General features: G+C 36.8%; 1 protein-coding gene across 1 annotated transcript; it reads right to left on the bottom strand.

Moving 5' to 3' along the window:
- Nucleotides 1-8,390: 8,390 nt before the first annotated feature.
- LOC134661450 (SCY1-like protein 2) lies at nt 8,391-75,546 on the bottom strand. Its single transcript, XM_063517544.1, has 16 exons — nt 75,335-75,546; nt 51,263-51,487; nt 46,876-47,043; nt 35,781-35,901; nt 33,116-33,211; nt 29,427-29,572; nt 28,601-28,731; nt 27,795-27,918; nt 25,832-25,977; nt 25,588-25,741; nt 25,255-25,504; nt 24,628-24,764; nt 24,137-24,395; nt 23,791-24,050; nt 14,500-14,640; nt 8,391-8,598 (listed from the first exon to the last, which is right to left on the bottom strand). The coding sequence occupies exons 1-16, from the start codon at nt 75,497-75,499 to the stop codon at nt 8,572-8,574; spliced, it is 2,550 nt and encodes an 849-aa protein (XP_063373614.1). The 5' UTR covers nt 75,500-75,546; the 3' UTR covers nt 8,391-8,571.
- Between the last annotated feature and the right edge of the window lie 27,918 nt (nt 75,547-103,464).

The raw sequence follows: 103,464 nt of genomic DNA, 5'->3' as shown, positions 1-103,464 counted from the left end.
ACATGCTAGCTTCACTGGTGGAATGAAGTGTCATTTTAACATGGAAAGTTTATATTATTATGTTAATTTTAATCATGTGGCTCGACGTATGGGCTTATGGTCGGACAATCGCTGTTCAGTCTGGCAAAATATTTAACTACCTATTGAGAAAAAAAGGGCTCTCCCCACACTTGACGCAAAAAGGAATCGGCAAAAACTGATAGAAAAAAAGCTTTATGTCCACGCAATAAGAGCGAAAAAGACATCGCTCGGCTTGTTCGGATCGGCTCAACTGACACCTGAAGATTGAAATTAAAATCGCAAACTTACATCCTTGTCCTGAACAACTGAACATTATGTATGTAGAATTGACTGTAAGGGGGCCCCGGGCATTGCACTGCCTAGGGGCCCCGACATGCTTAATCCGGCCCTGCGTACAGACACAGGCACTACCTACTGCATTTTCACATTTTAGCCACGGCTCATGGGAGCCTGGGGTGCGCGTGACAATAAATTCCAAGAATTGACGTAGGCACTAGTTTTTACGAAAGCGACTGCCATCTGACCTTCCCAGAGGGGAAACTAGGCCTTGTTAGGATTAGTCCGGTTTCCTCACGATGTTTTCCTTCACCGAAAAGCAACTGGTATTTCGTCATATTAAATGATATTTCGTACAAAACTCATTGGCACGAGCCGGGGTTTGAACCCGCGACCTCCGGATTGAAAGTCGCACGCTCTTACCGCTAGGCCACCAGCGGTTATAAACAGTAAGTACCTTGTAAGAACTAATTTTGTACAAAGGTTATAAATGGATATGTTTAATCCAACTTATTTGCATTTAAAGCAAACCGAGTGCACTTACCTTGACTTGACGTCGAGGAATTTCTACGTTCGTAATATGTACCTAATTGAAATAGGTATTTGAATCGTCGCCACCGAGTCGCAGGTGTACTCTGTACGATTATGAATAACTCACGATGTTTAGTACTTGACAGAACATAAATTAATCTGATTACAGAACGTTCATACCAAACTTCGCATAGGTAGGTACTACATACTTTTTCACTATTGACTCCCGACCTCCCGACTGAACTACTTACGTACTTCATTACAAAAAAAGCGTTTCGGTGGCACTTTAGCGAGTTTATGAACTTGGTCTCGTCGCGGGCAAGAGGACAAAACCAAAGGATATAGGTAACAAAATACATGCTCTTTGATGATAAATAGTTGATGTCTTTTGCTCGATCCTATTATCTGATGAGATGGGTAGGTACCTATTTACTTACCTAATTAATTTTATTTAATTATATAGGTTATTATAAATAAGGTGTATAATGTAAAGTAAAAAATATTATTCGGGCGTGTAAAATAATTGTGTCCGAAAATGCTCTGATTAGGAAGTGAGGAGGAGGCTCGTTATGACGATGAGAAATAATAAATACTTGGGTTATTATTTGATTCGTTTATTTCATTAATAGTCTACATGATTCACGTAGATATACACGTTTAGAAGAGCAAAGGATAAGTAAACATAAATGTAGGGTCTCCTGGTTACCTACTTGATCTACAGAAAACAATAGGGTTAGACATCACAATTATTTTATTATACAGTCACTTACTCACTGTCGGGTAAAATTGTATCTTATTGAATACAACATTCAATCTACGGACAATTATGGTTGCTATATTAAAAGTTTGACTATCGTTTATCGTGTATTCCAAATTCCAACCCTAAGGGGCCAGCGTGGAAAATAAAAGGTGAGATAAGAAAATATAAATTAACATTTAAAAAAAAGTAGTTGGGGTACTTAGTTGTAGAAATATGGAGTTATGCTGAAAGTTAAATACTTCCTTCTGTACTAATTAATTTCTCTTCTACTGCCGGTCTCAATGATATTAAATTCTATATGAAGAGCAACTTATAACAGTAAGTAACAATAAATAACTTTCAAAGTGTTTAAGATTATCACTTAATATTATTTTATATGATAACATGTTCTGTTATTACACAATATTGCCGTTAGTCGACGCTACAGGGACAGAGACGAATCACACAGTAGGCATTTAGTGATATGTTAATCTGAAATTTTTTAGAACGATAAATATATCAAAATGATAAAAAGTAAAAAAAAATACATTAAGGCAACGTTTTCCCGTATGTACAGACATACCTTATAGGAATATAGTGTAAGAAAAAACGTAAGTCTTGCATTTTATGTATGTACCTATACACCTCAAATTGGATAAGCTCTATGTACCAAGCGTAAAGGCGGCCTTAACGTTAGCTAGAGATATGACGCGGACTGTACCTACCTACTCCGCAGCGAGATGTAAGAAACAGCTTATAAAAGTATTGTCCAATATTATTTTTGCCTTAGAAGAGATAGCAGTCAAGTTTAGAGAATAATTTAGAGTCACAGAACAAGATCACAAGGGAGAGTATTCAATATCTCTTACAATATATTAATTACTCTAAGAATAGTACAATAAGTATTAATCAAAAATGTTAAGTACATATTTGTCCATTACACTAAGTAGGTACATGTAACATATGTAGGCATGACAATACCTAAGAATCACATCGAGTATTATAAGTTAATTAAAGATGTGTATAGTTAATGTTACTGTTCGATAGCTACCTACCTACTGCCGTCGAGGAGTTGTGTGACGGCGGCGCAGGGCACCGGTGGCCGACCAGGGGCCTGTTAGTTACTATAATTTACGTGTAAAATGCTAATTAATTAAGTATTCTAACACTGAGCACACACCACAACCAGAAGAATGAATCTCAAAATAGGTATAATGATTGGTCACAAGCCGTAAGTTCGCACATAGTCGAATAGCGGGATATATCAGCTCTGATCGGCGATCTTTCAAGTTGGATACACTTAGGTAATAACAATTTCTCAAATAGGCACATATAATATATCAAAACATAGTAAGATATATGAAATATAATTAATATTAACATGGTCTTGTCTGAAAAAGTTAGTCTCAAGATCCACATTTTTAGCTACATTAGTAATAGATTTTATATTACATATATGTATCAAGTACAACCTACCGAATAAGATCACATTTATTTAGTTATAAATACGATACGTTATTTACCATATATATATATATATATATAATCAATTGTAGTAATATCAGTTAATGATAAACAAAATGTAATATTAATTACGATTGTTTTCGTGAGTGTACTATCAACCAGAAAATATCTGCGCAAATGAGCCTCCATATCGGCAGCTCGACCATTTAAGCTTTCAAAAATTATAATAAAGGTCGTAGCATTGGTAGCTCGGTATGGAAGAGTACCTACTCGCAGATATTTAAGGCGCCGATTGTACCTACAACAGTAACTAACACAGTTATGAGTTGTCTACCGATTATTAATTAACTTGTAATCAGTGGAAAGCTAACAGTAATAAAATATGTGGTTATTTTGTAACAGTAATAGATCTTTGTATTTTTAATAAGCATCAATTTGATAATACAATTATAAGGCGATGTTACCATAAAGTAAAGCTTCCGCCTATACCTTCACTTTTTCGGCTTACCTCTAACTCACTTTCCTAACAATCTTATAAAGTAGATTAGTGTTAAATTCTCAGTATAAATTGCTAATATGCCTCGACTAGTTACGCCGTTTATAACATAATGCACTTCAGTATCGACGGTGCCCGGCACGGCGCCAGGTGGAACTGGTTGAAGTGAAGTTGTCGAAGTTGATACATAAATATGTACCTACAACGCACCTACGCCGTCGATCTCCTTCCGCACACTGCTCTGGAGATTACTCTGAAATTGGGTCATTGGCACATGCCTCCTTCTAAGCCGCGTTGCCCCAAAATAACTTACTTAATGAAAGGCGTTCTAACAATTTTACAAATAATTTGTTCAAAAAAGAATTTTATTCAGACACGCATCCATGAATAAGTATTGATATTAAAAACCCAGATTTCGCGTTTTCGGAGATAAAGTGTGATATAAAGAGGCAGGCCGTCGTTTGGAAACTTTTTAGGTGTGTTCCGTGGTGTTACAATATTGTAGTAGCTGACATAGTAACTAATAACATACATACATATAAAAGGCATAACAGCCGATGAGCCGATACTAAAGTGCATTTATGGAGTAACCTTTAATGAAAATAAATAGTTCTGGCTTTAGTACAGTACATTGACGTAACAATTTTGATAAACTTTGGTTAACTAGACTTACGTAAGTCATATACATATTGATTTTTAAAACTATTTACTATTCTTTGTTAATGAAATTACTCATAATTTCTTTGAGATATAAAAATAGATATATTATTATGAATGTATAGTAACTTTTAGTTTTGTGCTATAAGTCAGGTATCTACTAGCTTAGCAGAACAGCGTGTTGCAGGCGAGTTGGCGAGGGATAAGTACTGGCCGAGCGGTGCGGCTGCTTCCCATGTGGCCGTCACCTACCACATGTAGAAGTCACCTACCACACGACTCTAGCATCTACATTTATTATTGCTTCTATTCTTTGTACGAATGTGGTTATGAGTGAGCGGTGCATTACAAATAACAAATTAATCTAGGCAGGTATAAATATGATACTTTTGACTGTTGATTTTGTAAATTTCAGGTAGACAGGTACCGGAGCGCAGTATACTTAAATATATTTATATAGGTACTCTTTAAATTTTCCATTATTTCTTTTGTACTCGAAGATACCTTCCGACAGGATTGATGATTTAAAGACTATGTATATATATTATTATAATTTAAGTATTTCATTTCAAGTGATATTGAATATTATTTTAAATTTACGCTACTATGTGAGAAAATCTTCAAAAACACCTATCTTAGCAGGGCACCGAAACCCTTCTCACTGAATCTGGACCGATGCCAAACATTTGCATCGATATCCTATCACATTTTATATTAAAATATACAAAATAAAGACTAATAAAACTTTATTTCCCTATTACCCCTAATTAATCGGTTCACAATTCAAAATATTGTTTGTCTTTTATGGGAACCTTCACCTTCACAAACACACGGCGCCGGCGCCGGCACTGAACCTCGCCGCTTCTCACAACAATTCTTTCATTTTACATTTAATCTTTTGTTACACTTTCAACTAAACTAATAAAAGTTTACCTATAATTCACAAAAATCTGGTTGTCCCTGACTAATTAGAATATAGGTAAGTATAGGTATTACTAATTTATTTCTTATACAAACACCATTGCTTTAAGACAGTTCGTCGAATACAGACAGTAGAATATAAAAATAGATACATGTAACTTTTAGTTATTGCGATGTCGTAGTTATTTTATTACAGCGTCATTTTCTAGTTAAAGTCAGATACCGGTACTTAGTTCGTATGTACTTGTACAGTCAGCATCAATAGTAGTGGATGGAACAACGCGCCAAAATATCTGCCATCCTGAAATACTTTTCCAAATAGAGATATTTAAATGTCTACAATTCGAGTTCAAAAGTATTTATTACAGTTTTATTGTTCTATACTTACACATAACTCTTTTTGTTAAGCTATAGGAGAATGGTAGATACTTTAGACGCATAGTCTGATCCGCTTCTATTGATGCAGACTGTATATGGGCGCCCGTCTTGACGCCAGTCCTTTTAAGTTTTCACTAACGACTAACGACGAGTTTCCGACAGACGGACGCGGCAGAGTTTTTATTATTCAAGGTTCGCTTACATTTTCAATGTTTTTAGAAAGGTTAGGAAAGTTTGAAATAAACACTAAATAAACATCAATTTGACATTACACGATGGACTATTATGGACCCTGGGTAGGTATGATATTAAAAACCGTTTAAGTCTAACATTCAGTGCCACAAATCGTGTTTAAAGTACAAAGTACAGGTCTAAAATTTAAAAGTCGGGTTGAAAGTTTACATTTCCGCAGAAATTAACAAATTTTCTCAAATTGGTCTCATTTCGTCATCACTCGTAGTGCACCTCGTTGAAATCAAAAGATCGAGCGTAATGCACTGCAACTGATGTTGAAATGATTCAACAGTTCTAATGATGTTGTAGGCAATTTCCACCTATGCCTAAGGCTAGTTTTTTATTTTTATTTTATTTTTCGTTAAGAAGTGGTGTAAACCCTTCGTAGCGGTATGCCGCGATGTGATGCGTTATGCTTTTATGAGAAAATTTCACGCTATTTACTGGAACGCCAAACAGAGAAACGGTCAATCAGCAAAAATACTTTTGATGTAGGACCTACTGAAAGAGACTAATAAAAATAAAATATTAGGTCATTATTTATCACTGACTATGATTAAAACATACATGCAATCTCTATTATTACCGCGATTTTCGCTATTTAGAAGAAGAGGAGTAGTCGAAGATGTCCAAGTAACATCGCGAAGACGTTTCTTCTATCTACTGGCAACCCTACAGTCCCTACAGGAAGGCGAAAGATCTTTAGTAAGTGAACTTAGAGTCTGCTCCAACTTGAACAGAACAAAGTGTGGAGTGTCATTGCAGTTAGCTTGGACTCTATCTCTGACATAGCTGATTATAAATCATCAGGTTTTCAGTTGTTTTATGTTAACTGGTTACACTCCTTAATTGGCAATTCACGACAAGAGTGCTGTGCAATATTCAGAAAGGTATTTCCAGCTACTTACTTAAATTTCATAACCTTAATTTAAGATTCGTACCAACAGGCAGAGCCGCGGCGCACTATACTATAGTGTCTGCGTCAGCTGATAGGCACTCGTATAGCCCCTAAAAGCAATTACGCCCACATACTGAAGCCACTTTATTGTTAAGAGAATAAGAGAGCCACCAGGTAATTTCGAACACGTCGCCCGCTTAGCAACTATACTCGTATTGCTGCTGACTGTACAACAAAAATCGGTACTTTTGCTGTGTGTGTACGCGCGGCCTCTATAAGATTGCCTCTATTATGAGCGTAAGTTCTTCAAATTTAAATGGCAGTATATAGTCGCCACGGCTGCATACTTAACTATGCTATTTAATATGCGGAAACTGTAAAAAAAAAATGACAATAGTAAGGTGCGCACTACTCCGCCCGGACGGTATATTGGTTTCCATTTTTTTTATTTATTAAATGTCACATTGAACATTTCTTAGTAATATGCCCGAAGTCAGAAGTAAGAGCATAAAAGCCCATATAGGTACAAAAAAATTATAACATATTATTTTTTTCTTTAGTTTCGCAAGTTCTCAGAGGTAAAATGCTTCGGGAATAAAATTTGCTTATCTTAAAGGAATCCAAAAAAAAGATGTGGCTTTTTGATGGAGGAACGCTTATTAGGGTGGCCCTTATTTCGTCGTTTTACTTCATAACATAAGCAACTACGTAATAGCAGATCAGAATTACAATGGATTTATGTATGGCAATGGCAGTGCCGACGCTAAGTTTGGTTACTAATAATTAGGTACATAGTTAATACATAATTCTGACAGCACAACCTTTTGTTTCTCATTCCTTGAGACAGACGGCAGATAAATTTTCTTTAGCAAAATACCTACCTTTTTAATCTCTCTGTTCCCAGATTGCCAAATCGTGTTAATTGTTTTGCAGTAGTTTCTTTATTTCTAAAAAACTATCTGTTAATCTACATTTTGATCAAGATTGTATTGAAACATATCAATCATCTTTCCAATATTTTATACAACACGTAGCTATTATAATAATTAAGCTCTCCATTATTTTTTATAATTAATTGCGCCTTTATTAATTTGAAATCAATTATTTAATTAATTTAAATATACCTACTCTAATATGGGGCCTCAATGAAAGTGAGTGCAAATTTATGCATACGTAATAGTAATAATGCGTCGATACTGGGTATAAATACATAGGTAACACTGAAAGTTCTTAGAACAAGAGCTCAGACTTCATTTTAAGAAAAAAAATTTTTTTGTTGTTCGGAATATTTCATTCTGTTGTGATTAGTTTTTCATGATTGCTGGAAATCTTCTGTCATAATTTTATATATACTATATAGGCTCTACTATAGCTTTAATAGCCAACTAGCAAAGTTACGATAGGTTTCAGTTAACTGTTTGTAATTGGTATTATACACAGCGACTTCCCGACCCGAGTTAACATAGAAGTTGTGCGGTTTTCATAAAAAAAACTGTCAAAAAGTTCCATCTACGTACCCATATGACATCGTTTGGTATCCCACAATTTTCATACATTAAGAGCTTAGGGATAATACGTCGTATACGGTTCATGGAGATTCAGGATGATTCCATTCTTAAAAAACATGAAAGCTTAAAAACTACTGTTATCTCTACTCTAAAATATTTCAGTGTGGCCCTCGTAAAGTAGATCGGGTATTACATGCGTGAAATGGCTGAAGTATTATTTTTGGCGTAAATATAGTAATATTGTCACGAATAGGTTCTACACGGGATTACGATAATTGTCACAGAGCACGTGCTGTTCATAAATAACATGAGATGAGTGTGTCGAGACGGGCGTGAAGTGGGGGCCGCGGAGCGTCGAGGCGGCGCGGCGGCGCGGCGACACGCGACGGCGCCGCTATCATTGCGTTCGCTTTAACGCTACGCGGCTATATCTTTATCGAAACTCTCTTTACGTACGCCCGGAAAACAGCTGGTACTGTAAGCAACCACAACATAAAGCGATTAAAATCCAAAGCGCGTGCGAGACTGGAGTAGTGCCGGGCTCGCGGCCGCGACCCGCGGCGCGGCGCGCGCCTCCGCCTGGCTTCGGCCGCGCGGCCCCCGTCCCTCCGCTACGCTAACTACTTACCTATACTAACACTTATACTACCCCTAACACATGCCAAATCACACACTGATTACAAACGCATTTTCTGCCGTAACTAAACAGCTGATACATTCGTTAATAACTGTAGTTTTGTTACCTTTATTCCATATTGTAAAACAATGTACTGTTGTGTGTAATGTATTCGGTAGGTAATTAGGGGTAGTCTCTAATTGAGGTTTGACAAGTACGGGATGACAGAGCTGACGGGTTACAAAGCTGCTACGCTATCTAGAGCAGGAACAAAAAATATTCAAGACAAGTTAGGAGTGAGTATAATAAGAAAATAATATTAAATTCTGTAGATTATTTGTATGTTAGATTTATTTATACGGTCACAATTTACATGAATTAGTAGTTTTCCGGACGTAGCCTAAATAGGTGAAAATCATCAACTGTTGACACCAATAGTATGAAAAGAATAAAAAGAAGAACTAACAATCTCATGCCAATACATCAATTAGTTTTTCCATTTGTGTTAACGGTGAAATATTGTCATTTTGGCCACACTCTCTGGACGAATATATTTTTTACTTTTTAATATGGGTCGCATGTGTGTCAATCGACTCTGTAGGTACATATGTTGTTAGTATTCATTTAAACATAACAACAACGATCTTCGATTACGCGACCAGAAGACTTCTAGTACCTACTCCAATTTGGTCAGTTTGTATAAATTAAATATTTACATTTCTACAAAATAATATAAAGTTTACTGTAATTAATACAAAGCTTATAAAACAAACGTGTACATATCTTTATAAATCACATAGATATTACGATACCTGATCTCAAAAAAATCAGAAAATACTAACATTTACTTGAAGTAATAAACTACAAAGGTTTGTTTGCAGGCGTAAATAGGGGCACTAAAAAGCAAACAAATAAAAAAGTTGGCGCAATAAATTGATATTAAAATAATTCGGGTTAATTCACTATTAAGTAATTGCGACTGATATGTTACTAATAGGTAAGTACCTTACAAAAATAGGTCACTGTACTACCACGGGCTAATGGGCCATACAAAAATATTAGTTAGGGGTAAATCCAGTTCTATATTAAATTGAACAAGGAGCTTTCATTTTGTACCCCGATAAAAGCTGTAGAATCAAAACTCATTGCATTTATAATTGTTGCTTAAACTGACGAGTAAGTATTTACCGATGGTTGATTGAATGTCCAGTGGCTGTACAATTTGGAATATGCTGATAAGTACAATATACTTAATTGGTTCCTTCAATTTTAATCTCCGTCCGTGGTAGTTTTACTTATTATATATTACACCTATTTATGCGTTATCGATGTAATATAGTATTTTTCAAATAGCTTGGGTACGGTGATAGCAAACGAAAATTATACAAAATAAGTATTGAGATGACAGCTGTCACCAGATCCAAGCTATACTTGGTCAACCAGATCTTGGCAGTAGAAAAAGGCGGCAAATTTGAAAAATGTAGGCGCGAAGGGATATCGTCCCATAGAAAATTTGAATTTCGCGCCTTTTTTTACTGACAAGATTTGGTTGACCAGCTATATGTGAAAAACACTATAATTATAATGACGGTACATCTTCTACAACAGGATTAGGGCATCAGTCTGTTTCTATCCAGCGGTGTCAAGAAGAATGAAAAATGTTATTTGTAATATGACAATTTCTCCTGTTTCCTATGACCGCAAAAGCCGGTGTCAGCGCCGTGGTATAAGTTGGTAAACACCTAGTTATTAACGGGACTAAAGCGGCGAAGTCATTCAAATTTATGGGTTATTCCCACTAGTTACCACCAAGTTGTTACCAGTGGTAACTACTGGGAATTTTTTTTCCCACCTTTTACCACTGGTAACTACTGGGAAAATTTATTCCCAGATAGATAGAGTTAAATACTAATCAAAACAGTATAAATAGTATAGTATAAATCAGGGATGTTGCGGATGCAGATTTTTTGACATCCGCGGATGCGGATGCGGATGCGGATATTTAAAGGCTCACATCCGCGGATGCGGATGCGGATGCGGATGTCAAGATTAGGTACTTAGAAAACGTCAAATATTACATTTTTAGTAATTTTTTATTAAAAAAACCGAAACGTTTAGTATTTGAGCAAGAATATAGGTGCGTTATATTTAATAAACAGTAACTTCGCCGACTTTTCTGGATCTAGACGATTTCGTTATAGGTAATGACCTCAGATCATAGAAGGTACTAGATAACTGACGGAGGCGTGGCGCGTGTCGCCGCAACATGGTCAGGCTGACCATTTTTCTTTCCGCCGTAAGACAGTCGCAATTTAGCTGTCGTAGAAAAATGTGCTCGTCAATTTACGTAAAATGCCGGTTTGTAGCGTTGTTTCGTGTAGAAATAGGAGTGCTTAGGGATCATGGAGTTACATACCACATGTGAGTACATTTTTTTTACGTATTAGTCAATAAAACAACACATTTTAACAAATAAATCCAGTGACATATGATTTTACTGAGTCGGACCATTTTGCCAAACAAACGCGTGGCAATTTGAATATGCATTCTACATTGACGGCTTAGCATGGAAAACTATTTGTAGTGTGCTAGGCAACGGCACAATGCATTAAGCCGCTAACGATATCCACAACGGCATTATTGTTTCTTGGTACGACCGCAAACCGGTTCCCTTCTTTCCGCAAGGAACTAGAGTGGCGCTCGTACATAATTGAGGTTTAAGCGTTATCGATAAAAAATATAGGTATAGAGTGTTTATTATTATTCGTATATGATTTTAAAGCTTATTTAATGGTGCATACCTAACTTACAATATAATTTAACATATTTTCTTTCTCAGTTCTTCATAGCTCTATGTACCTAATATTCGGATTCGGGTGACGAAATATGCTATAATAAATTATGTTCATTAAAAAATACAATTGTAACTATTTTATTACTTTAACACTGATTTTTACTCCTTTTTGTGGAGTTTAATTTTTCACAATCCAGGCGACTGTTCGCGTCTAACGACAATCCAAACAATATAAACAAACAGTAAATAAAATCGTTACTAAATTTTATACCAATTATGTTAGGTACGTTTTGATAAACATATAACAAGCTTTCGAATCATTGCAATTTTTTTATTAAAAGCTTTGTATTACATTCTATCAGTAGAAACCTTTGTGACAGAACTTTATGGACCGAATAATATTATAGGTACTTACCTTAATCGTACCTTAAAAATCTTAGGTCGCAAATAAGGTCAAATGTTTAAAGGTGTATAAATTAAGTCAATGGCAATTATTACTTAAAATAGTTTAATGCCAAAACAATAAAGTCATGTTTAGAACATAATACAAAATATCGATAGCTGTTGTAAATTTATCGACTTGTCCTACTCTCTAGCGTCGCCGCTCTTGTCCTTTACCCCGCGCGGTTCGGCCAATCACAGCGCGTGAGTTGGTTGTCTGGCCACGCCCTCAATGATGTGGTGGGGCACAGTTGGAGACACCGAGTCTCGTTGAAATTATGCTTCGTTATAAATCTCCTTACTTCTATGATCTGAGGTAATGACGAAATTACCTAGCACTTACGCCGCCGCTAAGACGTTCCTGTACCGACTTGTTCGACATCCGCATCCGCATAAGCTCCGCATCGATTTTATGCGGATGCGGATGCGGATGTTGAAAATAATGCGGATGTTCCGCGGTTGCGGATGCGGATGCGGATGTTCGCAACATCCCTGGTATAAATATCGAGTGATTTAATAAATAATTATAAGTCTATTAGTGTTTTAGTAAACTGCCTTAAAAGTGACCAAAAATATTGAAACAGTTTAACCGGTACTAGTACAAAAACTATAATATTATGTAAGGATAAATGTAATAATCCATTCAGATTATTTCTCAAGTGATTTTATTAGGTAATTCTAATTCACTATATTTATACTGTTTTTATTAGTATTTAACTCTAACAAAATTTTGGTGGTTATATACATTCCCAGTAGTTACCACTAAACCGAGTTGGTGGTAACTACTGGGAATATTTTTTCCCGGTAGTTACCAGTGGTAAAAGGTGGGAATAATTTTTCCCGGTAATTACCAGTGGTAAAAGGTGGGAAAAAAATTCCCAGTAGTTACCACTGGTAACAACTTGGTGGTAACTAGTGGGAATAACCCAAATGTATCTACTGGACTTTGCGTAGGTACCTAATACTAATACCTTCACGCTAACTTAACTTTCTGAGAGCCTCTTATTAAACGTAAAGCGGCGAAATGACAATTTATTGCTTAAACAGAAGAAATTAATAGATTTATCTGTTTCTGTTTGAGTATGTATCATTAAGGAAATTTCGAAATTCGAATAAGTAGTTATATTTTTATATATCTACCTGCAATATTTTCTATTAATATAATTTACTCTTTGGTAAAGCAATGTAATATTTAGAAACAAAGTAAAAATTCGACGTGCAATCTTAAAGAACAGTGGATGTACAACTGATATACCTACCTCAGCTTTGTTCCGCTAGCATTTTAAATTCTTTTGTCAGTTGAAGTAGAATTGAAAATGATCTAGCGGCAATTCTGAAAAGTTTTTGACAAAAGTCGACTAGATAGTTGGCTCGCTACTTACTTCCCCAATTGCAAAACAATAGCTTTTCATAAGCTCAAATTAATTCAATATCGTTTTAACTAAAGTTCATAATTTGGTGTTACTCTTTAGACGATTTGATTGCAGGATTTTCCGTACAAATACAATATTTAGTTAAATATATTTTTCTCTTAATAGGGACTTCTATAAGTTCCAATATCATTAATTTAGTAACTTAATAAATAATTTAAGGTAAACTTCTTCCTTTGGCACATTTTTTTAAAAATTTGGAAACATTTGTACTCAAAGGAGTAACGAACATAAATAGTTTCTAAGGTTTGACCGTAATGGTTTATTCCCTCTAATTTCAGTAGTCTCTAATTGTTTTCTACAACAATACCATATCACAGCACCATTATCATTTTGCTGTATGTATCATATCAGCATGGTAACTTTCTGTTCAAACTTTCGATATACTTTTTATGTTTATTAAAATTGGACATTTTACACCATTTTAAAATTATATATAATCAACAAACGAGTGATATGTCCACATTATTCTGATTAAAGCTTACAAATTCCCATTATACTGCAAAATTACTTTTAGAAATTAAATTAATCTAATCAGATAATCAATATTAATTTTACATCAAAAATAACATTGAACTAAAGGTATAGTATTTTTCTAAAAAGTAATAGCAAATAAATCTAATATGGTGTTACAACATCAATATTTGGAAACTACTAAACACTGAGGGGTCGGACGGGGATTGCCGTTGCAGGCGCCTGCTACGGAAGCTTCGGGCGGCGGGACCGCGTGCGCAGCCGCGGCGGCGCGCGCGCACGCTCGCTCGCGCCGAAGAGACGCTACAGCTCGCTAATTTGCTCCTACTATACTATGACACTAAGATGAATTCAAGAGTTGCACATATAACAAACGTTTACATCCTGAATGGTATTCTTTCTGGGTAACGTCTCTTCGGAAGTGCCTAGTTAGGTACTTATGTGTCGATCCTGACGATTTTAACGCGTCAGTGTAATATTGAGCGACGGGCATTTCCTGACAGCGATGGCCGTATGTTGCAGCGCGTTGTAGCCGGCACTGGACGCGCCCTGAAGTGCACCCCAGTGCGTGGGCAACTTGTTGTGCACGGAACTTGAGGAGCCGACGGGCAAGTGCCTTACCATGCCGCTGCTAAGCTGCTGCAAGATGCCGGATCCCTGCGAGCCACTCAAGCACGCCGACGGCCGCCGTGACCGGATCGACTGCATCGATGACGTCAGCAGAAACGGCACGCTGGACGACGTATTCGGCATAGACCCGCCCTATATGAACACACAAGCTTCTTTATCATGACGAAATTTCAAAAATATTTAAATAATAGGCTACAGACGCTATCAAAAATATCACTGTAAAGCGCTTGATATGTAAAGCACATATAAAAATAAAATACAAGAAGACATACGAAAACAATACAGAATGCTAATAATCATAGTATAAAAATCTGCCCCAGCCCTGGCCGGCCGGCCCCAGACCTATGGTCAGAGCCGCCTCATGTATGTGACCCTTGATCCAGCCACCTTGCGTACCTCTTTAGGTGTTGGTCGAGACTCTTCGCTATTATTATGCGAACGGGTAGAGTCTATGTATATAATATACCATGACTCTTCTCTTTCCGAACAGACTCTAATATAGTTTGTTGAACCATAAAAATGAAAAATGATATCTAATGAAATTTTTAATAGTAAGTAATAAGTAAATAATAATAATTATAATGAGATTGTACATCCCACGGAAATGTGGAGGCCGAGGCTTCCTAAACGCCAAGGATCTCCACAACCGCGAGGTGTACAATCTCAGGAATTATTTCCTTAACAACGACTGTGGGATGCATCGTGATGTGGTGGCAGTAGACAGGAACCTCACACCGCTCTCCTTGGCAAACGAGAACTGGCGCAAACCTGTGGTACTAAGTACTGCGGATCGCAAGGCGGCATGGGAGAGTAAGGTGCTACACGGGCGGTTCTACAAGGCCCTCACGGGACCCGATGTGGACCTGCTCGCGTCGGTGAACTGGTTACGATTCGGGGACCTCTTCGGAGAAACCGAGGGTTTTGCCTGTGCAATTGCGGACGAAGTAATGATGACGAACAACTATCGGAAATATATCCTGAAGGACGGTACGGTCGACATTTGTCGGGCATGCCGTCGTCCCGGAGAGTCACTCAGGCATATCATCTCCGGTTGTTCTCATCTTGCTAACGGCGAGTACTTGCACAGACATAATCTCGTAGCCAGGATTATACACCAGCAGCTTGCTCTTCTATACGGCCTTGTGGACCGCGAAGTACCGTACTACAAGTATTCACCTGCGCCAGTTCTCGAGAATGGTCGTGCCACGCTCTATTGGGATCGATCTGTCATCACTGACAGGACTATTGTAGCCAATAAGCCTGACATTGTGATAATAGATCGATCGCAACGCCGGGCCGTGCTCGTTGACATCACCATCCCCCATGATGAGAATCTCGTGAAAGCCGAGAAGGACAAGTCCAGCAAGTACCTAGACTTGGCTCACGAGATAACCGCCATGTGGGATGTTGATTCGACGATCATTGTCCCGATAGTCGTTTCAGTGAACGGTCTAAGGTAAATGCAGGTATTAACGCCCCCCTTAAGGCTATTTTAGAATCGACCATAGTTTTTAAGTATACAGGTTGCCCTCAAATATACTTTTCAATTTTTATATGCTAATATTATGTTTATAAAAGGTAATTACAAAGCTACCTTTACCTAAATAAAGGATTATGATGTAAAAATTAATTTATAAAGTTACTGAGTCGATTGTTACTATTGCCGACCCATAATAATGGCTGTGAAGCTATTAACGATTTTTAAGCAGCTATTTCCGATCGTGATAAGCTGATAAGAGAAAGTATGTGCCCAGCAGTGAAACTCATATATATATTTATACATATATGTATATACCTAGGCAGGTGTGATGACATAGTTTCCATAGTGGATTATTTTAAAAAATTCTAACATTTTATAAGGTAAATATTTTATATTTCCAATATGAACGAAAATGTCTAGGAACTTTCACGCATTGCTTAGTTTGGGGAGATTGATCTGTGTCAGTTTGAGTGTGTGTATTTATAATAATGGGTACCTATCGTGTCACAAGAGTAAGTATAAAATTAAATTATATATCTACGATCGGTAATAGCTTCTTATAGTTACTACTATTACCGATTCCTTTGAATCGGTGATAAAATAAGTAATTTTACAGCGTTAAAATAAGAAAACTAGATGATGAAGTGTATGTCGGTAATAGATTTTTAAAAAGACTAATTGTTTGAGTTTATTCGGTCCATAAAAATACTTGCGTTGGTATGTTATGATAATATAAAATAACGCAAAAATTAAACATTACGTTGTGGCCGTTACCGACTTACGGATCGTTGATAGCTGCTACAACTAAAAGTGGTGACGCTATCACCGTTCTATTTTAATTTAAAGTTTTATGGTTTTCAATGCAATTTTTTTGATAAATTGTGATGTTAAAACAAGAATTTATAATTGAATTGATACATCTAGTAATAAAAGGTAAAGTACAGTAGTCAATTATTTCAATAAATGTCTTAAGCAGAAAAGTCACGTACTTACTTGAAAGTACAAGCGCCAGTATTAGATAACCTGCGTCCATGCTACCCGCGCCGTAATTGACGTAATATATCTTTTTTTCGAACCACCACTCAAAATAACGTTAACCTACCCGATACCCAAGGAACAAACGCTTGTAGAAGTCTACCTACCTACCGCTGAAATGGTTCTGGTATCGAAAATACATCTAATTACCTAAATAGATCGGTAATACCTGCAGTTTTTCGAGGGGTCGTTAATAGCTGCGTTTACCTTAATAGCGAAGAGTCTCGACCAACATCTTGAGAGACTCTCGCTAGGTGGTTGGATCAAGGGCCAGATGCAGAAGGCGGTGATCTTGGACACGGCGCGGATAGTCCGCCGGTTCCTCTCTCTGCAGCCCTGACCACCGGCAGCTTGGGCCTTGCCCCGCTGCTGGCGGCACCCTAGGTTAGGTTTTTTATAATATGTTTATAAGTATTTTGTATTGTTTTTGTAAGTGTTTTTGTATTTTATTTTTATATCCATATTATAAAATAACCTAACTTAAGACCAAAAATAAATAAAGAGAATTATAATAATAAACCCTCTATGATGCCTTCAAAAACCGCAAATAACGACCAGCATGAAGATAAACTGTTTTGTTAGAGCAGAGCAGACGTAAGATATAATAAAATTTATCCGATGCTTCGTTCAAAAACGTCCGGTAAAAACGTCTTAACTTTTTTACTGTAGGTATATATATATTTCCTTTGCTTCGATATTTTTTCGAAATACACCAAAAGCACCTTTTCAGACAGGGACGACGTATTTATCGCCATTTTCTGTTCCATAAAATCTTGCTAAGTAACTTTTTTCGTACTGATTAAGGAATCAGTACGAAAAAACATAACAGAGTACATAAGGATGTATACTGGTAATAAATTGTTTATTACGTTCGTTGCTCTGTTCACGGATATAGGTGGCGTCTCAGAAATACCTAGATCACTATCTTAATCGCTCATTGTAGACGAATGCGGGGCGAAACGAACTAATTTTTGCAAACAAAACAAACTGAACTTTCAATAGCGACAAATGATTATTTTTCTGACGCATGTCACGCAACTGTAGTTTGTTTTCAGAGAAAAACTAGAGTCGGCTACAACTAGCAGTCTAATCAAATTGCGTTGTTGTTCAGAGATATTAGACATTTTAATGTAATTATAAAATCGTATTTGTTGTAATAATGAACGAATTATGTATAACGTTTTCACGTATAAGAAATTTGTTGGTTGTAACAAAACATTTTATTTTTATGCTGGTAGTAGTTTACGACTTTTTAACGCATTATAGAGGGTTTAAGACGTTTAAGATGTATATAGATAAAATTATGTAAGGACGCATTTTCTTTAAAATAAGAATACAGTAAGTAGGTAAAAAGATTAAGATTTAGTAATCAATTTAGTGTAGTCAGAATGGTAGATTTTTTTTATCCTAAGTAGTATTCTAGTTAGAACGACTGAATTAAGTAAGGTATATCAAGCGCAAAACAAGGTGCTCATGGATTGCACATCGTCAAGGCTTGGAGTGCATGTTCAGATATTTCAGGCGATCCGATATACTACCTACCAAATTGACCCGTACGCATTTTCGATGTGTTTGCTATTTTATTAGAATCAGGTGCTTTAGGCAGGAGGAGATCCCACAGAGATACCATGAGTTTAGGTACCTACTGCAATTATTTATGGAGATATAAATAACCAGCAACATCTTTCATAATGACAAGTGAAACTTTCATTCACATTAAACATAAAAATGCGAAATGGGTTATTTGACAATTTCTTTGGCTTTAATTAACTAAGAAGTCCAATAACTCTCGGTAAATAACTCAAAAAAGGCATAATTACATACTACTCTAATGTCGAATGATAAATGTTTGCCATTTTATAAATCCACGACAAAAGAAAATAAGCAAGCAATTTTTCCGTTTCAGTCCCTACCCGAAACTGTTAACACATTAACTGTCAGCGACTCGCTAGGGGAGTTCACTGTTCGTAGGCGCTTTTCGCTACATACGGTTTTTCCCGTGTTATCGGCTACGCTCGTAGCGCGTAGCTCGCGCTGGCACTGAATGTGTTAACTTGCAATTACTTTTTTCGAAATCTACAAAAATAATTCAGCCTATATACCTACATCCCACTGCTGGACACGAAAACTGTGTGCTATCCAAAATTATACCTATTATAACCTTTTAGGCGTCAAGACCTTTCAAAGTGTGCTTTTAAGTACAATGGCGTGCGTGTGTCATTTTTATTTGACGATTACTGCATACCTCGCAACCGAGATAGTCTGAAATCTGTAGCAGTTGTACGTCAGGGTTATCACTACTACGTATAAACTAAAGTAAAAAAATTTTTTTCTTTGTTTTCAAACACACCAATATTTTCAAGCAATGAACATTCCATGTTAATATTTGAAAGAAATGCGAAAAAAAACGTAATGTTATAAACAAAATAACAGATACATTGAATTGCAGCGCATCTAATATTGATATTGACCTGTTAATTTATTTTATTTGACAGTAAATTAAACCGGGTTATATCGGAAGAGGGTCAACAAGCTTCTCGATCAATTTTACTAAATCTTACATACCATAAAGTTAAAGCAAAATGGTTCATCATAATCGCCAACCCTGACACAAAACTGTCATATGCTACGGTTTTGCTAATTCCGTTGCGGGGTATGACGATTAGCCATAGAATTAGAATAGACAAGAACAACTGTCAATCTTCAAAAGTGCGACCAAAAATGAAATGCAAGTGTGTGCGTAAATTGTCTATGTGAGATCAAAAATAGTGATGTCATGTTATAACATATTAATAATCTGTCGGTGTTTGATTGCTTTATCGACTACTTTTTCAAATGTGTTATTTTAAACGTTAAAATTCTACGACATTATGATGTATAAAATACACTGCGTGCTACTGCGTGTGCTATCAAAATCGTTACAGCCTTATCTTAGTCTAACTCTGTGTTGGAAAGTGAAGTTTAAATTTACTGCTAAACATCTGCACCTTCAAAAAGGTATAGCAATCATTATTTGAAGTCGGTTATAAAGGTTAATATCTTAATTGGGAGAATCAACTTTTTCTTGTCACTCGTTGCCATGGTTACGTTCACCTGGGTCACTCTTTAAAACCTGATTTTTAGGCATTTAAATTCTCCAAACACGCTTTATTGTGAAACTTATAAACCCTTTCCATTGAGGGTCGTCTACCAAGCGTGTCAGAAGAAGGTGGTGGACAATGTCTTCTAATCTAACAAACTATGCTGCTATTGTCTCTTGGGTGACCGGACAGAATAACAACAAGAAATAGTTGATCCACCCAATTATGTCTTGTGAAGAAATGATTACATAGGTAGCTATTAATATACCGACAAGTTATCGATACTGTCATCTGAACATTTTGTCAAGCCCTAGCGTAAAGTAACAGTTTGTTTTTACACAAAATATTTTAAATTATTGAGTAATATGATAAAATATTAGCACACAAAGGAAGAAAAACTTATAATCAACTGTATAAACCGGCTTCTTACACTTTTTATTTTATTTAATTTGACAAAATATCGTTAAGAAAATTTCGTTAGGAATATCATTATTCCTCTGAAATGAATATTTGCTAGGTTTATTTGGCCCCGTGACACTGAAATCCGGTACACTACAAGACACTATCTTCATTGTATTAGTTTATCAAATAGTTTTCTTCCGAATTTGTGTATATTTTTCAAATTGAAAATTACGGTGATACGCTCTTGGCCGTCCGCGGCCGTCGTCAAACTCAAAAATGGTCACGTTTTCTCATTTGTAGTCTGACTCTTTCGCACTCATGCGATGTTCATATACGTGATGGCTTCCCTTTCGCACACTTCAGCTGTCTGTCAAGCGCGAGCGCGACAATGACAGGTCTGTGCGATTAGCAGTGAGCCAGTGTTGTAAGGTGGACGTGGAAATGTAACACAGTTTATTCACCTTTATTCAAACTTGCACAGCTTAAACAATTTCAAAACATTGAATATAAAAGAACGTAGAGCTTTTAAGATAATGTTAAATACTATACGTGCAGTGAACTATTTTGAGTATCTGCCATATGCACAAATATGACATAAAATTAGATGCATGCTGTCGCAAGTGATACAAAAACTTAACAACTAAAAAGTTAATTTCATTATTACAATTTGATTAATTGTTAATGAACACATTCGATCACTCGGCCGACTCTTGCAACGCAATTAGTAGAGTGTAACTACTACTCGTACATGCCATTAATTTAAATCGTAATCACTTTCAGCTTTAGCGTACGGAAGCGTGTTGGGTTTATGGAAATTCTTGTGATTCAGTTTGCTTACTCGTTAACAGCTACTTACACTACGAATGAATCAATAATCCACGGAGATGTTGCCGCCAACCTCGGTTACTTTGACTGCTCAGATAATGCCTTGTACGGGCCTAAAACCTATTTGGAATCGTTTTAGCAGAACTGTTCTTAAATCTTTTTTGATATTGTATGTGATCATTTTATATACTTGGTCAACCAGATCTTGACAGTAGAAAAAAGGGGCAAATTTGAAAAATGTAGGCGCAAAGGGATATCATCCCATAGAAAATTTGAATTTCGCGCCTTTTTTTTACTGACAAGATTTGGTTGACCAGCTATATTTATTGGTTCTCTATTATTACTACTCGACTTGACTTTTATTGTCGATTTACCTTAAGTAGGTATATTAGTTACTTAAATGCCATTTCACGACTATTCGAGGGAATTTGATGGATTGGCAACATCTTGGTGTAACATTTTTATGGTTAGTTATTCTTATGAGGTTAGAATGATCAGCCGCTCCCGATGTGTCTCATTATCCAAACGACTCAGTTGCGAAAAGGCAGAGAATCGAAAGGAATTAGAGCAACAGTAGGGAGGCAGAAAATATGACGAGGATCGTCGTAGATGTTGCGGCCCGTGAAAGTGAAGTGGAAACGTAGGGAAGCCGTAACGAGGAATATCGTTCCATAGCGGACCCGCAGAGGTTACATTATTCTCCTAAAGACCCCCTACGCGTCCACAACGCCTAGACGGATACTGTGTCTAGAGAGAAACTGTACTCACGATCATGCTCCGTGCAAGCTGCGTAGAAGAACAAACAGCAACAGTGAATGAGACAGCGATATAAATGTTCGGCGCAGAGCCTTACATAAATACTCGGACATTAAAAGATGAAATATTAACTAACGAGTTTGCCTTTCACGAATAACATCAAACATAAACAAGGCGTCCGACAAAGATCATGTCATCTAAATGCATGAGTATTTTCGTCCTTTATACACTTATTTGTAACATATGAAGCCGTTCCAAGATTATTTTGGCATACAAGTATGCGACTCGCATTTTGTGTTGGAGTAACAAGTACTTATTATAACTCTTAATTTACTTTATAACTATGTATTAAGTTCTCAAGATGAAAGTTTCACAGGAACTCCAATTCTTAAAAAAAATCAATTAAGGTGACGTTGGTCAAGGCCGATTATTAAAATATCGATTCAAATTTTCTATTGAAATGTACGTATTTGTGTAATATGTCACATTTTCACTAGTACTTACCTATAAATTACATATTTATAAAACATTTTTTTATTAAGTTCAGACATTCAAAATTGAATTGATATTCTTAAAAATCGGTCTCGGCCTATTACGCCCTATATAAATTTATGGATATTGAGAGATGGTGACAAAACGTTGTGTGGTTACATGATTTTAACTACTCAAGTGTTTATCTACTGATCGCTCAGTTTCAATGCTCCGACAATCTCCAAAACGAATCAAATGAATAAATAAACTAGTATTTTATATTAATTAAATTAAACATAAGCTCATAAGGAAATGCAATTTTGAATCGACAGGCAATTAAATATTATTATCGATGGGTAATTCATTTTATAGTATAATATTGACCTTTATTAAAACCCATTTTATTAAAGTTTGAATCTACTGGGCAATTGCATGGTTTGAGATAAGACAGACAACAGCAGGCGTGCCTATCGCTCATTGTGATAACAGATGATAGCATTCAGTGTGGAACTAGTCTCCGACTCGGGCGTTTTGATACATGTAACGTCGAGGCCCTCATGCATCGCGTACATAACAGGACAATTAATTGTACAACCATGCACCATGTTTATTCTCCCTGAAGGTTACATTGCCACAATTGTCTCGCGGGATTGAAGAGATAATATAGCGTATGATAATGCGATGAGAGGTTTAGTGAACGGGCAGATAAAGTTTGTTGCATGATAGAGACGCCAACCGGGTTCGTGCAGATGTACAATTATAATGGCGATGTGAGCGATGAGAAATCTCTCCCTGTCGGTGGGGAAGAAGATACGACCGCAGAAGATAATAGACCACATCAATATGACAAGCCGTTCCATGTCGACATTCAATAGAGGGTTCAGGGAGAGCACGTAGCCAGGCAGGCGTACGCGGTGCATATCACTTACAACGCATTGTGACGCCGACGGGACGGACAGGCTCGAGCCCGAGCCGCCTCGGCCCCTGTACTGGTAGCCCTGCCAAAACCAAATAACCACCACCATCACTAAAACATCGTGCCGATTACCGACACCTGCCTTACCAACCAATAACCAACGGATGCCTCGCGCACTGGCACGTGCGTACTATTCATCACTTAATAGCTCGTGGTTTTCAATTCAACTCCTGATTAATCTCAATTAACTACAATCTAATATCAAGCGAGACTATAGTATACGACATTAAAAGCATTGCTAAATATGCAGTACTTACGGCAGGCGGCGACAAATTAACTGCTGACCCACGACGTTCTTGAGGGCCAATACTGGAATGGCGTCTTGTGGGTAATCCTGAATTACCCCCTGGAGTGCCACCGGGGGACGATGCGCAAGAGGGTGCTATACGAATTTTGGGGGTCATTAGAGTGTTATCAGAGAGGCGACGGTTAGGAAATGCGCTAGCCACACGTAAGAAGTTGTTATCAGCGGCTGTGGAGTTGCTCGATCCAAAGAACCATTGCCCAATTCCAGTACCTGGGGAAAAGTTTACGTTATCAGTGTCGGTCTTTATGTGTTTTAGAGTGTAATGATTAAGCCTGTCTAACAAATATTGGACTTACTCTTGAAGCCGCCACCAACACTCCCCGTGCCGATACTCTGTCCACCGATAGAGTTCTTGCGTGCCATGTCTTCGGCGCTGGAGGTCTTACGCTGCTCTACACGCAAGTTGGGGATGTTGAAGGGGGGTACGTTCATATTGTCGGTGCTCATCTGGTGTCGCAGTGGACGATGCCGCTCGGGACTTGGCAAAGTCAAGCTGTCCAGCTTCAACTTGTAGCGCTGGTTCTTGTCAATGTTGTCCAACATATCATAGAGAATCTGAAATTAGTATTTAATATTACTTTCTATTTTTCTTTATTTATATTTGGGTAATATCAAACTTTAAAAGTCCCAGACAAGTCGCTTGAGACCAATTGACCAATGCTAAGCATTCGACCATTTACCTATGTAGATAAATTATAAAATTACACTATCTCGTTTTTTACAAACAAGATTACAAATACAGGCAAAATGTATTTTAAAAATCTGCCTTGTAATAATAAGGCAATACCTCCATTAGGTTAGTGAATTGATCAACGTTCAACGCTGGATTGACTGTTTGCGGTGCCAGTGATGGGATCATCTTTGTTGCCATTACGTTCGTTGTTAAGCCGAATTTCCTCTCCAAGAGCATTGACTTGTAAAGCCCTGTAATCAAAACGGCTATCGTGATATAGTTATTTTCGATACAAGTGCGAAAAAGAGAAAATTCGAAACGAGTGGCGATAAATTAAAACACGACCGAAGGGAGTGTTTTAAATCGACACGAGTTGCGAATTACCTATTCGCACGTGTATCGAACAACGTTTTACAGTACATATGGCCATTTAAAATTTGACATACACACGAAAAGTGCTATTTTACACACTAGTGCGGAAAAGTAGCCCCATATGCACTGTAAAAATTGTTTAATTAGGAATATGAGACATAATCAGCACAATCATTTCGCAAAGGCAAACATTCGCTAGACATTGCTGTAAATGGTTCGCAGCGCTGTACTTAAATAATTACATCCTATGAAGATGAAAATAAGAAGAAAAAGGCAAAAAGAACTACTTATTCAAATAGCAGTACATAAATAAAAATTAAAGTGTTGGATCCTTCGCTGAAAATTCCATCGATTGCATTAAGTACTTACGGACAACGCGGTTGATAATATCGGGATCGCTCAACCTCATGCTCAGAAGAGTAGGGATCACTTGCTCGAGAATATGATTTCTTTCCAATCTAACTAAAATCTTTTCATAAAATCCGAGGATTAGGCTAATTATCTTAACATCACTCTGATTTTTTTCCAATAGCACTTTAACCTTCCCCAGCACAATTCCATGGAGTGCCTTATCCTCGATGTAATCGGATACGTTCTGCATTGCAATTAGAGACGAAGTCTGTAAACAACCATAGTTATAAGTTTGATGTAGTACCCAAATACGGTGACAGAGAAAAATAATTAGCTATACATTTAGCTAACCTGTATTTGATTAGTGTTGTTATCCAAAGCTGTGTAGAGCATAGGCATAATCTCATTGTTCATCTCATCCTTTTTGCACTTCTTTAAAATTATGTGCAAATTCTCTAAGACCGTGACTGAGGCCTGAACGCTCTTTGGAGAATTCATCAGATTCCTGAAAAAATGTCTTGGATTTTACCCATAGTTAGACTAATCATTTGGATTTGAAGGTTAGAGAGCGAAGTATTGGTTTATTGGTATTTACTTGAGGGTGGGAAGAACATAGTGGCTGAACTCGTCAGGGGTGGCTTCGTTGGTGAGCCAGATGATGGGCTGCAGCACGGCGGCCAGCACCTCGGCGGTGCGTACCTCCAGCTGCAGCGCCGGCCAAACCAGCTGCCAGCGCAGTTTCTGAAACAGACCTCAACTCTTTCATCACTGGTACCTAACCGCTCAGCTAAAAAACATGCATGAAGTTCCACTAGTGTGTGAAATAATATTTTCCTTTGATAACTTTACCCGCTTTTCACCTCCATTGTATTCGTAACTTTTCTGTTGCGAGTTTTCTTTGTTACTCGGACGAAACTAAACAAAGGACGGCTTACTCGTACTTCCTTACAATTCTTACACATTCTAATACCATACCTATATATTTAAGAAGAAAAGCCTAAATAAAAAATCATATAGCTAATAATATCGCTCTGCTCATATATTTTTCCTTCAGATTATTTTTGCTAGTATCTATAACCTATTTTTTTGCTCCGTGACTTGACTGTGAAGTATTAGTTTGCTACTGTTGTGGAAGATGCAACTTTCTCATCAGAAAAATAAAGCTCGGAAAGACGAGTTGTTGTGGTGAAAATCTATTTTAGAGTTATCGAAACTTCTCATGCAAATTTCATGTATTACTTCAGAAGAACCATAGACTAGGAATCCTCTAGACTGAGTTTAGAGCAATTATTTCATGAAACCGATGCTGCCAAAAATACGGGGGTGCGGGGGGACGAGGTGAGCGAATCCCGTGCTCTGATTGGTCCGTTCAAAGACACGGACCAATCACGGCACGGGATTGACTCGAAAATGGAGTAAAACTACCGTATAAGTGGCAGAGGGGGTAGCGTTACTATGCTCAGTCTAGAGGATTCCTAGTCTATGAGAAGAACTGACGTCAATTTACTCTATATATCGCTTTTATAAGGGTGCTACAGTTGCATCATAACTTTATTACGCGAGGTTCACAATCATTTTCATTTGCAAGGGCTAACTCTGACCAAAATCATACTACGTCAAAGGTAGCTTGATAGAAAAAAAAAACACTAAAACATGTCTTAAAGCAAAAACTCTGGTAGAAACGACGTGCCTAAACTTAATGAATGATTAGTAGAAAATGGTTATCCTATAGGTCCTGCTCGATTACATTGTAAAATGTGTTTTTTTGTTGTAAAATAGGGTTTTTAAAAGTGTTAATCAAAGTTCACGGCAGCTTGATCGCGTAATTAAAAAGTTAAAATATACCGTGATCACTTTTGCCTTTCTCACGAAATGAAAAATACTGGGGTACTTATAGGTCGAGATTATACTTTGTTAATTAGTTTTCTTTTGACAAAGATATCTGTGAGTGAAGTTTCCGAACATTTTTAGGGAGTAGGTTATACTTACAGGGGTAACTTTTAAACATATTTTGAAGATTTACCTCCGACGTTTCGAGGAGGGCGTTGTCCCCGTGGACAACTACTGGAGTCAGGACCAAACCACTGTATTGAGCTGCATAACCCTAAAATCCTGTCCACGGATCGTCATTTCTACAGCAGGAAAGTACGGGAAGCCATTGAAATAATAAAACAGTAATTTCAATCGAGACGAGGGTTTCAAGATCTCATCCACATGGAATCCAGTCATTAGTAAATGTAAGCGTAAACGAATATCGACAGTCGATAAATCGAATATCGTTAGTGTTGTGTGTCGACAGAGTGACATCCCTAGTGCGCAAAACGTTCAAGCGGATAAACAAGACCAAGTGCGGGTAGTTCGAAAAACTCGCGCGGTTAGAAGATGCTGATGTCAACTTAAGCCAGTCTTCTCCGAGACCACGGGGACAACGCCGTCCTCGAAACGTCGGAGGTACTTAAATCTTAAAAACTTAGATACGCGATTAAGTCCCGTTGTACAATTTAATAATGTGTAAAAATCGTGAAAGTTTAAATCAGTGATATTTTGAAGAGTCGTACCTTTGGTATGTATGGAAGTGCGTCGATGAGAGTTAGCCTGTAGAAGTTGCTTTTTGAGTTGGGGTCCTTCATTGTGATCACATCAAGGAACTGCATGGCTTGGATAGCGATTTCGCTTTGGCATCTATTAACAATCAATAATTTATGAAATATTTCACGTGATAATAAATAAATATAATTCACGTTACTAAAAACAAAATAATCATACAAAACAATATCTCTAACCGTAACAATATGTATCAAATGTATGTGATGTATGTGTAAATATCGAACACGCTTTTTATGCTGCCAAAAAATGTTCAATTTGAATAAATCTAACATAGGTAACTCGGGGTTAACCGATTAAATCCGGAGTTACCAGTACAATTTAAACCTGTGTTAACCGATAACTCCGAGTTAGTTGCTAACCCTGGATTGGTGTTAGTGGTCCTTAATAGTGTCACTGCGACAAAGGAAGATCAATTTGCATTTGAACTTTACTGTGTGAAAACACGGTAAACAATTAAATGAGTTTTACGTGTCATCCGGTGTTAACGGAATTAAAGAAGCACCAATTGTAAGTACAATAGACACAAATGTGTCCTAGTTTAACCTTTTCGACGCCGTGTCAAACACAAAAGCTGTCACTCGGACGCCACGTCACCGAAGTGTCAAAACTGAAATTGAACTTTATGCACGTAGGTCTATGTTACTCTGTGGTTTGTGACCGATTAATCCGTCTTTGGCGTTGGACCTGCGGTGCGGATATATCGGTCATTGGCGTCCAAAAGGTTAAGTAGTCCTGAGTGAATGTTTGGTAAAGTTACTTGAAGTATTTAATGAGTGGTAGCAGCTGTGTGGTGGGACGCGGATGAGGGTCGCGGGATAGAAGCCTCTGCACTGCCTCCTGCAGCGCGGCGGGCACTCGCGGCAACACGGCGCTCACTTGCTCGTCCAACTGATCACAAATAACAACAATACAGAGACATCCTTAAGGGCTCATTTAGACGGCGCAAGATCTCGCATGCGAGTTTCATTACATTGCGTCATTTGATCGGTCGGTTGAATTTATGTTACCTCAATGGTCCGCAATGTAACTAAAATCGTATACGAGTTTGTGCGCCGTCTAAAACGGTGGTAACAAACAGTTTAGTGCTGCCGGCCCTCATTATGTCAAACCGTTTACATACAGGTTGTAGCTCTATGATCCTTCATAGATTTTCTTCATCGATTTTGCTTAGAAAATAGTATAAATAATTAAATCAAAATGCATCAGTGCAATACAATCAACAACCACCATAACTCAAACTATTATGACAGTTTTACGACAATAATTTACGCTGAGCTAAAAATGTTTCTTTGGCTACTATGGTCGTATTATTGAAACGAATACGTGCACCATCCCCACGTAACTTTACACTTTCTTTTTTTATCTTTATACCAAAATAACACGTACTACATTAGCGTGGGAAGTAGGTACAGATCGACTTGGCGTGGGAAGTGTAGCCATCTCTACAGAAGGAGCCTTTGGAGTAAAGGAATGTATTTGCTGAGCTGAGGTTGTAGGAGTCAAATCGGTAACTCTTAAGGTCGTCTGTCATTGGTCTTCGTACCTACTGAAAGTAACACCATGTATTGCTGATAAGTACTCACGAATTCGATTTGCTTGACGTATAGCATGGGATTGTTGTTGGCCTGTATAAGTGGTTTTCCGGAGTTGAATACCGCGCATATCACCAGCCCCAGAGAGAACATGTCCGACAAGATGTTGCAGTTGCCGTTCGTCTGCACCTCGGGAGCTGCGCAGAGGAAACAAGCAGAATACCAGAAAGTTATAACACCAAGTCACCAGTATTACTGGCAACTAATATTGGTTATGTGACTGGCTTTATGACACGAGCGAAGGAAGTTTCATAATAGTATCACACGAGTGTTTTGTTGCCTACCTAATTATGTACAGTTACATACACTGAATGGATTTGCGCGGATATGGCATCAAGCAATCAAATCTTCACATCAAAAACGTCAGAACCTAAACAATTAGAACAGAACATAGTCTAATATAAAACATGGTCTTCTCTTCCCAGAGTGACACAAGCCTACGTCACAATGACATTGCCACTTTATATAGCGCTATCGCATATTATCATATAGCGCTATCGCATGATGACGTTGCTTGTGTCAGTCACGTGGTCGGAAGAGAGTACCAGGCGGAGTATAGGTACTATTATACCATGGAACAGAACATATTATACTTATTTTTTTTAAAGTTTAAAGTTTTTAAAGTTTAAGGCACAACTCATACTGCCATGTTCATTCAAAATGCTGTGCGTGCTATTTATGCACGCTGTTTGTACCTACCTTGAAAAATATTTTAAAAATAAAAGTTGTGTAGTCATTTATTTTATTAAGTCGTTTTCACACGATCATATACAACGGACTTGTATGAACGGGACATGTCACATCACTTACTGCCGTATTCGAACTTCAAGATATTCACAAGAGACGACACGTACTAGATCCTTTCTAGATACGTTATAGTTTAGATTTCAACTAGTTCTCTTTTGCAGCGCAATTCGGGCAACCAAGGTCACTTTTACGATAGATCGGGTTAGATATCTATTAGATGTGAATTAGATCTCTAAGTAATATCTTGTGGAAATCGTTCAAGAGTATCTCCAGAATCGCGGAAATGTCAAATTTGACAGGTTAGATCTTAAACATATCGTTATCGTATCTTGGCCATGTCTAAAAGATATCTAATAGATGTCTATTACAAAATCCGAATCGGGCCCTTATTCCCGTATTACTCATTAAGTCTTTTCTAAGACACATGTTTACTATACCTACGAATTTGAGACAGGTTAGGTATTTTTAATTATGTCGCACTTGGAGTACCTTACAAATATTAGAAGTTTCGTGATAGTTAGGTAGGTAGTTGTTAAAACTTTGACGATCTCATGCGCCGTTCTGCACATGCCGTTTGGTACATTAAACCAAAACTTCCTAAGCTCGAGCGAGGTTGTCTAGCCTCAATTCAATTTTGTGGAATAGGTAAGCATACTTACTTACACACCGTGTTTTTTTTGTATTTCGTTAATATAATATCGGGATATGATTAAGTGGATTTAAAGAAACTAAATGGCATAGTTAAATTTGGAATAAAATGTTATATTTGTTGTAATACGGGCATTATAGTTAATTCGAACAAATAATTGAAAATTATTTTATTTCATCCGTTTGAAAAGAAAAATGCATCAGAAAGACAGATGCAGCGAAAAGTCACGTGATCATTTCCATACATTACCTATTTCGCTTTCGATTGCCATTTACTATCATTGTTTGTCACTTTGCAAGACCCCCAGACTTGTCATTGCATAATATGTTTGTCTCACATTTTACTGTAAGTATTACTTATGAGTTTGACATAATGTACCTATTATATTTGAAATTCGGAAAGTTTTGTCGAACATCGTTACACAGAGTGATTTATTCGTAGATGTCACTTTTGGTCGACTAACGTTGGGTAGAATTTTGGACCTTTTGGTTCATATTCGGTTCGCTTCTGATTAGCAGAACAAAATTTCGTTTAGGCAACCTTTAGTCAAATAACGTTTTACATTTTATACGTTTTACTTTTTTAGTTACTTATCGTTAAGTTATTGTCCAAGAAAAATCTAAGTTTTCGATGAAATCAGATCCTGTTAAGTGTACGATTTAAACGTTAGATTTTTACTTTTTGCGCCATACACATCTCACGAAATGGTGATAGGTGGTGAAAATCTGTAAGTTGCGCGAAATAACGCTATCTCTATTGGCCGTTAATTGGTATAAACATCATTGACATCCACCTATGATAAACCTCACTTGTAATTGCCATATGAGAATACCTAATACTTTAGATTGAAATTGAAGAAGAAAATAAGAAAGAAAATAAAATACAACAATTTGTGTAATAAATGTAATATGTATTAGAAATCACCGTTATCGAATTCATTTCCAATCCAATCTCGATACGTCATTAGCATACTCCAGAACAGAATAGATAAATATAGTGCTGGTGTGGTATTTGCATTTTAAATCACGTACGGGACTCTACACGAGTATTTCTGTATTCAAATTGTATTTTGCTATGATGCGTCTGGGGACTGACACGTCGGACATGTACGTGTAACAATACTCAGTAAATATTTACTCTCTGGACAACGACATATTCCTTGAAAAGTAAAAGTTTACAACTGTATCCTCACCACGTTTTCTTTTTTCAAAGAAAATATAACATTTATTCTTAGACGAGCGACCCGCCCCGGCTTCGCACGGGTTACACAAAACCTTAACAAATTATACACCTAAAACATCCTCAAAAATGTCTATTGATAGGTGAAAACCGCATGTAAATCCGCTCAGTACCTAGTTTTTGAGTTTATCAATCAATTATAGTGAAATAAGATTTGTCAGATGATAGTTGAAATGTGGGACCGAACTGAAGGTGGAAGTCCTCCGCAAAATGACGTGCGTTAGATTGCGATTCTATTGACAGATGTTTTTTTAACTTATTGTCATACTGGGTGATTGTTATGATGGGAGGTGGTTTGATAAGCTCGCGCCAAGACTTCTATCTTTAGCAACACTTCTAGGCTAGGATCACCTCAGTCTAACTGTATGAAGCTCTTTCGATGAACCTTCGAGATCGTTTTTAATTAGATGATGTTGTACTATATTGCGCAGATAAATTTACAGGCAAATACAGCTAATTAACATTATTTAATTATTTTAATATATTTTTTTGACATGTTTCCCTCAAATCAATTATATTTTAGTAGGTAATACCTTAAATTAAGCAATTTTGTATTTTAATTTGTATTTTAATTTTAATTGTAGGTAATTGTAAGTTTTTTATGTTTCACAGCCTTATGCTTGCCTTATGAGCCATGTTGCTTGAATAAAAAAATATTATTATTATTTATGTTTTTATTTTGTTTTTCTCTCCTAAGTGGAGGTGATTTTACTTCCATAACCGCGGGCTTTTGGCCAAACGAGAATGGATTTTTTGGATCCTACTGATCTGATATGATTTACGTACTAATCTACAAGTGTTCATGATAACTGCTTTTTGTAGGAGTATGTATGTGAGTGGGTGTGCTTCAAGAGTTTTTAGGCTAGTGTGCAGAGTGCGGGGAATTACACCTGTCGACGAAATTACAATCGGAACAGTTTTAACTGTGCTTACTTTCCATTGGTTTTGGATTTCTATGGTCAAATCGGTATATTTGCTAATTTTCTAGGTATGAGTGGATACAAGGTTGTGAGTATTGGGTACGGCTATCACTGTATACACTTACCCAAATAGTCAAGGTTTGGCTGGGCAATCTTGGCCACTTTGATAGACCACGGCGCAACTGTCAGCATCTCTGTGGGATCATCTCCAAGAATATTTTCTGAAACAAACATAAAAACTGTTTATTATTTTATATTTTATTATTAATTCTGCTTTTTACATTGTAATATGATTGTGTTGGACCTATTTTGTCCTAAATAAACGGATTCATTATTATAAATACGATAATGTATTTTGGCTAAACTGCATGATGGCGCAATCTCAGCTCACTCATTCGAAGTGAAACCCTTAATTTGAATGGGTTTATGAGTTAGATGAGACAGAAATGTGCATTCACTCATTCAGGTTTAACTACAGAGCTACAATGAACCCTTCTAATTATAAGAAAGAGCAGAAATATTGCCTACTGCTGTAAAAATCCATTTACCGTCCATAAAGTGAAATTTATTCGGTTATTGAGTAAATATTCGAGTAAAGCGTCTACGAATAAGATTGTAAAGCGGCAGCTCGTTACGGGAGTTAAAAGAAAATAAACGACGAGGAAATGTGCCCTCAGGAAATACCGTTTGTCGTCGCGCCGTCGCCTGCTGATCGTTCTTCGACAGTACACTATAAGAATTCAATTTTTATTTATTATTTAAGGCGTGTTTCTTTTTAGAAGCTACGTGTGAGATCGACTTGTAAAACGTGAGTCAATGAAATATCGCTACAACTGACGAAATACGTGAGGAATTTTCATATTTTATTATCTGTACGTTTTAGAATACCTAAGTATTTAATGGAGCCGCTTCTTCGCTGTTGCGGTCAGCTGGGAGGCGATCCTATATAGGGTAACGGCACCAGTGGCCAGCCGGGTACCAGTGGTCAGCCTTTTGAGCCGTTTATTGGTCATAAATATCTGGTATATTCGTTTAAACAAATCGCGAGTACTCAAATAGGAGCTTTGATTCCTTATTGGTTAATACGTCACACGACAGGTGCGGTGAGGGAACGGGGGGAAGAAATATACTCGTTCATACAGGTGCTGTTTGTCGACGAGTGCAATAGTGTCATGTCCGCCATATTTTTTACTGCACGTGGTGTTCTCTTAACAGGCAAGAAAAACTATGTTTTAATGTTAAAAGTTAATGTTTTTGTTAATGATTGGTTTATTTATTAGTGTATCTATTAAATTGCATTATATATGAATGAAAATATCAATTTTTCACTTATAAATTGACGGGGCTGGCCACTGGATAACACTTTTTTCCAAAGAATCCAGTGCCCAGCCCCCCACGGCTGACCTTTGGGTTATTCGTTTATTTTATTATTTTCGAGCCAATGCGACCGTTAGGACCGTTAAATTTACATTTTCAAATTTAGTTAGGCATGCCCTAGTCAATTTAAAGTAAAACCCAGTAGTCAGCCGCATTTGAAATAACGTTTTAATGCGGCTGAGCACTGGGTTTCGCGGATCCAGTACTCAGCCATTGACCTTGCTTGGTACGTCGCCGCCAAAAATATGACCACAAATTTTAAACCCTATCTCATTGAAATAAGGTTCAAAAGTGTATACATATTTTTGACGTTAACTATACATAACTATCATTTTGCTTTTTCCTGGTCGGTATCTGACATTGTTTATTAATGATAATTAGATCTGCATAGACTCGATTAATTATTTTTTACCGAATACCTACTAGGAACGTAATTATATATTACCAGATTTACCTCATTAATTTTTGATGGATTAATTAATAGAAAATAAATATTGCGATTCCTAGTTTGCAAGAATAATTAAGTACCTATGGCCAACAAATTTCGTGTCATAAGAATTGTATGTACCTATAAGATTTTTTATTTATTAAATAAGTAAACAAGTAGGTAAGTAATACATATGTATATGCAAAAAATTATAAACTAAAATTAAAAACTACAATAACAATAACTAAAATAGTAATAAAAAATAGATATTTGTATAACATCGTTGATTTTGATATATGCAAAAAATTATAAACTAAAATTAAAAACTACAACTAACTACAATAACGATAACAAAAATTATAAAGAAAAAATAAATATTATAATATCGTTGATTTTGATATAAATATTAGTGATTTTGATCTAATTATTATGAATAGCTTATGCAGGCTGAGTACTGGGTACACTGAGGCTGCTTACTGGATTTTGGAGGCTGACTACTGGAGAAAAGTGCCACTTTTTGTTTAAACTTAATTAGAGATATTATAAAGAGGGTTGTTATTTTTTTAAATATTTTGTTTTAAAACTATGATAAACAATTGATCTAACCATGTCATTTGTTTAATTATCCGACTAATCCTGTAGAAATGCCGAACGTTCAAACTTAAAAAAGTCGTTATAAGGCTGACTACTGGTGCCTTTACCCTAATAGCGTCTGTCATTTATTCGCTGTCTTTATCGTTATTAACTACGTACGTCGTCTAAGTATTAGATCTTAGGTATTAGATTTTTCACTTAGCTCATCGAGTATACCCCCGAGCCTGTCTTCAGTACAAGTTTACTAGGAAATAGCCCTAGAATTTAAGTTCGAAGTTACGCTTGCTTGATGTCTAGAGAATTGCATCCTAAAATGCAAGCAGGATGCTTAAGTATTGTTTATATTGCAATGAATATTTTATTCAACGAAACATAACATATTTAAGACTCACCGATAAACTCTAAGCCGAAAAGTTTCCATGTGCCGCGTCTGGTAACGATGATCACTTGTGGGCACACGTTGCGGTGGATCTGGCGCGCCGTGTAGTGCAGGTAGTGCAGCGCTTCGATAATCTGCGTGATCATAAATAAACAATCGGCAATTGTTGCATTTAGGCTCGGGCACAGGTTACCTATGTACCTATATAAGATTTTGTAAGTATTCTTCGCGCAGTCATACACCTCCAGAAGTACAGATACATGGACTCCTTGGTGGTCTTGGGGTGGAAATAATAGTAGTCATATACCCTCGAACACGTAAACACGATTCTGCATCGCTACTATCGAGCTAGCCGCGTAGCCAACGTGTCAATCGCTTACGCTCCGTAGCGATCGAGACGCAACTGTCGCACTAATATGGAAGAGCGATAGAGAGACACAAAGCGTTTCGTTGTCGTAGCTATAGCGATTGTCAGCTTGGCTAGGCCGGCAGAAGTACCTACAAAGGATGATGAACGATTTACCCATAGATTTACCTAACCCAACGAAACGCAGCACTCTTTTACGCCGGGTTCATAAATGAACCCCTGGTTAAAGTGTTGTTCCTGGGTGCTACAACTTATTCAATTTGGGAAGACATTTTATCACGCGGCTGAATTTTTTAAACGTAGCTGTACGTCACCTAACTTACCGGTCTTGTCAGTAGGTAAGGTATTGGTTTCAGAAAACTTATGCATCCGTAACGGCCGAACTTAATTAAATTTCGCTGAACAAAGGTCAAAAGTTAGATGAAAACAACTTTTCTTTATTATATCTTAATAAAGCGTAAAACAAGAAGCGTATATTTCCAGGAACTTTACTCACCGTGAGACTTTTTTTGAATAATGCATTAAATACAGCTTACATCATTTTTTTCCTCTCTTATATCTAAGTGATCGGACTATAATTGAAATAAATTATAAAACTGAGGACGTAAATGTCTTTTAAAAATATTATATGTAAGTAAGTAGCAATCAATTACACGTGTTAAATAGGTAGGTATATATATGTCGAAGTAGCTATAGTAGTTAATCGTACTAATTTTCTTGTACAATGTAACCAATATTGTTGCATATTTTGAATATGCCCTTATCTTAAATATACATACTTTACTAAGGTTGTAGGTAAGGTTAAGTTAATCTTAAAATCCATTGCGGGCGAGTGCTACCGTCTCCAGGGTGTAGCTAGTAAAAGGGCGGATAAACTTGAGTGGACCCATTTCCATGGAGACGCGTGCGGCCGTAGGGTAACAATATTCACAAAACTTTAGAAGATTATTAGTGGATCGGTATATTTTGAGTTAAAGCGCTGGTGGCCTAGTGAAGCGCTGGTGGCCTAGTTGAAGCGCTGGTGGCCTAGTGGTAAGAGCGTGCGACTTGCAATCCGGAGGTCGCGGGTTCAAACCCCAGCTCGTACCAATGAGTTTTTCGGAACTTATGTACGAAATATCATTTGATATTTACCAGTCGCTTTTCGGTGAAGGAAAACATCGTGAGGAAACCGGCTAATCCCAATAAGGGCCTAGTTTACCCTCTGGGTTGGAAGGTCAGATGGCAGTCGCTTTCGTAAAAACTAGTGCCCACGCCAATTCCTGGGATTAGTTGCCAAGCGGACCCCAGGCTCCCATGAGCCGTGGCAAAATGCCGGGACAACGCGAGGAAGATGATGATGGTATATTTTGAGTTAAAAAAAGTTAACTGACTTATCTGGACGTGAATTTAGTAAGATTATTAATTAAACTTAATTTATTTATTTATAGTTGCAAATTTCATGATATATTACATACAATCTATTCACTTTCTTTTCACTTCAATCTATTTTTAGGAAATAATTTTCAAACTGCTGTCAGTTTCCTGTTCGTTATTCTTAACACCATAATATAAATCTTACGTACATATCTATAGGTACAGGATATCTATTTCAAATAAGAGTAAATATGCAACATAAGTGTTATAATATATCGGGTGGAACAGAACGAAGAACTTTTATGCTTTTCACTTATTAATCACGTTAATATTTCTAACCGATTATGAGATATAGTTTGTTTAACATTACTGCAAAAAGCTGCATGTTTCAACCCTAGCAAGTAGATAGAAAATGTAATAGTAGGTACATTATTGTCGAGGTTTGGAAGTAGCTACTTGCAGGCTGAGGATTCGTTTTAAATGGACGACCTTGGGAGTCCGTTTAATTGAATCCGAAGCCAGCAAGTAGCCTTCCAGCCGAGTCATATATAGTGCTTTTCTCAAAAATAGTGCAAGAAATAAAAATATGTTTCAGAAGCAACGTTCTAATTTTCTCCGAATAAAGTAAAACCATTAAAAAGATTTGCTTGCCGCCTTTTTAAAAAAAGTAGTGTATTTTTCTGCTGAAAATACGCCAACGTATTTGAGACACCTAAATAGTCGCGGTACCAACATTATAATAAAAAGTGCTGATCATCTGTTTGGCTGTTTAATGGACCTATGCCTTCATTTGATATGGCCATTTAAAGTTTTAAAAAGATTGGAACTCGTTAAATAATGGAATTTGTATGCAACATTGCAGTCCCGAAATCGAGACTGCAATGTTTTTAACTTTTTAATTTTTTGAATGACCATAAACTACGCGCAACCTATTTTTTAACCGACAACGTCGACTTTGCTGTCCATTTTTGAGAAAATAATTTACATTTTAATTTTAATAATTTTGTAGTAGTAGTAGTAGTAGTAGTCCTCACAGTTATAAAAATATTTAATTTTTAATGATTTTATTTTACTTTTTAATCCAGCTTTTCGATTATAATAACTCGATTGTAGATCACTTACATAACACTATCCTTTCAGCTCAATCTCTAGAAATGTTCTATCCTGTATATATGTACGTATAACGGGCGACGGGTGGTGTTAGCATTTAAAGGACTTAGATCAATCAGAGTATTGAAGGGCAGAGGCAATCGGCCGGCTATACAATGGGGAAGGTTTCCATTCTGCACTAGAACTAAGATCTCTGTTTCTAATACCTTAGAGCGGTTTCGCACTACGTCCGATCCTAATCCGATCCGAACCCGTGAAAATATGGTCCGAAGTAGCCGTAGAACTATTTCTATGGTAATTTACGCACTAGATCCGATCTCCGTCATCCGGTTTCGGAAAGAAATCAGTGCGTAAATTACCATAGAAATAGTTCTACGGCTACTTCGGACCATATTTTCACGGATTCGGATCGGACGTAGTGCGAAACCGCTCTTTGGCGTTTATCAAACCCACGTGCTAGAGTGATAATAGTATGGCGATAACTTTATTCATGCAAGTTGTTAGTTGTAATAAATAAGTACAATAGGTACTTAAAACTTATAAAACCTTACTACGGTTCAAAAAAAGGTCAACACGTACAAAAGTGACAAGTAAATATGTATAATCTGAAATAATCAACGAGTGAGATAGGCTGCCAGGTTAGTGAATGTAAGAAATATTTAATTATACCTACTTTAAGTAGTTGAGAACCGATGATATTTCCGCCTTCTAACAAGCTGCTAATCCTAAGTATTAGGTACGTATATAATACTTAGATATAGGTTGTTTTGACTAAAGTCCATTCAATGGATCGATTGAATCGTATCAGATGACGCTAGGTACCTGAGATGGATTATGAGATTAACGTGGCCTTTGCCGTCGAATACAGAGTCTCTTAAAACAGAATTAGTCCGTCTCACTACTACTACTACTAGTAAGTAGTGAATTCCTAAATTAACTTGATCCTATTGAAAATCATATTACGAATGGAAAAAGGAAAGGGCAGCAAAAATAGGGATTGTGCTGTCACAAAACTGTTGTAATATTGGTAATATTAAAAAAATAAGTTTGTGTTCCTGCAACCTAGACCTATAAATTGTAGAAAAAATCGGCCAAGTGCGAGCCGGACTCGCGCACTAAGGGTCCCTTACCATTATATATTAGTCGAACGACCATAGTCGAACGTTATTAAATACGAAATGCTGCTTCTGAGGATCAAGGAGATAATTAATATAAGCCGCTGAAGTAGACAGTTCTTTACATTGCTATATGTTTGTAGTAATCATACTAATCGAACGTAAACTTATGACAGCTTAAACAACCACACAGCTACAGTATGGAATGATTGGAACCGTACAGCGCCGATTACAATAACTGTCAAATAATACACGCTTTCGTTAAAGCCAGCTCGATTTTAGGTCTTACTTTCGTTTCTATTATCTTTCTAACGTATGAACATGTAGGTACTTATGTTAAATACATAAAATATTTGACCCGCTAAAAGGTGATGCTAAGCAACCGCACTTAGTGCATGTAATGAGAACGAGTACAAGAGACCTTAAGTGTGTAAAGGCTTTTTTTAATTACCAACAAAATGAAAAATAAAAATACGGTCGAGCAATTAACACAGTAGGTACACTGGCGAAATTACCTAGCGTATATTTAAGCAGGTAGCTCATGTGTGTTTATATCTTATGATATATGTATGCAGAATGTGATACGTTTCTGGGCTTTTTCTAAAATAAATATCGAAAATCCGATTCTTTCAAATCTGGACGTTCTTGGGCTCATTCTACTCAGAATCGATAGCACTCTCCATCCTACCATTAAAAAAAGATGTCCCAAAATTTTGTATGAAAATTGTACATTCCACTACGTCACGTTACATACAAGTGAAAATTTTTCTCATACTAAAAACATGACGTAATGGAATGGACATTTTGGGACATCTTTTTTTAATGGTAGGATGGAGAGTGCTGTCGATTCTGAGTAGAATGAGCCCAAGAACGTCCAGATTTGAAAGAATCGGGTTTTCATTATTTATTTTAGAAAAAGCCCTTCTACTCTAGAGCATCTGTTTATATAGTACACAAATAATAATCACGAATTTCGATAAATTGCAAAACACTTTAGATTTTAGCACCCTCCCTACACAAGTCTACAGTCCCTTGAAATAGGGTACTTCCCGTTGCCCGAGAACTATTAGAACAATCAAATTAGATAAAAAAACACGTTTTGAGGAATTAATTCCCAGCAAACTGGAAATTGTTATAATACCTTCATTAAAAATTAAAAAATTTATACCTTCATTTGTTTCTAAATGCGTGTAATCCAAGTTTGCGCATTCCCAGGAGGTGTACATAAATTTTGAAAGCTTTGGGACTTCTGGGAGATAGGTACCTACATTTTCCTTTGAATTGCCAAACCAGTCCATGTTGAAAAACCCACCATCAATTACTTACACAGGCATTACCAGCAAGATTTTGTGGATCGGACACTGGTGAAAAGGAGTTTTCCGGATTTTAACATGATTATACCAAAAATAAATGTTTTTTTTTCTATAGAGTGAAAGTTGTTTAATGAGGTTTCGATCCGATGAAGGCTTTTAATTTCCTATACTTAAACTAAACAATTATTTTTACCCCCGACGAAACCAATATGGTTTATTGCACTTAGGGACTCTCAGTCTGTTGGTTTATTTGAGTGTTTGTGCGCAGTGCTCACGAATAAATATTCCCATTTATTTTTAAAACGTTTTACTTTATTTTGGCGCGGGTTTCGGTAAAGGTTACGTGATACAACGAGTTTTGGATAGATTTAACTGACTAAACTATTGGTGCGGTGCGACTAGTCGTATGATTTTGATTGTCACTCCACGTTCACTAAAGTTATAATAATTGTAATATGTCACATAGTGTCATGTCAGGCGGCCAAACGACGAGAATAAACATTTTTCCGACAGTATTATAACTTTCATATTGACAATATTCGCCCTGGCTTGTTAAACAACTGGGGTAAACAATTGGGGTGTCACCTGCGAACTTTATACCTAGAGTCTGTGCGGAAAGAGAAGAGGCATAGAATGTATTGGTTCCTCTTCTCTTCCCGCATAGACTCTAATAAACTAATAAATATCTCTAAGTTAGATAGTTTTATGTAACTACGGTTTTATCATATTATATGTAGCGAGCGACGGAATATCAAGACAAGCTAGGTGAACGTTTATCCGTTTATTCAAACGTAAAAATAGATTTTTGTGTATGAAAGCTTGGTTATTTGATCAGGTCAGGAGTGTTTTACTGGAAAAAACCCGATCAAACCTTTTAAAGACTATCAGATCAAAGGTTCTAAGCAATATCCACTTCTAGCTACCTACAGCAAGAACATGCTTCTTGACCTGATAATGCAGCAGTTGCAGCTCTTATTGGATTCCACAAGATACCCATGCAACTTCTCTCCAATTTACAGCAAGTGAGTCGTGAAATTGAAATAAATATATGTATGTATAATAAGTACGAGTATATAGATGCCAGGTCTAGATTATAACGATAGTTTGTATACTTTTAAAGTTATGTTATAAAAGTCTCGCTTCGCTTTAACTGGCAGCCGCAACGCCCCGCGCAGTCAGAGATGTGACTTATTTGAAATACTTGTATTTAAAATGCAAATACAAAATGCAAAATACCTATTTTGTATTTTGTATTTAAATACCTTTTGAAGAAAACTATTTTGTATTTTATTTGAAATAGTTTTTGGGACCTATTTTCTATTTTCAAAATACAAAATACTTTATAGTAGGTAATGTAGATAGGAGTTACAATCTCTTCTGATGTTACAATCCTGGCAACTCTCTCATTCTTTTAACATGGAACTGTTGAATCTGTTTAGTAACGTCGCACATGACCACAAGCGTAGCGAGTGGTTAAAAAAGTGGAAAGTGTTGCGAGAGTTTCAAGGTACAAGAGGAGAACAAACTTTTCTGCCCTGATGAAACACAAACGAGACGTTTTCATCACACTAACGAGAGGCATTATACTAGCTGTAAAACATTACAAATCTAAATTAATGCTTTTAAAAATTGTCCGTTATAAACCATCATCCATCCATCCTTCCGGTTAATATGAGCAAACAACTAGAAATTTGCCACTTTAGATAGAGGATGATTGACACGCTGTTTTCAAAGAATAAAGAGTCTTTTCAATTCGGATATTCTGAGTAATACTTTTTAATTCAGACTAGGTATTCACTATTCAGAGTACCTTTTATCGCAAAGTATTTGTATTTTTAAAAAGTATTTTGAAAATACCTATTTCGTATTTTGTATTTTAAATACAAATTCAAAAACTATTTTGTATTTTGCATTTGAAATAGTATACCAAGGAAGTATTTGTATTTTGTATTTAAATACTTTTTATAAAGTATTTTTCACATCTCTGCGCGCAGTTTGTTCGATTTAGTTTTAAATTTTAAAAAGTCTATCCTAAAGCTTCCGCGAATCAACTGCTCGTAAAGCTGTAACTGAATATACCTACAAAGTAATACAAATCCAGTTTCAACATTTTTTTTTATTAATTAGTGGCTCTGTTAACCTCGCGTGTATAACTTAATGGCTCCTCTACACGATGGGCCAACGCCGGCCACTCCAAGGGACGCATTTATGCGTTAGAGGGAGCAAGTGATATTGCTATCTCATTCTACCGCATGGCTGCGTCCCTTGGAGTGGCCGGCGTTGGCCCATCGTGTACAGGAGCCATAAAACTGAATACTTGTATGGATCCGCCATTTTGAATCAAAAATCTAAACGCTGAATCGGAAAAAAAGCATCGAGCGTGCTCACAAAATTTCAAGAGAATCGGTTGAGAACCTGTCGAGGAAAATATCCGGATATACGACAGCCCAAGCTCAAGCGGAGACGTTCGCTAACGCTCGGTCAGTAACGAAATATTTTGTACATTAGTTATTCATATTCAAGCTGTGAATTATTTCAAGCCACTATAAACACAAAAGATTTTTTAAAGATAGAAGACACAAAGTATTTTTCACCACACCAGCTCGGAAAGGCTTACTTTGCACTTCAAAAACTGATAGCAAAGTTGCATTTTATTTACATGTGTGGCAAAGTAATCAAATGCAAATTTTTAGTTGTTTTCTTATGTTTGCTGGTAGAATTGACTTTTAAATGACGATTTTGGATGATAAATATTTAATAACATTCATTTGGATTTGATTTTGTTTGATAGGTATTTTACATTTAATAATTGCCTTGGGGTTGGTGTGGTGTAAAATTTTGCGTTTCACTCGGGGGCAATTCAATATTAGCACGAGCGGTTAAACAACAACTTTGCTCCCTTGTAAAACAAATAAAATAACTATATACTATGTGTAGCGATTTCAAGCAGCAAATCGGCTCACTAATTTGCGCGACCTAATGTTAGTAGATAGGGTAATTGTGTCTGTTTGCCGTCCAGTGCCTGTTTCCGTCCACTTGGCGGAGTTGCTACAAAGAATTGCGGAAAATTTGAATATAAACAAGCCTTCTCACACATGTTTGGATTTGTTGCAATCCATAATGTCTAAGCAATATTTTTACCAAAATAAAAGTGTTATTTGACAAATAGCGGCTTTAAAAAAAATTATGTAAGTGGCGGCATTGCATCCAGAGCTTGAAAACGACATTTTGCAAGAAAAAAAAAGTGTTGGCGGCAAATGTTCACGGTAAGTTTATTAATTAATTTAACTAGTTTAAGTTACGTTATTGGCACATACTGCAACTTAAAAGTATAGTAAACGCAATTTTAAGTGTTTTTTATAGTTTTTTCATAATAATCTTTGATAAATTTAGTGGACGAGTACTGACATACTAATTTTGAAAAATATTTAGTTTCCGACCACACGGACGGTAACTGGAACAGCTAGGTGAGTATTTGTTATGATCGTTTTACTACAAAAGACTTATAAACTACTATATATTTTCTCTTAAAATGATGTTTCTTGCTTATAAGATTATACATTTTAGTTTTCGTCCACGATTTTGTCAGTGTTGCTTGATTAAAATCATGTTTAAAATACGTGGTCGAAAACTAAAAATAGCTTTAAATATTGTTTCAGTTTCCGTCCATGTACTATGAGTGGTGTAGACGAGATTTATTATTACATGATTACTGAGGGCGAAAATAGCAATTCGTGGATGAGTTTCGATTTTGTTCGACGAAATGAAAGAATTGAACTGAGTCCGACAATGAGACGATTCCACGAATTGCTATTCCCACCGGAGCATAGTGGTTTGCCCCAAATATGCGAGGAAATAAGTTAAAATAGGCAATTAATTATTTAAGCATCAAGCATTACTCGAATCTTAATATAAAAAATGTCAAATCTTACGATTTTCCCTCCTTAATATCTCGCGCACGAGTGTGGAGCGGGCTTTAAAATAATTGAAATGTCTATGATTATTAAGCAGTATTTACACGATGTTACAAAATAGTCCTGCAAGAATGAGACATATAATTGTCTCCCTATCTCGCTCTATATCCTACAGCATGAACTGATAGCTGTACCAGGCCGTGTGGATGCTGGTTTAATAAGTATCTGTTTTTCGCTCTCACTTAAGCCCCGCATTCACACTCCTACCTTGTAGGCCGCCTCGTAGTCCGCCTCGTTGGGTAGGATTGTGTATGGGGGTTGTAGACTACGAGCCGTCCTACCGTTTAGCCGTTTGTAGGACGGCTCGTAGTCCACAACCCCCATACACAATCCTACCCAACGAGGCGGACTACGAGGCGGCCTACACGGTAGGAGTGTGAATGTGGGGCTTTATAAAACTGCGTCCTTAAAAGCCATCTCTTTCTCGCTCTCACTCATGGGTGCGGTTGTCTGTTACACGGCTTTAATGGACGTACATACGGCGGATCACCTTACACACGATCGAACGTGCGCCGGACCGCAAAGTCACGGTCCGGGCGTCTGTAAGGCCAAGCGCGCACCACGATTTTAATTTTTGCGAGACGATTTTAGAATCGCGCTGTAATTTATCGCAGAAAATTCACTGCGCGCACTGCGATGAAAAGTCGACGATTTGTTCATTCTCGACATGGATTTCGTACCAGTCGCCAGGCGTGAAACAATATGCAATCGCTGTATGACTGAGTATTTATACCACAAAGGTGATCTCCTTCTATTTCTATAATTAAACGGTCAACATCTAGCGTCTCATCTTGTGACTCCATTGGAGAAGCAGGTTCCGATATGTTGACTCTTGGAGAGCGAAATGCCGACTGAGGTCCGGGGTGCGATTTTATTATCGCAGTGCGCGCGGGGCCATACAACTCCGTATGCTGCAATTCACTTTGTGACAATGGCGTCGCGAGCAGTCGCGGAAAAATGTGACAAATCACAATTTTAAAATCGCTGCGATTTTTTTGTCGCATACATAAATTAACACAAGAAAACAAATAACTATCATATATTTAAGTGGGTATTTCATGATAAATTTTACTGTCCAGCTACTCTGGCAGCTCCGATAAGTTGATGAAAACTAACGCAACGACCCTATATACAACAAAACTAAGTCGGTACTAGTAACGTACATAGCTTAAAAATAAATGATTCCTTATTATATTGATATTATATATTATAAATGCGAATGTAACACTGTTTGTCGGTCTGAGTCCTGAGGAAGGAAATATATATAAATATTTATCACGAAAATAACCATTCTACGCGGTCGAAGTCACGGGCAGAAGCTAGTAACTAACTAAGAATTATCTATATAACATAAAAACAAAAAATAAAGATAGGTATAATTGATTTTCAATGCAATAATGCACCCTACAGTACTTTTTCATACAGTGGACGAAAACTGACTCATACGTGGACGAAAAGTAGCTCACAGGCGGACGGAAACTGAAATAACCCTACTTTTTCATAATATATTTTTTATGAAATAAACCGTAAATATTATTTAAGGTCACGTAATATTAACCTAAAATAGACAATATGAGCAATACAAACAAATATAGCACATTTAAGTAAGACTACTTAATATTTTTTTTTAGCATTTCAAAGTAGACATCTCCTATAATTGGACGGTATCTGACACAATTACCCTATGTTGGTTTTATAATGGTAACTTTATGTTAAAAAAATCATAATTTTTCTTTAGTAAACTTCGGATGCCTCGATAACTTAACTTTATTTATATCTGTAAATCAACATAAAACACAACAAGTTTTACAATGTGAAAGTCAAGCTGCTCATAATGGGCATTTTCTATCAAACGCTGAGGTTTCATAAGTACCTGGAGTAATCCATATCGAAGCTCAATGTCCAAAAAGAAGTATTCCTTGGCGTAGGGTGGCCGCTGCGGGGCGGCGTTCACCTGGGGGCTCTGCATGCCCGGGGGGCCGAGCGACACCGGGTGCGGAAGCACCGGCGGCTGCGCGCCCGGCACCACCGGAGTTGACTCCTGGAGACAACAGAAGCTTTACTACGCTCACAAATCTTATTTTAAAAAATCACGTTGTTTATTTGAGCCCTCCGATTACTATTGGAGGGCCCAAAGAAACAATGTGATTTTTTGGTGTTTTTGGATTTGTCGACCAGTGGACTCATTCGCAATGGTCTCCGAAATGTACACAAATACGTAGGTATGATTAATATTATTATGATCATACACTTTCAAATCTCAATCTCGATGTAAAAATAAAGAAAAGCTGCTTCAGTCTCCTTTATTTACTAGACTCTGGTACTCGCTCTATGTGTATAACAATTTTTAGCAACGGGAACTTGTACCAGACATTAGATAAAAATCAAATTTTATATTATTTCAGTATGTAAGTAATATTAAATGAAAGCTGGCGTTTCTTCGAGTGTATGGGCGTGTCTAAGTACATGTGACTATACTTAAACTTTGGAATATTATATATACAGTGTGTGGCCTGTAACACAGGCGAAAAATTAAAACGTAGATTCTACTCCTCAAACTAGACAATGTTTGTTCAGCGACTTTTAAAAATAACTTGTAGCTTGGATTTTAAAACACTTTAAAATTTATTCGAACACGCAATGTAGTACGAAATAGATTATGCCTGTACAGTGACAAGACTAACGGGCAATGTCAATATCAATTATATCAATGTCATATTATTTAGTTTGAAACTACATAATTTCAAAAAGTTGTTGAACAAAAGTTTCATTGTTTGAGGAGTAGAATCTACGTTTTCATTATTCGCCCGTGTTATAGGCCACATGCTGTATAGGGACACATTGCAGGTCCTTGAATAAAGGCTGATACACATTAGACGTATGTATCAGCTTTTTGCGTAGGCACGCATGTCCACATTTTAATAGTAATGTAACGCAACGCAATGGCAATACTGTTAAGTAACTTGCATTGTTGGACAAACATAAATGGAATTGGTCACTGGCCCACTTTTCGACAGCTCATCGTATATATACTTACCTACCTCATTAGTCAGGAGTAAAGTGAAGTGATCTACTATAAAGAAATATAAGAATAACTTAAATTAATAGTACCTACAGCAAAATGACGATATAGATAAGTACAAGTAGAAATGACCGCGCTCAGTAGAAATACCTGGATGTGATGCAACTTTATGTTGTATATTCGAAAATATTACCGCAATGCCAATTAATAATCTGCTTTCCACGTGCAGATCTTGCTATTCACAGAATGAGTTAAAAATAGTGCAGCAACTTTTATCAGACCCGTTTACTTCAATTTTATTCTCGACTCCAGCTCACGGGCATCACTAACAAGTGGTGTGCAGTCAAAGGAGACCATTTATCAAGCTCTCATTACATGAAGGAGAACTATCTTTTAGCGCAAACTTCGGTAGGTATGGACGTTTAACCCATTGCAAAGGCCGTTTTGAATCTTTAGCTTCACGTTACACTGATTTCCAGTATACCTACTATTGGTATATTGTGCTTTAGCAAGTAATTAGTGGAAACCGTAGTGGTAACGCCCTCAGGCTACGCCGCTTTGCACGATTGTTCCTGGTAACAACAGTGGGTTCGAACAGGCTTTGATAGCTTAATTGATCTATAATCAATCTTGGCAGGTGTTAAAGTGTTACATTCGAAAGGCGGCTGCAGCAGCCTTGCTGTTGCAGCGTTAATGCGTGCGATGTAACTGTACATTGTTGATGCAATGCGGCAGCGACAGCAACGCAGTTACGACGGGACCTGGTAGTACATAATATCAATTTAACCTAGTTAAATTTTCATGAGAATATGATTCCGAGATAGCGTCGACATTTTGATAAACGACTTGTCAATTCATTTTGTGCGGTATTTTTGTCGCATGAATAATAAACGACCTTGTCGCGTATCAAACCTCGACAGAGCTCTTAAAATAGATAATGGGGGCAATGATAAGTAGAAAAGAATTCAACAGAAATCACAGATATGATACGAGCTTCTATCGTCTTTAAATAGGCTGAAATACCTACTTGTTCTCTCCCCATGTGCACAGAAAACATTTTCTTCGATTTGTGGATTTTACTAGTACTCAAAATTAGATTGATCTCTAATGAGAATACTAATAATAGAAGAATACGCTTGATGGAAATTGAAGGACTTTTTTCGAAAAATAAGGTTTTTCACGCTTACAGTAGGTACTTTTACAAGTCTGTTAATAGCAATCGACATAAATCAATAAGTTAGGGATTGTTTCTTAACATCTAGCTGCTCATACTGACAAAAAAAAAACAAGCAACAACGGTTGCACTCCGGGAGTGCCGATAGAAGTGAAAACTCACCTCACTATGTTACCGACGCCCGGTAACACGATACATACGTTTAGCGGAGGTATTCTATTTATTTATTATATATTATTATCATTCTCAAATAAGATCACACTTTTTCATTGACATGTTTATTTACATACTGCCATGACAACGTCAAATTATTTGAACATAGGTAAAGAGTCTTGAAAAGGAGTCCGCAACATAAATGTCAAATAACATTGAGTTCTTTATTGATTTAAATGCCAACTAAATTATGAGTAGCCATCTAAACCTTATGCCCCTTACGGTCACGTGATCACCTTACTCCCCTTACGGTCACGTGATCGCATTACGCTGTCTCGAGTTTATCATTTTTTCCCCACCTCAAAAAGTGCCCAGCGCCGCTAAAGAAGTTTTCACTTCAAAAAAAAACACTTGTACTGAATATTGGTTCAAAATTAACGGCTATCTATAAATATCTACAAGAGAAACTTTCGTAAAATACCCGGTAAACAAACCCCATCTATTTTAGTTATAGAGAAGTACCTATATTAAAGATATATTATTTTAGTTTTGGAACTGTCCAAGCTAACTGTACAGAACACATTTGCTAGCAGAGACGAATTTCCTCGAGAGAGCCACGAACTAAAGTCCTGCAAACTTATGCATGGAGAGTAGGTGTAAGCTCTTGTTATTTTGCTATGCACTTTTGATAACATTTTTAATGTATCTTATACATATTGCAATTAAATATGTATAGTTGGTCAAACCAATTTGTCAGTAAATAAGAACAAAAAAAAACCATACTCATCCTTTTCTTTTGGGTGCTAGTACTAGTGTATAAGACAAAGAGAGTATAATTCTCTCTGTCTATGTTTGAAATGAGACAGCCCTTTGACAAACTATATGTTAAAAGTGATTCAATTAATGTCATTATATTTCCGTTTGGAAAGCGTTGCTTTAATACCATTTTTGGAAATTAGGTTGGATTACGAGGAATTATTTAATCAGTTTTCCTTCAATCGCAGACCGTCTTTTTTGGTGTTTGTTAAAAACGTACCTAATAAACATGTTTCCGTCGTAACTTAGTTTGCGGACCGTACAAGCGAATCAAGGGCAAATTTCGTTATTGTGATCGAGTTTGAATCGTTACTGAAACTGGCAGCGAGATATTGACTTTTCATCGGAGCGGAATTGAATTTTTGTGCATCCTATTCGTCTTTACCTACTATTATATGTTTACGTAAAAATATGTAAAAACGTGCTATTTACTGCATATCTACGAGGACACACACTCAAAGTTTTTAGAATAGAGAAAACTGATGAAGAAAAAGCAACCAGTCAATCTTTATCTTGATAAATAGTTATTTTCGATACAAGTGCGAAAAAGAGGGAATTCGAAACGAGTGGCGATAAATTAAAACACGACCGAATGGAGTGTTTTAAATCGACACGAGTTGCGAATTACCTATTCGCACGTGTATCGAATAACGTTTTACAGTACATATGGCACTTTAAAGTTTCGACATACGCACGAAAAGTGCTATTTTACGCACTAGTGCGGAAAAGTAGCCCCATATGTACTGTAAAAATATTTTTAAACTCTTTCTGACCACGAATGTAAATTTGCTTTAGAACGAAATCACCCTAAAACCCATAAGGACCTCTTTGTATGGCGATTTTGGGGCTACTGAAGTTTTGTATAAGATTCGTGAGGTGCTCATCAAGAATATAGTTTTTTTACGCATAAATATTCGTATAAGATTTTTTTTACTGGTGTCATTTGAATATTTAGATACGTCAGAATCTGCTGCAACTTTTTTGTCAGGATTTTTAATTAACCGCTCTCTGTCTAGCGTCTGGTGAGCCAGATAACGCTCGATTGCCGTCGTCGTGGTAAAAAAATCGAGTCTAAACATGTGTAAGCAGACTTACATGCCAGGCGAGTATGTTGTGCAGGCTCGCAAGTACGTGTTCAGAGGCAAAGGCGATGGTGTTGTGGCCCTCTTCGAGCGAGTGAATGATCTGCAGCATCTTCGGGTGGCGCAGCTTTTCAAGCAGGGCTACGCATGCTCGGAGGCGGTCGAGCATGCTCTCCTTGCGTTTCGGCTTGTACAGTTTCTCAGCGATCCGCTTGTCGAATATGAATACTGAGCATTCCTGAAACAAAAATACTCATTAGGAAATAAAAATGGCGGGGTAACTTAGACACATATTGTGAAGAATGGCGAGAGTGACCATCAGATAGGGAATCGTGGGAGAGAAATGGGCTGAATAAAAATCCTACGAGATCTGATAATATATAGAATATTTATTTATAATTACAGGAAATCGAAGTGGAAAACGGAGTGTTGGCCTCAAGCATAAAGTGCCATTTCACCGTCTACTTATATCGAATCAGAAATTACTTTAGAAAAAATGGGTTTCTCTTGTAGTTGTACAATTTAGTAAATTTCCTAGTAAATTGAATTTACTATTAATTCTATCGCCTACGGGGAAACGTTTGTAGTGTTTATCGTGAGAGGTAAAAGGACGTTTTAAGCGAAAGGTTAATGCTCGCGCAAACAAGGAACGGTTGACTCACAACACTAGTGTTATCGACAGTACATTATTTAACCCTTGTACATCATGACGCCCTCGCAACGCTAAAGATTACACTTTTTAGAATCATTCGCTTGCTTGGGTATCAATATTAGCACGACGGGTTAAACAACATTATTTAGCCCCTTGTTCCAAAACCAATTTAGGTACTACTTACTTATTGTTTAAATTTGGTTAAACTGAGGCAAGTGAACAAACCAAATTTTTCAGAAGTCATTAAAAGCAATAACTAAATTAATGTAAGTAACTATTTGTGTATTTTTTGTTCGTTTGCTCAAATAAATTAGTACAATTACGGACCATAACAAAAATATTTTTATTCTGTAGGTGTACTACTGTGTAAGTGTAAGTATATATCTATATATATATATATATATATATTTCACTGTATACCTGCAGCACACTAACGATGCAAAGTTCCTACTGTATATAAAAATGCCTTCTTTATGCCCATGGACTCTCTGGGCCGACACTTCCGCATTCAACTTGTTTGTCACTTAACTCAAACCATTTAGAAATCTGCAAAATTTTTATCGGACCATAAAGTGCTTTTTATTGACCCATCAAGTACGTAAACGACCTAATGGCACTCAAATCGGTACGTTAGCTTTGCGGCTGAAAGGGAATAGGCAGTCTTGTTAAATTTTATTCTCATAGCTTCTTCTGGTGGCATCTAAACTTTGACCGTTGATCGGATTATGGGACCGTCGGATGTTTATTGTGTACAGCTTCCTTTAACGTTGAGGAGATCCTTGGAAGAAGCTTTTGTCTCTCAGTGTTTCGTAGAAGTGTTTCGGTGTCGTATTCGTAAACAATGTGAATTTGCATATTAAATACGTTCACTAGACTGAGCTGCTCGTGTTTTTATCTTACGGCATCGTGACCGTCACCCAATCTCCAATAATGCCTCCAAATTACTTAGTTTTTTGATTTGACTATTAATATTACTGGTTGGCTATGGAGAGTAAGGAGCCCTAAAAAGATGAAAGGTGACATTGGGATGGCAACTGCAGCTGCAATATAGTATGTAAACTAACGAAAAACATTTACTCAAACCCGTTAATGTGTAGGTCACACTGAGCAACTTTTACTATGGCACAGACCCCGATATCGCGAGAAATGTGGTTGTTTCATACATTTTGCTGGTCTAGCATTGAAATTTTCTATGGGAGAGTAAATTTTTTTTCGCGATTTCGGGGTTGTGCCATAGTAAAAGTTGCTCAGTGTGACTTACACATTAACGGGTTTGAGTAAATGTTTTTCGTTAGTTTACTTATAATACGGCGGCGAACCTCACCCACTTTATCAATTTTTATAATTCAGTTCACAAGTTGAAATGTTTAGAATAACTTTTATAAATAATATACCATGCAAATATTTCAAGACCCTATATTAGTCAGCTAATAAATAGGTACTTAGAGGTTTTCTGCTGTCATATATATCAAAAATGTTATTTATATTACTGCCATAAATCCAACCGCTCTCCCACCAACATAATAAAATATGAAAATAACAGAACAATAAGATTCTTTTTCTGATTTAATTACTGTTTTCCCTTAACATAATAATATAAATAATGTCAGCACTGAAACTCATGTAAGGCATTGAGGAGACCGACCCCTAAATTTCATTCGAGGTCGTAGCGTAGGGGTGGGCACGCGGCGACTGGTCCAGAGGGGAGGAGCGGGCAGGGGGAGGGGTGATCTGTGGACCCAGAACGCGGGTCGGTCAAGCCGGGGTCGCAGACACTTGTAGCTTCTGGTATTCGAACATTGGTTTCAATTTTATCCTAAACAGAACATTCTAATCGTAGCGTCATCATTATCATATCATGATATTATTTAATTTAATTGTCGTTTTAACCTACAAGAAATATAGCGTTATGTTTTAATTACCTATGTGTGATTGGAGTAATGTATTATTTTATTTGATATAATTAATGCGTGAAAACCAATTATTATTTATTAAATCTAATCGGTTTGCATGTATTAATGTTTCTTTAAATAAAAACGAATACATTTTATTAACTTATTTTTAGTATAATATTTAATAGCCTCTCATACACACTCACTGTATTACAGAATGGCGGGTCAATATCAATATTTCTTATTTTTGTTGTAATTAAAAAATGTATTACTCGGAATTAAGATGAAAATATATGTGTTCTTACATATTATATCTGGGAGAATCCTGCCCGTTCGTCACCTTCCGCCGACGCCGCACAATATATCAACTTATTAAAGGCGCCTAAACTCCGCCTCGCACAACGATGTGTGATCAAAAGCGTATTTTACCCGAATGACATTATACTCGTATTGAGTAATTCGACCAAATGTTAATATTTTCAAAATTGCTTTACTGGGATTAGATATGAGGATATTAGGCATAATTTGCGGTATAATTTACAAAAAAAAATTGAATGGTACTGTGGTAATGGAGAAGCCCAAACTTGGTATGTTTTGAAAATTAATTTAATTATAATTAAAAAGAGACCCTTCGGCCGCGTACGTAACCGAAGGTTCGTAACCAAAAAAGACTGACATTTAATGATGTGATATATTTTTAGAATCGGCTCAAAAAGCCATTTTAATACTACACACGATAGGTTTCTAAACAATTTTTTTTATTCTTTAAAAAAAATTATTTCGTCGTAACTCGAATCCTCTCCTTCTTTTTAGTGCTTCGGGTCAAATTGATTCAAATGGCCTAAAGATCAATCGTACCGATTTTCATACCTTTAACACCATTTGCAGCATTTTACTGAATTTCGCGGTGTACCGCTATCACTACATTGAGTGGTATACCACTTACCCCCGTCAAGGGCCCGGCATTCGTTTTTCTCATATCGTGCCTACTTTATCTTTTATTTATTTACTTATTACAGTTCACAGAACAGTATTAGGTACATAAATAATTTATGTGGTGTCATACAGATATTAAAAGATTATAAAATATATAGTTACTACCTAGCGATATGTCTCGAAAAGCGAAATAGTATTTTATGCAACCGTTGTTTAAGAGAGGTCAAAAAAGGCGAGTGGCGTGAGTAACAATTTGAGGCGAAGCCGAAAATTGTTAATATAGACGCCACGAGTATTTTTTGACTCAGTTAAACAACGTTGCATACAATACTTTTTCTACGACCAAGCACACTTACTTTTAAATAAAATAGTAAAAACAAATATTTTTAATTCAAGAAGTAGCAAAAATGCGTACGGGCGGGAAAAGAATGAATGAATGAATGAAATTAAAAAAAAACATGTCTATGGTTCACTTTATTTGTCAGAGATGACATTTAAAATAAGGTTGGCAACACTGTATTTCATTTAATATTTTTTAAGTGGTACACAGTGGTGATACGAAGTATCGTAAAATCGCCAAAAAGATATTGCGTGTATGCACAAATTCTTTTTTGGGGTATAGACTAAAGACTTGTCTTGACAACTATAAGGTAGGGTTTTAAAGGTGTGTGCACGACCCTTTAAATGACAAATAAAAGTACGGGAGTAGAAAAACATTATTACCACACGGCGACATTTATTAAGACTCTGTGCCTATGCAGTATGTAGGTAGGTAATTATCTATGATAAACTTCTAAAACTATGACAAAGCCGTTAAGTATCGTTAACTGATACGAGTATTACGTAGTTACCTACCTCGTTAGCGCGTTGATCAGATGCCTCACGCCATAAACTGAAGTTGAACATTACGAGTAAGTACATACATACCTTCACCAGTGCGGCGTACTTTAAAACCAGTTACATACTGCTTAGGTACACAAACTTGGTGTTTACTTTCTGACTTAATAACACGTTTCGCGTAACGTAAGGAAAATTGTTGCGTTTAAAATTTGGTGTATTATTATTTATTACCTATACACATGACAAAATAACAACTTATCATGACAACTTTGTCAATATCATAATATACATCTGTATACTGTAGGAATTTATTTTCGTAGTTTGTGACGTGATGACTAACCTTAAGTATTTGGCCACTTCTAACAAAAATTGTGAGGCCGTATATACCAGATTTAAACATTTGTTATTAAAAATACATTTAAGTAGAGGATACATAACCACAGATTATATAATAGTTCTTACGAACAGATACTTATCTCTCAAAGAAAACGCAAATACCTACCGTTTTGATACCTACACAAAAATACAATGGAGTGACCTTCAGCGTGCCGCACAACGCTAGGGTTGCCGACGCGACGCTTAGAAATTTTAATACGTGTGAAGACCGGTCTCTAATTCGATTGATCAAATTATCAAACTAACATTAGACCTTGCCATAAAGTATATATAACAGCATAGCGTTAAATAACTACATTTAAGCAAGTTAAGTTGCAATAATTTATACATTTCCGTTTATGCGTTAGGTTAGGTTAGTGTTTACTAAATACTCATTTTAAAAGGTCATATGTCCCTGCAGTGACCGCAGTGTTTATGCCGTTTTATAAACCACGCAATGAACCCAGCAAGAATTAGTTTTAAAACTTCGTGTAATTTAAAACCAGATATAGATTAATGTTACACATTAAAGAAAAATAATAGAGAACCCATGATTACAGGTAATTCATAATAAAATAAGATAACCAGAGCATAAATGAGTACCTATTTTCCGGTATAAAATTAAGATCTTACTGTCGATAAAATGATAATTTACCAAGTTAGCTACCTATTTCAAATAGATATCTAACTATAGGTACATTTGTCGTAATAAACACTACATGTTTAATTAAAGTAATTCAATAGTACCTACATAGCTTGTAACTATCGTAAAAATTGTCAGTGCTGCGCGCGGTAACGTGCGTGCGTGAGCGCGTGTGGCAACCAACTGGCTTGCTTTTCTACCGTGAACGGGAACAGAATCGTAGGTATAAATCCGAGCTCGCGCGGAGAGTTCCATAGGCCTGACATAACGGCAGTCGCCTAATAGTGTATATAGTCTTTCACCGAAATAGCTCTAGTCAAATTTGATGTCAATCTAGCCTCAGAGAGACCGCATGTGGCAATCCTATTAATAGATTGATTGAAAACTGCAACCAATATCTGTTATTGCCTCGTCAGCCCCGTATACGAGTACTGACAAATAAAAGTACGGGAGTAGAAAAATATTTAAAATCCATTAAGCAAATAAGATTTATGATGTGGGTGGACTTGCCGTTGGTGTTGTGTCTACGGCACTTACGAGGTATACTAGCTTAATTTTATATAAAACTGAATGCCTTATTGTTTATTTACTGGAACCCCTTTATCCTTACATCTAGCGCTAAAAATAACAGCTCTTTATTTCTTGAACTTTTTATTGCGTCCTAGAGTTTCTCAAGTATGATGGGATTTTATTAAACTCTACTTACAACAATCAGACAGGTATACGCGTAATCATAATTTGTTTATCTAAAAATACTGAGCAAAATTAAAATGCAAGTAGATCAAGTACGATGGATTACTCGTAAAAATAGGCTTGCGGTGGTAAAAAAGTATAGATTAGTAGGTAAGATATTAAATAAATAAGGCGCAATGAATAATTAGGAAAATTATGTTACGTTAAGATTGTATACTTATAATATAAACAGAGGCTCAACTAACTCGTGTGCACACATAGTTCTAAGGGTATCATACCATATATACATTATACCATAACCGCATCATATTACGCTCACACTAAAATATGTTTCAATTCGTATTTACCTTTTTTTTTGGTAAGTTATAAGTTTTCACTTTTTCTAGACACTATGGATGTGGTATTCTTCTTATGATTAGGTATTTTATTTTATAGGTAAGTTTCTTTTATTTTAGTATTATTTTTAATTTATTTGTATATTTAGTTTATTATAATAATTTAGTTTATATTTATAGATGGTCAACCAAATCTTGTCAGTAGAAAAAGACGGCAAATTTGAAAAATGTAGGCGTGACTGGGATACCGTCCCATAGAAAATTTGAATTTCGCGCCTTTTTTTACTGACAAGATTTGGTTGACCATCTATAATATGTTATTTAAGCCCACAGACAACACATCCTCTAGACTGAGCATAGTAGCGCTACCCCCTCTGCCACAAATATACGGTAATTTTACTCCATTTTAGAGTCAAAGTGTCTTTGTGCGACGTCCGTGTCTTTGAACGGACCAATCACGGCACGGGACTCGCTCACCTTGTCCCCCGCACCCCAGTATTTTTGGCAGCATCGGTTTTATGAAATAATTGCTCTAAACTCCGTCTAGTGGATTCCTAGTCTATATTTAAGCCCCTTTGTTACTCAATAAAGGGAATAGTATTTACTTACTCAGGAATTCAAAGTATTTCCGACTATTCCTTATTAGAAAGTATTAGTAGCAGTGTTGGCCGAAACGTTAATGCAATTGAAAATGTTGGCCATTAACCATTATAAATTGAACCGTAAACTGTAATCGTCCATTACGGTCTAAGGTTCAATTTATAATGGTTAATGGCCAACATTTTCAATTGCATTAACGTTTCGGCCAACACTAATTAGTAGCGTTCGTTGTATCATGAGCCATTCGTTATTTGCAGAAAGTAAGCAGAACGTATTTAGATTTTGAAAAATATATAATAAAATATAATCATGGATTTGACAGAATTAGTCGGTTAGTAAGTAGGTAAGTCGGTCGGTCAGTAAGGTTTGGCGGCATGAAGCTGATATGCATTATGTTTTAAGTAAATAAGAATGTAATATTTAAATACAGAGGGTAAACTAGGCCCAATAAGAGCCTATAACCCAGAGGTTGGAAGGTCAGATGGCAGTCGCTTTCGTAAAAACTAGTGCCCACGCCAATTTCTGGGATTAATAGTTGCCAAGCGGACCCCAGGCTCCCATGAGCCGTGGCAAAATGCCGGGACAACGCGAGGAAGATGATGATTGGATAAATAATTATGATGTTCTTAAAGTCTAAAAGTCGCTTGCAGTTCCCTCAAGACGAGCGGCGCTAAAAGTTCTTCCTTTAAAAAAACAAATCATACAATAGATATAGAAATAATCCTGTAGGTACGAATTTTAAACAATATTCTGATTTGCGCATGTTTATACAAAAATACAAAAATAATTCGGAATAAGGGTGCACGCCTTCAAACTGTATCATTTATGTTCAATAATTCCCGCATTGCAAACCGCGGGTTTTTTGATCTATAGACATACTCGTATGTCTGTGGGCTGTACCATGCTAAATTCTTGTAGTCGAGATAGGAAGTCTCGCGAAGTAGGTATCGACATGTGGCATGAAACAACCAGACAATGTTACGCTTCACTGAGTCAATAACTTTAGTGTCTTCCTTCCTTCCATTACGTTTGGCATTGAGTTGACATTTCAAATTCTTAGTCGGTGCTAATCTCGTGCTAATTCAAAAACTATTTCAGCAACGAAATACCAAGAAATCATATTTTAGTAGAATTTGAGGACATAATGTAGAACGAAAAACGTGTTACTGATCTGTTTGTATTACGCATCGTTACAATTAATCAGATATGCCGGGAGAAAAAATAGTATAAAAATAACAAATTCCGGTTGATCGTAATTAAGTAATATTTGGGTTAATTGCAATAAAATTGTACATTGTTAAAGACCTGTAAGTAAGTAGTCTGAAGTTAATTGATTCCATTGTGTTACGGCAATTAAGCCATTTCTATTTAAATTATATGCATGAAAGTGTGTTAGAGCGGTTTCGCACTATGTCCGATCCGAATCCGTGAAAATATGGTCCGAAGTAGCCGTAGAACTATTTCTATGGTAATTTACGCACTAGATCCGTCTGATTTCTTTCCGAAATCGGATGACGGAGTGCGTAGATTACCATAGAAATAGTTCTACGGCTACTTCGGATCATATTTTCCGTCCGATCCGAATCCGATCCGAATCCGTGAAAATATGGTCTTATGGTTTATCGTCCGATCCGAATCCGATCCGAATCCGTGAAAATATGGTCCGAAGTAGCCGTAGAACTATTTCTATGGTAATTTACGCACTAGATCCGTCTGATTTCTTTCCGAAATCGGATGACGGAGTGCGTAGATTACCATAGAAATAGTTCTACGGCTACTTCGGACCATATTTTCACGGATTCGGATCGGATTCGGATCGGACGTAGTGCGAAACCGCTCTTAGCGTATGCTGTAGATTTATATGTGTATGAATTAAGTAGGTACAATCAATACAATACAATTTAACATGGTTAGTTTTCATAATCACAGCTTCTTATAATATAAATACGCTTAATTAAGTATTTTTAGCATTTCAATAATTTAATAGATTTACATCGTCTAACCACTCTAACCTATTGAAATGTTTCTTATTGTAAAATAAATAGTATGAGTGGATCTTAAAACTGACGATAAATTCAGAACCATCTGACAATTTGTTATAGACCCAGACATCGTTATCGCAGTTGATAAGCACAAACGATTTGACAGTATTCCTACTCAAAGGACTACTTAGTTGTCATAAGCAATAATAGAAGTGACACTCGTAATGTGAAACATTTATATCTACAAGTTAGATATTTATTTTCTATATTTATCCTAATATTCTAATACGCACCCTAATGTGGTTATAACCAACTATGTATCTGGTTTTGTGATTACACACAATGAGTATGGCATCGAATTTCGTGACGTCATCGACATGCTCCGCCGTAAGGCCATAGTAGGTACCTAATTAATTTATATACCTAAAAAACAGCCACAATTGATGTAGTGCATCATTATTTTCCATCGTATTTTCACGGAAACTTACGAACGTATCTTGCTATTTCAGTCAGTGTCGGTAAAAAAAGTACTGAGGTTGACTGAAGTAACATGACAAATACGAACGTTTCAGAGAAAATACGATGGAAAACAACTACATCTGTACCTAAATTCCTCGTTTTATGTTAGTAGTGAAGTGTTAAGATAGCTTTATTCACATGAAATAGTAAATTGTAATTAAATTTTTACCAGTAGAAATACCCCTGGACAAAAAAATGCAGGTGACATGCAGTCAAACTGCATTATCCATATTATTATGCAGTCCAACGTAACCCATTTGCGTAAACGCCGTAAACCACACGGACAGTTCCCGTCATCAAATCATTTGTGAGTGTGTCAATCAGTTTGAGATTTGTGACATGCCGAGTATCAACATCTTAGTTGTGTCCGTTTTTCAGTAACAAATTTTTAAATCTTTTTTTGGAATCAATTCTGAAGGAATTTACTTTATTTAGATTTGAGTTATCGCGTAAATAACTGCAAAAACTGATTATCACAACCACACAGAATGGAGCGTTCCACGGCACTTACGTTGTTTTAATAAGAAGATCAGTATATGTATATTAAAATAGTCTTAATTGAATATAGTCGTTATGTTGTATTTTCCTTCTGTGTAACTTTTATTTTACTTTTTGTTCACTGTACGTTATTTGATGTATTTTCTTCTTGTCTGTTACCCTCCATGATTCTTCTCACTTAATGGTCTCATCGGAAGACCAGCGCTGGAAGCCACCAGCAACATGCTGAGATGAGGCCATTTCGTGGCACTTTAATCTTATTTTGTGTTTTCTTTCATAATTATTATGTATTGTCTGTGTGCTTACGAATAAATTATATTCTATTCTATTCTATTCTATTCAGTGACGGCCGTTATTTCAAAAATGATAGCCGTCACTGTATTTAAAAAATAGTATAACAAGTACCGTCATTCAATAGGTCATGTTTACAACCTTGTACGGTTTAATTAAACTGAAACAGTTAAGTTGAAATGTATAATTCCGGAACAACATTTACACAGAGGCACCGACGAACACACCGGACTACCGCTTTTAATAACATTACGTACTTTATCACAATGTGCCGGGACTTAGTTGTGGTAGCTTTAATTTTGCGTTCGTAGTTTCATAATACGACGTTTAAATTAATTGCACAACTGGTGCTCTGCTAGTTGTACACAATGTTATAGTACTTATACTTAGTTTGAAGATTCTGTAGGTACTATCTAATAAATAGGATGATACAAACTAGTACTGAAAAAAGAAATATGATTGTATTTGACATTCCTACGCGTATTGTGATATGCCTACTTGAAGAATAAACTATATTATCTTTAAAACATAATAAAATCTGTTAGTTGAGACGACCCCAATATCTATAGTTAAACGTAAAATTTCATGGTCAATTTATTTAGATACCTACATATTTTCCATACGTTCAATATAAATATCTTATCTTATAACATAATTTATTTTGCGACATCATCAACTATTGCTATCTTGGGGGCGTAATGAGCATGTTGTTTTATAGTGCAAATTCTACTCTAGAGTCTGTGCGGAAAGAGAAGAGTCGTGAAATATATGGGGCCCAATACATTCTACGACTCTTCTCTTTTCACACAAACTCTAATGCGTATTGATTTGATGCAGTTGGTCCCATTACAAACAAGATAGATTGACACTATTAACAATCTCGTCAGCATCCGTTATACAGACCGCCATAGTAGCTTTCACGATGAAAAAAGTCTATTAACTAGTTAGTTAATAGCATTAGGTCATAAAAAGGCTGGACGAGAGAGTAAAGAAAGTATTAACCCGGTACGAGATCATAAAATAAAAGCTTTATACAGTACAGCTGGTTTGTGGCTACAAATTGGCAAAATGGGTATTGTGTTAGTAAAAAACTCAAGGAGTGCTACTAGTCCATGTCGTTCGTACATTACACACATTATCGCACGAATTTAACTTGTACTGACAATACGACGCACGAACGATCACGGCGTTAAAGTTCTACCGGTGCACGCTCACGGAAAATGGGTTTTCTATAAGTATTTCCATCGGAAACAGTGCACCAGCAACATTTCAATCCGAATGTAATCTATACGTTGCAATTTAACTGTTGCAGCGATACGTAAAGTACAGCTTTCTTGCCTTAACCTCCTGTCCGCCTTTCGCTTTTCAAAAGCATTTTAAAAAGGTAGGATCAAGAGAATAGACGAGACTACAAGGACATTTGGATAGTTACTTTGAGCTTATCTGTTTGTTGAGCTGACACCTGTTATAGATTCGCTTTAATGTGCTGGGCTACGTTTTTAACCATTTTCCAATAAAGATGATTTGGTACTGTACGAAAATCTGTGGTCAGATTTCAGTTATTAAACTTTTTATTTGATATTCCCGCCGGCTTTAGTTCCAAAAAGGCAAATAAGAAGTATAGGCTCAGAATTTAATTGGGAGCCGGGGCGGACACTGTTTACGAGGGAGGGCTACAGATGGGTGCAAAAGTCTAATTTGGATCAGCGACAGCTATACCCGACGGGGATGCGGTCCGTCCGGGCCCGACCGCCAATTTGGTTCAGCCAACAGAATATATTTTTTGATGTATATCTACCTATACTTTCGAATAGTCCGACCACCAATATGGACGATACTGTTTATTGAAAGTACCTAGGTACTTTACTTACTTTACTGTTACTTTATTGATTATGGCATTTGGACATAATATTGGTATATGTTCCTAAAGGCGTGAGTTTTGCGTATTAAGTAGGTATAAACTCGGAGGAATAATCCAATATGGAGTGGTGACACGCACTAATTTCTATGTGAAAAAATCTGCCGTTTTCGGCGCGGGGGGCGAGGAACGCACACAAATAATGTAAACACTAATGCATTTTTTGCATGCGTCGCTACACACGCACACGACAAAATTATCAAACACTAGCATAAACTATATTCACACAAATACAAGAACAAATACAGACAACCCTGTCCGTGAACGAGATGATGTCAGTTTTAAGTAAACGTAAAAGTGCGAGGGACTTGTCGATAATATTGTCGATATTTTATTGACTGAATTTTAACTGTCTGCTTTAGTCAATTATAACCATCAAAAACATTACATGTGAAAACCGGCCAAGTGCGAGTCGGACTCGCGCACGGAGGGTTCCGCACCATCAACAAAAAATAGAGCAAAACAAGCAAAAAAACGGTCACCCATCCAAGTACTGACCCCGCCCGACGTTGCTTAACTTCGGTCAAAAATCACGTTTGTTGTATGGGAGCCCCACTTAAATCTTTATTTTATTCTGCTTTTAGTATTTGTTGTTATAGCGGCAACAGAAATACATCATCTGTGAAAATTTCAACTGTCTAGCTATCACGGTTCGTGAGATACAGCCTGGTGACAGACGGACGGACGGACGGACGGACAGCGGAGTCTTAGTAATAGGGTCCCGTTTTTACCCTTTTGGTACGGAACCCTAAAAAGGTGCAAGTCTCGCAACGCTTCTACTACAAAAAAGTTTTGAGATGTAATGCTAATGTGAAACCAAGTCGGTTATCATCGTAGTGTACCTTTACTTTACCTACTATTTGTAGGAACTGCAACAGTAACTTTGTAATAGCATATATTTATATGGAATTACAAACTTACTTATGCAGTTCTTAGAACTTTAAAACGTGACTGATATTGCAATATTTTTAGGTTTTCGATGGCTTGGTAAGCTGAAAACTACTTATGTTTAAAATTTATTGCATCTTTTGGAAATCTATAAAAAATAAATCAAAATAACAATATATTTATAATGTTCATATAGATTTTATCGATATTGGTTTTTATGGTGTCCCATCGCTAACTATGGTAGAGTGATACCAGAGTAATAAATTAAAAGTGCCTATTTGTGGAAAATGACGGCAGTAAATACTTTAAAATAAATAAAATACAATACAAATATTGGACATGTAAAATAAAAAATATACGATAGAAACTAAGAGAAAAATGAATTTTCAAACAGTAGTAGGGTAGGTGCGTTAGATTTCGTCCACTTGAAGAAATTGAATATAAATCTACATTGCTGCAAAAATTTGGACTTAAAGCAATCCTTAATGTCGAGACAATATACGAGTATCTATCTACATAAAAAATGTATTTGGCAAGTAGCAAATTAAATATCAAATATGTTATTTGCTGATTAGCAAATAACATATTTGATATTTAATTTGCTATTTTTTATTTATTTTGTCATGTGGACGAAAACTAGAGACTAGAGCATGGACGGAAACTAGCACAATGACCAGATCGGTAATATCACGTTACTTATGATTTATAGGTACTATTTATTTCTTTGAATGGATTATGTTGATATAAAAATAAGGTGTTATAGAAAAATAATGTGTTATATAAATTATATAATAATAAGCAACGCAAATTAGAAGTTAGGTATACCTAATGAATATTTAGAAAGTCTTCTTTAAATATTACCCTAAATTAGATCTAGTACCATGAAGTGGTATCACTTTCAGACTGACAATGTTTTTTAGTTTTTTGCTAAATTAGTGCACTATTTGATAATATTTACATGTAATAGTACTTACATATGAAAAGAAACGTGTTCTTTAAGTACGCTAGATGTGTCCGATCGGTTTTTACAGGAGAAAACGCTACAATTCGGCATTTTCTGCTCCTAACATTCCACTTAGACTGACGTTTGCTGAATGGCGTATGACGTATGGCAACTAGTTTTATATAACCTCCTTGACCGGCGGCCGCCGACTTTTGGCAGAGGGGAACGCCTGTTAATGGCGGTTCCTGTTGGTTTATTATTCCGAGGGTATAAAACTGTTGAAGTGTGTTTGTTTACAAAGCTAAACGTTTTATAACAAGTATGTAACTAAAACGACGATCGTAAGTGATCTATAAGAATCGAAGCGGGTGGCAACCCATTCTAACGGTAGGCAATGGGCGTCGCTGGGTAGATTAATCTTGCAAAATGTCATCCAACTCTCCTGGCGCTCGTTGGCAATCCTAACTGAACCGGCTTGGCGAAACTGGGACATTTTATAAAATTTATAAAATGTCCCAGTTTTTAATATTGGACCATGCATAAGTGTTATTAACAGTTTCGATATAAGCTAGCTTTTATTGCTGACCTTTAATTTCGAGGGATTCGTAGTCAACTAAAAACTCTTATATTTTTCTACCTATCGTTCTGTGCGCGGTATAGCTTAGTAACCGTTAGTACTAGAGAGATTGAATTAACCTATGTATGGATAGCCAGTTACGCCTACCAAAATGGTAAAATATGTGAATGACATATTTTTGTTTTACCACTTTGTCACTTTAGATTTAAAAAAAAATCCTTCAACCTTATGCTGTAGGGTACCTGTGGATAGGTATTTATGTACAAAAATTAGGAGTCTTTTACATCTATTTTGTGATTGTCCAATAAACGTGACCCCTTAACTTCTGACAGTAACTTTTAAAAGTTTGGTCAATAAACAATATTTAAAAAATAAGTAGGAGTTTCAATGAAAACTATTTTTAAGATGATCGATGAACCAGCTACTGGGTCAATTTTTGAAGAGGGTGTTTTTTCGACATTTGTATGGCAATTTTTTATTTTTGGAATATTTGATTTATAATCATCGATTTAGGAAGGATTCTTAACAACAAAAAATATACTGTACGAGGCACCACTCTACTTTTTATAGTTTGCTAGATATGGATGTCTGAAGATCGACATTTGTATGGCACTATTTAGCAATTTTTAAGGCGCTTTAGACATGTATATGGCATTTTTTCGACATTGTATGGCAGTATCAAAATGTTTATGTCACGATTTATTAATTTTGTGGCATTTGTAAGACCCTGACGACATTTGTATGACGCCTTTTCGACATTTGTATGGCACTATGTCGACATTTGTATGCCACAATCGACATCTGTACGGTCAAAATAGCCGTACAAATGTCGGCATACAAATGTCGCCAATAATAATAAATTTCTTACACCATATAACCGATTCACTTATTTATTTTACTATGTATTTTAACACTATATTTGCAACTATTATTATGAAATACACATTTTTATTTCGACTGTACCAACATATGAAGCGTCCATACAAATGTCATTGTAGTCGTACCAAAATATATCGAAAGAGATTATTACATAAATAAAACTGTTTCCGCGTGCATACTTAATGGTGAAAGACGCCCAACTAATCACACTATTGTGTCGTAAAGTTAATTTAATCGTTATTCAATAGACAAAGAAGATTTTGGGGGGTATCTTTAACTTAATAACAAAAAAAGTGCCGCGCGCGCGGGACTACGATAAAAAGTCTTCTCTTGTTTTATTAAATAACGCTTTAAATTATCGAAATGACTAAATAAATTCTCTAGAAAATGCTCTTTATAAAAATATAAAGCTATTCATAATACGTTAATAGTTTTGATTTTTTAAATTGGGCAATGCCGCCACCTGGGACACGCGAAAAACGGCAAATTTCGCCGTTTTTGGACCTTCAAATGCGATTTTGTCAGAAACAAATAATATTGAAGGTACAGTTGTACATCATTTTTAAAGTTTATAATACACTGAATGAAAATATATACATATCTAGTCTTTAAGTCCTATGGACTTCGAGTTTTAGCCGTGGGACAGCAAAAAATGCCTATTTGAAAATTGACCCACTGTGTTTTAGCTAAAAGAACTAATGTTGACTAAAGGTTTAGTTAATAATCTTGCTTTTGAGAAACGGGCCCCTGGTATATACTTAATTATACTTACCTACAGGAAAAATATTTTCTCATTCATTACAGGTATAAGTGTGCTTCGCGAGTTCTAGTTAAGCAAGGACATATTCCAGTAGAATGGCGAGAATTATATATTTATACGAGGGTAAATACACCTAGTTAAGAAGATTATAGGTACTCTTACAATTGAGGCAACTGCTTTCGGGCGTAATCGGATCTCACAGTACTTAAAACGATTTACTTAACAATGTATTTTGTAAATGTATGTACCTAATTTGAATTGAAGGAAAATATAAACGTATATTTTCTTTATTGGTTTCGTTTATGCCCTTAATCGAACCTTGGTAAATCGTTACGCCGAGAGTAGGGCTTCCAATCGGTATTCCGATATCCTCTGCCGGCTCTAACCTCGGGGTGCCCCCAATATTTTCCGGTCCCGCTGGTTACGGGATTATAAGTGCAGAATCCCTCTTTGTTTGCGGGACTGCTTGGAAGCTTAAAATATTCTTAATTAGATTATTTATTAGCGCGCATAAACGCGAACAGTTTTACTATATTAATAAGTCTTGAGAATTAGATATAGGCACTGCAAAAGAGGAGACATAGCCAGCAACAAATATATACATACCTATTATAGGACAATTTTGCACAGATCGACCTAGTCCCACAGTAAGCTCAGTAAGGCTTGTGTTGTGGGTGCTAGACGATGCTATATATAATATAATATAGTTATATATAAATATTCCATAAAAATAACATAAAAAAGTGTGTAGGTATCTAAAATACATTTTGACTGGTTTAAACCTAACAACAGATAACGAAAAATGATAATACTCCCTTCGATCCGTTCTTCAATGAATATCAGGATCTAATAAAGGACCTTTAATTAAATCTCTGACTCTCCAGATAGTTGATGTTATATCCTATTACTTACGGGTTAAAACTTAGCAGTGAAAGCTACGAGCTTACGACGCACGATGTTGTTGTTAATTTAATTATTAGCTAACTAGTCCTAGCCTCTACGTGCTAGCACAAGAGAAATCGAGTTACCAAAAGACGTTAACACCTGCAGTTGCCTGCAGCTTGCATGTACAGTTATGGAATTCTGTTATTCTGTCTCGCTAGTCAAGTTTAGAAGTGGGAGAATGAAGCGTGACCACTATTTATAAGACAGCAACGGCAAATAAATAAATATTTTTTATAGGACATTCTTACACTTACACAGATTGACTAAGTCCCAAATGAAGCTCAAGAAGGCTTGTGTTGTGGGTACTCAGACAACGATATATATAATATACAAATACATAAACAAATAGAAAACACCCAAGACTCAGGAACAAATATTTGTGCTCATCACACAAATAAATGCTTTCGGGATTCGAACCCAGGACCGCGGCTTCACAGGCAGGGTCACTACCCACTAGGCCAGACGGGCCAGATCAGTCGTCAAACAATCATGTTCTTAAGGTATGTTGGGATAAGTGTGGATAATTTAGTTACATATCTATAAAACTAAGCGTTATTTTAGTTTGAAAGCCTTTTTTTTTTGGAGTAATTGCTGTCATCACTCCATAACCCGGGGACGTCCGCACTTTTGCTGCCAAAATAGTCAAGCACTGACTTTGAGTGCTGTAAAAACTTTAAGTAGGTATATACGATGCAATAAAACATATGTATATTATCTGTACCTACATACTTCGTGGTAATTAATAACGATCATTAACTTTTCGAAGTATCCTTACAAGATTGAAGCAGAAAAATAAACCGCGAAGCTTACCAACTTGTCGAAAAATTATCTGCACTTATCCCAAAATACCTAACTAATTTTTATTCTTTGACATTTTCAATATAATTCCCCTTATGAGGCTATGAGGCTACTTAAGAAGGGCCCCCACAATGCTTTTTTTAAACAGCTATATATCCATATACATATATATATAGCTATTTAAAAAAATACTGCCCTAGAGGTAAAACCGGCTAACCCTTTTAGACAAAGTGTCAATGTATGTATCTATACATTTGCGCCCGACTGATAAAAATGGAGAGGCATTCGAACTCTTTAAAGCTTTTAAGTATTGATTAGTTATTGGTATGTTTCTCGCAACGCCTCACTCTCGTACCATTTTAAAAGTACAAATAAGATGTATGATTCACTCGAATGATGTTAAGATCGAAATGAAATTGACATCAATTTGTGAGTTCGAAATGTTTCGAATCGGCTTCCAGCTGTGGTTGAACAACAGGTGGAATTAAAGAGAGTGCCTTGATACGGGTGAGGTGAACGGCTATAGCTACTGCAGAGAGGTGCATTCTGATGTTACTATGTAATAATTGTAATAAAACTTAAAAAAAATCCAGCTGATACTTTTAATAATAATAAGGAAAAAAGTTTCTAAAATCTTCATTTGTACAACTTCTACGGGCACTTTGACAAACATCAACATAGGTACTTGGCAAATCACTATGGACAAGTGTTATGATTTTAACCGAAAAAAATTATGAAGCGGGTACAATAAATCCAGATATATCAATAACCGCAAAAGTAACCTTTATATCCTCGCTGAAGGTTGATTGTTGAACACTCTTATTATACGTAATAAGTCAAAAATAACTTACATTCGTAAAATACTGCGTGGGAGATAATATATTGTATAAATTGGAGTATGCGATACTTGTACGGATAACATATACTTTATGCTTTCAAGCTATTCAGACATTGAAGGGACAAGGGCTTCTTTTCGATTTCGTTTGGCGATAACATATCACGACCGCAATCTGTAGTCCTATACTACTTTAACCGAAGGGGCTATGTAATTTAACAAATGAAACAGCATTATAAAATTTCAGTGGAGCCCTGTGCAGAAAATCTCATAGGTGTCATAGACAATATGACAAGTGAACCTACAATACAGAGATCCTTCCGCACGCTTAGAGCCGTGATACCACGATTCACGGCCTGTCTATTTCGATCTCACTTCGATTACATGTGTTTACTTGAAAACCCGCCGTGTCTGGAATCCTCGCGTAATGGCCGACAGGAATGCCAACATAGCGCAACTATCTCAAATTGTGTGGGGTTCCCCCTCCATCGGGGGAAAGCATGGTAATCTGACAATTCAAGGTAAGCGTCAGACCCAAGCCGCCTTAATTAACTGAGATCACAACTGATATAACTTCTGATCAAAGCCTATCAACAGCCACCCTAATCCTAAGTTTTAATTACTTTGATGAAATATTTGCGCCAAACCTACTATTAGCCTAAGATAGTTTAGATAAGTTGGGAAAAAGTCTTTAAATCATAACATATGGCTGAGCTAGGGTTGCCAGATCGAAAAACGTTATTATCGGGAAAAAATTTCAATTTTTCGGGATTTTGGGCCTTAAGTCGGGAAAAAAAACCATTCATATTAAATGAATTGTATTAAGAACAACGATATTTTACATTATTGGCACTACGTCAGCTGCTCTGCCCAATCTCGCCACGCGCGCCCCGCGCGCGCCCTGACGGGCTCGACGCAGGTCGCTTGCTCGCTCGACCACAGTTCGGAACTTGAAATTATTGTTTTATAACGTGAAGCTGTTTTTCGGGACAATTTTTTACTTTGTCGGGAATCGGGAACATATGCTAAAACTCGGGAGAATCCCGCCGAATCCCGACCATCTGGCAACCCTAGGCTGAGCGCATTAAAAGAAAAAAAGTACTGTCTTAATAAACCTTTCATAACAATAACAGAGACACAATTACGCTCCTTAATATTTCAAGCAAAAAACCTATTATTTATTATTTCGACAAGCCTAAATGCGATGAAGTTGCATGAATTATTAATGCAACTTCATCGCGTTTAGCTTGTCGAAATAATTTTGCTTAGCAGTTTTTCTGTGGGGTTTGTATTCTAAGTCGTACTTACTTATGGGTCATACACATTTTAAAATATGTTTAACTCGTTTGCGTACGTCTTTCCTGTAGACATCGCAAAGTAGAGGGAATCTAAACTTGAGACACAAATAAGAAAAAAGGGTGATATGTTAACTTTTATAACTATGTGTTATCTACAGAAGTTACCTTTTTCTAAAAATGCGTGTAACCCTTATCTATACAAGTGAGCCTTGCGAATCCCCAATTACCCATGGATCAGCTACAGCAAAGAAAACAAAAACTTAATCAACAACAAAATTCTATATAATCATCGACCACGCTTACAATATTTCACGAGAAGGAAAACAGCCAGATACCTAAGTACTTACCTATACGAAAACAATTATTCCCAAGCTAAAACGGAGATGCTTCGCGCTTGCTAGTTTAATTCATAAATACATAAGCACGTAACACAGTATTTAAGATTCAGGCCCCCTATTCCTATTAAATCAACAAATAATTATTAACCCATACCTTCTGTGCGTGCATTTTACTTATACCTACCGAGTAAGGTTCAAGTTCCAAATATTCAATTATTAGAGCATCCATAGTTATGCATTTTATATTATTATGCAGTATATTTGAAATATTGTATCTATCTATCTAATACCTTTAAACGAGCAATTCTTGCATATTTATTTATTTATTTATTTATTTATATATATATATATACAACGGCTCTAACGATTTCGATGAAATTTGCTATATGGGGGTTTTTGGGGGCGAAAAATCTAGCTAGGTCTTATCTCTGGGAAAATGCGCATTTTCGAGTTTTTTTATGTTTTCCGAGCGAAGCTCGGTCACCCAGATATTATGTATTAATATTTTGTATAGTACCCATTTTATAGTTGCATGAAATAACCGAAACTTTGTACGGATCTCTAGGTACGCTAGTCAGACACTTGACCAATTTGAAATTAGCGGTAGGTATTGATCCTGACTTTCTAAACTCGTCGAGTAATACTTTACATACATTGCTTATATCTGAATATAAATTATATTAACATAATGTACTAACTTATCTGCATCAGCTATGAGTTGCATATCTGCAATACCTAATACGCCTCCGAGTTAATTAAGTATTTCAATTAAGTTTGCTTGAGCTCCAGATTGACATATTCATTAGTAGTGCGGTTAGACAAAATCCATGGGGCGCGTCGCGTCGCCCAACAACAATATCTGGCTACGAGCACCTCAACCCTGGATTTTTAATGAATATAAGTATAAATGAATACATAATTTCCCATTTATCTTTTTATTTTACCGGGTCGTATTTTCCGAATAGGGTTGTATAATAAAATAAATAAATAAAATAATACCTATCTACGATTACATATACCTACTATACATATAATAGGTATACCTGTATGTTACTGTAGTATGTACTATGTATGCTAACGTAGCTGCTTATGAAGTAAATTTAAAAATACTTACTTGATTTAAGATGGCGTTCAATTTTGTTTAGTTTAAGAATTTGCATTAAATTGTTCATAGTTATGGTACATTAAAGTAACGACAGATTTAATAAACAATGGGTCTGCATTAAATCTGTCGGTAAATGCAACACGGCATGACGGCACACACCGTGTGTAAATTCAGCATCAAATATAGGTACAATAGTGACGGCAACAGTGGCTACATACATATTATACATCCTTATTTATAAGGTAACCAAAGAGTGTTGTTACGATATATTTGGCCATTTTGGCAGTCACCACTTATGACGAAACTACTACTACGGCCGAAAAGGGTACGCTATTTTACCTTAAGCCATGATATTTAATAGTCTGTTTACTGTAGGTATGGTATTTAGTTGTCATAAGTTATTAAGTTATTTTAATAACAAAACTTCCGTGAGACACAGACATATTAAATGTCGAGCGTTTTCGACTTAAAATACGTGAGTGACCCGCTTTTAAAATATTTATTAAGTTATTTATGAAATAATGTATTTACTTAATAACAATAGTAAGTATATTAATTCTGTCAAGTCACTCTTTGCGACCTCAATGCCAATATTATATACATATTACATTACTATGTTTGTATGTACCTGTACTTAGCAACAACGTCCACCAGGAACGAATATCTATGAAACCTTTTCTACAGCGCATTGAAATGGGTTGGTCGGGATCGGGATTTAGGATTTAGGAGCTCTGTAGTAAATACTTACAGACATTTTAAAATCCCTATCATATACTTGTACCTATATATATATAGCACTGGAAGTTTCGGTTCGGATTAGGATGTTACTGTTGCTTATTTGATGAGAAATGACATTTTTTTTAAAGAGACCTAAAATTAATTTAACTGGTGACAAAAGAGCTGGCAGCTTCCTCGCTCAACGAATAAGCGTTGCAATTCAGCGAGAAAATGCTGCCAGTATCTTCGGTACTATGCCCCAGGCGCCCTCTTTAGATATAGATTTTTAGTTTTCCTTTTTAGGGTTCCGTACCTCAAAAGGAAAAAACGGAACCCTTATAGGATCACTCGTGCGTCTGTCTGTCCGTCCGTCTGTCACAGCCTATTTTCTCCGAGACTACTGGACCAATTAAGTTGAAATTTGGCACAGATATGTAAGTTTGTGACCCAAAGACGGACATAACGTAAACAAATGAATTTTAAATATGGAGGCCACTTTTGGGGGGTAAAAGAACAAATTAAAAAATAAAGTTTTTCAAACTATATCGTGTTACATATCAAATGAAAGAGCTCATTTTGAGAATCTCAAGTATATTTTATTTATAATTTTAAGATAAATAGTTTAGCAGTTATTCAAGAAAATAGGCAAAAAATGACCATCCCCCCCCCCTTTATCTCTGAAACTACTGGGTCTAAAATTTTGAAAAAAATACACTATATAGTTCTTTAGCTATAGATGACAGGAAAACCTATTAGAAATGTGCAGTCAAGCGTGAGTCGGACTTAAGTACTTAGTTTTTGATCCGACCCCTACGGGTTTTTTAAAGACATTTTCATTTCTCGTGCTCTGAAAGAGGGTCATTGTTAATCTAAGGTGTGCAGAAAATGATACGTTTCTGCACTAGAGCATTTTACATTTCAATTAGGATAAAAAAAAATTACAATGGGCAATTGAAATTTGGGTTTAAATGGATTTGTTATACAATTTCCATTCTGATATTTAACTCCGCATTCCATAAATAACGATCCGTTTGGCTAAATTGTTAATTGAAATTACCCTCAAGAAATACTATGAAAATTTGTATTTACTCATGTTTCTAAAAACACATGCATTTTACTTTCCTCGTATTCGAAATGAAAAGTAGAGTGTTTAACTCAGGTGAAAGGCATCATTTCAGCCTCGGACTATTAGCGCTCTCACTGCGTTCGAGCTACTGCCTCGGCAGAAATGAGTGCCTTTCACCTCTTGGTTAACAATCTACTATTTACTCACTCATCATTAAACCAAATCAAAACATATTGTTAAAAATACATGTAACGTAAAAAAATGAATTTTAAATATGGAGGCCACTTTTGGGGATAAAACAGCAATGTAACTATATCGTGTTACATATCAAATGAAAGAGCTCATGTCATCTCATCATTTCATTTCATTTATCTCAAATATTTTTTTTTATAATTTTAAGATAAATAGTTTAGCAGTTATTCGAGAAAATAAGAATAAAATGACCACCCCCCTTTATCTCTGAAACTACTGAGTTTACCTGAAGATGACAGGAAAACCTATTAGACATGTGCAGTTTAGGATGGGTTTTTTAAAAACATTTTACTCTCTTTTCATTAAAAAAACCTATTGTTAAAAATTGTGTAATGTACGGAACCCTTGGAACGCGAGTCCGACTCGCACTTGGCCGGTTTTTAAGTAGTAGTTTTAGTTTTGTAGGTAGTTTTATTTAGGTTACTTTATTGTTACTTTATACATTTGTTGTTATTCAATAAAGCAGATACTTAATTAAGCAAAGTTGTGTTACATTAGGTACCTACTCACCTTCCCGTCACTTTTCCTGTAGGCGTCGTGAACGCGCCACACGAGCCCGGGGCCCGCGTTGCTGCTCTCCTTGCCGATCTCGAAGTACTGCATGATCGGGTTACTCTCCAGCTGCGGTGGGTTCTGTGTGCTCACGCTCTTCAGCTTGGATATGATGCCCGCCATGCCGGAGCCGAGGCGTCGGCCCAACGGGTCAGAGCGTGAGGGTTCCGGTTCTTGTTCACCTGCAAGTACATATTCTATCAATGTCATTGAAGTGAAAACTTCTTTAGCGGCGCTGTGCACTTTTTGTGATAGGGAAAAAATGTTAAACTCGTAACAGGTGTCACGTAACCGTAAGACGTAAGACGGTCACGTGACCTGATCGAAAAACTGTCACTTTAATGTCATTGAGTTTTTCTTTATTGATTTAAATGCCATCTAGTGAGTTCGATCTAACTTGTATTATAATATAACTCGAGTACTAACAGTGATGTGCCTAGGGGTTTCAAGTAATGCGACGAAATAAAGCTAGATGGCGTTAACCTCAATTATACATAATGCTGCAGACATTTTGAAATAGTGATTGAGTTTTCACTTCTGCCGGCACTGCCTGAGTGCAACCCGTTTTTTTTTCCAATGCGATGGTAGCCTATAGTTTTTTGTTTTGCAAACTTTGTAGCCCACGTCCCATGGCGGGGCAAAGGCCTCCACTGTTTATCGAGTATAAACTTTTTTCATTAGGATGACCCTTGGTTCTGGTTCTATGTACAATATCTGGGTGACCGAGCTTCGCTCGGAAAACATATAATAACTCGGAAATGCGCGTTTTCCCAGAGATAAGACCTAGCTAGATCGATTTTTCGCCCCCGAAAACCCCTATATACCAAATTTCATCGAAATCGTTAGAGCCGTTTCCGAGATTCCCGAAATATATATATATATATATAAATAAATAAATACATAAATAAATAAACAAGAATTGCTCGTTTAAAGGTATTAGATAGATAGGTATAATCTGTTTCATGGTTTCCTTACTTGGAAGAACGGGCTACTGGTTGGAAAAAGAGAGCTTATGCACGTATAACTTGTACGGCTGCTTCGAATGAACCTTTAGTTCTACATGTAACAAAATTCTTTAAATTAATTATTATTCTATTATTTCCTTTATTCATTTAATTTCTTAGATTAGGTTATTTATAATATGAATATAAAAGTAAAATATAAAAACACTTACAAAACAATAAAAAATACATATAAACACATTATAAAAAACCAAACCTAGGATGCCGATTCATTATTATTATTATCTTTTGTATGTATTTCGTCTTGTAATTTCGTTTTAAGTGCACTCTGACATTTATGTCCATTTATCTTCAAACACTCCACTAATAGACCTCTTGAATCTGTTTATTTTTAGGGATATAAATAGCCGTCGACGTAAATAAGATATTTGCCAAGCTTTGGTGATTTTAACATAAAATAAAAGTACCTACAAATATAGAAAAACTTTAGACAGAAAATAAAAGATAAAAAGTAAAAGATAAAATGAATTTTGTACAGTCGTACGTCGCCTAATCATACTTCGCTCTAACAATACTTCGTGCGTGTGTCGCACTCTCGCGCTCCAGCAGTAAATCCATTTTTATGTATTGAGCTTAATTTACACCAACCACTGTCGGCGTTTCATAAATTGACTGCCTACTTACTGCCTCTAGCATTTAGGGAACCCACACCGCTGTGCAACTTGATTACTGTAGTTGTAAGTAGTAGTTTCAACTATTGGCGTGGACAAGGGGCGAAAATTAAATTCTGCTCCACTGATAGCTTTTAAGTGGGAACTATAGGCTACATGACTAATTTTCATTTATGGTATCAAATAGTATCAATCGATCGGGTTTGTTTTTAGGATCAAATGTCTATATGGGACCCACTGCACTAAAGTCACACAAAAGTCAAAAATTGTAGTCAAAGGCCGACAGTCACACTTCACTCGCGAGTCGCTCTAAATAAAACGATAAGGGAACGTGACGTCAAGGTCCCTGGGAGCCCATCTTGTAGTATGGACAAAACAAGAAAATTGCGTTTTTGTCGGTGAAATATTGCGTTTATGTACATATATAGTTGCTATACAATATTTTTTTGGATGAGATGTAAGGAATCGAATGGTACCCTTACTTTTATCGTTTTGGGAAGTTAAAAAAAAACTTAAATTTTGAAACTTTCAGGTTCTGTATTTTTTGGAATTTTTCAATATTTTATTTTAATGTCTACATTATTGTGATAAATTGCTCGTTTGCTATCTATTTAACTAGATTTTGTTATAAAATTCAACATGTGTCATCATCCCTATTTGTAGGTACTTCTTTATAGTGTTTTGACAGCGCAAATATGAAATAAGGGTCGGCTGGTTTTTTTACACGACTGCCCAAACAAAAAGAGTGCATTGTTTTCAGCGTTCATGTTTGTATGTATATATTTAAGTATTTATTTGTATGTTAATAGTGACAATTATGCTCTTGTATTTTAAATTCAAGTTTCTGACTTCGAAACGAAAACCCATCGAGTAATTGTCAATTTCATTTTCATTCTACATATAAAAAATCTTGAAAATTTTGGATCAGTTTTGATTTCGTTAATTTTCTCCATTTAAGACTTATGATCCGGCAAAAGTCATTAAAATATCTAGATAGATTAAATAATCGTCAATATGAGTCCAGTTTGGTAAATTCAGCATAATAATAAACGGTTTCAGGTTAACCGTAAATCTACCCAAAACTGTATGCCTAAAGGCTTAAATAATCGATACATACAGTTTGCCGATGCTTTGACGCATTACACAATAATAAAACCGGACAAGTGCGAGTCGGACTCGCTCACCTATATGTATACAATATTTTTATTTTAGATTTCACAATTTGCCTAACCTATAAATTCCTGCAATTTTATGCTAAATTGTGTACGTATATATTTTTATACTCGCCGAGTCGCATTTATATTATTATTTACGCTCGTACTTCTAAACTGATAGATGTTATTAGGTATCGATGTCTCACTTTGTTAGTTGTTAATAGTTATACACGATTATGCATACATACCTACTCATATATGTAGTAGTTATTGTATGAGTATACATACGTAAGAAAACGCTAAGGTAAAAAAAAACAATATTGCAAAATGAATACGTTCATAACGAAGCTTTTCCTGGTCTAGTCACGTAATGAGCCATGATCATATACGGACGGAGGTTGTCAGCGATATTCGTTCCGCTTACCTAATTATAAGATGCCCGCCACAAAACTAGCGATGTGCTTTATTAAAAAAATACAAATTCTAATCTTTTATTAACTAGTTAAGGTCGCAAAGTTAATGCCAAGGAAAAAATTGCCCGCAAATTTTACAGCAGGTTATAATTTAAGTAATAGGTATAACATGAAATGGTGCAGATGCAACCGAGTACATACATCCGAGTGGTACCCAAGTTTATACCTATCATTATTTATGAAACTAGTACTAACTCTTCGTAAGTACCGTAGAATTAGGGTACCGTCAGTTTTGGAGCACCGACAGTTTGCGCCAAATCGATACAACACAACTTTCTACATGAAATTGAGAAACATATACATAAAAATCACATCCCACCCAAATAAGTTATACCTGTAGCTAACTCAAAAAACGCACAAAGAGTTATATTTTCAAATAATAAACGTTTTCTTTTACTGCGTGATCTTAAATCTTAAGTGTAGGTGCATGAGAGTTAAGGTTCAAGCTTGAAAAAGGCTAATAATTATTTCTTTCACAGAGAAAAGTTTCTAATATATTTTTACACCTTCATTGTGTCTCAGCAGCTGCATTTTTACGCTCGACTTGAGTGGTTCTTTACAATTCTTGTCGCGCAATCCACTGCGTCGATTCACAATATGGGATACGTAAATGCAATCCATTTGAGCCTTTGTATACCTAATATTATACAATACCGAGTGAGTAATAACTATTGTACCTATTGGTATGTCCTTGGTTTTGATTCTGGAGCGCGCGGTAGTCTTATGCGATCACGGAATGTAGGGAAAATGTGCGCTTACCGCCGCTGCGTTCATCGCGTAAAACAATACAAACGGTCATTAGGTAGGTACCGAGTAGGTACCCAGTCTCAGTACTGGTTGGTACTACCCACAACACAAGCTTTCAAGAATACTTCTATAATATTTCTATATATAATATGTATTTATGTTCTATAATATTTATTTATTTCCTTTATTATTTTTCTTCTTAGGTTAGGATTTTTAAAATATGCATATTATTATAAAATTAAAATATAAAAACACTTACAAAACAATATAAAAGATATATAAACACATTATAAAAAACCTAACCTAGGGTGCCGTCAGCAGCGGGGCAGGGCCCAAGCTGCCGGTGGTCAGGGCCGCAGAGAGCCGCAGAGTACTATAACTGACGTACTATACGCGCCGTGTCCAAGATTACCGCCTTCTACATCATTTATTTATTTAATTATTAGGTAGATTATCTGACGTAAAATGTAATTTTTCCTACATTCCGTTGATCGCTTGCGTTTATCGCATCCGCGCGCTTAAGACTACCTTAATATATTATACCGCTTCTGTGTCACACTACAGAGTAGGTAAATACTTAACCAACATGACTTTTCTCACTATTCACGGACAAACCAGAGCTTTATATTTAAACTGGAGAAACGTTACAAAAACTGTTTGCTTTGTATCTTTCGAAAGATTGGCTTGTGTGTTTAGTGTTTACACACAATATGAACTCTATTTGTTGTGTACATTTATCCAAATCTATCTGGATCTAGTAACAACTTAAGGCGTGGTCTACTTAGGCCGATATGACATTTTAAATTCAATGTTCTATTGAGCAAACTTTGCACTTTCGGCCGGTTCATTACAAAGTGCTTTTCTCGACTACTGTGAGGAAATTAATTAATTTACTCAATTAGTTACTTAATTAGGAAATATATTAATTATTTAGTAAAAAAATCAAAACTAACAAATTCAAAACAGCCAACCTCAATATTATCATTAACAATATTTTTACTTGATTATTCGTTTTTACAACTAATCGCATAATTATTGTATCACCGCAACCACATCCCGCCTACAATTATTATTTGTAGGTATATACATATATTTAAGTAAGGTGTTTTTTATTAACACTTAAGGGGACGGTATATGACGTTTTCGATTTAGACCTCACTTTGTGCAATCAATTTGTTCAATGAATGATTAATAACTGCATTAAATTATACGCAAATCTGTTCACGAAGAAGCCGTGTACCGGCTCTTCACGCCATATTTTTTTTTATTTCCTGTAATTCTCTACAAATCGACACTAAAAGTGTCCAAAAATCAAAATATGGAGTTCCGTTTGAGCAAGACGCATTACAGTTTTGTCTTTGACAGTAATTGAGTTGTTGTGGGATTTTGAAGGCTAGATAACTAAACTACCAGATTATTATCTACTTATATTTTTACTCACAAATACAACACAGAAATTCAATCCCAAATGTAAACTTTCGTATAATTTCCATACATTGACGACATCACTCAAAACTCTTCTTCGAGTCAGATGGCCGTTGGCCTTGCATCGAAGCAGACGTGTACATCGTCATAGCTCGTTTTTGACATTAATAAAGACATTTCATCATATACGCATACGAAAATGTATACCAGTAGATAAATTGTATTTCATAAAATAGGGTAAATAAATATAATCACGTCGAGCTCCAGTCAAATTTTAAATGTGAGTTGTTGTTATTTACGGGTCGTAACGGTCGAAAACAGCAGTAAATTATCCTAAAACAATACGATTACAATCGAATTTAAGTAACTTGTTCCTTCAAAACCCGCTTAAAATGAAAAAAGTTTAAAAACTCGTTTTACTGATTGGGATTGATTTTCATTATGCTGGTATCAATTTTGCGTCATTATAAAAATGTATATGACTTCTGTACGTCAATGACTTTTGATGTCAATTAATTGTAATCTTGTATTTATGTTAGAGAATATTATATGTTCATTTAAATATTACTCATCTATTAATACGAAGCGTAATTCGTTTAATACCTAAAGACTTGCAGTGTCTACACCTACGTTCGTTCCGTCTATGTATGCGATTACGTAACGTGCTGTTCTGATAATCTTCAAGAATCAAGATAATTAATAACGGCAAGACCAGCATTTAGTACCAGCGAGTTTTGCGGATTTGGAGACCGAGATGAAGCTTACAGGCCAATATCGCTGCGGCCTGGCCTGCTTATTGTTATGTGTATAAATCGAATGTTATATTAATTTACTATAAAAAACAATGTTTTATTTCAATGACATTCTGTGCGTAGAGGTATGTATGTTTCGGTGATTATAAGAATTATGTCCACACAATAATCGTGCAAAGCAGAGACTGCATTATTTCTTTACGGTATAAGCGGTAAGGAAAAACTCATTGGTATCCTGGCTCGTACCAATGAGTTTTTCGGAACTTATGTACGAAATATCATTTGATATTTACCACTAGCTTTTCGGTGAAGGAGGAAACATCGTGAGGAAACCTGCATACTCGTAGTGCATACATTTGCGAAGAAATTCAAAGCTGTGTGTGAAGTCCCCAATCCGCATTGGGCTAGCGTTGAGATTATTGTCTATACAGGGTGGTCCAAACCGTGACGTCCAAAAATCGTGGGCTATCATAATGTACCCCATATGTATGTTAGCCGATTTTTCGTAGTTTTCAAGTTATGATTTTTTAAGCTTTTAACTTTTCCTATGTAGGTAATATTCTCCGACCGTCCATAGTCTGGGACCGGTCTGAAAACCAGCGCCGGGCACCTAGGCCCGGCACACGCTGAGACTGGAACCCTGTGCCTAATACAAAGATCTTCTCACTTTTGTTTTGTATATGATAACAACTGTTTTATTTTATTATGTAAGTAATTCTAACTCTATTTTATGTTCATGTATGTGGCAATAAACAATTCTTATTCTTATTCCTATGAAATTCCGGGGTTCCCATACAGAGTGGCTGAAAAATAACTGCATTCCGTTGCCAGGGAGGTGTTGGGATTATACTGAGCAACTTTTACAACCTCCCTGGCAACGGAAATGCAGTTATTTTTTAGCCACTCTGTATGGGAACCCCGGAATTTCATATGAAAAGTTAAAAGTAAAAAAAAATCATAACTCGATAACTACGAAAAATCGGCTAACATACATGGGGTATATTCTGATAGCCCACGACGTGAGGAATCTAAAAATAATTATTATTATTATTTATAGGCGGTACGGTACCGTTATTATTTATCAATACCGCTTCGTTTTGAAGGTACTATACCTGTTGAAATATAAAGTACGGTACCGGTATAAAATTGCAGCAGGTACAACAATTTTTTATAGGTGTACAGTCAGCTGCAGAGAAAAGGTACCACCCCTGCATACAATCTTCTATGCAGGGGTGACCTGCAGCTGACTGTACCTAAACCATCACTGACCGAGCGTAGGCGAAGGTCTCCGTTTCAGCTTGGGCAAAAATACTTTCGTTTGTTCGAATGTTCTCCTTTGCATATCACATTTCTCCAATATCTCGAGAAAATTTGTAAGCAGGTTCGGTAGTTGGATATAATTACTCGGTTTCTTTTTTTTTTATAAGTTCTAATAGGCAGAGATTGGCATAAAGGACTTAAGCGACAGTAGGGTCTGTGGTACTTAGACCATTGTGATTATTCGTAGTGTCCGACCGAAGATTCGGTTTCGGTTTCGGCCATAAAATCATGTTTCGGCCGTAGTTTCGGTTTCGGCCAAAAAACGGCCGAATCTTTCGGCCTGGCCGAAACATACGAAATAGTACTTCGTATTATGAAACTAAACTATGTGACAAAGACCAAAAGTTGGCGAGCAAGTAGGACAACAATATTTATATATACAGAAATTTGTGTTTCGGTCGGACACTAATTATTAGGTACTTACTGATTACGCTGCGCCGCGTGGAACGTGAGGTGCGTTGGGGTAAGTACATACAAATCATTCAAGAAAAAAATCCCTTTTAAGATCACTCGTGTGTCTGCCCCTAATAGACTAATTCAATTGAAATTTGGTACACATTTTTCACATATGACAAAGAGTCGGTGATCCAAAGATGGACTAGTAACGTAAATAAATAAACTTTTAACTTTGCGGCCATTTTTTTGTATCGTGTGATATATCAGATATTAAATTGTAAGATATTTACTAATAATAAGCATTGGTCACGTAAATTATTTTTAGTCTTTTTTTGCAAGTATGAATGATATAGAACATTATTTCAATTATTTTTAAAATTAACCCTATCCAAAGGCGACTTGGAAGATGTGTCATGGGGATCTATATTCGTTGGGTGAAAAACAAGTTTTTTTGTCTAATTATCGTTTAAAACACAATCGATCGGCAATAACGCGGGCAAATAAAACAAAAAACTTCTTTTTTCACTCATAAAACTCCTTAAACCTAATAAGAGCTAAACAAAAACAAGTGCGAGTCGGACTCGCATTCTAAGGGTTCCGTATATTAAGTCCGTCTCACGCTTGACTGCACATTTCTTATAGATTTTCCTGACATATATAGGTAAAGAACTACTTTGTGTATTTTTTTCAAAATTTTAGATCCAGTTGTTTCGGAGAAAGTGGGCGGAGAATGATCATTTTTTGCCTATTTTCATGAATAACTGCTGAACTATTAATCCTAAAATTATAAAAAAAGTTATGTTTGAGATTCTTACAATGAGATCTTTTATTTGATATGTAACACTATATAGTTTAAAAAACATATTTTTTAATTTTTTCATTTACCCCCCCCCCCCCCAAAATGGCTACCGTATTTCAAATTCTCTAAAATACATTTTATTTACGTTACACGTCCATCTTTGGGTCACAAATTTACATTTGTGTGCCAAATTTACATATGTGTGCCAAATTTCAACTGAATTGGTCCAGTAGTTTCGGAGAAAATAGACTGTGACAGACGGACGGACAGACAGACAGACGCACGAAGAATTATATGTATATGCACTTATCCCAACGCACCTCTCGTTCTACGCTGCGCGGGGTTCATTGCCGCTCCTACCGCCGTAAGTGTAAGTACAACTACATCATCAAGGCTACGATCGAAGATAATCAGTTCAGCACTGAAATAATAGCGGTGGAATGCCAGTATAATATTTAATTATTTATTTTAATTTTATAAATTTAATAGCAAAATAAATAGCGAATATAGGATACTCGTACAAGTAAATCTGTAAAGATCTTAGGGGTACATCAGCCGACATATATTATTAAATTTTATTTTGTCGGCCTTAATTAAATTTCCACCCTGCCGAAACTTTATTTATTTAAATTTTTAATTGAATTGATTTTTCGCCTTATGAATAACCGTATAGAGTAGTAAATAACATTTTACATCTGACTTAATGACATCTGGGTTTATTCGGTTTAACTTTACAAAACGCGTATCTCGACAAAGCCATAATATGCAGAAAATAGTTAACAATCAAATGAATTAAATTAGAATTTAAATACGTCACGTGTGACATGAACAGACAAGGAGAGCAAGATTTAATGTATTGTTTCTCTTTCTTCTTTCAATGGAACGTTTTTACAGTTTCTGTTCCTCAAAAGAGGTCAGTGGTTAACACTAAACTCAAAACGCAATCTTAAAAAAACTTGATGGGTCAATGACCTGTCCCAGTAAAGTGAGGTAGTGTGCGTGAAGTGCGCTTGTGTGTGAAATGGGGTAAATTGACAGAATCTGAAAATTTACCCACCTCTACCGTCACCTTAATAGCGCCTTACATGATGACGTGATCAGTTTTTGAACCCATTAAACAACTTTCTTGTTTTTAAAATTATTTATTAAAAGCACTACCTACCATAAATGCCTTAATTACCTAACTTAGTGCGGTGAGATTGGTTTAATGTCAACCAATTAGTGAGTGGAAAATAATATTGTAGAGTAGTGCAACCTAGTACAACTAAAACATCGTTCGAAGTGGCGTGAAAAAATATTTCGACTTCTGAATATCTGAGGCATACTTTATATATGCGCGGCAATGATATTATATAATCATAGATAGGTTATACTCATACTTGAGGAGCACAAAAAATACTTCCATATTTATTTCTCTGCCTACGAAGAAATCTGTTATTTTTGATTAATTTTCTCATTCCATCCATCTTTGTCACACTCGTTGTTAAACATAAGGTCGTCTTTTTCTCCTTTGGTGTGCCGGAGCTCGTTAGCACGTGCACATTTCGCGCTTGTCCAGGCGCATCTAAAGGCAACTTGTCAAATTTGTCACAACTTGTCATATCCCATGGCTCATATATGAGCCGCAACGCTTATGGGTGACGTCACACGTGGGAATTGACAGGTTAAGCGCTTCAATTTTGGAACGCCTATTGGCACCGTGCACAATGGCAGCGCCGCCTAGCGTTCGCAACGTGGTCGGCGCTGTCAAATAGCGAGCGCAACAAAATAAAGATTATTCCTTAAAAATATTTACTAGAATGTACTTAACAATGTGCGGAATCTATTCGTATTTAATGTTAAATACACCTGGTTTTTGCTTTAGTGAAAACAGTAAGAATTATCTGTGTATTTTATATTATTCGGTCAATTTCCTTCGTTGTTGTTTCAATGAAAAAACGCATATTTTACCATGTTTTGATGACTCACTTAGTGATCCTCTTCCTGGGGATACGTACGATGCTTGAAATTATAAAAACTTTGACCTTTTTCACAGGCTTTAATCAACACTTTTTATGTTAAAAATTTATGTTCTCCCGCTTAATAGGCACAATGTCTGTTATGACACTTGTGTGACTTGTGACAGACGACAGATAACCCTACATGCCAAAAGTGTGCTTTTGATGGGCTTTCAATAACTAATATTACAATCACTTAATGTTGGTACACTGTATTAGCCATACTATTTTATTAACATACAAGAAAAACTCTGTGTTGACATAGACTAGATAAAATGTTTAGCCATTACGTTGTTAAGCCTGGAATAGTACTATATGGTATAAAAGGCTAATGTCTAGCTCGGCGTTGAAAATATATAAAATTTACTAAAGTCCGTCAACCAAATCTTGTCAGTAGTAAAAGGCGGCAAATTTGAAAAATCGCGGGTTAGCAACACTGTGTTCGAATAATTCCAAAATGCGTGTCATCTGTGTTTTATCTGTGGAATGTGGATCGTGAACGACAGCCGTCACCTTATTTGTTTTCATTTGGTTTTCATTCTGAATCGTTTCTGTTTCAAGAGATATTTCTGCTGTCACCATTAAATACCAATACATTAAATAAGAATAAGCAAAGCTAAGGGCCTACAATGTACAGTCATGCTCGTTGATGGTAAACATTACTAAAAATTGAGGTTATGACAAGTACATACTGGAAGAACTCTTTCGAACTTTTAAGATTATGTTCAGTTTTTTTGTTTTAGGGTTAAAAGGCATAAATAAAATTAAAACGTATGCCTAAATCTATCCAACAAGACCATAAATTGTGTCCTGGAAACCGTCCATAGGCCCACATGTCTAATATTTTCAGCAATCAGTTGTGACTATTTACAAAGATGCAATAATACTACAGAGTATTATGCTTGGTTGAAGTGACCCGGTAACATTGGTAACTTGTAGCCTCAGCTAGCTCGGGGTTCGTTGATTGAGGGCTAAGTTAAGTGGAAACAACACAGATATCGGTATAATCGTGTATTCTGCTAAGTACTTTCACGGGTATAGGACACTTATTAGAATTAGCACTTAAATTACTGTTGTGATTTACAAAATAGGATAGTCACGTTATTACTCGTATCGCGTCGGTTGCCGAACTGCGCGGGAGCGGCGTGTGCGGATCTGTATCCGGTCGCTCACGCGCGGTGCGTCGCGATCCTGAGCCGTGATTGGCTCATGCGGTGCAGCATTGAAATGGTCCAATCCGCGAGTTTCATTCGGCCGGCCCGACGTTCGAGGTTGGCGCGTTATACACTCCCCCTCCAAGTTCCCAGAACGACCCGTTGGGGACTTGGTAACACTAACATCTCGCGCTAAGTTACGAGGGCGACCACGTAGTCGCCGTGGTTGGACAGGCACCGAAGGAATACCTTGACCTGGTGTGAATGGTGTCAAATCAGAACTATGGTATTTACCCAGGTCGGTATCGGTTTGAATGTCAGATATAACATAAGAAGTCGGACTAACTACTTTACTAATGCGATAGGGACCATCCCGTTTTGGCATGAATTTCTTCGTTAAACCTTTAGAAGCGTTACTAAGCAAATGAGTGTCTACCAGAACTAGGTCATTAACGCAAAACGAAGGTGACTGCCGTCGGTGCTGGTCAGCGTCGCTTTTCTTATGGTCCTGCTGGCGTTCTGCTTTCTCCTTGATAACATCCCAGTTATCGATAAACTTCTTCAAGTAAGGAGTTATTTGTGGCAGAAAGTTTTCTTTTGATAGTATAGCCTTTAAATCACGTTGAGCATCAAAAGGAGTCCTCATCTCTCGAGCGAACATCATGTGAGCTGGACTGCATCCAGTAGTGGCGCAAAGAGCACTATTCATCGAGAACCTGATCGCTGGCAGGAACTTGGGCCACGCACGATGATTGTTCTTCACTAGGATGGAGAGTTGAGTTTTGAGGTCTCTATTCTTGCGTTCTGCAGGATTGGCCTCAGGATGATAGAGTGGTATTAAATTCTGCTTGATCCCCAGCAAGAACATGGTCTGCTGCATCACAGCAGAGACAAACTGAACTCCGTTGTCTGAAATGACTCTTCTTGGGAATCCATACCGTAGGAAGTACTGCTCGATAAGGGCTGGAGCGCAGACGTCTGCTGTCGCGTCCTTGAGGGCTATCAGCTCCACCCAGCGTGTAGCCGTGTCCTCGATGAGCAGCACCCATTTCTCTCCATTATCGCCTTCAGGTAGAGGGCCAAAGAGGTCTATGGCTAGTACCTCTCCTCTTTGATTAAGCACTGGGGTCTGTAGTAGTCCCATAGGCTTCTGGTTACTTATCTTGTAGCGTTGGCATTCTTCACAGAGTTTTAGATATTCCGTGACGTATTTGCGCATTCCTGTAAAGTAATACTTTTGACAGATGCGTGCGAGAGTCCTTTCTACGCCCTGATGACCTGCTGTTGGGGCGTCGTGGTACTCTTTTAGGACGGCCTCCTTCATAGAGTTAGGTACTACCAGCTGAGCTTCCTCAGACTCAGAGTTGGGATTATAATAGTAGAGAACCCCTTGGGCCATGACATATCCTCTCTCTAGCCATCTGGTTGAGTTAATGAGATCAGAGTCTTCCAGGTCTTGAACAATCTTGGCGACTTCTGGATCTTCGAGCTGAGCAGTACGTAGTTCCGTCGGGTTAACTTGTGGAATATCAATAATAATAGAGCAGACTCCACATTCTTCTTTGGAGTTTTCATCGCAGACCGGTCGACTCAATGTGTCTGCTATGACATTGGCCTTGCCAGGTGTGTATTCATATTTGATGTCAAAACCTTGCAGTTTAAGTGCCCACCGGATAAGGCGACCACTTGGTGACTTGTGAGTCAGCAGCCATTTCAACGGCTGATGATCCGTCTTCACTAAAACTGTATGACCATCAATATAGGGCCGGTACTTCTCAACCGCCCAGATCACAGCCAAACATTCCCTTTCCGTTGTGCTGTAACGGCGTTCTGCTGGAGTGAGCAGCCGGCTGGCATACTCAATGGGACGCTCATCATGTCCTTCGCCTTGCATAAGGCAAGCTCCGAGGGCATAGTTGCTCGAGTCAGTCCGCAGAATAAATTGTTTGCTGTAATCCGCTTGCACCAGGATTGGAGCAGAAGTTAATCTGGTTTTGAGCTCCGTAAAGGCCTGTTGTTGCTCGTCTTGCCATTTCCATGGTTCATTTTTCTTGGTAAGCTTGGTAAGCGGCTGAGCTACCGCTGAGAAATTTGGAACAAATTTTCTGAACCAAGCGCAGGTTTGAAGAAATGTCCGGAGATGCTTGAGATTATTTGGCTCCTTCATGGCTAAAATAGCTTCAACTTTCCCATTATCTGGCTTTATACCGTCAGGGGTGATGAGGTGTCCAAGGTACTTGACCTCTTTGCAGGCAAAAACACATTTCTCTCGGTTTGCTCTTAAGCCAAACTGACGTAGTCGGTCAAACACAAGTTGCAGGTCTTCCAGGTGTTTCTCAAAACTGTCAGATATAACCAGGAGATCGTCCAGGTAAGCTAGTACTGTAGTATTTTGCAAGCTGGCACCGGATTTGAACTTATCCATCAACCGCTGGAAGGTTGCAGGTGCATTCTTTAAACCGAATGGCATCCGTACAAAACGGTAAGTACCGAATGGTGTGATCACTGAAGTCTTATCCCGATCAGCTGGATTCACACTTACTTGCCAGTATCCGGATCTCAGATCTATGGTACTTATGTAGCAATGTCTTCCTGTCGACTGCAGCAGTTCATCAATTAAGGGTAAGGGATAGTTATCTGTCTTTGTGACGCTGTTCAGCTTTCTATAATCAGCACAGAATCGGACAGTGTTATTCTTCTTAGGGACAAGAACTGCCGGTGAGGTCCAAGCAGATTCACATTCCTCTATTATCCCTTCCCGGAGCATCTTCTCAATCTCCGCTTTCATTATTTCCTTCTTTGCAGGTGTGAGCCGGTATGGAGGTACAGATATAGGTGCATGGTCTCCTGTATCAATATGATGTTCAACAATTGGAGTGGGCGCTCCCCCTAGACTGAAGACTGCACTATTCCTCTCTAACACTTCGGCTAATTTCATCTTTTCACCTTCGCTGAGCATTGATCCTTCTTCAGCATGAAGTATATTGCTTGCAGCAATTGACAATTGCATTGGCATGTCAGATTCATACTGTATGGGATACCTCTCACCACCTGGAAAGCACCAAGTATGGGTGTCAAAGTCCAAGTCGAGACGGGATGCTTTCAGAAAATCAATTCCCAGTAAAGTTTCATTTTCTTCAGCTTCAGGTAAGATAAGGAACTCTTGAGGTATTACTCTATCCTTCACTTTGACATCTAAGGTGATTTTGAGCACATTTCTAACTTGAGGTATACCATCGGCTAATGTCACTCTCATTTGCTTCTCGCAGAACTGTTGCTTTCTCTCAAGTAACAGTGAGTAGAGCTTTTGACTAGCCAAGCTTCTCTTTGCAGCTGTATCCAATAAGGCAATACCTTGCATATCCAGGATTCCGATCCCTAAAATTGGCCGCTGATGTCTATTTGTGTATTCCTCATATGTCTCAAATAATTCCAACACGGGGTCCTCAGTGTCATTCTGGTCAACTTGGGTTACAGGTGCAGGCTCCTTGGAGTCCTCAACCTTCTGGTTTGTCCCTGAAAAATCCACAGCTGAAAATATAATTCCCTCACAAGGTTTGGTTGACATACTGGAATTATCTATACTGTGACCCAAAGATGACATACTGTAACTAGTTATATTGTGACCATTATTATTACTGTTATCAGCTGATTCGAAAACAGCTGTAGTCAACCTAGGTTTGGCGTCAATGACCTGCTCTGGCAGCACAGGGATGTTACAAATATTGTTTGACACGGTGCAAAATGACATTTCCTTACTATGGGAACTATTAACTTGCTTATCACTGTTATCAATAAAGGACTTTGCAAAAAGTGTGCACGATTGTTGAACAACTACGGGGTCGTCCTGGGAGCTGTCGGCGGCGCGGGGCGTCACCGGCCTTGCTACTAAACCGTCACCAAAGAAATTTGCAGGAAGTGCATGTTGAAAATCAGTGAGAGACAAAAAGGTCTCGTCAAGCTTATCATTTTGAACATTAGGTATAGTGATAAGAGAACTACTCACCGGGGAGAGCTTCTTAGTCTGCTTACCAGTGCCCTTTAACCCTGGATTGGACGAATCCATGCTGCAGTTGACAGTACAGAATGTAGCATTACATTTTTCGCAATTTGTGCGTATAACGCCTATTTGACCACAACCATAACAACGTAACACGTTAACATCTGATGCGTTATTATTATTATCATTAGACGTGCTAGAGTCTTTATTTAACTTTCTACATTCTTCTTTTACGTGACCGTAACGTTTACAATACCCGCGCTTCTTACTATACGATTTAGATTTCGCGGCGGACGCGGTATTGTTATTATCACTGTTATCATCTGTACGACGCGGCGGAGGCGCATGGGGCTCGCGGGGCGGCGGCGCGGCGCTCGCGCTCGCGGCAGCGCGCGGCGGCTTTGACACGACGGCGGGACGACTCGGCGAGGCGTGGCTCACGTTCTTGGAAGCGGCGGCGGCGGCCTTTGTATCGGTTGTACTCTCGTTCAACGATTCTTCGACAGCGCGCGCCTTTTGTAACAATATCTTAAACGTTGCGCACTCTTCCCTCTTAACACGTTTACGTATTCGTTTGTGTAGAAGTCCGTATACCATGTCTAACTGTATTTTCTCAGTTAACTCGTTGCGCGGCAATTTTGAAAACAGCGCTCGACACTTCGCGACGTAAATATGAGTGTTTTCGTCGCCTTGAGGTGTAGCAAATAAGTCGCGATAAATGCGCGGCGGAGCTCGATTGTCACCGTAGGTATGGCGCAAGCTGTCAATTACTTCGGCCCATGAAGTTGTCTCCGGTTTTATGCCTTGCCACCAATCTGCGGCTGAATGCGTTAATAGCATAGATAACCCTCGAATGGCGTTATCGTCCGAGATATTTGCACAATCTTTGTATGCTTCAATGGCGTCAATAAAACCTTCGATGGACTCATCGGAATTTCCAGCGAATCGAGCTTTGCAGCGAGAGAAATTTCCTCCTTCTACTGGAAACGGTGTCGATGTAGCAGACGACGACGGGTGCCTAGTGGTCGTGATGACGCTTTCCAGCAGTTCCCTGAAGGCGTTGGTTTGCGACCGTTGTAACGACTCCACTAGCGTCGCGACGTCATCTCTGGTGAAAGAACCTTCACGAGCGGGCTCGACGTCCTCTCGCGTCGGCGTCGACACACGTCGATTTCTCTTTGATTTCGTCGGCATTTTATCACACTATATTGTTTATTTTAATGAGTCACGGCACAAAAAATCCACTTTTTCACTTAGCCTCACACTTGGGCAGCCATTTTGTAGCCTCAGCTAGCTCGGGGTTCGTTGATTGAGGGCTAAGTTAAGTGGAAACAACACAGATATCGGTATAATCGTGTATTCTGCTAAGTACTTTCACGGGTATAGGACACTTATTAGAATTAGCACTTAAATTACTGTTGTGATTTACAAAATAGGATAGTCACGTTATTACTCGTATCGCGTCGGTTGCCGAACTGCGCGGGAGCGGCGTGTGCGGATCTGTATCCGGTCGCTCACGCGCGGTGCGTCGCGATCCTGAGCCGTGATTGGCTCATGCGGTGCAGCATTGAAATGGTCCAATCCGCGAGTTTCATTCGGCCGGGCCGACGTTCGAGGTTGGCGCGTTATAAACTTCATTATATTTTTTCAATTAATGACCTGAATTATAGTGTAAGCTAAAGTGACCCTTATCTTATTTACCTTTAAATTAAATAAACACCCAAATATCAGTTGTTTTATTTTTAATATGTAATCCTATTGTACAATATATACCAATCAAAAAAATTACACAGGTATGTCATATTCATCCAGAAGAGTACACTAATTTACATTAACAAGTGGCATATTATATTGTAAATAACAAATATATGCACTATCTAATTATCTGCATTTTGATATGATTTTATTTTAGTAAACATAGAAGACATAGATAGGGAACAAAGAGAATATAAGCACTACGATAGGTAGTTGTTTTTGATATCTTCAAATTTGTTCATCATTTTGATTAACATTGTTTTAACATCGCTTTTAAATTGTCCGTCCATGTTTCAAATTTTTTCAATAAACCGCGAGTGACAATTTGAATTAACGTATGCAGGGCGCGCTCAGCGGGAAAAAAAATCTTTTGGTTCGATGTACATTGCTGCTATTCTTAGCGCAATACTGCTCTTTGAGTGTTGCCCTACTTTAGTTTGCTTTACATTGCTACTGACAAGATTTGGTTGACGGACTATATTACTGTTTCGTCCAGTATTATTGCAGTTTACCACACAATAGCTATCGTGGCCCATTTTTATCGTAAGTATGATTATAAAGCTAAAATAACTGAGAAGTATGGGAATTGACAGAAACACGGTTACCAATCTTGTCATTATTGGCCACATCAAGCACTGCGATCGTTTCGGCTTCCCCAACCACCCGCTTTGCACGGAGCGAATAACCTATCTTGAGTTATCTATCTAATCTAATCTATTTATCTAATCTAATACCTTTAAACGAGCAATTCTTGTGTATTTATTTATTTATATATATATATATATATATATATATTTCGGGGATCTCGAAAACGGCTCTAACGATTTCGATGAAATTTGCTATATGGTGGTTTTCGGGGGCGAAAAATCGATCTAGCTAGGTCTTATCTCTGGGGAAACGCGCATTTTCGAGTTTTTGTATGTTTTCCGAGCGAAGCTCGGTCACCCAGATATTAAATCATTGATGCGCGGTAGGTACAGTCAAGCTCAATTATCGCATCGGAAAAAGCGCTAGGATTAAATACATAACTGTATACCAATGTAGATACGAATTCGTAAAGCTTTCACTTCGTATTTCGTTTCCGGTTAAGTACACATCGGCCAAGCTGAGTCGATCCGTGATATGTAGGTCATGGGTAAATAGTAAATGACCTTGCCACAGTTAAGAGATTTAGCATCTCCTTCGGGGAGATTGTTTCGGGAACACGCTTTAATAATCCATTTAAAGTAGCCATAATAGAATTCAAGTTTTGATAAAGTTATGGTTTATTACGCTAGAGATGCCAGATTGTTCGATAACTATTTGGTTTTCGGCGTATTAGGCCACTTTGTGGAATATTCGTTATTCAGACTAATATTGCATACTATTCTCCCGAATAGTGAATACCTAACTATTCCATCTACTAGGTACTCGAGATTAGGTAGTTACTAAGCTCAAACCATTTTAGACAGGGATCCCGGCTCTCCCCTTATACCTTATCCCGCTTAATGAAAAAATTATATGAAAATAGAATTTAATCTAATAGGTACATATTTGCTCGTTATTTCTAATTTATGATATACAAAATATGGTTAGTAGAGTTTGCGATAGTACTTCTGGCGGCCTAGCCAAGGTGACTATCGCTATCGCTTTGCCATCGAATCGTTTTGTCTCTCTATCACTCTTCCCTATTAGTGTGACGGTGACAGTTGCGTTTCGATCGCTACGGAGCGTAAGCGATTGGCATGTTGGCTATACGCTGCCTGGGTGTTCATTGTTGTCTATGTTTTGTTGTCTGTAGTTAGACAATAATATACAGGGTCAACCAAATCTTGTCAGTAAATAGGAACATAAAAAACTATACTCATCCTTTTCTTTTGGGTGCTAGTACTAGTGTAAGACAAAGATAGTATGATTCTCTCTGTCTATGTTTGAAATCAAACAGACCTTTGACACACTAGAATAGAGAATAGAGAATAGAGAGCGTTTATTCGTGACCAAAAATAAGTAAAGAAAATAACAGGTAACATAACAACAAAGTCACTATAGGCTATATGTTACATTATTTTATATTTTGTTGGCGACTTGCTCCAAATTATTATATAATTAACGCAATAATAAACAATGGTTGGACCGTGAAACTGTTTAATTTACGGGCGAGCCCGTACAGCGAATAATTTAAAAGTACCTGAACCTCTTTTATGACATTTACTCTCCGGGGAATATAGCACTTTATGGGATAGACATGCTTTAATGCTTAGCGCTACGTGGCTGACGTGGCGCTACAGAAGTGCCGTCAGTAAAATGAATCGTTCATAAGTGTGAAGGTGTTATGGATACATATTTATATTTTTTGGTGTTCGAGATCTCTTCATAATTCCTAGCGTGTGTTATATAATCCTTTCCGATACTCAGCGGAGAACATGCATGAATCACTTTTGATAAGCTGGTTTGAAGCTAATTAGAAAAAAACACAAATAAAGAAAAAAAAAATAACTTATAAGTAATCATTTTCCGGTTACTTCATTATAATCGCACAGCAATCGCAGAGTTAAATGACTCGGTATATATGAGCAAAAGGCAAGCAAAAAATAGTACATTATTGTCGAGGTTCGGAAGTATAGCTACTTGCTGGCTGAGGATTCGTTTTAAATGGACGACCTTAGGAGTCCGTTTAATTGAATCCGAAGCCAGCAAGTAGCCTTCCAGCCGAGTCATATATAGTGCTTTTCTCTAAAATTGTGCAAGAAATAGAAATGTTTTACAGAAGCAACGTACTAATTTTCACAGAAAAAACCAACCACCAAAAACCATTAAAAATTTGCTTTGCCACCTTTAAAAAAAATAGAAGTGTATTTTTCTGCTGAAAATACGCCAACTTATTTGAGACACCTAAATAGTCGCGGTACCAACATTATAATATACTTGGTCAACCCGATCTTGACAGTAGAAAAAGGCGGCAAATTTGAAAAATGTAGGCGAGAAGGGATATCGTCCCATAGAAAATTTGAATTTCGTGCCTTTTTTTACTGACAAGATTTGATTGACCAGCTATAATAAGTATTGATCATCTGTTTGGCTGTTTAATGGAGCTATGCCTTCATTTGATATGGCCATTTCAACTTTTAAAAAGTTTGGAACTAGTTAAATAATGGAATTTGTATGCAACATTGCAGTCCCGAAATCGAGACTGCAATGTTTTTAACTTCTTAATTTTTTGAATGACTATAAACTACGCACTTCGCGACCTATTTTTTAACCGGTAACGTCGACTTTGCCGTCCATTTTTGAGAAAAATACATTAAGTTAAAAAATATAATACATATAAAAAAATATAGTCTCTACTGATATTCCGGTTATAGGCCTCCCTGAACATAGAACACAATTTGGCGTGGCGTAGTGCGTGCAATCAACAGGTGTGTAAACACAGGGCGCTAACTTAATAATGGTTTAACTGCAAATAAAACCCTCCGCGGTGGTTTGTACAGACCAGTAAAACAATATTGGTTACCACCAGGCACACTTACTTTATAGCACAGCTCATTAACTTCTCCCGATGGTTTTTTTTTAAATATTATGTATAAAAGACGGGGAGTGCTAAGTACTTACATGCGCTTAAGTTCTAAGATGCAACGCAGTTAACCATGTACGTAAGCTTATGTCCCGTAAAACAATATACCAACTTGACTTTTCCACGTGAAATAAAAAAAGAAGAAGATATCCTTTTTTACACCTCACCTGGTGCTCACTAACTGAAGCGTAATATTGCAAACGTATCTCTTTAGCGAAACTAACGAATTGTGCACTTTGTAAGAATTTATTTTATACAAGAATAACTGCTCATCTTCCTCATACACTAACAACGACGGTTATCTTAAGGGGTCCACTGATTAACAGTCCGCCGGACGGTATCGGCCTGTCAGTTAGAACAAAAAGTTGACAGTTCCGAACAACTGACAGGCCGGTACCGTCCGGCGGACTGTTAATCAGTGGGCCCCTTAAGACTTTTCCGTGAGATTTTGCAGCGTACATTTTCGTGTCGAATTCACTTCACTTCACTTAAGAGTCTGTCAACAATTTGAAATCGGAAATAGCTAATACTAACACTAAAAGCGCGCTCAGTTAGCAATATTTTAGAGGAAAGGCGACGGCCGCTTCTCCATACAAACGTAGTCCCCATTTTCCTCTCTGAATATTGACATGAAGGTAAATATTTTTAAATAATTTGATGTATATTAACCATAGCTATGCCCCTTCGATTGACTTTTTTCGATGTTTTGATTAAGCGGAATTTATATTAGGAGTGTCATGCATGTTGAAATCAGTTTCACGAAACTAGTTTCGATATATTCGAAAGTAATTTCGTGAAGCTCTTTCGTGCACTGACGCTGCTCAATGCGCTCCTGACATCGGCACCTGAATGTGACTTGTTTGCTTGGAGATGGGCGGCTGTGTGCCGTGAATGTCTAATGGGGCCCACTGATTAACAGTCCGCCGGACGATATCGGCCTGTCAGTTAGAACAAAAAGTTGACAACTCCGAACAACTGACAGGCCGATATCGTCCGGCGGACTGGTAATCAGTGGCCCCTTAAGGTTCTGCGAGTTGATGGCTGACAAGCTGTCCAGTACGTGTGTTTAATGTCACCTACATTTATTGTCTCGTTATATGTTTCATGTGTTTGTATACTGTGTATTTTCCAATGTTTTAATTTCTCGGTGTATTGGCTTGTCTGTAATGCCGTGTAAATATATTGTTAAATAAATAAATAAATTACCAAGATTACCAAATTTGCTAATTTGCCGTTTAAGTAGGCACGAGGATTTTCGTCTAGCACTTGCCTAATAATGAAATAATTTTCGCTGCACCTGATCTATAACTAGATAAGATAAGATAAAAGATAGTTTATTCAAGTAGGCATAATTACAATGCGCTTATGAACGTCAAATAAAGCTAGGTAGACCGGCTCCAACCCTACACCTCTGCCCCGAGAAGATTTAAATCCCCCCTCAATTGGAGGAGGGTATCCCATTATGGGACCGGCAACAAACTCGGCGGGACACATCTTTTCAAAAATAATTACATCTTATAATTAACATGCATTACGAGAAAATAAGGAAAAAAAATACAATTTAAATTACTATAGAATTCATGCAATTATACACATAAGGTGTAACAGAAATTTGATTTAGAAAATATACATATGTTCATGGAATCATACAAATTCGTAGCTCTTTCAGAAAACATATCAAATTCTTACAAAAGGAAAAGAAAATAAAGTTATTAAAAGAAATGGAAAAACATATTATATAAATCTGATTGATTATTATGAATTGCCAACATATAATATTTGATGTGCTTTCCTGCTTACCTGAGCTGTGTCACCTATAACTCTATACATAATACAATGTTTTTAATTGCTACTACTTTTTATTAGTTTCTGGTTTGGACCATGCATGTTTGTCTGTCAAGTAGTTCTCGACTCTGTAATAAGCTTTTAACATCAATGACTTTTTTAAGTAATTCTTAAGAGCTGGAAAGGGTAATCTTAAAGCATCCTCAGGTAACTTGTTATAAAAATGAATGCATTGCCCAACGAATGACTTTTGTACCTTACGGACACGAAACTTTCTGATAGCAAGCTTATTTTTATTTCTAGTGTTAAAGTTATGGACATCAGAATTCTTAGTGAAGGAGTCTAGATTCTTAATAACATAAATAATACTATCATATATGTATTGGGAAGCTACAGTTAAAATATTAATTTCTTTGAAAAGTTCTCTTAATGATTCACGCGCTCTTAAGTTATATATAGAACGAATGGCTCTCTTTTGTAAGACAAATATAGTCTGTATGTCAGCTGCTTTGCCCCAAACCAGAATACCATATGACATTACACTATGAAAATAACTATAATAAACAAGGCGAGCTGTTTCAACATTAGTCAATTGTCTAATTCTCCTCACGGCATAAGCGGCCGAACTTAATTTGTTAGCTAGTGTTCCGATATGAGGACTCCATTGTAGATTTTTGTCCAATGTTAAACCAAGAAACAGAGCTTTATCTACCATCTCTAAGCATTCATTATTCAAAAGTATTTTAGTATCGACTGGTTTAACATTCGGCAAAGAAAATCTAATACATTTGGTTTTCTTAGCATTAAGAAGCAAATTGTTCATAGTAAACCAGTTAAGTACATTAACGAGTGTGCTGTTAATTACACTGTAATCGGTAAATGCTTTATTCTGGGAACTTTCTTGTCCTTTCAACAAAAAACCGGCCAAGTGCGAGTCGGACTCGCGCTCGGAGGGTTCCGCACCATCAACAAAAAATAGAGCAAAACAAGCAAAAAAATGGTCACCCATCCAAGTACTGACCCCGCCCGACGTTGCTTAACTTCGGTCAAAAATCACGTTTGTTGTATGGGAGCCCCACTTAAATCTTTATTTTATTCTGTTTTTAGTATTTGTTGTTATAGCGGCAACAGAAATACATCATCTGTGAAAATTTCAACTGTCTAGCTATCACGGTTCGTGAGATACAGCCTGGTGACAGACGGACGGACGGACGGACGGACGGACGGACGGACGGACGGACGGACAGCGGAGTCTTAGTAATAGGGTCCCGTTTTTACCCTATGGGTACGGAACCCTAAAAACTATTGAATAAGGGTTTATTGATAATCTTCCGAATCCTATTTTTTTTATCTCTAAAATTGGTTATTATTCTTAAGGACAAAGTTACGAGTATCTCTTATAGTTTCAGCTTTATAGTGTATAGTGTCTACATGTATTAATTTAGTTATTTAGTTATAGGTTAGTCATAATTACATTGTAGGTGGATAAACTGTTGGTTCCTAATTGTATTGTATTAACAATAAATCTTATCTTATCTTTTTCCATACTGCCTCATTAGGTTTCACATCCTGTACCTATACGTTAAAAGCCGGGTGATACGCTTGGCACTGGCACGCTCACCGCAAACGTTCACGTCCACGGCGGCGGCGGCGCCGTAACGGGCAAGGGCACAGCCACAAGCGATAGGTAAGCCGCAGGGTTCAGGGTGATCACTGGCTCCCATTTAACTAAGGTTTTACTATTACATATCTATTATCGACAAACGTAAATTCAGTCCAATTCTCCAGATCGTAGCTACCCTTAGAAAGTCACGATATACCTACTCGTATCGACCGCATTGTAATATTTGCGAAAACAACGCCCCAGACGTACTCACTTGGTAAGTCAAATCTTCAGGAGTTTCACATATTATAGAAGTAATAAAGCTTCGTATGAAATTGGCAGAGTAAAGTGTGCCCCTAAGTGCCTGGGTTCTTAGCAGTGCCTTATTACTTATTTAATGTGTCAAGCATGTAAACAAGACTTATGTTTTAATTAATATCATTCATTACCCTTGAGAATTAATTATAAGGTATCTTTTAAAACTCGAATTAGATAAATATAATAGCTTTAAAATTTGTTAGCTGTTAGTCAATTTTTAGGGTTCCGTACCCAAAGGGTAAAAACAGGACTCTTACTAAGACTCCGCTGTCCGTCCGTCCGTCCGTCTGTCACCAGGCTGTATCTCACGAACCGTGATAGCTAGACAGTTGAAATTTTCACAGATGATGTATTTCTGTTGCCGCTATAACAACAAATAGTAAAAACAGAATAAAATAAAGATTTAAGTGGGGCTCCCATACAACAAACGTGATTTTTGACCGAAGTTAAGCAACGTTGGGCGGGGTCAGTACTTGGGTGACTGTTTTTTTGCTTGTTTTGCTCACGATTTGCTCTATTTTTTGTACATACATTAAGGCCGACTCACGCTTGACTGCACCTTCCTAATAGGTTTTCCTATGATCCTATAAGGGTTCAGTTTTTTCGTTTTGAAGTACGGAACCCTAACATTTAAATTGCCTATCTGTGATCATAATGCGCGGATATTTTTGGTAGCTAATGTTATGGACAAGTACATATTCAATATTTTCTTAATATTATAACACAACACATAACAGATCTGCTCATGATAGCATTGCATAGTCATCAATCTTTCATAAGTATGCCTCTTATGAAAGATTGATGACTATGCAATGCAATCTTTCATAAATTTAAAACCAATAGGTTGAGAAATGGTTTGCAAATTTTCAAAACAACTTCCATAGTTATCTAAAACGCTAGTTAAATATAAGTAAACGTTTGTAAAACATATTCTTGTATTATTAATTTGCACTTAAAATCTGCTCCTTACACGCGGATATACCCAAAGCTTAGGGCTGTAAAGCAATTATCTTATTACATCTGAAAAAATCTCTGAAAGGTATCTGAAAGAGTAGGTAGGTATTTCTTTTATATTTACCTATGTCAGTTTTTATGATGTATACAGTTTGTTAAAAACTATTGTCCACAGGAGTGACAGCTTTTGTTCAAAATATGTGTATGACCCACTTTAATGACGAAATAACTTTATAGAAGGTAGGTAAGTATTATTGACATTAGATTCTCAGCTGAACTTGCAGCCAGTAGGTAAGGCTGCGGAGACGATTTTTTTCATATTTTTTAGACCCATGGTTCAAAAGTTAGGGGCACTAAGGGGAAAACACAACTTTTTTCTTTCAGATCGATTATTCCCGAAAATATTAAGTTGATCAAAAAATGGTTCTTGAAGACCCTTATTCATTTTAAAAGACCTATCCAACGACGTCCCACACTATAGGGTGGAAGCGAAAAAAAATTTCATCCCCACTTTAATGTAGGGCAGCCACCATAAAAAAATATTATTTCTAGTTTTTATTATTAAATTTGGCACGAATATATAAATCAGTTACGCTGACGAAGTCGTAAAATATAAACTAGAAAAAATATTTTTTTAGGGTGGCTCCCCTACATTAAAGTGGGGATGAATTTTTTTTTCGCTTCAACCCTATAGTGTGGGATGTCGTTGGATAGGTCTTTTAAAATGAATAAGGGTCTTTAAAGACCATTTTTTGATCAACTTAATATTTTAGGTAATAATCGATCTGAAAGAAAAAAAGTTGTGTTTTCCACTTTAGTTCCCCTAACATTTGAACCATGAGTTCAAAAAATACGAAAAAAATCGTGAAAGTAAAACTTAGTAAATAATTTCAAGGAAAAATATAGTGAATCTAATTGGTTTAGCAGTTTTTGAGTTTTTGCAAATAGTCTATTTTGACGGACGGGTAACTACGGAACCCTACACTGAGCATGGCCCGACATACTCTTGGCCGGTTTTTTAATATTATATCAACAGGTCGCTTAGCTTGCTTATTCTAAACTATTTTTTTTATTTATGATAAATAATTACGAAAAAACTACGTTTTTTTAAACCGTCTATTTTTTATCTCTTATTTAAATTTAACAGCCTGTAGCTCCTAAAGTATTGATCGCAGAGTAAAAATAAACATAACTAAATTTGTAGTAAATTTTATGTTAAAACTTTGGTCCGAAGTAATTATAATGCTATTCGGACGGATATTCGAGATATGAGCCAAAATATGAAAAAAGGTACCTTCAACCCCCTCCTACACCCTCAGCACACCCCCTACCCTCGAGGACTTTTAGTATGTTTATCTGGACATCATAAGGTATACCTGTACCAATTTTTAAAACTACACTAATTATTTCCGCAGATTGGCTAAATTCGGCTTAATTTGACGTGGCTACGGTGATAAACGATAAAAATGCGACCGTGCTACTAGGGCTGAAGCGGGCTCCCTGCATGACCGTGCCGTGCAGTGTGCAGTTTCAAAGTTATCACGGGCAACGGCAACACAAAGGCCGCTTTTTAAGCCGCTTATAACTACCTACCTACCTTAACAAAAGCAAATATCCAACTGGTTCGTTTCTCTACTCACAATAAAGGTGTTAAGAAGCAAAATATTATTATGTTTCCCAAGGCCTTATTGTTCAAGTTGTCACGCGTAGGATACCTTAACCTTTTCGACGCCGTGTCAAACACAAAAGCTCTCACGCTGACGCCACGTCACCGAAGTGACAAAACTGAAATTGAACTTTATTCATATGCACGTAGGTCTATGTTGATCTGTGATATGTGACCGATTAATCGGTCTTTGGCGTTGAACCTACGGTGCGGATATATCGGTCATTGGCGTCCAAAAGGTTAACTAGAGAAGCAAGCGAGTAAACAGGAAATATAATGTGACACAAATTTTTACTGGATATACATATGGAATATTTTTCCATTTAGTTCTACTGGTAGGGATACATGGAATCGAGTCGTCCATCTGTCCCTCCCAGTTTTTAATGGTAGAGCAAGATGGAATTTATTCCATTTATCCCAATCACTTTCCCCCTAGTAGGGATACATGGAATTTCTTCCACTTAGCCCAATCACTTTCCCCCTAGTAGGGATACATGGAATTTCTTCCACTTAGCCCTACCTAATTGCTGTTTGGTAGGGCTATATGGAATTTTCTCCACTCAGCCCGACTTTACTTGCTGTTTGGCAGGGATACAAAAAAAACGGG

This window comes from Cydia amplana, chromosome Z (genome assembly GCF_948474715.1).
Source record: "Cydia amplana chromosome Z, ilCydAmpl1.1, whole genome shotgun sequence".
In the NCBI taxonomy this organism is placed as follows: Eukaryota; Metazoa; Arthropoda; class Insecta; order Lepidoptera; family Tortricidae; genus Cydia; species Cydia amplana.
This window is presented reverse-complemented; position numbering and strand designations above follow the sequence as displayed.

Bases quoted from the DNA above. Each gene is read 5' to 3' on its own strand.
- LOC134661450 (XM_063517544.1), bottom strand. From the start codon at position 75,499: ATGGCGGGCATCATATCCAAGCTGAAGAGCGTGAGCACACAGAACCCA. The intron at 33,212-35,780 runs GTGAGTCTTAAA...TGTTTGTTTCAG, and splicing joins TTTCGGCTTAGAGTTTATCG to AAAATATTCTTGGAGATGAT. The intron at 8,599-14,499 runs GTAAGGCACTTG...GGTTGCTTACAG, and splicing joins AGCAGCTTAGCAGCGGCATG to TACCAGCTGTTTTCCGGGCG.